Source organism: Diadema antillarum, unplaced genomic scaffold (assembly GCF_040938485.1).
Source record: "Diadema antillarum isolate AM-2024a unplaced genomic scaffold, OU_Dant_1.0 seq00002095_RagTag, whole genome shotgun sequence".
Taxonomy (NCBI): domain Eukaryota; kingdom Metazoa; phylum Echinodermata; class Echinoidea; order Diadematoida; family Diadematidae; genus Diadema; species Diadema antillarum.
In genome coordinates this window covers 1-144,179 of record NW_027272739.1, presented here as the reverse complement: position 1 = coordinate 144,179, position 144,179 = coordinate 1, and the positions used below count along the sequence as shown (strand labels likewise).

At 39.0% G+C, this 144,179-nt stretch overlaps 4 protein-coding genes across 4 annotated transcripts; 3 read left to right on the top strand and 1 right to left on the bottom strand.

The window, feature by feature from the left end:
* Positions 1–7,447: 7,447 nt before the first annotated feature.
* LOC139713912 (uncharacterized) lies at positions 7,448–36,136 on the top strand. The gene is made up of 6 exons (XM_071625633.1): positions 7,448–8,381; positions 15,741–15,908; positions 17,627–17,914; positions 18,822–19,953; positions 20,839–20,967; positions 32,766–36,136. The coding sequence occupies exons 1-6, from the start codon at positions 8,274–8,276 to the stop codon at positions 32,936–32,938; spliced, it is 1,998 nt and encodes a 665-aa protein (XP_071481734.1). The 5' UTR covers positions 7,448–8,273; the 3' UTR covers positions 32,939–36,136.
* A 15,072-nt stretch (positions 36,137–51,208) lies between these two features.
* LOC139713916 (forkhead box protein J1-B-like) lies at positions 51,209–63,303 on the top strand. The gene is made up of 3 exons (XM_071625635.1): positions 51,209–51,282; positions 52,247–52,929; positions 62,019–63,303. Exons 2-3 carry the CDS (start codon positions 52,345–52,347, stop codon positions 62,829–62,831), a joined length of 1,398 nt encoding a protein of 465 aa, XP_071481736.1. The 5' UTR covers positions 51,209–51,282; positions 52,247–52,344; the 3' UTR covers positions 62,832–63,303.
* A 26,585-nt stretch (positions 63,304–89,888) lies between these two features.
* Positions 89,889–102,106, top strand: LOC139713911 (FAD-linked sulfhydryl oxidase ALR-like). The gene is made up of 4 exons (XM_071625632.1): positions 89,889–89,900; positions 90,774–90,971; positions 99,474–99,697; positions 101,941–102,106. Exons 1-4 carry the CDS (start codon positions 89,889–89,891, stop codon positions 102,104–102,106), a joined length of 600 nt encoding a protein of 199 aa, XP_071481733.1.
* Positions 102,107–105,515: 3,409 nt separating this feature from the next.
* LOC139713908 (mismatch repair endonuclease PMS2-like) lies at positions 105,516–141,860 on the bottom strand. The gene is made up of 24 exons (XM_071625629.1): positions 141,813–141,860; positions 140,795–140,941; positions 139,294–139,380; positions 137,959–138,061; positions 137,405–137,507; positions 136,365–136,445; positions 134,691–134,779; positions 134,271–134,349; positions 119,821–119,918; positions 119,085–119,184; positions 118,049–118,133; positions 116,737–116,816; positions 115,889–116,112; positions 115,300–115,355; positions 114,359–115,014; positions 113,372–113,465; positions 112,143–112,245; positions 111,299–111,392; positions 110,202–110,275; positions 109,532–109,632; positions 108,620–108,726; positions 107,754–107,858; positions 105,980–106,015; positions 105,516–105,642 (listed from the first exon to the last, which is right to left on the bottom strand). The coding sequence occupies exons 2-24, from the start codon at positions 140,925–140,927 to the stop codon at positions 105,580–105,582; spliced, it is 2,751 nt and encodes a 916-aa protein (XP_071481730.1). The 5' UTR covers positions 140,928–140,941; positions 141,813–141,860; the 3' UTR covers positions 105,516–105,579.
* Positions 141,861–144,179: the final 2,319 nt, after the last annotated feature.

The following is a 144,179-nucleotide window of genomic DNA, read 5'->3' as shown; positions in this document are numbered from 1 at the left end:
CTCTCTGTCTATCTATCTATCTATCTGTCTATCTATCTATCTACATAACTTTGTGTATCTTTTCATCTATTTTCTATCTATCGTGTATCTATCTATATCTTCTGTCCATCTATCTATCTACCTATCTATCTATCTACATATCTATGTGTATCTTTTCATATATTTTCTATCTATCTATCATGTATCTATCTATATCTTCTGTCCATCTATCTATCTATCCATCCATCCATCTATCTAGGCCTACACAATGTCTGTACATTTATTTTCTTCATCTCTCTGCTTTATCTCTTTCTCTCCCCATTTGAGATTATAAGACGAAGGAAGTTGTTGTCTTTAATGATAACCGTTGAGTATGTGCAAGACCGCCTATCTAGTAAAGTAGATGATTGCATGTGCGTCGGGAAAATCCCACCTCCTGAAATATACAGTGATAAAATGAATGTACCGCCAGGGAGGTGAGCCACCTGACTCATTGCATAACGCATTGAATTATCTTTTCTTCTCAATCTGCCCCCCCGGCAAAAAAAAAAAAAAAAAAATTAAAAAAAAAAATATATATATATATATATTATATATATACATATATATATACAGATAAGTTGCAATGTTTTACAACCGAACAGATCTATCAGTACAAGTCGAGGTGTTTTATTCGAAAATAATTTTGAACAGCGTGCCAAACTTGATTTATGAGCGGTTGAATCTACATTCTTTTATGTATTGCTATGGGCGTGCCTACTATTCTATTTGGTTCAAATTCATTTCAAATTTGTCTTGTAAAGAATGGAATGACACTAATTTCTCGAATTGCGACAACACTACACTACACTAAGTTGACAACTTTAACGTGATTCTACAGAAAATGAGTTAAATGCGATCAAAACATGCGATCAGGTTTAAAGGGATCGTACTGGTGGAGATGAGGATTGGGTTTCTAACTTTTTGCGAGATACCAAGAAACTACTTATGAAATAATACAAAACATACCATTCTAAGAGGAATTCAAAGTTTATTTGATGAAAATCGGTTTTTGAATGGCTGAGACATCCTAAAAGAAAGTAAAACAAAGCGATCCTATTAAAAGATGGGTCCCACCTTTTTATTAGGATTGCTCTGTTTTGGATATCTCAGCCATTTCAAAACCAATTTTCATCAAATAAACGTTGAATCCCTTTTGGAATTACATGGTCATTTATATTTCATAAGAGGTTTCTCATTATCTCACCAAAATGTTCGAAACCTGAAGTTTGGTCTCAATCAAAACTATGTGATCCCTTTAACTAATAAACTGCTTTTTTTTTAAACACACGAGTTCCTTTTTAATCATTGCAGTTAGGATGTGAATATTAAAATCACAATTATACACGGATGGTTTCTATGACCAAGTGTCTCGTCACTCATGTTCTCTTTCGTTCAGATTGATGTAGATTATCAAACACATCCAGTCGAAGCGTAATCTCCAAAATTCTTATAAATCACAAACTGGAATGGAAACTTACGACGCAAATCATTAACGACGTATAAGTTTCCATTCCAGTTTTGTGATTTGTAAGAAATTTGGAGATTTTTCTTTCGATCCTGTGCGAAATTCACGGCAAATTATGTCCATAAATGGCAAAATGTAGGCTACTAAACAATTTTAAGCAGTTCAAACCTCCGTAAGTACATAGTTCGACCATGATTCGATATTATCTGATATCTTCAAATAAGGAACGTCGTTGGTCTAAAATGAATGCCTTTAAAGATACAGAGGAAAATGTCTCAACTCGCACCGAATCCCACGCATAACTTCCCATTAATACATAGATGATTATTATTATGCAGGAATGGAAAATGATCGACAAAAAGAATCCAGTTAACAGTCTAGTGATTAGATCAATATCATAGTCGATGGGCGTCACCAGGGGGGGGGGGGGGGGGGGGGGGGGTGGGGGGTGCGTTGGGTGCGAACGCATCCCCCTTCAGACCCTAAAAAAAAAAAAATTAAATAAAAATAAGTCTGCGAGGGACCTCAACGCCGGACCCTAAATAATTTTTATTTTCTATCTATTTATTTATCTTTTTTTTTTTTGCATCGGGGACAACAACAAAAATCGTGGGCAAAAACAACTCGCACCCCTGGTTCTGGCAGCACTGATCTTATACATATCTACTACAATGTAGTACAAGTGTATTCTATACAGTGTTTACTATCTAGATAGATTTTGGACATCCTTCCCATGCTTGGTCACTTCGACGCCACCTCGCTGGTCATACCTCCCCCAGTCATGAACATAAACCGACACCCTTGACTACCAGTGGCGGATCCAGGGGGAGGGGCGCACCGGGCGTCCCGCTCCCTCTTTTTAATTTCCAAAGCGAAAAAGTATAGCTACAAACGGCAGTTTTTGGACTGTAAAATGTCAAAATTGTCAAGCATGCTCGCTCCGCTCGCTGGCATTTAGTCGTAATGCCATTCTCCTGAAGTTGCTGCCAGTAATTGCCGGCAGTTCCACCCGGTGCGCCCCCTCCTTACTGCAAAAAAAAAAAAAAAATAGCTTCAAACGCCAGTTTTTTTTTACTGTAAAATGTCAAAATTTTCAAGCTCGCTCGCATTTTATCTTTATGCAATTCCCCTGATGTTACTGCCAGTAATTGTCTGCAGTTGCGCCCGGTGCGCCCCCCCCCCCCCCCCCCCTTACTGCAAAAAAAAAAAAAAAAAAAAAAATATATATATATATATATATATACATGTATATAGCTACAAACGGCAGTTTTTGGACTGTAAAATGTCAAAATTTTCAAGCTCGCTCGCTCCGCTCGCTCACATTTATATTCTCCTGATATTGCTGCCTGTAGTTGCCAGCAGTTGCGCCCGGTGCATGCGCCCCCCTTAATTTCGAAAGCAAAAAAGATATAGCTTCAAACGCCAGTCTTTTTACTGTAAAATGTCAAAATTTTCAAGCTCGCTCGCATTTTATCTTTATGCAATTCCCCTGATGTTACTGCCAGTAATTGACTGCAGTTGCGCCCGGTGCCCCCCCCCCCCCTTAATTTCCAAAGCGAAAAAATATAGCTACATACGGCAGTTTTTCTACTGTAAAACGTCAAAATTTGCAAGCTCGCTCTCTTCGCTCGCTCGCATTGAATCGTTATGCAATTCACCTAATGTTGCTACCAGTAATTGCCAGCAGTTGCGCCCGATGGCATGCGCTCCACCCCCTTAATTTCCAATGCGAAAAAATATGGCTAAGAACGGCAGTTTTTGGACTGCAACATTTTCAAGCTCGCTCGCATTTAATCGTCATGCAATTGTTTGTTGCCAGTAATTGACAGCAGTTCCGCCGGGTACGCCCCCCTCCCTAAATTTCCAAAGCGAAAAAAATATAGCTACAAACGGCAGCTTTTCCACTGTAAAATGTCAAAATATTCAAGCTCGCTCTCTTCGCTCGCTCGCATTGAATCGTTATGCAATTCACCTGATTATGCTGCCAGTAATTGCCAGCAGTTGCGCCCGGTGGCATGCGCTCCACCCCCTTAATTTCCAAAGCGAAAAAATACGGCTAAAAACGGCAGTTTTTGGACTGTAAAATGTAAAACTTTCAAGCTCGCTCTATCCGCTCCCTCTCATTTAATCCTTATGCAATTCACCTGATGTTGCTACCAGTAATTGCCAGCAGTTCTGCTCGGTGCACCCCCCCTCCCTTGATTTCCAAAGCGAAAAAAATGGCTAAGAACGGCAGCTTTTGGACTGTAAAATGTAAAATTTTCAAGCTCGCTCGCTCCGCTCGCTCGCATGTAACCGTTATGCTCTCCTGATATTGCTGCCAGTAATTGCCAGGAGTAGCGCCCGATCCACCCCCTTCAGATTCCAAAGCGAAAAAATATAGCAACAAATGGCAGTTTTTTTTACTGCAAAATGTCAAAATATTCAAGCTCGCTCGCATTTAATCCTTATGCAATTCACCTGATGTTGCTGACAGTAATTGCCAGCAGTTGCGCCCGGTGCTCCCTCCCCCCTTTGTTTCCACAAGTGAAAAAATATAGCTCCAAATGGTAGTTTTTTTTACTGTAAAATGTCAAAATTTTCAAGCTCGCTCGCATTTTATCTTTATGCAATTCCCCTGATGTTACTGCCAGTAATTGACTGCAGTTGCGCCCGGTGGCCCCCCCCCCCCCCTTAATTTCCAAAGCGAAAAAAATATAGCTACATACGGCAGTTTTTCTACTGTAAAACGTCAAAATTTGCAAGCTCGCTCTCTTCGCTCGCTCGCATTGAATCGTTATGCAATTCACCTAATGTTGCTGCCAGTAATTGCCAGCAGTTGCGCCCGATGGCATGCGCTCCACCCCCTTAATTTCCAAAGCGAAAAAATATGGCTAAGAACGGCAGTTTTTGGACTGCAACATTTTCAAGCTCGCTCGCATTTAATCGTCATGCAATTGTTTGTTGCCAGTAATTGACAGCAGTTCCGCCGGGTACGCCCCCCCTCCCTAAATTTCCAAAGCGAAAAAAATATAGCTACAAACGGCAGCTTTTCCACTGTAAAATGTCAAAATGTTCAAGCTCGCTCTCTTCGCTCGCTCGCATTGAATCGTTATGCAATTCACCTGATTATGCTGCCAGTAATTGCCAGCAGTTGCGCCCGGTGGCATGCGCTCCACCCTCTTAATTTCCAAAGCGAAAAAATACGGCTAAAAACGGCAGTTTTTGGACTGTAAAATGTAAAACTTTCAAGCTCGCTCTCTCCGCTCCCTCTCATTTAATCCTTATGCAATTCACCTGATGTTGCTACCAGTAATTGCCAGCAGTTCTGCCCGGTGCGCCCCCCCCCCTTGATTTCCAAAGCGAAAAAAATGGCTAAGAACGGCAGCTTTTGGACTGTAAAATGTAAAATTTTCAAGCTCGCTCGCTCCGCTCGCTCGCATGTAACCGTTATGCTCTCCTGATATTGCTGCCAGTAATTGCCAGGAGTAGCGCCCGATCCACCCCCTTTAGATTCCAAAGCGAAAAAATATAGCAACAAATGGCAGTTTTTTTTTACTGCAAAATGTCAAAATATTCAAGCTCGCTCGCATTTAATCCTTATGCAATTCACCTGATGTTGCTGACAGTAATTGCCAGCAGTTGCGCCCGGTGCTCCCTCCCCCCTTTGTTTCCACAAGTGAAAAAATATAGCTCCAAATGGTAGTTTTTTTTTACTGTAAAATGTCAAAATTTTCAAGCTCGCCCTCTTTGCTTACTCGCATTTAATCGTTATGCCATTCACCTGATGTTGCTGCCAGTAATTGCCAGTAGTTGCGCCCGGTGTGCCCCCTCCCCCTTAATTTCCAAAGCAAAAAAAATATGGCTACAAACGGCAGTTTTGGGACTGTAAAATTTCAAAATTTTAAAGCTCGCTCGCTCCGCTCGCTCGCATGTAATCGTTATGCCATTCTCCCGATATTGCTGCCAGTAATTTGTCGTTTCACACCGTCATTCCATAATCCATTTATAGGGGGACAAACCACTCCCACAACCTCCCCCCTTGCTCGTTCCGCTTGCTCGAGCTCGGTCGCGTTCATGACATCAGTGTAAGAATTATTACCAGAAGTTTATTTGAATTATACCATTTATAGGCAAATTGTTCAATAACAATTTCTTCAAAATGTACTGATGCCTTAAACAAATGGGACTGTTTCAAGTCGATAAAACACGCAAAATAACTGCCTAAAATTGCACCATTTACAACATCAAAATGCAAAAAGTGCTCACCGTGGGAGGTGGACACTCCCTCCCACATCCTCCCCCTCGCTCACTCCTCTCGCTCTAAGAGTTGCTTGGCCGCGTTCATGATATTGAGTGTAAATATTAGAACAGGAAGTTTATTTGGATGATACCATTTTATAGGCAAATATTCGATAATACTCTACATCAAAATATACTGCTTTACTTTAAACAAGTGGGACTGTTTCAAGTCCATAAAACAAGCAAAGCATGCATCAAATTGCACCATTTACAACATCAAAATGCAATTTCAGTTCTAACTTCCACACCCTCCCCCCTCGCTCGCTCCGCTTGCTCGGGCCCGGTCGCGTTCATGAAATCAGTGTAAGAATCAATACAAGAAGTTTATGGAAATGATATAGTTTATATAGGCACATTGTTCAACAACAAATTCCATCAAAATGTATACTGCTACCTCAAACAAGTGGGACTGTTTCAACTCGATAAAAAAACACGCAAAAAGCCTGCATCAAATTGCACCATTTACAACATCAAAATGGAAAAAGTTCTCACCGTGGGAGGGGGGGGGGGGGGGACAACAGGCACTTCCCCCCCCCTTCCCCCCCCCCCCTTGCTCGCTCCCTCGCATACTAACACACCCCCCCCCCCCCTCGATGAAATCCCCCCCGATGAAGCCGGTGCCCTTTCCCCGCTCGATTTTCCCTCAAAAACAGTAAAAGTCTAGGGGATGAGAGCTTCCTATATTCCAAATGTCTGTCAAAAAGATCTCGTTACATCAGGGTCAAAACGGACCCCCCTCGAAAAAAAGCTGGTGATGCCCCTGTAGTCCGACGTTGGTTTTCTTTTTGCAAATATCAAATGAAAAGAAAAGAAAATTAAATGTACAGAAATGTCAACAAGGCATGTGTTTGTACGGCGCCATCTGTTAATCAATAACTTGTGCTTGGCTGACTCGTAGCGTGTGTCGGTACACAAAATCACCTGTTCGAATACGTAATATGTAACTCACAGCGCCTGCTCAAATCTCCGAAACAAAAAGCTGCATGCGCACAGCCATATATCGTGTCCTGATTACACCAACTATGGTCATCAAATTACCATTAGCACCCGATCAGTTCCGCCTTGTTTTAGGTTCCCCCACAGTTTGGAACACCAGTCTCAAAGAGTATTCAATGATAAGGCCCTTGTAAAAGAGAACAAAAACAGAATGAAAACAAAAAGAAAAACTACATGCCCGGCTAAACGCTGAACCAGATTTATTTGCTGCAATCCCAACCTGTAATAATTCATGACTCAATCCATTTGTCTTTCCCTGCTAGGTTCTAAGCCAGCATTTGCCAATCATGAAAAAATGTCTAACACTGCTTCTATCTTAACCTGTATTTTACATATTATGAGTCGATCCCTCTCTCCCACATCAGTGATGAAACGATGTTAAAGGTCTGAATCAACAAAAGTAAAAGTTCTCAAAGTCGTATGTGATGGAGTTTCACTCAAAGGGGGATGAAAAAAAAATGAGTAGTAGGAAAAAGCGTAAAGAAAACACGATCCCAGCTGGACTACAGCCCACAACAATGCCATTCTTCCCGCCCATTCAGCGCTGAGAACAGACGGGCCAGAGTTCACCTGCTCCCCCATTGTGGGGGCATCTCAAGTATTTGTGTCAATGTGTACATTGCCCGCTCGAGGATAAATGCCGAATATCGTTCGCTTGTATACTACCTGCCATTACTGCTCGACTCGGCTTCTCAAGGCTCCTTAGCCGGCGTGCTAAACATGCCTTGGTGTACAATCGCAGACGACAGAAACCATAAATACGTCTCGTCAAGTTTTGGAATCTCCTGGTATCCTGACAAAGTTTGTATGATTTCCATGTTGATTATCACAACCACTTGAGCAACAGCATCATCATTCCCCTTGGTGGTGAGTTCTGCACCGGAGACAAGCAAGGGCGGCCCCCTGCACACAGGGACCGAGATCGGACCGCCGAGACCACGTCGCAGGGTCACATTTTTCTGTGGATTACATGCATCTTATTCCATCGCTTATGTGGCGAGCTTGTTGTCTGCTGCTCTGGGTAACATACGCTCAGTACACATAACATACAAGTAGTTTGTAACTTTGTGACAACCGTACAGACAGTAAGAGGTCAAGACATTTAGGAATGTGGACGAGCTGTTAATACTACCAAGGGAGTGTGTGATATCTCCTTAGATTCTTGCCACGCTACATTTGGATTTGGTCTCCTGTTTTATCCACAGCAGGAAAATACATTGTAACTTACTGAACTGTTTTCCTGAGTGCTATGAAGTTTTACCCTGAAGTGATGACTCATGTTATCACGATTTCTAGGGACTGCCTGGACAAGCGATAGTATAGACTATATCCTCGGGAAATGTGCATACCAAGTATTTAACCTACTGTATCCCTTCCGAAGTGTATATTGATATATAATTTTCTGTTGTGCATCTTCTTCCAGAGGACTGATTTCTGTGATATATTTTTTTCTCCTCTGTTTGCGCGAACCCTTGGCAAAGTTACTTCGCGAAAAAAAAATAATAATAAAATGGAGGAGACGTTGTGTGGTGAGATGGCGGCGGCCAGAAAGTCCCTGCTGGAGAACTGTGACAATCTCGAACAGGTTGCAAACTACTGCGAAGACAACTACCGGCAGGTGAGTGACAGAAATATAACAGACGAGTATATATACTCGATCTCTCACTCCCCCTCCCTCTCTTTATTTAGCTTCCCGATCTGTCATTCAGGAGAGCGATCACCGAGTCTGTCAATATAAAACAAGACGTTAGTGCAACCCACGTGTGTATATACACTTTGCAGCACTTATCACAAGAATTGTGTTTTGATGTATGGGTTTACTTGATTTAGTTTGGTTTGGTTTTCCTTTTGTTTTTGTTCTGTTTTGTTCTTTTTTATGGCCAGCAATTGGCTTCAAGTACTATATTGACGACGTGTCAGATAGGCAAAAAGAATGGCTCTAAGCTTGCGGTTTGGATTTTATAGTTTTGGTTACCTATGACATACTTTCGCATTAAACTTTAAAGAAATTCGTCGTTGCACGACGTTCTGTCATCGTATTGAAAAAAAACAACCTGCCAGATTATATTATTATTCTACATTGTATTCCCCATCTTCCTGAATGAATTCCAACTGACTGTGTTCAATTCCCTTCTCCTATATTCGCCTCCGCCCCCACAAAAAATTACAACATTTTCTTATGCTCTGATATAAGAGCTCTGATATACCGCTTTTATCGTCGTTATAGGTTACAAAGCCCTCTGAAAAAAAAAGTATATGGATTATGGAGAAGTTGCATATTGACAAATCTCAGAAATCTTTGCAGAAATTTCCACCTCCAAAGTCGAACTATGTGTTGATAACGAAAGATATCTCTTGAGTAGGGATATGTTATTACGTTCCTTTTTAAATGAGTGATTAAGCAATGCCCTATATGATAATCTGATATAGGAGATGAGCAAACTGAAGCGAAATGTTTCAGTGACATTTCTGAAGAGAAATTTGATGACGCACAGCACGGTGGGAATTCCAAGATCCCCGGAAATGTTCCAACATCCACAGGGCAGCGAAATTAAAAGAAAACCTCACTTTTCCCGCATATGATGTACGTGTCGGGGAAAAAAAAAACAAAGTGGCGTAGTCTTTTCCCTCTTTTTCGGGGTGGGGGAGGGGGAGGCGTTAAATATAGGTTTTTCATTTATTCTCATGTTTGGGGTAGTTTGTTGAACGAAAATTATTCTCCCATAATGGGGACCAGAATGCTTATAATGAAAAAAAAAATGAGACAAAATAGTGTTGGATCTTTTATCATTATCATTATCATTATTATCATTTTCATTATTATTATTTTCATTATTATCATTATCATCATCATCATCATCATCATCATTATCATTGAATTATAGTAGAAATTGGACATGATCAAAATTATGTATATACATAGGCCTATATCATATACGAAGTCTGATTAAGAATGCCATGACTAACCTGTTTGGTACTTTGTTTCTAAAACATGCGCTTCCCCGGCAGGATGCAGCGTTTTTGTGCCATTTTAGGTTTTTCATATTAATGACATAATACAACTTGAAGTATTATATACATTTCAAAGTTTTAAAGACGTTGAAAATGATCACCGTAAGGAAACAGAAAGTGTGTGTGAATCTCTTTCTTTGATTCGAACTACACATTTTTCCAATCTGATGCTGAGAGCATGTGATTTATGAGGTAATATGAACTTTGGCCCAGCAGTCATGGCCATATAATATTTTATGCAGGAACTCTGTTTGCCTTCATTTTGTTTTTCTGTGTCTGTCTGTCTGTCTGTCTGTAACTATGTGCATGTCTGTTTGTGTGTATGTGTGCATATGTGTGCGCACCCAGGAAGTAGATTTGTACCATTATATATCTTCTGATTACAATGGATATGTAAATGTTTCAGATTATTCAAATTTTTCTTTCCCCTGCGAGTTCACATAGAGAGCTGATGTCACACATGCGCCCATAAAAAGGAAGTTCTTGCTGTCCAAAGTTTTCATTGCCCATATCGTTTAGAGTTATCCCATCAATGATTTATTTGCTGATTCAATATGAGTTCACAAACATTAGCTTATATCACGTGGCTTGCATATCATATTGATTTAATATTCTGAACCTGTTCCTTCGCAGTGTGTTATCTAACCTTACAGGGGCCTGAAACCAATATATATAATATTATGAGTGTGTGGAGTGAGTGAATGTAGAAATATTGGTAGAAGATATCAGTGAAGTTTCGAGGAAAATTTGACAGTCTGTTAAACATTTATGAATTTTTAAAGTTCTAGGTGCCACCATCGCTGGATGAGAAGACTACAATAGTTCATGACGTCACTGCAGGACAACAATATAAGGAAAATCTAAAGAGAACGCAACAAAATTTTATTTTTGTATAGAAAGGTACACTTTCCTCGACCAAAATTTAATTTTTGTTTTTGTCATGAAAGGTTAACCTTCCCTTACCCGTTATCCTAACATTATTATATTAAGGGTAATATCACTCCTCCTGCTTTATGAAAAAGGTGTTTAGTGCTCTTTCGTTATGCTAGAAAATGAAATATATTGAATTGCCCTTTTTTTTTTTTTGCATTGTTGTCCATTTTAACTGTTATAACCTTCTCATCCCGCAGCAATAGCGGCACCGAAACTTTGGAAACTCGTGACTTTTGAACAGCATCGTCCGATTTTCCTCAAATTTTACTGATGTGTTTTAATGATATTTGCTGCACTCCCTCAATCCACATACATTAATCCTATAATATAAAAGATAATTTGGTTTCATTCTCCTTAAGCAAAATACTCAGTGGACGGAGAAACATTATCCTGGTAAAAGGCCTATCTTATTTCAGAAACACTTGTAACACTTCAGAAACACTTCAGAAACACTTGTAAATCGTGCTTTCGTTATCAATCACCACCACCAAGAAAGGAAAAGAAAATGTTCCTTTATTGTTTGTCTGGATACAGGTACATTGGATTGATAAGAGTATGTGATGTCGAATGATTCGGGAAATCATTGGGAGAAAATTTATGCATATTTTCGAGATGAACTCTTAGGAACTGTTACACTGATATAAGCAAACATATTATAGATCGCTGTTGATAATGTATAATATAGCTCTCGCCAAACAAAGTTAAATGTTATCCTTCAGATGCACGTAAGTTACTCATTGATAGACGGGGGAATTTGATGAAATAGCACCAACATTAGCCGTACTATTTGTTCAGTGTCTCTTTTTTAGGGGGACGACTATACGTTTATATAGCCCTCGGGAGTCAATGGAAATAGATTTAGCACCTTCAACATATAATTATTGGCTCGTGCGTGAAGTACACCTGAAGAGTTTTTGCTATTCCGGTTTTTCTTTTTTCCGAAGGTTCGTTGAACCACAAGTAAGATAAGCTTCTTCTTCTTCTTCTTCTTCTTCTTCTTCTTCTTCTTCTTCTTCTTCTTCTGGTTGAGTCTGCCTCCTTTAATAGGCTGAAGATTCTTGTAGACTGTGTTATTTACACTATAATACAGTTTATTTACAGAAGCTTTGTCTATTTAAGCTTTGTTATTCCGAAGGTTCGTTGAACCAAAAGTGAAATAAAGTTTGTTATTCTGATGGTTTGTTAATCCGGAAAAAAACAACCACAATTCGTTATTCCGAAGATTCTTTACTATGTGGGGTTTTTTCTTCCTCTTTCTTTTTCTTTTTTCTTTTTCATTTTCGAATTAACGAACCTAATATCTTTTCAGATGAACGAATCTTCGGAATAGCGAACCTTTCTGAATTTTCTGATTAACCAGAACCTTTATTTCATTTTCAGATCAACGAATCTTCGGAATTTATACCGAACATCACCACGCATCCATGTCATGAATTTTGACAAAACATGCATCATGGCACACATCATGGTACTCAAATTAAAGGGTGAAGTTGGTAGCCGGGTAGTCAGACGTTTAAGGTGTGCTGTTGTCTTGTCGATAGCCATGAGTATTGAAATAAACTTGACTTTGAAGGGATCACATTCAGACCTTAATTCGGGAGGGTTTTGTATCTGTGTTATATTCAAACGTACTAGCCTCTTTAGCAAACTATGGAAAAGTCTTCGGTAATCTTTCGGGTAATCTCGCTGAGAAGTAGACATCCCTGAGGTATTTTGTGATACCATCCAGCGTCAATTTGTTATGTAGTGAAACGTCGTGAATATGATCAGTGACTTCTTTTCGCTTCTTCCGGGTATAAATATGTCAACGGACAAGAGGAATCAAGGATTATCGATTGATTATTCTGTTCCAAAGTCGATACTTTTTCTTCCCTTTTTTTTTTAATTCAGTCATTCTCATTCTGGGGTTTTTGTATTGAGATCAAGAAGAGATTTTTATGGCTTTACTCACTTAATACATGTATGTATTGGTCTGCAAAGCGGCGAGCTGCGACACACCAAATCAGTTCAATGTTCAAGGGTCAACTCATTTAGATCGTTGTTAAACACACGCACGCACTCACACATGTGACCCGAATTTAATGCAATGTCTTGCATTGACTGAATCCTTTCCCCTCCCCGTCAGTGACATAATGAAAATGAATAAGAAAAGCTCTGAACAAATCGAAACAAGAGGGTGTTATAATCAAACCTAAAATATTATGCCTATACAGTTCGACCTCGATTATCCGACCTTGTCGGGACCGGCGCTCATCCGGATAAGCGAATTGGCCGGATATGGGAGACACAATGTTAATGTATATACTGTATAGCTGCCGTCCAAGCTGCCGTCCCGGTGCACTGGCAGCTGGGCAGGTAGCGTACCCCGCAACGGTGGTGTAATCTATGCTAGCCTGCGCAAAATTGTAGTCCCTTCTTCACAAAAATAAAGTATATCTTGTAGGTAAATCGTGTGAGTTTTGTAGAAATTTTAATTGATTTTAAAGTCACTGTTTTTTTTTCTCAATTTTTGGATGAAAAAAAAAAGTCCTTCACTGCGTGAACGCGTCCGGATAATAGAGATTTCCGGATGAAAGGAGGCCGGATAATCGAGGTCGAACCGTATATGTATATGATTATGATTGGTTTCGATAACACTGCGTGGACGTGATTTGTAGAAGCCAGACACGACGATGTGTTTAACATGATATTGATATTATCACGCTTGAGCTTGAACAGAACGAACATTTACCGAATATCTTTAGCCAGATTTGTATGCAGTTTTACACAGATGATGCACATGCACGCCTGACACTCACCAAAACAAAAAAGAAAAACAAATAAACAAACGCGAACTATTTTGATCGTCGTATGATCGCATTGTGGTTTTTACTGTATTTCTTTGTCCGCTGTGTGTTCTGTGTGTATAATAGGCGTGACTCATTGTAATATCAAACCAGACTTTTTATCAGCCTATCTCTACATTGCACGTAATTATTGATATGCATCACGGCTTGGTACTGTGAGCCAATCCAATATACAGTGTTGGTAGTGCGTCTTTGTTTACCCACTGTTAATGCAAAATTAATTGGTTTTCTTTTATATCATAGTTGGCAAAAACAGCTCTTTCAATCTCACTTTAATCTTGATTCTATCAAGTCGCCTATGCTTCTATAATCTGTCCGATATTGCGTTATTCATATGAATTAATCACTTCACACAATTTTAAGAGGATAAAGGGCCCCTCATGTTTTCCCATGCATTGTTGACAAACTAACGTTATTTCACAACTACTAGTAATGCCATCCAGACGAGAATATAGTTGTATAGCATAATAATATAATTATGCTTGTCACGAGTACACAGTGTGCATATTGCATGCTCTCGTAAAATTCACATTCTTGATCGTTGGGAACTATCCTTCATTATAAAAGTGATGATTATAAGTATAGATTATGATTAGATAATATTTTTTACATCAAATGTTTTAGAAATGATTGAAATTGAATTAATCTGAAGATATTTTGCCTTTAGTAGTCAGTCACTATCGCTATTTGAACACCTGAGGACATTCAAGCTCCTTCTGGAAAATGACAAAAATACGATCGGATCTATTCTTCTACCAATTTTATAATAAAGAAATCCTAATGCAAGGTTTCCCTTTCACATAAGTGCCCAGATATTGTTCATATGGTACTTTTTTTTTTTGGATAAAAGATAAATGATCTGACTGTTAATATATCTTGATTTGCTAATGAACAGTGAGCTGTGTGCATTGAAATCTCATAATCATGTCGATAAAGATAATGATAATAACCATGACAAGCGATGACATTAGTAATAGTTATATAGTAATAACATGAAGAAGAATGATAATGAAAATGGTAATTTTAATGATAATGTTATTTGGTAGTTGGGAACTTCATCGTTTATCTCCGCTAGAACGGAGAAATATGCTCTTGTATACTGATAACTAAACACCGCTGGGAAAGATAAAAGTAAAGATACAGAGAAAATGTTTGCAAAGTAGGTCGAGAGAACCATATGCGATTGATAGCAGGTAAACCTCATTTTGTTTCCTATTATATTATGAGGAACAGTATTGCTCTTATGTGACACGAAGAGTACATTTTCCCTGAGTTGTATTTGGGAATCAATAAAAGATACAGGTTTTATGTTCTGCTATAGAAACTCGATACCGCCATGTACCCGGGGTGAATTTTGATCTCCACGTAATCGTCACATTCTATGAAACACTCTGAGGCTGCCACCACTGTCAAGCACGTGCTTAAAGACGGCAGGCTTCTGCATTTCTTTCTCTCTCTTCCTCTTTACCTGGAAACAAGAGTATCGTCGATTCCTTTAATATCATTGTTTTAAAGATTGTGATAATCATTCTATGAATGATATATTGTTTTTTGCAGAAATACAGAAATAAAATCGAACTGAACTGAACTGAACTGAACTGAACAGTCAACATCATTACAACAGTGAAAACAAAATCACATGATAAATTATATTCATGGATTGTCCAATTGCTCTTTTGGGCTTATCTTTGCATGACGTATTTTATGAGTAAGAAGTGGGGTGAAAAAAGAAAATCCATAACATAATATACACGCATGGGATGGGAGAGTTTGCAGAGCATCCATGGAAACGTACACTATACGGTAAACAGCACTGACCTGTGCAAAGTTCATCATTCAATTATTATTTCCATTTACAATTTGTTCTTCCTTCTTCCGTCTAATACATGTATATGTATATGTATATGTATATGTCTATGTATATGTATATGTATATGTATATATGACTGTACCCATGTGTTAGTATCAGTGTAAGTATGTGTTTATATGTATTTATGCGTGAGATACATAATGTTGTATGTCGATGTATCAAAAAATTCAACGAGATGAATAATCTGTTAATATTTTTATCGATACATTTCGGGTCTAACTTATTGTCTTAGTCGCTGTGTACAGTGTCGCTGCTTTTTCTTATCTTTTTTTTTTATTTTCCTTGCGTTTCTTTTTTAATCAACGTCCTTTTTTAGTCACCTGACAAGCGAGGGGCCCTGGAGTCAACCAAGAACTTTACCACGCAGTCCCTGGCCAGCGTGGCGTACCAGGTGAACACTCTGGCCACTACCCTGCTCCAGATGCTGGACTGCACTGCCGCACGAGTTGGCGATATGGAGTCCGCCCTCAACGGTATTAATCTGGTAAGAAGCATAACATTTTGACATGGATTGCATCGTTGAGTATTATGCTTGCTGTCCTGACGTAATCTTTACCGAAACCTCCAGTTTTTAACTTTTTTCGAGATAATTTGAACCCACTCGTGAATTATTACAGAGCATGCAATTCTAAGAAGAATTCAAAGTTTATTTGATGAAGATCGGCTTTGAAATGGCTGAGATATCCAAAAACAAAGTACAACAAAGTGGTCCTAATAAAAGGTGGTTCCCACCTTTCTTTTTAAGGACCTCTTTGTTTTTGGATATCTAAACCATTTCAAAGCTGTTTTTTCATCAGTTCAATTTTGAATTCCTCTTAGAATTGTATGCTGTATTGTATTTCACAAGAGGTTTCTCATCTCACAAAAAAAAAGTTTGAAACCTGAAGTCCCATCTCAACCAAAGCTGTTATACCATCTCTTTGAGTTCAGGATTTCACCGTTTGCCAATAAAGCTGAAAATATAGTACACTGTATTAGTGGTAATGAAAGCAGAAGTATAGGACCCTAGTAACAATAATATAGATGTCGTTGAAGAAATGATAGGGGCAATTCCGCAGTTAGGTGGACATGACATGGATAAAAGAAATGTGCCTCTTTATCTTACTCTTTAATCTAGGTATCAACTAATGCCATGGATGTTCACCAATCATTAAGGTCTTTCAAATTCAGTAGATTTTATCTTTCATATTGATTGATTTCGCGAGATCTAAAACCATCATTTAAAATGTACATGTGGGACTGGGGATGCTGAAATTCACTTAAATGCAAATTACAGTGGGTTCCTTTGAAATTTTTTCCTCAAAGTTTTGCTAAAGGGTAAAAGATAAATACATTTAAATACTCCAGAAGTCATGTGACATTTTGTCAATTACAAAAGGGAGAAATGACCTGCGGAATTACTCCGGACAAATGTAACGTTACTAACCGTAACGTTACTAACCATGCTTTTGGGGGTCTAGCTAAGAAATTATTGGTCGAACTGCTAAAAAACATTGTGTGAACATTTGTCATGATGCAATAATTGAAATTAATGCAACACTTTGTTTCAAGTAACTTGAATTTTTGCACACTTTTTGTTACAAGACATTGATTTTTTTGTCATGTCCTTTTTTCGTAACGTTACTAACCAGTCCTTTAAGTTGCCATAGCAATGCTATTATTTCTTGGATTGTATTCATCCTTATCTGTATCATAAACCTGGGAATGATGAACATGTTTTTGACATAATTTTGGCTTGAAATGAATAAATGGTAATTTAGTAGTAAAAACAAATATCTAAATTTGTTCAAATGTAACGTTACTAACCGCGGAATTGCCCATAGATGTTTAAAAGAAACAGTGTGATGGGAGCATAAATTGTTGTACATCCGGGTTGTACAATAAGTGAGATTTTTTTTAGGGGGTATAGGGAAGAGGGAGATAGTCAAATGTCCTACCAGTTAAAGAATACTCGTAAGCTCATTTGAAGTAGTAGCAGTATGGTGATTGAAAAAGTTGAAGTAGTGATTCAGACAGCAAGATAAATGCTACTATGCCATTTATAATGTTAGAAAACACAGAACACGAGAGTGACTTCAAGTAAGTTTTTGGTACTCTGGTTGGGACAAAATAGCTTGAGTCATCAAGTGTAGCATACGTATGGTGTGACTCGGAAACATGAACTGGAACATCGTCTGCTAACCACAATCAATTCATCCGCAGACAATCGACATACGCAACGAGCGGATCGGTCGGCAGACGTTCCGGAGCTCGCTGCAGACGCCGAAAAACTGCACTCGCACGCAGAAGGTAGCCAAGCCCAAGTCGCCATCGTCGACTCACAAGAAGGCGGGCTACGTGTCGCTGCCCATCGACTACTCGAGCCTGGACGACGTCGGGCACGGCATCAAGATTGGGCTGGGAAACGCGTCACCCAGGAACTCTAGATCGGGATCGCTGCGGAGTATCTCCAGCACCGGAAGTCCGCACGGTAGCGTTAGGAAGCAGAGGGTACGTCCAGACGTGTTAGGGTATATAGGGATAGAGAACAACCGGCGATTCGATTCCGATTCACAATACTCGGGAATAACCAATATACAGCATGTAGACTGGAATGCATTCATGTTTTTGATAAGAATGGTTGTTTGTGACCACTGGAAAAAAACCTTTCCATAATATTTTCGACATAACAACAATCAGTGCAATGACGACTCCAAATACTGAAGTGTACCATCTCCTGAACCACGTCAAAAATTAGTGTGAACGTGTCGTATTCTACAGGATAGCAGACAGGAGCAAGTGTGATAAAAGAAAAGATAGACATACTGCTTTATATTCTTATTCCTTGTGAGTCTAAAAAAGGCCTTGAAGCAAGTACATGCAATATGTAAGGAATGTTATTTTAAAGGATGAAAGAAACAAGAGGGGCAATTCACTAATAGTGTATCAGTAATGTAGTACAGGAGTTTGACACTTATTTTAAATGATTTCAAGCAGGTAGCGGGAAAAAAAGCCATATTCCAGACCTCTGCAGTTTTCCTAACTATCACGATTACACAGCGTCGTCAAGAATGTATGGATAGTTATAATTATGACGTGTGATTTACAACTGAAACAAGCATGAAAAGATGAAAAAAAGTTGAAGAGATACCATCCACTGCGATGAAATTAATGTCAGTGATATGAATTGTCATCGATATGAACGAAGAATATAAGAAAATGGAGAAATAGCTAACTTGTGAAAACGGTTGACAGAGACGTTAGAGCGGTTTTTCTCCGTTCTGTAAACCTTGTATGTATGTATATAATGATTTATATATTATATATATACAAGGTTTGTGTGTGTGTGTGTGTGTGTGTGTGTATCTGTTTTTCTGTTTAAAACGGGTATTCTTATCTTTGGTTCTTATCCTTCCAGTCGTCTTCTCGTGCGTCGATAGTACCCGTGTCGTCGCCCACAAGCCCAAACGCTGGATCACCTCATCAACACAGGCCCTCAGCAAAAAGAAGCATGTACCTATCCGTGTATGACAGCACGCCGCCGGGTTCTCTCACACCTTCGCCGACATCGTCATCGGCAGCATCGCCTCTTGCGACAGCTCAGTCTCCTCCGCCTGCTCCACCGCCGCCGCCGCCAGCACCAACGACCCCAGCGCAGCAACCGCAGTCAAGTGGCGTCAAATCACCGGAGCAAGATCAGGAATCCGACCAAGCTAGAATGCCGGTGGGCGCTGATTCGGAGTTGTACGCCAATCTTCCTCCACCGCCACCACTTGTGGATGTGGAGGTTGATGCAGGATCAATCAAAGAAGATCGCTCGGCGCCTGATCGGCCGGCATCACTGCTGATAACACCTCCTTCTCCACTGGCTCCCAATTCATCATCCTCGTCCCCGGCGCCGCCTAATATTGACGGCAATGTAGTGCACGTACCCGGAAGTGCGCAAGAGGTGCCGTCACCATCTCCTCCCCCGCCGACAACAAAGACACCCTCGTCTGCTCCAAGCAAACCACATCGAAGAAATATAAGTCGTCGTACCAGCCGATCCCTGCGTCCAACTAGGAGGCCCCCACCTCCGCCTACATCGGCCCCTCCACCTCCACCCCAGTCAGCGTCACCAGCACCACCATCCAGTGGTGTCCCGGAGCCCCCACCACTTCCCAGTGGTGTCCCCGTGCCCCCACCGCCTCCAAGTGGTGCCCCCGGGGCCCCACCACCTCCCAGTGGTGCCCCCGGGCCCCCTCCGCCTCCAGCTGCGGCTCCTGGAGCCCCACCACCACCTCCACCACCTCCGCCTATAGGTGGGCAATCTTCCAAGGCTAAGACAACTGCGACAAGTAGTGCGCCTCGCCAAGGAACACCACAGGCAAAGCCAAAGGCCACAAACCCCGATATCGGATTCGCGGAACAACTGCGGCAACGCTTGGCTAGGATGCAAGAATCTGCGGAGAACACTGCAGGTGACCAGTCGGCAGGGGATGGAACAGACGTGCAGACCAATAATAATAACATACCACTCCCATCACCGTCATCAAAGAGTGATGTCCAAGGTCAGTTTTACTTTTCGATTACTCTAAAAGCAATTAATCAATGATTATCTGAGGAGGTTACGGATGGGCAAATGCAATTTCCCCATTTTTTCTTCCCGCATTGGAAAGCATCTTGCCGGTTGTTACACCAAATTCTTAATCAAATGCTGATCGTTATCTTACTTAATCTTAGCGTAATCTTAGCGTCAGCATCTTACTAACCTAGAGGGTTCTAGGTGCAGCCATTACTCCCATCATTGCGAGGTTCATACATCTACATATCGGTCCAAGAGTGACACAGTGGGTAGAAAGTTTAGTCCAAGAATGTGTATGTACCCTTGTGGGATTTGAACTCTTGGTTTTGTGTTTCAAAAGTCCGGAGCTTCATCCACTATAAGTACAAATGGATAAGGACAAATCCACTTTCACATCCATGAATCACTAAAGGGTCACAATATTCATGCCAGTAAACGATTTCACTGCAGTGAATAGAAAACCTGAACTTGAAAGAATGCAAAGATTCTCCTACGAGTGGGGGCGCTGTGGCATAGTGGATACCCGACTCCCGACTCCATATCGGAGGATCCAAGTTCGATTCTCGCCGAGAGCTTACACCCGTGAACAAGATGTTTTTACCAACCATGTCCCTCTCGACCCAGGTGCATAACTGGGTACCTGGCAACGGTAGGGTAATAATAATGGCAGGGCTCTCTGGTAGAGCAGTGGCAACACTGAAAAGGCTACCCTGGATAAACACCTTATTACAATCATTACGTCTACCTTAATCTTATGATGGGATTTCGTTCTTCTCTAATGAGTGAGACATTATTGCACAAAGTGAATTACACTAAAAAGTATGAGCATCCATCTACATTCATCCGTTTTATGTGTATCACCCTTGCGCAGACGGTGGTCCAGCTGTCCTCATAGCGGCGGCCGAGGAGGCAAAGAGAGAGGCAACCTCGGCTCCACGTGGCAGTATCATGAACGCACCGAAAGATCACGATTGGGCACCGAAGGAATACTTGTACACAGGTTCGTAGGAAGAAGGGGCATTTACGTACAGGCTATACTCATTTCGGCATTTCAACGTGGAATTGCAATCTTTTCTTGAAGAAATTGTTACTTGGAATGATTAGTGCAATATACATACCAAAATGGATTTGTTGCCTAGCCTGCAGTGCAGGTACCGTGACTTGATGTACTTGGATTTATATTTTTCCCCAAGATCATAACACTGTTACATCTCTTTTGCAGGCAAAAGATATTTGACGTTGATATTTTGTTGATAATTTTCTATCTCCAGTGGAAGTATTTGTATTGATAACAATAGGCCCAGTACTATATCTTCTGTCTTTCTGTGTGAATATTATATTCCTCCATCCTAGCAGGTCATTTAACGGGTGTATCTTTAAAAAAGTAAAGCTATGGATTATGGATTATTATGACAGCTGACTCGTAGTTTCTGGGTTGGAACAAACATTAATAAACATGTCTCGGCTAGCAGAAGTAAAGCAAGTGATGTCCATTGATAAAGGTGATAAGTAAAATATTATATTAAATGGGTAAGTCAAATACCGGTTAGTGATTGGCTAATCAGAGTCACGTGATGGAGGTACATTCGTTATGTTCGCCCATGGGCGAACATTCTTGGTAATGTTCTAGTCTAGCAGCCAGAAAGGGTCCCCGTGCACCCCCCTTAAAACAAAATTCTACGATATGTTCGGAGATCGTCAGAACCTGTATTTTCCGAATCCGGTTGTCGCCAGCGGAAAAAAAGGTTGCGCGCGCGTCTAATTTGCATATTTCTAAGATGGGCGCCGCCCGTTGCTAGGAGACGGATTATTTTTGAATAACTTTAGTTAGGAATAACAAATTACCATAAAAATGGTATCATTTTGAAGAGAATTAAATTTCCTACAAGCTGATACCCCATTTGATGGGATAGATAGATGTTGTCATGAAATATTAAGGAAGGAATTGTGTTTTTTAGCATTTTTCTAAAAAGATAGGGAATTTGGTTATAATGTTCTTTTCCATACATTTAATATGCATTTACAAATAACATTTGAATTTTCCTATAATTATCCCCAAAACATAGCTATTATCATGTGAAAACGGCTTTCCAATACATCAATTCCTTTAAAAGTTACACGACATTAAAGGGGATATGGTTCAATAGGTTTTACAGCAATATTGAAGGGTTACAATGTCTCCGCGCGCAATTGCGTAGGTTCTGTATGTGGGGTTTGTTGTAGATCACTGCTATCTATTGATCAAATCTCATCGAAATCGGCGAAGAAAGAAAGAAAAATTACACTTTCTATTCCTTATATGAAATAAAAATGTTTTTTTTTCTATTCTGTGTTACCAAACTCAATCCATTCAGCTTCCCATATGAACAGTTTCTTGTCTTTTTGGATTCCCTCCAAGAACGTGAAATTAATCACAACTTATCTGATATTAAAAAGTTAAAGAAAAAAAATTACGTGACAGTTTCCTCTTATTGTAAGATTAAAGTGAAAAAAAGAAGAATCTTATGCTAAAAGCGCTAAGAAATAAAGAACTTGTTAAATGACCTTTCAGAGTTTAAAATGAAACATGGCTATCTTATTTTTTTATAACAAAATGAAGGGAAGTATCTGTGTAGTTCATGTCGGCCCATACTGGGTTACATCATAAATTCTTCAGAAATGGTCCCCGTGCATCCCCCCCCCCAAAAAAAAAAAATCTACGATAGGTCAAAGGTCAAAGATCAAGTGAAATACATGCTCTCCTATTCATCCAATTAAACCTAGGTCAAGGAAGGTGACCATTCAACACATTTGTGACAAACATGCCATTATAATATTTTGCCAATTTTGTGAAAATGTAATCACACATTGTCCACATGTACTATAGACCTATTAGGAGAATCATGCATTATGGCGGAGGCATACCAGTCGTCATAGCGACATATCTAGTTTAATATTACAACGAAGATTACGACTACTATTAGCAGTTGGTAATTAAGTGGTGTACGAAGACTAACTCAAACAATACATCATTATTTGAGTGGCTATAATGTACAATTGATAAAAACCCAATAAATCTGTTTTTTTTTTCAGGTTATACAGTGCGTATCAAAAAAAGGTAATCCAACTTTGGCGGGCTACTACTTTACAATTGTCAGCTATGGAGAGCTCAATGTTTTAATTCTAATGATATCACAAACCATCGAAAGCTATGCTGCCGGCTGAAAGCAATAACAAATTTACTTATTGTATATTATAGAAAGAATGGCCACGCGAAAGTAACAAGATTAATGCTCTGTTACTGGGAATTTGAAAACAATAATGACATTGTTTCCATTCCTGTTGTGTCGTTGGTTGTTGGCGTGTTTCCTTTCAAAGAGTGAAAGTAGTAGTAGGTTAATAGATGTCGGCGTTAAAGCTTGTACAATATAACAATATTGGTCACAGTTTATTATTCCGAAGGTTCATTTTTTCCCCCAAAGGTTCATTATTCCGGAGATTCGTCATGATATAGATAACCGGGCCCAAATTAGTTATTGCTGAAAGCAATAACACATTTACTTCTTGTATATTATAGAAAGAAAGGCCACGCGAAAGCAACAAGATTAAATGCCCTGTTACTGGGAATTTGAAAACGATAATGCCATTGTTTCCATTCCTGTTGTGTCGTTGGTTGTTGGCGTGTTTCCTTTCAAAGAGTGAAAGTAGTAATATAGTAGGTTAATAGATGTCGGCGTTAAAGCTTGTACAATATAACAATAGTAGTTATAGTTTATTATTCCGAAGGTTCATTTTTTCCCCCAAAGGTTCGTTATTCCGGAGGTTCGTCATGATATAGATAAACGGGCCCCAATTTGTTATTGCTGAAAGCAATAACAAATTTACTTCTTGTATATCATAGAAAGAAAGGCCACGCGAAAGCAACAAGATTAAATGCCCTGTTACTGGGAATTTGAAAACGATAATGACATTGTTTCCATTCAAAATTCAAAATGGTCACCTTCCTTGACCTAGGTCTAATTGGATGAATAGGAGAGCATGTATTTGGGAATTTTAGGACTTTAACTTGACTTTGGCCCTTTCATAAGTTTATGCATTAAGTAATTTTCAAGGTATGGAGAAAAAGTGCAATTTTTGTATTGAGTAGAAAATTGTTACCATTTTCATCTGGCCTTTGACCCTAAAATTCATAAGAGAATCACTGTCAGGCAGAACATGCATAAATATGTACTAAGTTTCAAGATACCATGAGCCACTTCCGAGACATGGAGGAAGAAGCAAGTTCAGCACTTTCTCTTGATCCTTGATCTTTGACCTTTTTGGCAAAAAAAAAAAAGAAATTGCCAGAGAATCTCTATTTTGGGTTATACATGCATACACCAAGTTTAAGTCCTGCTGGCATTGCATAAATATGAGGGAAATAGTAAAATTTTGAAGTGTTGCCCTTGACCTTTGACCCCATGAACCCCAAATTCCCTAGATAATCACTTCCAGTCAGTACATGCATAATATATACTATGTTCCATGAAGATCTCTCTCTCTAGTCACGTAGCATACAAATATGCAGGTGTGGTTCGGATGAGAGAACGCCATTGTCTGCGGTCAGCGGCAGCTCTGGTAGCCTCTGTAATGCTTGCTCCAGTCACCTGTTTGATGTCATCAAGCCAGCTTGCTGCGGGTCTTCCTCTTTTACGTTTTCCCTCAACCATTCCCTGGATGATTGTTTTCTGCAGGCAGTGATGTCTGGTAGCATGGCCAAAATATGTCAATTTTCTGGCCACAATATCAGCCCGTAGTTTCTTTTCCACTCCAAGCTCCTCTAGCACCCATGTATTTGTTCTTCTTTCTTTCCATGGTATCCTCAGTATCCTACGATAGCACCACATCTCAAACGAATCCAGTCTCTTCTTGTCTGCTGACTTCATTGTCCAGGATTCTGAGCCATATGATGCCACGGCAAAGGCTGTAGATCTTAGTAGCCGGACCTTGAGGGAGGAAGGGAGTTTACTTTTCCAGAGCTTTGTCATACTTTGTACCATATTCCGGGCCATTGCTAGTCTTCGTTTAATCTCCTGTGAGCAGTCCCCTTTGGTGTTTATGATGGAACCCAGGAACTCGAAGCTTTCCACCTCTTCAATGGCATCACCATCTAGAGAAAAGACACCATCTGCGAAACTCCGTTCTCCATCTACAACCATGATCTTAGTCTTTCTAGTATGCAGCATTAGCCCCCTCTCTTCACTTGCTATTTTTACTGCTCTGAGTAGATCCATCAATTCTCTTCTGTTGTTACAAACCAGGGTGGTGTCATCCGCATACCTGAGATTTGTTACCCGTTGGCCACCTATTGTCACTCCACCAAGGAAATCTCCCAGGGCATCTCTCATAATCCGTTCAGCATAGATGTTGAAAAGCTGGGGCGATAGTATGCATCCCTGTCTGACACCTCTACCAATCTTGAACCATTCTGTGTCACCTCTGCTTGTTCGTACTGTAGACTCTTGATCTTTATATAGCTTGCTAATGAGCTTCACTATATGGCTAGGAAAACCCATTTCTCTCATAGTGTTCCATAATTTTGCATGACAGACACAATCAAAGGCTTTGCTGTAATCTATAAAGCACAGGTAGAGTGGTACAGAGTGTCCTCGGCAATTCTCAATGATGTTTCTGATGTTGATGATATGGTCTCTCGTGCCTCTTCCTGCTCTAAAACCAGCCTGCTCTTCAGATATCTCATTTTCCATCTGCCGTTTCATTCTGTTGTTGATGATCTTGAGTAGTATTTTGCTGGCATGGCTTATCAAACTAATGGTGCGATGGTTTGAGCACTCCTTTACATTTCCTTTTTTAGGTATCGGGATAAAGACCGCTCTTCCCCAGTCCTCGGGCCATTCTACATTCCTCCAGATTGTGTCACATAGTTTCCACGTGATGTTTATGCCTTCCTCACCAGAGGCTTTCCATAACTCGCCTGGGATATCATCCCAGCCTGGTGATTTCCCGTTCCTAATTTCTCTCATTGCTTGGCGCACTTCCTCCAATAACGGGGGTGGTTCTAACTCTTGTTCCCCTAGGTTGCTGTTGGCAGAGTCTGCCTGGGTCTTCTGCTCGTAGAGCTCCTTGCAGTACTAGGCCCATCTGTTCTTTATGTCTGTGCTCTCTGTTAAGGTGGTACCATTTCTGTCATTGATGACATCTGACCTTGCTGATGGTTTTTGAGTCATTTTCTTTGACCAGAGCATACACCCTCTTAGAATCACTCCCTGCTCTTTCTATCTCCTCACATTTTCTCTCAACGAAGGCACGTTGATCAGCTCTAACTGCTTTTGACACTTCTTTGTGTTGTCTTCGCCACTCAGCCATATCCCCTCTCTTCCTCGCATCCTGTCTCTTGTCAGCAAGTCAGTTCTAATGTTGTTCTGGATAACCATGGTTGCCTCTTCTTCTTCTTCTTTGGGATGACCTCCTTAACTGTGCTTAACACTGCTTCTTTCATTCCTTCCCACAGTTCATTGGGAGACAGCTCTTCATCATCAATCTGAAGAAGTGCCTGAAATCTATTGCTCACACTAACAGTGTACTGTTCCGGTATGTTGTCTACATCAAACCTTAATGGTGGTGTCTCTTTCTTCTTTACTTTGAGCTTTAGTTTCAGCTGTGCAACCAGAAGCTGGTGGTCACTCCCACAGTCTGTACCTGGTCTTGTCCGAACACTGAGCAGTGAAGAGCGCCATCTTCTTTTAACGAGAATATAGTCAATCCGGTTTCTTACATTGTCCCCGGGGCTCTTCCATGTCCATAGTCTTCGGGGGTGCTGCTGGAAGAAAGTGTTTCCAACAATCAGGTCATTAGCTTGGCAGAAATCTTCCAAACTATCTCCACGTTCATTTCTTTCTCCCAATCCATATTTTCCGACGATCTTAGACTTGGTCACTGATTTGCCAATTTTTGCATTCCAGTCTCCCATTATCACAAGAACATCTTTGTTCGGAATCTTGTCAAGAGTATCTTGGAGCTGATCATAAGTCTTCCATGGCTTCATCAGATGCAGTAGATGTTGGCGCATAGACCTGGATGACGGAGATGTTAAATGGGTGACCTTCCAGTCTGAGAGTAATAATTCTTTTGCTTATTGGGTTGAAACCCAAGAAAGACTTAGCCGAGTTTTTGTCCAGGATGAAGCCTACTCCGTGTTCCCTCTTTCCGCCGTCTTTGCCTGAATACACAACTGTGTAGCCATCTTCGGTAGTGAAACGACCTTGGTTGAGCCACCAAGTCTCTGAAATACCAAGCACACTGATATTTTGTTCTCCCATTCGGGTTATGATGATCTCCATCTTGTCAGCATTCATTCCTTGAACATTCCATGTCCCTATAATTCTAGGTTTTCTCAGGTTTGTGCTGCTCCTTTCATGCACAGGATTATCGGCAGTATATTCTGCGTCCTTACAGCTGTGCCTAGTCGGTGCAACACGCTCCTCTTCCCCAGTAGCCATTGACGCATCATCTGGCCTGCGGGTCCCACCATCAGATGCCGGTTTTCCACAATGTTTACGAACTCTCATAAGAACTATCGTGGCCAAGAAAATGCAGTGGGTGGCCGGGTCCTTCTGCATTGCTGGATGGCCATCGTTGACTCTCCAGAGTCGATGCCCTTAAGATAGATCTTGTTTTTAGTTCCACCAGGGTGTCCAGCCACCCTCCTCACCATTCTCCAGTTGGAGACTGGTGGGTTTGCCGGTTTAGTCGCCGACAATCCGACCCTGAAACAGGTTGTACTGGGCTACAGGGTACCAGTAGCAGATCATCCTGACCTGACATGAAGATACCTTGAACAATATCCAAGATACAGAGAAAAAAAGTAAAATTTTAACATTTTCACTTGACCTTTTCACATTTGACCTTAACCTTATGACCCCAAACTTTTACCAGTGAATTTTAATTGGGTAATACCTGTATACACTAAGTTTCAAGAAAATATCTTTAGGCATTGCAGAGATATGAGGGAAATAGTGAAATTTTAAGCATTTGACCTCGACCTTTTGAATTTTGACCTTGAGCATGTGCACCCAAAAGTTGATAGGCAGAATTTCACCCCCAATACACATACATGCCAAATTTCAGGGTTTTTTTTTTTTTTTTTTTTTTTTTGTTACGCTGTCCACAAAATTCATTACGGACGGAGAGAAGGACGGACGGAAGGACGGACAACCCGAAAACATAATGCCTCCGGCACCACTTCTTGGCGGAGGCATACAAAAGAATCTAGATTACATAGGTGAAGTAATCTTGGAAGATATGTAAATATTGATATGTACGGTATTGAAACTGTCGTGTTGATTATCCTTATGGTACGTTACCACTCTCGTGGCATTCACTAAGCTGGGTCCACTTTCTCGATTCGCCCGAAATCGTTGTCTTACTCGCGGACTAATCGTGCTGATCATCAGATAATCAAATCTTGATGTCAGTCAAAGACATTGTGTTGATCGTAGTAATTTTTCAAACAGTCCAATAATTCTTCTACGATCAACACGATTACCACCATAGACCTCAAGATGTGATAAGCCATGATAAGATCACCACGGTCACTCGTAGACTAAGAATCGATTTGTGGTAGATAGTATACATGTATTAGCATATCGAGACTCGCGACAATGGCAACCTAGTGAAAGTGTTTAACGTGCAATGTCAATAATCTTTTGGGTATCGATCATGCACATTTATAGTTACTCTATCTAAAAAGGACCGGCGGACGAGTAGGGCATGGATATCTGAAAACATTGGATGGTGTATTTAACTCATGCATGAGTTGTTATTCCAGCGGAACTTACATGCGCTCTATAAAGTGGATTGCACGTCAGATGCGCCTATAGCAGATACACTTCAAATCATTTTAGCAAATTTATCTAATTATAATAGATGTCTAATTTCTGTGGAAAACATGAAAATATTGTATTCGTTGTGGTTAAACATTTACACTCTGAATATGTCTAATGTTTAACACATTAGTCATACACAAACATCCTTGAACACAAACACACACAACACAAAAGTATACAAACCTGCATAAATATAAACGTGGTATATATATATATATATATATATATATTTGTATATATATATATATATATATATATATTTATATATTTATATATAGATATAGATATATTATATATACATAGTTATAGTATATACATGCACACAAATATACATACACGCATGCATGGTTAATGTTCCCTCAGACATTTCCCTCATGTTTTATAGATCCATGGTCTACTTAACCATAACATTTTTTCTCTCTCTCTCTCATTTTTGTATAATATTGATTATTAGTCACTCCTAACGGATTCAACAACCAAGTTTACGTTGTATTGCATTTAAATCAACCCATGTAATAAAGTTAAGTGCATGAAATCATTTTTTATAAAAAAAAACAGAATTTGAAAGCGACTGGATTTGACTTGCAACTATTCGTTTTTATCAATGCCATTCCTTGGTATTTGTAATCTATCTATTAGTTTCTTGGCAATAATAAACGTGTGAGCAATATGTTTAAAAACCATCAGGCGAACCACCAAAGAATGAGAACACGTATGTGCGATCTTATCTTAAAAAAATTAATTGATTTCCTGCTAGAGCATGGTGAGAAATATTTCGCTTGTGCGGTATACATGTAACTCTTATTTCGACATCTAAATAAAGCATTCGAGTTTGATGTTCCATGAATGCTTTAATGGCGTATTGAATAAATTCACGAAATTCACGACTGAGCTCATTTCCCGTGCATGAATGCCTGTGTGTGATATTGGAGGTGTGAGTATGTGTGTGAAGATGATCAGAAGAATGAGAGTTGATGAAGAGAAGTTTGATTAATATCGATATGTTGGAAACCCCTATCCAGGTAAGCCCGTTTCGGCCGTCATGAAATTACACCTCTCGTAAGGCCTTTATTCTATTTGATGAAAAAAGACGTAAACTAAAAGTGAAGCTGAGTAGATCAAAGGTGATAGCGAATAAAAGATTTAATTTGCTTTCATATTCCACAAGATGTAATGATATTTAATCAATAATTTGGATGTAAGAAGTGATAGGGTCTCATACTTGCAATGATTATTATAGTATTACACGCGTTACGCAAGTGCGGCCGTCGACATTACCCTTAAATTTCTGTATAACCGTATTGAACCTTTTCCCTTTAATGTCGTGTAACTTTTAAAGGAATTGGTGTATTGAATAGCCGCTTTCACATAATAATACTTATTTATGGGGTTTAACTTAAGGAAAATTCCGATGTTATTTGTAAACAGAAATTAAATGTATGGAAAAAACATTACTGAAATCTGTATTTCTTGGGAAAAATGTAAAAAAAAAATCCTTCCTTAGTATTTCATAACAACAACTATTTATTACATAAAACGGGGTATCAACTTGTAGGAAATCTAATTCTCTTTAATATGATACCATTTTTATGGTAATTTGATATTCTTAACTAAAGTTATTCAAAAATAATCCGTATCCTAGCAACGGGCGGCGGCCATCTTAGAAGTATGCAAATTAGACGCACGCGCAACCCTTTTTCCGCTGGCGACAAGCAGATTCGCAAAATACAGGTTCTGACGATCTTCGAACACATTGTAGATTTTTTTTTTGGGGGGGGGGTGCACGGGGATCATTTCTGAAGAATAGTAACCCAGTATGGGCCGACATGAACTACACAGATACTTCCCTTCATTTTGTTATGAAAAAGTAAGATAGCCATGTTTCATTTTAAACTCTGAAAGGCCATTTAACAAGTTCTTTATTTCTTAGGGCTTTTAGCATAAGATTCTTCTTTTTTTTTCACTTTAATCTTCCAATAAGAGGAAACTGTCACGTCAAATTTTTTTCTTTAACTTTTTAATATCAGATAAGTTGTGATTTTGGAGGGAATCCAAAAAGACAAGAAACTGTTCATATGGGAAGCTGAATGGATTGAGTTTGGTAACACAGAATAGAAAAAAAAAACATTTTTATTTCATATAAGGAATAGAAAGTGTAATTTTTCTTTCTTTCTTCGCCGATTTCGATGAGATTTGATCAATAGATAGCAGTGATCTACAACAAACCCCAGATACAGAACCTACGCAATTGCGCGCGGAGACATTATAACCCTTAAAATAATATTGCTGTAAAACCTATTGAACCTTATCCCCTTTAATGTCGTGTAACTTTTAAAGGAATTGGTGTATTGGAAAGCCGTTTTCACATGATAATAGCTATGACTGGGGGATAATTTTAGGAAATTTCAAATGTTATTTGTAAATGCATATTAGATGTATGGAAAAGAACATTATAACCAAATTCCCTATCTTTTTAGAAAAATGCTAAAAAACATAATTCCTTCCTTAATATTTCATGACAACAACTATTTATCCCATCAAATGGGGTATCAGCTTGTAGGAAATTTAATTCTCTTCAAAATGATACCATTTTTATGGTAATTTGTTATTCCTAACTAAAGTTATTCAAAAATAATCCGTCTCCTAGCAACGGGCGGCGGCCATCTTAGAAATATGCAAATAAGACGCGCGCGCAACCTTTTTTTCCGCTGGCGACAACCGGATTCGGAAAATACAGGTTCTGACGATCTTCGAACATATCGTAGAATTTTGTTTTAGGGGGGGTGCACGGGGACCCTTTCTGGCTGCTAGACTATTCTCCCATGGGAAAACATTTTCGCGTAACAAAATGACAGACGGCCTAGGACCGCGCGCGCATAGTGAATTTTGCTCTGCGCGAGCGAGCGATCGATCGAGTGCGTTGTGCTGCATGCATGCTGCGCTGGTGGCCGTGGTTGCAAAGATCGCACACTGAATCTCTACGATCTTTGGTGGTTGACGTTGACGTATTTGACTAACCCATACAATATAACAGATAATGACTTTTGTTGTCGGGAACTTGTACCAAACGTTCCACCCTAAGGGTTTGAAATGCTATTTCGGGAGGCTATAAGTTCCGAGACTTCGTCTCGGGACTTATAACCTCCCTCAATAGCATTTCAAACCCTTCGGATGGAACATTCGGTATGTGCCCTCCCCCGCCAGTCATCATCTATATAATGTTGACCTTTCATTCAATAATGCTTGACAGGGAAGAAAATTATTATTTTCGTGGAGGCTGCTGGCTGCCCATCTTAAATCTTATCTTACATGCACAAAAGTTGCGTTAGAAGCTGCACATAACTCGTGATACAAAAAAAAATATATGAAAGAACAATTAAAACACACTGACATCTACAGATTTGTATGTTCTCCATATCAATTCTACCGTCACAATTCCAAATTAGAATTGTTTATTTTAGGCGTTAAAACTGGTGTCTTTGATTAGGTAAACAGTCTGCATGATTGCAGACAAACACTCCAATGAATATATTTAATGTTTGGGTATAGTGCATTCCCGTCGTATCAAGGCAAATACCCCCCCCCCCCCCCCCCCCCCCCCCAGTTAAATTCTGGTTAATGGTGAGGTTAGAGTAAAGATTAGGGTTAGGATTAGGTTAAGGGTTAGGATTAGGACTAGGGCCAGGGGAAGGGTCCGGGGTAATTGCCCAGGGGGTAATTGCCCTAGACCTTCTATTCCCGTTATAACAAACACGGTTAAAACAAAATATCGGTACAACGAAGTAAAATTCACAACCCAGAATTATCATCTAGATATCTTTACACAATTTATTTGTTCAGATATAACAAAAGAAAACTGCCTGTCCCGAGGACTTGAATTCGTTATAACGGGAGCCACCTGTAATGAATTGTTCCTCCTCATTTCTCCACACAGTGACTGCGATCTACGAATACACAGCTCAACATTCAGACGAGATGACGTTCTGCGAAGATGACGTCATCTACGTGACGGAAGTCTTTGGAGACGGTTGGCTGCTGGGTGTACGCAATGGTGTCACCGCAATGATACCGGGGAATTACGTCAAACAGAAGACCGTGTACATCTAAATAGCGCCCTCAAATTTGACAAAATCTACGAAATTCGACAAAAAACTAGGCCTATAGGGCTCACACCCGTAAATACAATGGACTGTCCCAGACCCCTTCACAAATTCGTACCAAAGATACCAAAATAAATGAAGAAAAAAATTAATTAAAAATCAATGATGTAGTTTGGCAAAAAACTGAATAGCTGTAGATATTGAGTATGAATTCCTCTACAAATTGCATTTTGGTTGGAAGATGAAAGCTTTTCTGGTGGAATTTGAGGGGACTATATTTCATTGGGTACGTGTACGGAAAATGGGTGATTTCTTGAGTGACAAGAACTCGTAGTCTGGCTTTGCGGACCCCTGGACAGAATTTTAACTGAATTATCCACCCTGAGAATTTGATGGATGAAAGGGTATATCTAACTTATCCAGGTTAGTGAAGCTGAAACATCTCATTTCTCCCAGCTATTTTACAGAATTTTTTGAAATTTGATTTTTAACACACATCCCTATGGGGAAATATTTATGGGTGTGAGCCCTATACTGTACATTCGAAGATTTTTGAATTTAGTGATCTTGCCCGCAGTCACATGCGTGTATTAGGCAAATTACTTGGAGTGAACATCGTATGGCCTTACAAGTCTCCCATAGACTTGCACAAAAGATTTCCCCTGAAATTCATTCGTTAAAATGAATTGAAAAAAAATAGCATGTTCCTTCTGTGATATTTTTCTAGAGTTTGTTTGGTAGATACTTTATTTTCTGCAAATCAATATATACATAAATTGAATAATCATGAACATGGGAAACATACAAAGTATATTTGAAACAGAGTCGTTTGACTTGCATAAACAACGATATAAAAGGAAATTAATGATATTACAGTATGCATGTCTATGCATAATGATGTAAAGGTCATAATGATGTAAAGGTGATGGAAAGTTTTATATCCCCTATGTTTTCCTATCTATTCAATCCTTTTTATAATGAATCGTTCACTCTTACGTTTGACTTTAGCATGTTTTAGTCGGGTTATCTTGAATATGACCTGGAGACTCTTTTTTTATAAGACCGTTAATGCGCCAGCAAACGTGCAAATTACAAAGCCCTTTAAAGTTGTCTTAGTTATTCATGCATTTTTTTTTTTCAAAATGCCATAAATGTTTCCAGATTGAAGTGATGAGATGGGGAAAATGACCCGTAATTCTTTCTAAAGGCAGTTTGGCTCTCACGATATCAGCTACTTAATGAAATTTAAACTTTGTATAAAAAATATAAAAAAAACGTGAAAAGAGTGGTATAGGTGAAAATAAGTTCAGATAGTCTAATTTTAAGGTCGTGCATTCAGAACTTTTCTTTCTACCCAATAAATAGTATATTTTCAATAGACAGAAGTGTCAATGAAGTTTGGGCATGGACAAGTTTCTATGGACACCTTATATCTCATGACTTCTGAGGTTGGAGGAAAAGTATGGTAAATATCGTTATTGCACTTGCCAACTTAAATTTTAGTATAGCAAAGCGGAGAAGACTCTACATTGATTCTGTCGTCATTTCGACCTTTTAGGCTTCTTTGGATAGCATATGTGTAGCAAAATTTACCTTGTAGAAAGTGTTGAGGTGCATATCGTTTGGCATGCCCAGAGCCTTTAGCTAAACACGGTATATGTTGGTCAAATTTGCAGCTACGATAAATCTTCTCGCATCTTCCTGCCACCGATAATTGGAAGATTCCTCTAAGTGCCTAGAAATATACCTCAGATAATCCATCCAGATTGATTTGAGAAGTCATTACCCAAGATTTGCCTGAGAGTTTTGCACCTTCGTATTAGCTGTCTTCTGCTTATTGTATCATGTCGTATTTTACTCAGTATTGCAGTGCGTGCAATATTTGACGTTTTATGTATAGACGATGGACATGAAAAAGTTAAATATTTAACTTCAAATTATGAATGTGTCAGGAACGTTTTGGTGGAGGTGCAGCGACGTAAAACTTAACGACTGTAGTTGCAAACTAAGGCAACTTTTGTGACACTGTACAAACTTGTGCTATCAAATTATCATAGTGTGCGATTCCGATCGGTTGATAGGATCAGCGGTTGGTCGTTTTCACGTCGACGATTTATAGCTGACTTTCAAGCTTCAGAGCTCTGGAATGTCTGAAAACGTCACATTTAAAAGCCGCGATCACACTGGCAAAAGATCGAGAGCTTAAAGATCGCGATCTTTAACTTCAATGCGATATTTTGCCAGTGTGACTGCTGGTATAGTTGCATACAGTGTATGTAATGCATTATACTATATTGTGGAACTATTTTTCCCCATTATTCTTCGTCCGTAAAAAAGGCTGCTCTACTAAATCCAACTTTATACACTGATGATAAATTGGAATGTACAAAGCTACGATAGATTTATACAAGATTACCGTGTAATGGAAAATGTACCACTTTAGTGCCCCCTAGCGGATTTTTAAAATCGTTGTGCTTCAAAATATACGTGTTATCCGTCTGTGTGCATTTTGTGGAAGCTCTTTACAACTCATACGCGGAACAGCTCATGTTTTTTCATAAAGCCTATTTATTGGATGTATAGCTGATATTATTTTTCGCACTGCAACATTTTGTATAATTTTCGGAAATGATTTTGCAATCGTATAAACTCTTTATTGGCTTGTAAATGCTGTATGATCAATAGTATTGTTTTTTTCAATGCGCATGGACATTTTACTTGGTGCATACGTGAATTTTATTGTCATGATGACTTGCTAATACAGTAGATAGCTGACCCATACGATGAAAACTTAAGGAACGTAGGATACATTATGTTTGTTTGTTTTTTGCATTGTAGTTGTTATAGTCTTCTCTTTTTCCATGACAAACATTATGGTTGTGCTGCTGTACCTTCGAGTACCAAGGTACTAAGTGAATATGGACAATATTACTGGTAATATGAACCACTGTTGTGGTAAATTAGGACAAGGAAACGTTTCAATTCTCCTGTTTGAAATGGCACTGGTTGAAACTGTGTTTAGTAGTTTTTGAAGAACTTTCCGTTATGAACAAGTTTGGATACAAATATACAATGTTGCTATAATATCTTAACTGCCTTTATCCTCCTTCTCTATATATTTTCTCTCATTTCTTTAATTGATGCTTGAATTGGGGCTATGTCATCCCATCCACGTTCTGAATTGTTTTAGTAACCAGAATCATGTACAGTACAGGATCATTGTTTTATATGCCGAAAATCAAAGAAATTGAATGTTCTTTTTTGACAATAAACGCCTTACACCGAATCATATGGACATCGTGTGAATATGGTTAATTTCTGATTATTACACATGTATTTCTGTTATTATTTAAGTGTATGATTATGGTGACGGTACCCATGCGCAGTGCTTCAATGAATACGCTATTTAAACAACCGAATTAAAAACAGAAATATTGGATAAATACAGTCATAACTATAAAAAAAAAATGCGCCTTTCTGGGTTGCCTTTGGATCAAAGTTGCTATTCTGTTGAGTTTATTGCAACAGTATATAAAGCAGTGACATCGTCATTTTAAAGAAAAAATAAAATCATTAAACGCAAACATCTCTCCATTCTAAGAATTGTTACTACGGGGATGTGTTTGAATGAAGACTTTAAGCGTATTTATACAGGTCTAGACGTCTCGAAAAGAAAGCGCAGATGATCGTTTAAATCGCCCCCGCTACAATAAAATTGAAATTACAGTCATATTCAGAGGTTGGATACAGGAAATGGTTTCTTATAAGGTATCATTATCTACCCATCCCTTTCCCCTAATACCCTGTGGCATTTGATAGCGGGGGATGTCCGTGTACACAGTGTTGTACTTTGTTGGATGTGGTTGGCTTAGATTGTTTGTTTGGCATTTGCTTGTATCTTTTTTTTTATTTCATCGTCTTCTTCGGGGGATATTTTTTAGGTAACTTGCCATGTTCACTGGTTTTCCATTCTGGGATACGTTATGTTCACAATATAAATTTCCTAAAGCCTCTTCCCTCAGTCGTCGCGTATATACACCATTCTCCACCCCACCCACTTCGAATGGTGGGGATGGTGATAATGATGATGATGATGATGATGATGATGATGATGATGATGATGATGATGATGATGATGAGAAAAAACACATACACAAAACAAAAACAAAAAACAAAAAGTAATGAGAGACGGTCAAGGATACGAACAGGTGACGGGACGGCACTACTTTTGCTAGAACGGAAACCAATCTGATATACATCCTATATTCCCACTTTATCAATGCAATTATATTTTCTTGTTTGTCCAGTGATCTTATGAAAATGAGATCCAGCAAAATTTATCCAGATTACCAGGAAAGCAATTATCCTGATAGAGCAGTCTGTGCGCCCGGAGAATATGCACTAGCCGGAACTGAAATCACTTGCATCAATAATGAACCTAGGCCTATAATACATGTACAAGATCTGGCCGCTTTGGATATACCTTGCTCACATTTGTCGTGAAATATTATGCACTTTGGACGTTAATGGCAACCGAGCGACTCTCGATATTGGATTGTGTCCGCCGACGCTTCTTGATTTTCTTTAATTCCATCTCAACGATGGAGGTCCAGTTTACCTTTGGGAGCAGTGATTTAAAAAATTTCAAGATATCACATTTGATGCATATGTGTAGGTCTGTTGTATAACAAAACATCCTATACCATATAAAATTTTCGCAATAAAGCCGAAAATATAAGGAGATATCAGTATTTTTCTTTATAAACCGTAACTGTAGACGGTTTAGTCTGGGAACATTTTTGTTATAACTATTGTTCACATTTTGTGTATCTAACAATACTTAACATCGATGATGCGGATTCAAATTTTTACAGTGGTTGTTTCTATCCCTAACTCACATTTTAGAACTATTTTCAAGCACTAATGCTGACGCGTTTGTTTTATCTGCAAATGGTAAATTATGCCTTTGATACAGACTGTGCCTCCTTGTGTATCATTAACACTTAAAAGAGAGAAAACCTTTTTGTTTACCAAGAATTGACAATAAATATGTCATCATTTCCCAATATCCTCAGGCGAGGTTATAGAATAAAAATGATGCTCGATAAGAAAAGTCGGTGACATGACTGATACTGACAGGACTGGCGAATGCAGTAGATTCTTGCGGAGAAGGATCCAAATGAGGCGAGTGAAGGGATACGTCGGAATTTTTTTTTTGTTTTGTTTTGTTTTTTTTTTGTTTTTGTTTTTTAAGATAATGAGGTGATTAGTACGTGCCTTGCTGTCGTTGTTTCTATGTAGTTGTAACAAGGAGGTGCTAGGCGAGTACGGTGATCCGTGGTCTTCCACCTCCCTGCTGGTCTAACTGTCATCATTTCCAGACTTACCCTAGATTGACACAAGAGGGCGTTATATCCTTCCTTCGTTCCAGTTTGCTGCGTAGGTCAAAAACCATCTATAGGCTCCAAGTAGGCCGTGATTACGTCTACGCCAGGCTCTCACCTGCTCCCTTTGGGAATGGAAGCAGTATTTCACCTCAGGAATCTTTATTCATGAGTCATTCATCAATTCATCCTAAAATGATTCGATCGTTCATCAGTTTATCAATATGTATTCACGCATTCACATTAGTAGATTTTGGAGTATTATGATATATACAGAGCGTTACGTCTTTACTCTGAGGGACAGCACGCACACCTGAAGATCCAACAAGAATTCTCGGCCCAAAGTGCTCCAGGAAATCACACGAGGAGAGAATCTATAGCCAGTCCGATCCAGACGTGCTATGCTGCGTTTACAAACTCAAATATCTTCATCATGATTCAGGTCAAATGTTAGTCATGTCTATTGCCCAACCATTGGCAACGAATGAGCCTAACTCCGTCCACTTGAACTTCCCGTAAACGAGACGTCCCCCACACGTCCTCATAAGATAACAGAGAAGCTTTTTGGGGATGGGCGTGGCATAAGCCAGGGGGTACACAGCAACGGCGTAAATCCGTACTGAGGAATGGGGGGGGGGGGGGGGTGGTCACCATCACCACGATTACAAGCCCATAACCGGACCGGCGCAGCCTTTGGGGGAGGGGGGGGGGGGGGGGAGGGGGAAGAAGCTTGGTGCCCCCCCCCCCCCCCCACACACACACACTTTACAGGGATCTGATGTCCCACTCTTTTGCATGAAATATAAAGTGGGAGGAAAGTGGCAGCAACAATATGAAGACTTTTTGTTCTTGTTGCTTTTTTTTTTTTTGCTCGTCAGATGACTCTCGACGGAAAATCAGACCTTAAAAGTATGATTTTTTTTTTTTGAAATATCTGTGAGAGGGAGCGGAACGACCGAACGGGGGAAGGGTGTGTATGGGGGGGGGGGGTATCCCTCTCCCACACGAGGAAGATTTTGCATTTTCAGACCTGAAATTCAGCGATCTGGTGCACACTTTTGGTGAAAATTTTGTTTTCCGGGCCTTTCTTTAAAAAAAAAACAAGAAAATGAAATATTCACAATATATTATTGAATGACTAAATCGTGGTATTTCAGCTCTTGCTCCGCCTGTGCAACATCGCTGTGAAGGCCTACTAAATAATGGGGCCTATCATCGGCGTAGACAGGATTTGATCTTTGTATAGAAGGAGCGGTTATGTGAGGGAGCGAAGCAAGCGAGGGGGGGGGGAGGGTATGGTAGGGGGGTTTCCCCCTCCCACGGTGAAATCTTTTTGCATTGAAAATTTTGACATTTTATAGTCCAAAAACTGCCGTTTTTAGCTATATTCTTCGCTTTTGAAATTCGGGGGGGGGGGGGGCACACCGGGCGCAACTGCCGTCAATCACTGACAGCAACATCAGGAGAATGGCATAGCGGTTAAATGCGAGCGAGCTTGAAAATTTTGACATTTTCACAGTCCAAAAACTGCCGTTTGTAGCTGTATTTTTCGCCTTGGAAATTAAGGGGGCGCACCGGGCGAAAACTGGCAGCAACATCAGGAGAATGGAATAATGATTAAATGCGAACGAGCGAAGCGAGCGAGCTTCAAAATGTTGACATTTGACAGTCCCAAAACTGCCGTTTGTAGCTATATTTTTCGCTTTGGAAATTAAGGGGGCGCACCGGGCGCACCTGCTGTCAGTCACTGGCAGCAACATCAGGAGAATGGCATGGCGGTTAAATGCGAGCGAGCGGAGCGAGCGAGCTTTAGAATTTTAAAATTTTACACTCCAAAAACTGCCGTTTGTAGCTATATTTTTCGCTTTTGTTTGTCCCACATTTATGGGGGAACCATCCCCCCCCCCCCCATCGACGCCTCTACATATTAGGTTGCTTTTGTTAAGTGAAAGATCTGCTGCACACTCTTGATTAGGGGAATAAACGTCAATGTCAAAAGTGTACAAACTTTATCGAAAGGGATCCTGTATAGCGGACCTTTTGCATGTTTATGATTGCAATACAACGATCTGGTGCATAGTTGTGGCGATATTTGGACAATTTTCCATTAAGAAAGTTCGAGTTTTGTCCTCATCTCGGGAATTGCTTGTGGGATAAATGATTTGTCGGTCTAAACACTTCCGTTGGGGCGGGGCAAATGCCCCTTTGCCCCCCCCCCCCCACACCCCCCCACCCCCCCCCCCCCACCCCCACCCACCCCCAATAGATTCGACGTCCCTGATCTTCCCTTGGTAAGTTATGCCCATAGATGTATCCTGACTGAGTCATCAGTCACTGTCGTTTCTCAGGAATGATTCAGGAAATGGAGGGGGTTCAATTATGGCGATATAGTTTTTGTTATTGTTTGTTTGTATGTTTTCGAACATATTTTGCAGATGGTCCCCAGTTACTCGCGTCATAGCATGTTTACATGTAGGCCTATACTATTTCACGTTGCAACGTCTGAGCCATACCTTACAGTGAATGTCGATGTTACTTTCTTCGCGAGCGAGAGAAGCGAGCGAGCGCTTGAGAAAATTATGTATACATTTTCCTACAAGATAAAATACTGTTCAGCTCTGTTACCTGTCTGAAGGCCGGCGTACAAACGTCATGCAATATGCCAAAATTGATACAATCACATTTCTGCTTCCTCCATTTTTTCCCCTCAAAATTCAGGGGGGGGGGGAGGATGATTGTACAGGCCATCCCCCCTCCTCCATTTCGGGGGGGGGGGGGGGTATATCCCCCATCCCCCCGGGATTTACGCCCATGGTACACAGTCATGCAGCCCCAAAACTCCATAGAACAATGGAACAACTTTCGCTATCTGCACATACATTAATATTACAGTCGTCATATCCTGTGAATACATTTCAATATCTTCAAAAGTTCTATGGGGAAAAAATATCCTTCTTCAGGTGCAAGATGAGGTCACTATCCGATACAAGTTATTTATTATTATTATTATCATTATTATTATTATTATTATTATTATTATTATTATTATTATTATTATTATTATTATTATTGTTGTTGTTGTTGTTGTTGTTGCTATCATTAGCATCAGTCAGTTATTATCAGGCTTATACTGAACAAAAAGAAGAACCTCTAAGCCTATATACCCGTAAAAAGGGCGGAAGTCCTATACGAGTCGTAGTGAGAAATGTTACGTTTTGTTACGTTAACTATTTTGATTAGTGGAGCCCTTTCTCAAAAGACAATCAGCCCCGCAAGCTGGAGAGAGAGAGAGAGAGACGTAGGTCCTTATTTTGATACGCATTGATTCTTGTAATGTACCTGAATGATTGATTTCCTCTTACGCTTGGTGCAACGACCCCGTCAACTCGCCTCGGTATAGTCACTTTACATACAGAATAAACGCTTAAACCTTTAGTGTAAAAGTAGAAATGATTGATTGTCGGTTGTTATATATTATGACTGCCTATTAATTTTCGCTCGCAAACACGTGTGTATACGTTCGCATCCTCACGTTACACTTCTTCAGCCCTATTGTCGGACAACTGACTTGCAAATCTAGCAAGAGAGCCCCTCACACACGCAGCAGAGAGAGAAAAAATGAACAATGTGTTAGCATATAATGTTATAAAACAAAGAATGCACATAACGATTGATACTATATTGGAATCGCCCATCAACTTCCTGGTAGTCCATGACAACGCCAATAGAAATGTTTCAGATTGTACCAAAGTTGTCTTGCGGGAATAATTACATTTTTCTAGTAACACATTAAGCGATTTGCGTCATTCGTAATAATTTGTTTTTGCGTTCTGATCGTCACGCACATCTTGCATCAAATCACCCATGATCAGAGTCCGTGGGGTCTCTTGGGTTTGAATCAGAATTGCGTCACGTCATAAAGACCGTCTTGTTCAGTGTACTGTATAGTTCGGATGCAGAATGGATATCGTCGAGGCGTGCCCAAAACAAGAGATAAAACGCGCCTGGACCATTTTTCGAGTTGCCACAAGAATGTTAAACCCTCTACTTCAAAGAAACTCGTTTGCAAAACAGCTGCAGGTACAGTATCGCCCTGCTTTAGTTATTGTGATAAAAGAGAAGGAAAGAGGGGGAGAGGGAGAAAAGAAAGAAAGAAAGAAAGAAAGGTGATTGGTATTGTTAAGCGGATCGTTAATCCTCATTATGTCGTCATGCTGGTTGACCCCGGTAGACAATAACAAGAGGGAGGTCAATATCGCCTGGTTTTCGGAGACATCAGAAGAATTGCAGCTCGTGATCAATGGCTAGAGTCGATTCTAGTCGAACTTCCTCCAATCTACTGATTGCCAACAACAACCCATTCATCCCAGCACAAAAATGCGAAGTCCTTCAGTCGTCATTATTCAGGCCTCTCCGATTATGACGACAACAGATACAGTCATGCAGAGCACGTGCAATCGACTGCATGCATGGGATGCTTCCGTCTTCACAAAAAAGTCATAATAATCATACTCTATACCATTATAAGGAAATTATGACTCTTGGTAAGTTTTTACGAGGTTCATCTTTCTTGATCAGTGAATGATGAGTGATCTTCTAACACTATCTACACAAAATGAATATTATTCTAAACGTTGTTGGGTTTTTCTCTAGTTATATCACATACCGTCAATCTGAGGCATTCCTCTTCTATCTAAAGTTATGCCTAAAAAGGACATACACTGCAACTGATTGACAAATTGCCCTACATCGACGTAAATAATCACTGAATTGATCATTGTTTTAGTAGTAGCCGTGATAAAAGAAATCATGGGCGTACATACTCGGGCAGGATATGACTCGAGTCATATCCTGAGTTTGAAGACATATAAACCGTCTAAAGTTCCGTTGATCTTTTACCTTGACGATTTATCTATCGTTTAGATAATAGTTTCTATATCTTGTATACGCCAGATGATTTTACCATCCATTGGTATACAACAAAGACAGTTACCGATGACGCGCGGAAAGAAATGTCTTGCCCCACTTACACTGATGTTATATACCGATGTATGATTATGTGCATGTCTAATTGCCATAATACATAGCTCCTTCCTCATCCTATCTACCCGGATTCGGGGATAAAATAAAAATTTTAGGGGATATTCCCGCTTGTTGCCCCACAATCACATGCTGTGATAGACCATTATCATCAAGATTAGTGCACAGCTGCGTTCAAAGTTACACACACAATTGATTCGCTCCTTGGAACATTAACTTGGCATTACCAAGCAACATTACACGTGCGGTGCTTGTAATGAATGAAAAAAAAATCACATATTAGGCTGCTGTAGCAACGAGTCACCAATATCATGGCGTCAAGGTATCCAAGGAGGGGATCTCCCTGATATATCTTATTTGTTAATGAAGGATGCCCTCTCCCTTCCAAACCACGCCCTTCCGCCCACCCAGTCTCCACAAAGGATAGAATTAGAAGAAAAAACAGGAAGAAAATAATACATACCAAAATTATTCGAATGATAAATAATAAATAACAAAATATCACACAACATGAATTCTTGTTAGGTTGCTTTGTATTCAAATAGCTTCTGTGTTCATTTTGTTTAAGTTTTGTTGTTTTATTTAGCGCGAGGACACATCATCTATTATGTACTATATGCTTGTTGATTTAAAAAAATTTAGACAAAAATAATTGTTGATTTTATCATAACAGCTAACAAATTATGTTGGGACTACGGCAAAGACTCATTGTAAGGAGTTCATTGGATGTCACATGAAGCAATTTGTTAATAGGCCTATTCAAACGGTCATAGCATACCACAGTATACATGTATTTATTATCTGAATTCCCTGCGTCAGACAATATAATACAACAACTCATACTGGAAGTATATCACCATTGTGCTCATTTAATTGCATGCTTTAAAATGAGAAGAACTAAATATGACAACGAAGCATTCTGCAAAAGTTATATCTTTATTACTGTTTTTGCGATGCTTTCTTCGCTCGGTCCATATACAAGTGTTGACGGCCAGCTGTGCCTTCTGAACACTCATTTTAACATTAAAGGACAAGTCCACCTTCATATACATAAGGATTGAGAGAATGCAGCAATATTAGTAGAACATATCAGTGAAAGTTTGAGGAAAATTGGACAATCCGTTCAAAAGTTATGAATATTTTAGGTATCTGCACAGTCACTGCTGGAAGAGAAGACTACTACAGTGTATGATGTCACATGCATACAACCATGGTACAACTATATAAGGAAGATAAAAAGAGAATTTCACAACACTGTATATACTTTTTGAATAAAGTGCACATTTCTTCGACTTGCTACTGACTTATATTAAGGGTAATATTATTCCCCCTGCCTTCTGAAGAGAGAAGTCGAGTGTTCATTTGTTATGCGAGAAAAATGGAGATATGTTGAATTTTCTTTATTCTTTCTTTATATCGTTGTACTCATGTGACATCACAAGCTATAGTAGTCTTTTCGTCCAGCCGTGAGTGAGCAGAAACTTTAAAAATTCGTAATTTTTGAACGGATTGTCCGATTTTGCTCAAACTCTCACTGATGTGTTCTACTAATATTGCTGCATTCACTCACAACACCCACATGTCTATGAAGGTGAACTTGTCCTTTAAGAGAGAGAGAGAGAGGGAAAAAAGTGAAAAGAGGTCAACGACACCATGATAGAAGACACGATCTTGTCCAGCACGTGTTTGTAATTATTATGGAAACTACTTCGATTAGTCACACCTGCACCGTGTATTGCGTTACGGCGCTCATTCTTCAAAATAATGTAGTATAATATCACATGTTTTGTTTTTCTCCTCTTTTTTTTTTTTTTTTTGGGGGGGGGGGGCATTATCTAGTATACCCCGTGGGCGGATACAGGAATTCCGTAAAGAGGGGGCGCCGATACAACATTAAAGGGGGCGCACGCACCCCTCCCCCATTCATTTTTTTCCTTTTTATTTCTTTTACTTTAACAAACACTAAAGGTGGTGCGCCCGGTGCGATTCCCCTGGATCCCCCCTGGATCCGCCACTGTACTCAGTTCATAGTCTCCTCACAAGTATTCCAATACAAGCTCATATCGGAGAGATCAACTTGGGTTCATACGCCAGGCCTAATTGGAGTCTTTATTTCTGCAAAAACGTTAATTCACCAATATATCGGGGCAATAGTATATAAAACAATAAATACTGACAAGAAATATCCAGGCACCAATCCCATCTGCACATCTCGAACTCCAATTTTAGACACTTTCTGTTAAAACATTAAAAAGAGGGAGGGGGAGCCAAGAGTAAAAGAACATGCACGCATGAGTGCGCTACAGGTGGTAAAGTATTGTGACGCAGGCTGTCATTCAAAGACGCAATGATAGACAGTTTAGAAAATGGTGACATCCACCAATGTAATAGTACAACGAAAATCTCAGCACTCAGGTAGATTGACAGGGATCAGCAATCAGTATTCTTCTCTTTGTCGTTGTAATCTCCAAACTTTTATAATCACCCAGTGTTCTTAACTTGTTGTTAACTTATCCCCTTGTTCTTTTGGAAGACTGACGTATAGTATAGAAATACACAGAGCCCCCTTAAGGGAAGAGATCAATGGTTCGGATATACAATCTGTGACCACACATTACATCATGTATACGAGATTTAATTTTACTGATGACAACATATTGCTATAGATATCATGCGTGTAGTTAGCATTGTGCTAACCAGTTTGTCATTTGCTCTTTTTGCTTTTTCATATTCTATTCCGTCCTAATTATTCGGCTTTGTTAAATTCAGAGTCACTAAAATAGAGAATTATGTGACCCAACACAAATCTGGTATATACACGAGAGTAGGTCCAAGCTGGTTTTTAACAAACTGAATCATGACACCGAGAGAACGTCAAGTTCCGTCACTCGAACAAAAAACGAAGAAAATATGACAAGCTCAACATGCTTTATAGATAAACATTGATATTGATCGCAGTCATATTTATGCCATTATGCAATAAAGGCATTTTGATGACTCACAACTCTTACTTGTTTTGTACATGTTATGAATATGTTCTATAAAAAGTACTTTTATCAGTAGTACAGTTAACCTCGACCCCGGTATAGAATTTTCGGAGAAATTACAAGTCGTTGAACTTCAGGAACATTTTGATCGAGAATATGATAAATTTCTTTTCTCTTAAATGACGTACGTCACATGAAAAGAACTGAGTAATAATATGGAAATTTATAAACAAGGGAACAAGAAACGTATCACCATCCTGTCTATAACTCTAAGACCGATATCGCACTTCACATAAAAGTGAACCATTATAATAATAGAATCAAAAGAAAAGCTGATTAGTAATCATGAAATTATTTGTCACGAAACGTTAACTATATACCTGATGTGCCGCGGTCCAATATACTTATTTTCCTCTTTTCATCTTGATCAACACAAACCCGGGATGGGGTTTCACTTCAACCACCTTCCTTATCAATCTCTCCAACTTTTCTCGGTTAACCCATAACTGATGCAAGTATAATATACTGTGTATACGCTGAGTAGTATATTCACAATTCCACTAGACATGTTGCACTGAAGAACTTCGTTCCGGCGTCCTCGTCTCAACCAATTTAAAATTATTGGATGGTATTAAAAAGGGTCGATGACCTATAGTTACAATGAAAGGGCTTGACTTGCCATGAAAGTCTGTGGAGGCAGCTTAAATAGTGGCCCGCCGCAAATCCGATTTTGCAGCCTGAAAGGAATCGAGCGACCTTGACAATGGACTTGGACCAACTAGACGCATAAAATATCGATCGATTTAACCGCTCCCGAGTACTACAGTATATATACTCAGTCGACATCTCGTTCCCTCCATCACTCATCGACATTTCGAAAGCAACCATTCACGTATCAGTATACGGATGTGACCTGACGACATAGATTAACTGATGGCTGAAAAAATGGGGTACAGAAGATGAGTGATGTAACTGCCGTGGTGATTAATTTTATTTCTATTCCACAGGGCCAAGTCATAGGGCCAAAGGCCAAAAGACATGCAAAGTCAAGTCAAAATTGTGACGCCAGTGTAATACGAATGTATATCGTGCTTATTTGGTAACTATATTTCACGTATATACGCGAGTAATTTCCATCTGATCTCCGGTAAGAATAGAAATAAAAAACAAACAAACAAACGAATGAAATCAAGATGAGAGTGGACATAGATTAATAAAAAAATCCTCACGACTCCGTTGCTTTACATATGCAATTAACTTTGGTCATGAAATATTCTCGAATCAAATTGCGATGATAATGTAATTAGTAAAAGAGAAGCTCTCACCCCACCCATCTCTGCCCCCGATGCAATTAGCCATTAATACCACCTTTATTACGGGGATATCATTTAAACGAGTGAACTTGGCCCAGTTCTTGGACCATTAACCCGACGGACACTTTCAACGTGTTTATTGAACCGAGTTATCCGCCGATAGAATTCTACAATGAATTCATCGATCGTCGCATACTAAAGAGCACGTTGTTGGCTCACGTTTTTATCACGGTCAGCCCAAAGCCTCTATAAACACAATAGAAACAGACACTCTTCAAGAATGTTGATAATCCCATAAAAACACCTGTGGCAAAAATAAGGATTAACAACCTTTTGTGGACCCTACATTAACAGTTAGTCTCTTTTCCAGCCTTGACTATTATACTATAGAGCCTGATTTATACCATGGAGCTATATACAGAGTCTCTTTAGTAGTTCTGTGTTGATACAATGATATAGGAATCATGTTAACCTATATAGATGTTTAAAAAATAACATGACCCTCTTTGTCCATGCAAATTCTATGTCCTTCATCACTGCCATTATTGTTATAAGACACGATAATACATTGAGGATTGTCCATAATATTTCACTGCATGCATGATCTATATAAACAGTTCAGAGAAAGCAGTTTTACCTCTTCAGTGCTGAAACATTCTTCCATTGCATCACGAATTATTATGTGTCGAACGTCCTCTATGTATACAGAACGCAGTCGTTCCTTCTGAGCTCTCTTTTCTTTTTATTCCATTGGCAAGTTTAGTGAGAAATGCTCCTTCTTCCACGTCAAAAGTGTACCAGTTTAGCAGGCATTTTAGAATTGTCCCGTTAAAATAAATATCCATAAGCAATTGATAAGTCCCTCCTGATCCGTAACCGCACGCAACTGAATTAGTCTCTTTGGGGAATATGTTGACACTGCATGATGAAAATTACAAATTGCATGCTAAGTATAGTGACACGTAAGTGTCTCATGCATCCTATATACGTATCATCTGAGTTATTACTCGTAAATCCCATTGTGGTTGTAAGGTATTTATCCAATAAACTGCCAAAATTAAATTCTTAACTCCTTTCCCGATTAGAGAAGGTTGTTTGTGATCTCATACAATAAAGTTTTTTATGTATAGTTTCATATGCAGACGCACTTGAAGGAAGTATGTATGGAGGAAGATGTAAATAGGCCTATAATGAATGACGTGTAATTCTGCGCAATAGTTTTTTTTTATGATAATAGCACTGGACAATCGTTTTATGAAACATCGGTCACGCTCACAACATGTAACATGCAATTTCGAAGATTTCCGTTTAACGCCACATGATGAAACCTATACTTTTTATATTTTAAAGCAATATGAGGATGGAAAGAAAAAGGTGAGAAGAAAGGGGAAAAGAAAAAGAGACTGAAGATGAGGAGGTAATCAAAAGAGAGTGCGAGTGTGCGGCAGGGAGGCGAGAGGAACTCACCTCCCTGTGTGCGGGAAGGGGGCATGGCTTTTCGACATTATTGTCTCAGCATTGGTATTCCAACATGATAAATGCGGCAAGTAATACTGCATTCTTTTCCCTATAAGCACACCATGTAAGACTTGTAACAATCTATTTCCGCATTTTTGTATACGAATGTGGTTATACATCCTGAATTGATGTAATCAGACTAAGGACGTTGAAATGCCCGTAAATCTCAAATGTAAATCAACAAACAAGAGTGGGTCTGGACTCTGAACTCGGTTTATACTTATTCAACTTGTCGGTTGTCCGGTTATCTGTCTTTTCCATAATATAATAGAGTCGATAGCAATCCTATCTCATCTGCACGGAGGCCTAACATAATCATTGCTGCTCATTGCATAAGTGCAAAGTCGATACCAAGTCAATGGAACTATACACATAGATCTATCTCTGCATGATGTTAATGAGTCATATTAAGGGGGTTAGGGAGGGGTCATTCCCTGTAAAGATATTGGTTCATTGATGTTTAAAAAAAAATAAAAACTTATTTCACATATTCCGTTTTATTCCATTTGCGCATTGGGTAATTCCCGGAAAACATAAATATTCTATTTTGATATTTGCTGTTCTTTCATTATTACTATAGTACATGTATAGTATGCATGAGAAGACTGTCGATAGGCGCCTACAACATGATCATCACTCTCTAAAAAAAAATCGAGTGAAAAATTTCACTCTAAAAAGAGTGAATACAAAAAAGAGTGAATTTCGAGTGAAATTGGAGTGAATTTTGAGTGAAAATGCTCATTTTCACTCATTTTGGAGTGACGTCAGGGATCACTCCAAAATCTTCGAGTGATCCCTGACGTCACTCCAAAATGAGTGAAAATGAGCATTTTCACTCAAAATTCACTCCAATTTCACTCGAAATTCACTCTTTTTTGTATTCACTCTTTTTAGAGTGAAAATTTTCACTCGATTTTTTTTAGAGAGTACATGAGACCAGACAATAAAAACAAGAATGTCTTTTTTTAATGATACTAGTTGTTCTCGAATAACCAAATTCAATTAAGTGTCGGTTCACTAATTTCATACACTATTATTAGACGTCCATTTAAACATGTAGGGCCTATACGTCACTCATTATTCACACAGATTTTAAGTGCATGTAAATGGGGTTCTTGTCGATTGCAATGCTGGCTCTTATTGCCTTTCTGCCAAGGATTTGCCGAGAACCCAATCTATTCATCCAGAATCAACAAATAATAAATAATTCATCAGGCACGCTCCAGCATTTCGCCGAAAATGGTATGGAAGAGAGATCCCCTCCCCCCCCCCCCCCCCCCCCCCCCCCCCATCCACGATTAGCCATTAGATGTCGTACCGTAGTCTGCACCGCCATTACCTATGGTGTTCATTGTATGATTTACTTGTATCATTATCACGTTCCCTCTTTTGCGTTACAATACATCATTTGACTCATATCAATACCGTGAACAAGTGACTGCAAACAACATTCTGCAATTGGTTTCGAGAGATTCATGCAGTAGCCCTACTGGTATGACCCTTTTTTGGCTCGCTCTTTACTCTTGCGATAATCCCACGTGAATGGCATGTGTACATGTACTTATTTGCGCGGTGAATCGACTACCGTACTACGGCTGAGTGATCAGACTATGCCCCGCGGGCGAAAAAGCTTGCCGTCGACGGAGCGACCAATAGCGAGCGAGCATGGCGAAGGAGCTTGTTGATCGCTCTGTTTACTCTGTTGCTATGTGACCGGGCTTCATTCACATGTTGATATCTATTTTGATTCCTCCCTCGGCAAGTGGGAGCGACGAGCAGTCGAACAGCTGACCGCCGTACGATCTGCACGGAAGTCCGCCCGCTCTTTCGCTCTTCTCTCGGCGTATGCAGAAGTGTGTAACAGGTTGTTACAACCCGTCGCAGCAACAATCAAAACACGAGTTGTTTTGATCAATTTGCAGATATCATTTTCTACACATATTTGCCAACTGACAAGGGATCTACTACTGGATCTTTCGTTTTAACCTCTTGATACGAGGTAAAACGCGGAAAAAACTTTACGTGGCAATATTTTCTTATTTCCTATACCCTGGACCTGGTTGCCTTCCCCCGGCACCTGTACAGGAATTTGTGATCAGCGGATTGCATGTGAGTTTGTTTACGTTTGTTTACACCGTGTCTTCCACCACCAAATGTGTCCCATGTCATAGGCCTACCTGCTCAGAGTATGCTTTGAAGAACTGTCACGATTTAGATATTCATTTCTCACAATTTTCTGAGATGTTATGATTTTACCAAAGCAATTTCGAGCTTTTTACCTGTCTTTTGTACTACCTTTACCTGTTTCAAATAAATTGTCTCCTTTTCAACTAATGGCGTAGCAAAAAGGTGTAGTGAGCAAAAACATCCTATTTATGCGCGGAATGTTGTCAGGCGCGTGTACGCGCTTCATAAAAACTTCCGAGTGACGCGTAGGAAGAGACTCTAAGCGCGTGGTTTATGCGCTGCTGGCTGGCGGCTGGCCCACACACACAAATGCAAAATCTTGTCGGCCTGAAAGTGGTGCGTAGGATCAAAGGAGGGGCTTACCAATAAAAATCGTGATACAGTAGTGGGTAAGATTGCTCATCCTGATAATTAATTTGATACAACTAGCTATAGATATTTTTGTGCAGACATTACCAAATACATGATTGTACTTGTAAATTGTATAACTTCTAACACCTACAGGTACTTAATCAATAATGACTAACGTTAGGCCTAGGCCTATATACCTGGTAAATCATGTTTATTGTTAGAAAGACTGCAGTCATGAAACATTTTGCTATTTTGATATTTATGAGTCTAAAGTAACTGGCTTCTACTCAATCTTGATCTATAATTGGATCCAGATCTAGACATGTCTAGATCTATACAAAGTTCAAATATTGTATCATTTTACTTTAGTAGGTAGACTTTGTCTTGTTTTGATATCACCATGACTGTTATCAGCAATGACTGTGAGTGTAAGTGTGATTAGTGAAGTAGATCCACTAAAGTGGCACTATTGTTAAATGTGTCACATCAAGTAGGATTTAATATCTTCTGTTTGCATTGTTGACACCCCTGACAGCTCTCTGTGGAAGTCGGATTGAAAGTTTCCCTTGGAATACTTCATCACAAAACACTGGTCACTGCCCCGTTCCCTTCCACTGACCATCCTCGCCCAAGATGGCTGCAGCAAAGGTCGCCACGATAACCCTTCCCCTCCTCACTTCGACTACGAGGGACACTGGGGTGAAGTTCAAACAGAATTGGATTACCAAACTTCAAACAATTCAGGAGCCCCCGAAGCAGGAGCCGAAAGAGGACAACCTGGACGACAGTTTGACCAGCCTCAACTGGCTCCAGAACTTGAGGATCATGCGCATCCAGAACCCGACCCCGCCCAGCAGTCCCACCCCTCTCTCCATCCAGAACAGTCAAAAGAGTGCCCTGCAAATCCACAACGGCGGCAACGGTGTTGTCAAGTTCTCATCATCATCATCACATAGGACTTCTGGTTCAGACATTAAGGTGACCAAATTCTCAACACAAAGCCTCCACCACCATCATCACAATCACCAAGCACCGGTCCCGCTCGATCAGAAGATCGACTACAAGACAAACTCTAGTGTCAAACCGCCGTACTCCTACTCCACCCTAATCTGGATGGCAATGAAGGAGTCGAAGAAGAACAAGATCACACTTTCATCCATCTATAAGTGGATCACAGAGAACTTCAAGTACTACCAGGTTGCAGATCCCAGCTGGCAGGTAAATAATTTTTAATTTTATTTTCTTTTTTTTTAATAAATGAATGAGCATCTTTCACATCAAATTCATTTTTTTTATCTTAAGGCAATTTTTTTTTTTTTTTTTTTTTGGTCAGGCTTGTCAGGATAACATTTCATGTGTTCGTCAAAATGTTCCTTTGTATACCAACCCCAGTAATGTTACGCAGTTTGGTTATATAGTGAAGACGAGACTGTGATAGATAAGAAATCCTTGCGTTTGAAAAGGAATAGAGTTCATCAAGAAAGCTGTGAAAAGATTGTGAGTTGAGACAAACCCTGTCCATACATTGACCTTGATGGTGAAATGTGTCCCCACCTACCACCCTCCCCATCCCACCCCCCCCCCCTAAAAAAAAAAAAAAAAAAAAAAAAAACACATCCCCAAAACACAAAACAAAGCAAAACTCAGCAGGTAGCCAGGTTGTGTGAGCCAGATCCATACTACTTATCAGGGCTGCCTGTTTGTAGACAGTGACCTGGTAAGGTCAAGGAAAATACCCTACCAGGAAAGCCAGACTTTACCAGTGGGATCCCCTCTCATCCCCCTAAGGTGAAACTTGATACCACACAGCTGATAAAGTCTGGTCAGTGGCAAAGGTCAAATTGGGGTCAGTGCGGGTCAACCCCTGCTGAGAAGTCAGTCAATGGATTTTCTGGTTTTTGGTGGGATTCCACACTCACTCCCATTTTCTGTGCACGTGCTATTCTGGTGCCAGTGGCTGGATATATTGTAGGGACTTTCTGTACTGGCATAAATTTGCACAATTCAAGTGCACTCATTGCAGAAATATGGAAACCCTGTATTTAGATGGGTGTCTGATGTGGTTATGACAAAATCTTGAGTGAAATGTACCGGCAGGTAGTGACATTTCACTTCAACCAAAGGCACTAATAGATGTACTGGTTAATCATTTACTTTTCAATTTTCAATAAAGTCCACAGTGTTTTAGAAGCAACAATCCAATTGACCATTTAAGTTTAAAATGTGATATGAGTATTACACTGTTAAACCACAGCTATTCAATGCCTAAGTATGAACTAGTAGGTAAATAAGCTAAATGGCATCAGAGGAGTATTATAAAGGCTGTTATACGTGTACATTGTAACTTCAACAAAAATTCTGTACACTTAGACTAGCCCATCAGTTTCCAGCATGATAAAATCAGGTCAGGGTGGGGTTCATGCTGCAAGTAGAAGTAAAGTAGGTCAGTGTCACCCTTCAATTTCTCTCCTAAAAGGGCATTAAAAAAAAAGAGAAAAAAAGAGGGAGATTTCTACTCGGATGCTTGGAAGCCAAGTCTTGGGGTAAAGAGGATGGGTGGGGATTTTGGTCCTAAACCTTCTAAGACTATTACTAACTACATGTATGATGTTATCCTGTGAGGGCTTTGGAACCAAAGAATGAGAATGCTCATGCATGCTTAGAAACGGCATGGCTACCATGAAGAAATGTAGAACACTTAGAAAATGTACCCTAATGTTACTACACAGCTGTAGGTCCCCTCAATACAATATGTACACCAATATGTCTTGCTAGTTTCCTTTCCCTGATTAGATACAGAATATCATAGTTTGCCATCTCCTTGTGACCTTCAGTTTCCATTTATATCCACCAGGGGCCCTAATGTACAGTACTTGGTTGCCACATTACTAATTCATGTGTGTAGACTTGAGTGTCAGATATTGCTTGGAACGTGATCAAGTGCATCCATGCGAGGGTCGTCCATTGATTGATGATATCCACCATAGGGGAAATATAAGATGGAGTCCAAGATACCGGTAGCTGGTTAGGAGATGATATTGAGAAAGAGACAGAGAGAGAAGGGGGGGGGGTGGTAGCAAGATATACCAGTAATTAAATGAATGAGGAGAGGGTGCATTCTCAAAATCGAATGTCAAAGTTTTGCATCGTGCATGACTGGATTTCACTAAAAGCTACATAAGGATATATCGGGCTGTCAACCAGGTAGACAGGTTTGTCACGTGTGCATTATTCCCCCCATTGTTGGTAATCAATGATCTTTGTTTGGAGCGCTCGCTGCGCTCTGTGTGCAAAATTGTAGAAAGGAGAGAAAAAAAAAATGCAAGGCATTTCTAATGTGATACTATTGTGATAGAAAATGCTCATGACATGTTCTGTCAATGTACAAAAGGTTGATCAATTAAACTGGTTGGTGAATGGATTTCATTTTGGGAAAGTCCTCATTTTGCCATATTCCCAAGGCTCAATCATGATTTTATGCATTAGATTTTATGGAACTCTGTATAATCTCGGCAGCGGATATTACTTTGGCAAGGTTGGCGAAGCTCAAGGAGACATTTGTTGGTGCAGATAATGTAATCAGTTCAGATCTAGATAGAAATAGAAATGGTTTTAATAAATGAAGGTATGCTTTTGACATGAGTGGCCAATTTATTGACCTTGTTTCTGCGCGCAATATTTGGTGACACTCCCTGTCTCGAACTTTGTCCATCAAGCAAGAGGTTTTTCTCTTAGATTTTCATTCTCTTAGATTTTCAGTTGTTGTTTTTTTTTTCCTAAACCATTCAACATGGGTAAATCTTTTGTACGGTCAAAACCATAAAAAAACTGAGTAGATTTCTCTATCCAGTATCTGTTAGATTTAAAGCTGATCTTCTTTTAAAAGAGATTATTTCAAAAGACAAATTACCATCTTAAATGCCCTGCTGAAATGTACTGCCCTGTTCATGTAGCATTCATTGCTGGGTTGTTTGTTTTCTTTTAAGACAGAAACAGGTAGAAATTTAAAGGTGTATGCCTACCATCTCCCACTTTAGGAAATTATGGTCAAAATGTACTACATAGGATACATGTGAAGAGAGTCTTACAGCTTCAGAAGAATGCAAGTCATGCTCACTCAAATGTGGAGGGGGAACAAAAAACCAGAAAGAAATTACTTTCTGAGCTCATTCATAGTACTCCATGAGGGCAGGGAGATGAAGCTTGCAAAATATTGTGTAACAGTCGCGCTAATCTTGATGTGACTATCATGCCAGCGTCATGTTGGTCTATCTTTTGCACTCTATGGCCTCTTCTTCTCCTATGTAAATAGAGCGAGTGTAGAAAGGCGTGTTCCCACATGTCATCAGAGACAATTGTGTCAATAGTTAATACAAATAGGGCTCATCGTTTTTTCGAAAGACGCCACGCCACGCAGGAAAGGAGCTGGAACCATAACAAGCGAAGCCCGGCTCTTCTGAAAGACCAGGCTAGAAGGAACAAATGAAGTGGAGGGGGGCAGAAGAATAGGGGGATAAGGGATAGGGGGAGAAAACAGATGCACTGGGGGTGAATGGGATCACTTCTGCCCCCCACAAGAGAGCTTTAGCCGCAGATTCTCTTCTTTTTTCTTTTTCTTCTTTGCCTCCCCCTTTTTTCTTTCTTGTATGTTGTATTTGATTGTCCTGGCTGCGTGCTTTCATATGAGCCAGAGAGTCGAATCAAAGGTATTGATTGGTTGATACGCCGTGGAGGGCAAGGAGCCTATTGTCTGCAAAAGTGTGACTTGCTTTGGGACTCCTCGTGGCGTATCGATCGGCATTTTTCTTTTCATCCATCGACTTGTATGGCCGTCTTTCCCTCTCTGCCAAAATCATGCTCCTTGCTTGTCAGAAAAGAGATTACATCTGCATACCTTTACATGCAGTATTTCGATATGCATTGATGCGTAACAATCTTGCTGGCATTTAAACATTCAAAATACACAGTGTAGTGTGAGCGCTGAGTGTGAGCATACAATACATTTGTAGTTACAGAGAGCGAGTAGGTGAGAAAGAAAGATGGGGAAAAGATTACAATGTCTACTTAGATACACATAAAATGTGTAGTCTTAAAGGCACATGGTCCTGGTGGTTTAGTCGAATGCGTACGCCAGGACTATGCGCTTTTAACTATTCTCAGGTCTGTTTTTTAAGTGTTAATCATACATTGTATGACAAGTTCATCTTGTGTCAAAGGTGCATTCTAAGGTTCTTCACTCAGATCAAAGGACATTTCATCCTATTGTTCCTATTTTGGGTAGATGAATTTGTAATCTTCTGTAGCAATTCATTTTATGTTTGTAATTAGACAGAAAGATCCATCTGTCCGGAGGAGTCTTTTATTTTTATTGACATTATCGTTCTCCTCCGTACAGGAGGGGATCCGTGAAGCCAGACGTAGTCTCCCGGAATGTATCCCCAACAACCAGATACAGACCGATCGTTCGGTCAAGTTTGTAATATGGTGAATGATAGGGAGTGTCAATCAGCACTCGGTGAAAAATACTGAAGTTATACAATATCGGTACATGTAGGCCTAACTGATGAATTGCAATGGTTTAGTTTTTGTCACCACTTTAAAGTTTTGCACAATGTAAACACTAAAGTGAACCTGATATGGTGACATTTCATGGAAAGTATATCACACCTATATCATGCTAAAATTGATAGTGTAGGTAATAGTAATAATTAAATCAATAATTTAACAAAGTGTTGTGTTATTAAGAAGAAAAGATGTATTTAGCTATTTAGCTTCCCCTGGAATGTGAGCAACCATGTCCAGTAACTTGAAGCTATCACAGGGATTGCACCCATGATGGTGATGGCAGTCAAAATCAGAAATGAGCTTACATGTTATTTTTACACAGGGTTCTTAACTTTGAGACTCATGATGCAAGAGGCAAATTAAGAATTCATAAAAGATGCAGTGATGGTTTTCAGATCAGTGCAATGAATGTTTTCTGTTTTGTTTCTGTTTTTTTGCCAGAAGTGCTCAAAAAAACAATATACAGTAGAAATTGTTTTTCATACCTTTAACCATCAGCCTTTATAGAGTAAAGGCTTTATCCTTTTCATCATTTGTATTGAAATGAAGCCAAGAAAAAAAAAGAATATTGTGGAGGACTAGTGTCATGTCAAACGTTGATGGTTTTGTCGCTGGTTTTGTGTACTTGAAGTAAATACGCAAGTCAGTCCCCGATTTCATTTCCATCATTGCCAATATTAGCTCACCTGGGGTAAGTTAGCATGATGAGTATGGGTTGTGCAGAGAGTGACACACTGCCATACATCGTGTGGCGTGATGCTCAAACGTGTGTGCTCCCTTCCATTTGGATACTGCACACAAGTCGCCTCGCCTTTCTGACAAGGCCTCCTCCACTGCTGGCATCAATATTGTATCAGTGCGTGACTAGCAGGTGATGAAATTTTGCTCGGCATTGGGTCGCAAACAAATGGACGCCCAAGTTCGCTGGGTTGCGAATTCACTGTTTCAAGGTCAGGAGGAGGTCAGTGCCGTTGAAGTATGGGGTTAATTGATCAATTTGTTAATGAATTGGCAGGTTGACTTTTTTCTCTTCTTTTTTTTTTGTAATTCATATTTTTTCTGCAACAATTGGTATATTGATTGTACCACACCATGCAAGATTCTTTAAATTGAAGACTGGAATCATAGTGTGTGACCAATCATGAGGTTCAGCATTTGAAGGAAATATAAAAGATTACACTGATGCTGAGGGATGAAAGACTACAAGAAAGAAAATAAGTTCCTTAATTTCTCTCGTCCAATAAAAAATCCAAAGTTGGTTGTATCCAAGCCACTTCTGCTACAGGAAGATGAAAGCAGTAAGTTATTTCTTTTCATCGTGTTATCCCTCCATAGATTGTGATAGATGTTAGCTAGTATTTGCATTGATATTAATAGAACCATACTATCAGCATTGGCAAGTAGTAAGACAATTACTGCCCTAGATGGAAAACTGTTCATGCTCATAGAATTGAAAAAAAAAATCCCAGAAGGGTAGAATATTAAAAGCGTAGCCAGTAGCGATAATTATTATGCACCCCCTGGATCATCAAACCTGATTATATTATGCAAGAGGCGTTACAGAAGTGGGTTTTCCAATCAGATCATATTGAATCAGGTGTCAGAAAACAAATAACTCCCCCCCCCCCCCCCCCCCCCCCCCCCCCCCCCCCCCCCGAAATCATAGAGGAGCTATTATTATACAATGAACACACTGTTCAAACATCAACAGATTATACAAGGTGATGGGTGCAGGCAACTGGAATTGAAGTTCAGAGATGAATCCATGTCAGATAATACGGATGGATGCATATTCATCCCTTTGTGTGTTATCAACCTATACTACCTACGTGCAATTACGCGACCCTGTGGACTTGGTATTAAGTACAAATTGGTTGTGAGAATTTGGCTAGGGTGGATCGGAAATGACCAAAAGAGTAACATTTACAGATATCATCCTTGGAGAGAGAGAGTAAATTTGCAAATGCAATAGAGATAAATAAAAGATGGGACTGTGTAAGATTTAGAGTGGAAAGAAGTGATATAAATGAAAGTGAGTTATGAAGAGAGAAAAAGCAAAAAATGAAATGAAATAGATAGTAGGAAGTGAGAGAGAGTGAGAAAGAAAAAACATTAACTGACAGCAGTTCTCAGAATTGATCTAAAAGTAAATTTTGGTGGAGATGTATAATAATGTTGTAAAAACTGTGTACCTGCAGCGGAGGGGTGTAATACACACACACACACACACACACACACACACACATATGTACACTTAAAAAAAAAAACCCACATACACATGCACGCAAGATGATATACTATGTGAAGATTTGACATAAAGACGAAGAAGCCATATATATCATCTCCCCTCTCTCTCTCTCTTTCTCCAACTGACATATAAGGGCCAGCACATGACTAATAAACAACATGTATGGTTGCCATGGTAACCATACACAGATGCTTGGGCTGGTTACAGTGATGCTCTGCTTACTGTTCTGGTCTTATCATTCTATCATTCTATCATTTTTCAGTGTAAACAGTAACGATATACAACAAAGCTCTTCCTTTTTGTAGATTGTCTTGATATGGTTACCATCATAGTCCTCAGTAAAATTGAGTTAGGTAGCAGATCTTACTTATTTTAAGCAACCATTATCATTGGAGTAAGTCTTATTAGCAGGTTTTTTTTTTATCTTCATTTTTTATTTTTTATTTTTTGTTATGGTCAGTCGCTGTTCAAGCTATTTAGAAACACATAAATAGTGTATATATGCATGTATTTCTGTCATCAGAAATATTTGACCACTCACATACCGGGTACATATTACATTGAGCAGGTACTTGTACTTGTCTTTCTAATCATGAATTGTGAGCACTATATTGGAGAAAATTGTCAGCTGTCCACCTTGACCGGGTACAATCAAAACCTTTGGTCAGGTACAAGTTGTACATTAACAAAGCCACTATAACTGCACTTGATATGAGAATTTACATTGCTGTAAAACAAGGAGCCGCAGGCTGACTGCTGCCTGAACTCTGAGTGCTCAGTCTGCTGAAGGGAGTGGTGCCCGTTTTCTCCCACCACTGCAATGCCACATTCTTGGCAACCATATTTTACGTCTTTCCTTAACGGGGCTGCACCGCTGGGCATTGTTTGAGTCTGTGCTATAGGCTTTCATATGTCGTACACAGTTGCACGTTTCTGAATTTATTCAGTGAACTGCTGTTATTTTGCTTTTAATTCATGACATCATGCAATGTCTATCCAGAGCCATTGTCTAATGGTTGGAAGGACAAAGCACACTTTGTAAATAGAGCAGAAATATTATGTGATCAGATTGTTGGATCGTGAGAATGGAATTGGGACTGATCATGACATCAAAAAGCTGACATATTGTCATTTTGATTGTGGTCTTCGACATTCATTTACAGTGAACAGACTCACTATGCGGTACATTCTGTGTACTCATGTTCACATGGAAAGTTGGTGCCTCAGTCAATCCTCAAAACATTCAGTTTGCATAGTCTAGACATCTGTAAACGCACAAAGATAGTCAAATATACATTTGTAAACCCTGCCAGTGTAATCATATTTTGCCGTGTCATATTTCAGATAATCCTGGCAATATGTTTGTACTGCAAGTCTTGATAATGATGTAAAGTAGTTATTTGTTTCTGTGGACTGGCGACCTGCTCTTATGGTTGTTGTTTTTTTCCCTCTTTTGTCAGTGTGAAGCCTTTGATTGACTGATTGGCATAAATGGGCGAGGTCATGGTGTGTAAACATCAGATAGACCCCCAGCTGCCTTTATCTCTTTCTTTTACTATTCATACTGACAAACAAAATATTTTCAAAGACCGCCAGATTGTAGATGGTAATCATCATCTATAGCATAAGATTTTGAATATAAAAACCCTTTGGCACGGATGTCTTTGTGCTTGTGTGCCCTGTGAATGAGACCACGAAAAGTGGTAGATTTTGAAATGAAAAGGACAAGCCTAGCTCTATATCCCCATGCAGAGCAGGTTGGTTTGTACAATGTATATGACTCGCCTGAGAAGAGAGAGAGAGGAAAAAAAAAGAAGAAGAAGAAAGAAACACATAATTGGGAACACAAAGAGCTGATGAGAGAAAATTTGACCTGTATTTGCAGCCGAGGGGTCACGTAGCGAAGTTGGAAGCGTGCCATGTTTGTTCCCACGAGACGGCATACCAAGGCACTCGCTTGCCCGGAGCAGATTTGAAAGTCTGGGTTTAAAGCTAGTGGCAGTTGCCATGGTTGCGGTTGTAAACAGCAGGGCATGTAGAGATGCTGTCTGCTGGTTATGTTTGATTTGTGTCTTTGGCTCAATGGCTCACCCATGACCACAGGTGTTTATTGTAGCATTGTTAATGATTATCCTTGTTTCCATGCTCACGTCCATTGGGTATTCCATGATTTTGCAGAAATTTTTGTGCAAGCAGTGTTGAGGATTGTGACCTGAAATTGATCTACGTGTAGTTAAAAACTTGATTAACACTCTACACTGCGCAAGTTTGATAGCAAAGCTTAACATCCATGGATAATATTTGTACAATGAATTTAGAGTGCTGATATTGATGGTACATATTGTGAAGAGGTTGGGCCACGTTTTGCACTGGCTGATGGACCATGTAAATTCTGTCTTATTGAAAACATTGCATGACAAGTGTTTCATAACACTATGTGTTGCTCATGATCTGCAATTAAGTGGTTTTGCATTCTTCTGCTTTGTCCACACAGAACTCAATTCGCCACAACCTGTCTCTCAACAAGTGCTTCCAGAAGGTACCTCGCAAGAAGGACGAGCCTGGAAAGGGCGGCTTCTGGCGCATCGATCCTGCCCACGCTGATGAGCTTGAAAATGGTGTCTTCAAGAAGCGTCGCCACAACTCCTTCCGCGAGCTGCCCATCAAGATCAAGACCGAACCACAGAGCGACGAAGAGGCATCCTCTGCCGCCTGCGAGGCCCAGCACCACAGCCGCAAGCAGAGTGCACCAAAGAAGCGGCAGGCATCCGACCACGGCAGCTCCTCCTCACATTCCGCGAAGCGGGCGCGGTCGCAGAGCTACCGACCCTCCACCATGCTGGATGACAGCATCCCCAGCAGCGTCCTCAAGGAGGACTTCAGCTGGAACTCCATCTTTGAGTCCGAGATTGAGGTGGACGGCATGCGCATCAAGACTGAGGACATCCTCAACGGCAACGAGTCAGACAACTCCGACTCTCTGGAGATGGACACGCCGCCACCATCAGAACATGACAGTGAGACAGTCCTGGATTTGTCCATCCGTGGCACGCATATACCCCGCCCCACTTGGTTTGAAGAGCAGTTTAGGGACATTGACCTGCATCCGTCCAACGATCAGCTGGAGGACATTTTTGCTGCCTTTGACCTTCCACCTTCCCCGGCTGGCTCCACTGGACCAACCTCACATCCCTGGGCAGAGGTTAGGACCCTGGACAACAATGCCACTTTCAATGATCTCTTTGACTTTGGCCAGTTGGCCGAGGGCATTATGCCCTGGCAAGAACATCCGATGCCCTCGCCATAAAAAGGAGCACAGAACTCTTTTGAGAACACTTACTCACTCTGAGAGAAAACAGTAATTCCTGGAGAAACTATTGTTTAAATCTAGATATATACATACAAAAATACATCACGCTGGCCAGTGACAATGCTTTTTTTTGAAGACATGATACATGTTGAATGTGTATAGATAAAGATATTTTATGAAGAATCATGGAACACGATTCCCTCGAGCACTCTTAATTTCTTGCGGTGTTGGTGTATGGCTGGATCGAATACCACACTCAGCAGATTTTCCAAATTTTGTTGTCTCTGTAGGATTGAGTATCATGTCAGATAATTCCATTCTTGCACAGTGTCTGCTTGCAGTGTTGTCGTGCATTGCAAACATCTGTCTCCTGTTTTCATCAAAGTGAAATATTCTAGTCAACAGCACTCTTACTGATCAAGAGTTTTGGTGTGCACATCAAGGGGTGTTGCATTTAGCTGAATATCACTTGCCTGTGGAGTGTCATTAACAATATACATATCATGCATGCATGAGAACATTTTGCATGAAAAATCTTGCATTTTTCACAAAGTTTGCATGGCATTTTATGATACACTGAGTTTCTTTTCTTGCTTTATTGTGCTATTGCTTTTGTACATTATTTGGGTACATGCTGGACCAACTACATGTGTGTTGTGTTTGTTTGGCTATTTTTTTTTCTCTCAAAGACCCAAGAGTCATCTCATTACAAAATATTCCATTGAAGAAGGGTCTCAGTTTTGTTTTGGGCTTTTTTTTCCCCCACACTTCTTTTGTTGCTAGGTGTTTTTTCTTTCCGTCCATCCTGAAACCTGCGGCAAGTCACAGACAGTCCCTGTAATGCGGCATTTTCTCAATTCCATCCACTCTTCTCAGATGCAATTGCCTGTCCGAAAGGACGAGATTTTGATACTACCAACTTTCATTTGCAATTCTATGCAGATATCATTGCCTGTCACTTCACAAATCTGTTTTCACTCATATGATAATCAATATTTTGAAGTGCGTAGCTGTGTGAAATTACCTGTCGATGCTGACTGGACTATTTATACTTGGAGTCGCGATATTGATGTTTTTGATTGAGCATATTTTGATTTGCAATTCTGACAGCGTACATATTACGTCTTGAAACTTTGGTTATGATGTGTCTGTATGTGAGATACACCTCTTTTATTTATGCATAAACACTGACGTGCATTTGTGGTGCGCAGTATTTAGCAATGACATCATAACTAGTCGAGCAGGCACAGCAGCTGCTGTGGAAGTGCCCAAAATTTTGAATCAATCAAATGTCAGAAGTCAGCCAATATTACCCAGATCTGAAAAGGATGTGTATGTGTGTCAGACTATACATCCCTTTTATTTTCCTTTGCCATTGTACAACACTCCTCAGTGAAGAGATAACCTGGTGCAGTTCAATTGAGAAAAAAAAAAGTCCATATGGTTGTCGGCTCAGTTACTTTAAAAAAAGAAAGAAAAGGATGATAAAATCATGTACTGCTTGCTGTGAAAGATAGAATTTATGAAATAACAAATGTAATAAAAACTATCAAAAATCATGACGATATTTAAAAACATCTTAATGTCTCCATTCTTTCTACATATGTTTGTTTACCAGGTGTGTGTGTGTGTGTGTGTGTGTTTGTGTGTAAATGAGTGTGTCTTGCGCATGCGTGATAACCTCGATATCGTGTCTGTACGTGTAATCATGTCATGCATGGAAACGAGTGTATGCGGTGTGTCATTGCAGACAATAAGATATCATTGAATACTACAACTGTATAAAATAGCCCCTGATATCAACGAATAAGCAGGAGCGGAAAGAATAGGAGTGTGCGTGAAAGTTGACGGACACGAGGTGATGTTTGCTGTGCTGATCGGAGGAGTAAATTAGCGAGAAGATGGCAACGTCAATATGGAGGGGAAATAAGTCACCATCTTTTGCTTTGATGACGATTAGATGGTAGGGAGGGCAAATTTCGGGCAAAGGGTAAAATGGGGCCTGAAGGCGACCATCGTTTGGTGTATCGATTGGTTGGATGACAGATCGTTAGGTTTCCAGTGTAAACACTGCTGAGAGTTTCGTTTTTCCTCTCTCTCTCTCTCTCTCTCTCTCTCTGCCATGTGGGATGAGTTTACACTCGGCTGAGTGCCATTTCCGATAATGACTTCTGGAGAGCACAATTTCTTTGGTTAGTGTATTGATGTTTGATTTACTTTTTTCGCTTCTCACACATATACATGTAGTTTATTTCTACTGCTTTTGTCTTTCACAATATCTCATAGGATAAATGTATTGATGGCAGCTATAAACTTTCAACGTAAAGTTCCCAACAATAACACATGATAACATTCCACAAATCACTAATGAAAATTACATAAACGTAAATACGCCATGATTTCGACGGCAAAGTTCAAAGTTGTGAATTGTGGAGTATAATCCCACTATTGCTTGTCATAATGATAATAAAATAAGTACAAAATTGGTACGTGTGTGTGTGTGTGTGTGTGTGTATGCGCGCGTGCGCTTATTATTAATTACGAAATTGCACGAAAGATGGTAGGACTAAAATCGCTATTTTTACAGGATTTTTCTTTTCTTTTGATACTTCTCGACTCTAGACTTAGAGAGCCCTCCAAAATTTTCATTGAAATGCTACATTGTTGAATATGATGCTAACATACGAGCACCCGCAATTGATAACAGCAATTTTCACATACTGCAAAGAACAAACATTGCGATATACATTAATTCACTGTACACTGCATTAAAAAGGCAAATTTGTTTATAATCCTATAAAATTCTTGACTCAAAATATATCGTTAAGTCACACGTTAACATAATGCATTGTTCAGAGCTCAAATTAGACTTAGTTCAATTCTGTCCTAGCTGTACTCCACAATATCATTAATCGAATTTGTTCAGCAATTACGTTTCAAATGGACGCAGGAAAGTCAAACTGAATGTCTCTAATTTTGTAATTCACACACAAGTACACACACAGGGACACAAACACACGTACACACGTACACACACACATACACATTCTCTCCTTCTCTATCTCTCTCACTCACATACACACTACAGAATCACCTATTATTAAGCATCTATTGAGAGCTTCAGAACAATTTTCTTGAAAGCAATAAGTTTAAAGACAATTCTATAGAATAGGGTGTGTCTTACCAGTCATTTTTGTTATTTCTAATGTCTAACTATAGTTGACATTCTGCATCGATTTTTGTAACCATGCGTAACTTTATACCACGTTTGTCAATTCATACAACAAACAATATTTATGATGATACATAAATTCAAAACAGAGGTAAACGAGGCTATTTCTTTTGATTTGAGTTTTCAGTTCGCCAGAACACAAGATACTCTGACAGAATGTATTGATAGGTTGAGTCATTGGCTGTAAAGGATTATTGTCAGTGGTTATAGCAAAGGGCTCCCACTGAAGAGTGTACACCCGCTGGTGCAAAGAACATTATTAACAATATTACCATTCATTCATTCTTCTTCTTCCCTTTCTTTCTTTCTTCTTCTTCTTCTTCTTCTTCTTCTTCTTCTTCTCCTTATTGTTATTATTAATATTATTATCATTATTATTAATATTATTATTACTATCATTATTATTAACAGTATTGTTAATACTATACTAGTATACTACTATATCACTATACTTCTGCCACTACTACGATTAATATTGATAATAATAGTAATAGTAATAATAATAATAATATTAATAATAATAATAATAATAATAATAATAATAATAATAATAATAATAATAATAATAATAATAACACTAAATAACACTCACATAGCGCTTAATACTGACATTCCTATTGATTCTAATTGATACGGAAACAAAAAAGTTTAATTGAAATACAGCGTGCAGCTACCCAATATTGTGATGTATAGGCCCATGAAAATATAATCAATTAAATAAATAAGTTTTAGGCGATGATTAAAACTTATCTACACTTTCAGCATTTCGAACATATAAAGAGAGTTTGTTCCAAAGAGATGGAGCAATGACAGAAAATGCGATATCACCATAACGGGTACGAGTGTGAGGATCATTTATGATAATTGCAGAGTATAGAGGAAGAAGGGAGAGATCTGGTTGAAGTGGAAGAGTGGAGAAAAAACAAGTCTACTATTATCATTACAAATCGTATCATATAGAATATTGGAGTATAGAAGTTTATAGTGGTAGTGCAATGATAGTTTTAGTGCTATAGTTTTATCGCTATAAATGTCCTGAATCTTGTTGTTGTTGTTGTTGTTGTTGTTGTTGTTGTTGTTGTTGTTAGTTTTGCTATTAGAGACCAAAAAAAAAAAAAAACCATTAAGTGGACGTATCGCCATCGTACATAAACCCGTCGATTGCGGTGCATTGAAACCCGTGATCAAATTGCTGATGCAACCTCGAACTCGCCAAGAGATGGTCCTCTTTGCGTGGCGAACTTGAGGCGTGAAGGACACACGTAAGTAAAGGACGATCAATGCATTATGATCTCCGATTGTCTTTTGCTTTTCCGTCTTCCGTTCTGATCCATTATTTTCCTCGACTCTGCCATTGACCGCCGGGGGGGGGGGGGGGGGGAGGTGGGGAGAAGAAGCGCCTCGAGCTGGTCTGCTACGCATGCGCACCTTTCAGTACTACAACGATATTCCGTTCCATTTCAGCAAAGAAAATGGCTCGTGATTAGATGTGGTGCTGTCACGTTCATATAAAGTTACAGCAAGGCATTTTCTGCCCACCCCTTCGCTCTTCCATCCCTCCCCACCCCTCCCTACTCTCTCCCTCTTCCTATGAGAAAGACAAATGGAATGGATGACCAGTATAGCGATGAAATTGGGTAACATTTTCTATTGCCTCTCATGATCCCAAATTAAACCTTTACGTGACTTGATGATGGAAAATGCTTGAATGCTGCCCTCGCAGTCACGAAACGTCATTAAAAATTGAAAAGCCCTCTGTCTCTGCAATATCGCTGTTTCATCATCGATGTAATTATTGGAGCACACTGTAACAAATTAGGTTGATTAGATTAGTTTTTTAAGTGAAAAGTCAGCACCAAGGATATATCGAGAACTGGTAAAGATGTCACATACGTTTGTGGCATCGATCTTAAATACATATATTTCTAGTTCCTGCGATTTTTTTCCGATTGTCTATTCTTTACACCTTTTTTTCGGGGGGGGGGGGGGCTTTTACGAACACAAAGAACATAAATTATTTTTACTTGGAAGAGTATATCAAGGGTATACACATTTTATGCCCATCTTTGAACGGAGACAACATTACTAAAGCTAATAGATATGAACCCATGGCTGTCATAATCTGTGCAACATTTTTATCTGTATCATAATTATCATCTATATAGCACTGCTGGAAAGAAGGCTAGATTCCGCAAAACTGTATTTGATTTTTCTCTGTATTTTTCTTTCTTTCTTTCTTTCTTTCTTTCTTTCTTTCTTTCTCCCTTAACCCCCCTTTTTTCCGCACCCCCTCTCTCCCCTCTCTGTTTATTTATCTATCTATCTATCTATCTATCTATCTATAATCTATCTATCTATCTATCTATCTATCTATCTATCTACCTACCTACCTACCTATCTATCTATCTATCTATCTATTCTATTCTATCTATCTATCTATCCTCTTTCTCTTATCTCTTACAAGGATGGGTGTGCTTTTGATAGATTTAGGTAAATGAAAGGAGCGTTGAGTTTATTCCCTCTTTGGGTATCGCCAAACAGCTCCCCACCTCCCTGTCCATACTAAACACGGACAGGTGAATTTGCTGTCATGACCGTGGGCGGGTAACATGGCTAGTATACAGCCAATCTGGAAGCGGCAGTGCTATAGTCATACCGTCTGCCAAAGTAGATTTATTTATAGCTGGACGCCTATATAGATAAGAACTACAACCGCTTTCAAAATTAGAAATACGAGTAACAAAACAAAGGTGATTTTTGAAAGAAAACCTTATGAGAAATCAATTTTCCCTATTTGTTGTAGATACACCACGACGGCTCTTCTCCAGCGCTGTTAACAAGTTTGACCTTTCGTATGCAACGTCTCTTCCCATACGGAAAAAAAAAAGAATTTCCATTCAGCGCAGCAACCGTCTTTTAGTATTCACAATATTGCATGTTGGCTGATCACCTCCTTTTGACTTGTTAATGTATATCATCAGCCATTGTAATTCAACATATTGGCGCCTATTTCTGCTTTGTTTTGTATTTGTTTGGTTTTTCGCCTTTTTTTCTTCTTTGTATGAGCATCTTCGCTAATTATAGTCGGCTAGCTGTTGGGTCCGCTTTGCTAATTAAGCCCAAGAGATAATGACCAGGAAGGTGATAGACAGCCATCTCGGCTGCTGTAAGAGAACAGGGAGGTCCCGAGGAGAGAATAGAATAATTCCCCCGATAGCCATCATTAATATTTTGGGCTCCACCCACACCACAAAGGATAAGGAAAGGAAAAGAACACGTCGCACTTTTACTGACCTCCATAGTATAAAAACTGCTCATTGCCTTACAACAGCGAAGAGAATGAATAACACAATGAAATCTACTGCATGTGTTAATATATATGTATATATATATATATATATATATATATATATATATATATAATATATACTGAAAGACAGACTGAGGCGGACGTTGCTCTCGATCTTGAGTCTCCCTTTTATTCAGTCATGTACACACACATATATATTATATATATATATATATATATATATATATATATATATATATATATATATAATAACATTTATATATGTGTATATACATATATATATATATATATATATATATATATATATATATATATATATATTATGTTCATATGTCTATTTGCATTGCGTATATATGTATACATCAACACACATCCACATACATACACACACATATATTCACACACACACACAAACACAAACAAACACAAACACACACACACGCACACACACACGCACACACACACACACACACACACACACACACAACTCCGGTTGATATAATACTATCTAAATCAACATATCATATACATATATTTTTTATAATACCAAAATATAATAACCTTAACCACTGCCAGAATATCATCAACTCTTGAATCAGATATATAAACAACAATGACATTCTATGAATTACCTGCATGAGACGTGTATCATTTGACGTGATGTCCTGCATCACAGCACCGTGTGATCATCTTCTGTCCAAAAAATACAGTAATTAACATTCAATCATAATACCTCTTACTTTATACAATCAAACAAATCATATCAAAACATCACAAAATCATATTCTCAAATCCATTATACACTATTGTACATAATCAGATCATTCATATCCAATCAAATCAACTCCTGACGCTCAACAGTAATCATGTATAGGCATAAATGTAATCATGTAATATATATATGTATATGATTTTGTTTGCAATTATTATGTTTAGAATTATGAGAAAATATGGTTATTATATTTCAGCAGTTTGATATAAGAATTCATTCATATATATTTTTTGGATATATGATGTTATTTTGATGAGATAAGGTTAGATTGGATTTTTATATTGAATTGATTGATTGATTTGTGTATATAAAGGTAATAATTCAGAATATTCAGTATATGCTACCCACAATGAGGCACCGCGCACGTTTGGGAAGGGAACTATCTCTCACACACTATATATATGTATAAATGTATATATATATATATATATATATATATATATATATATATATATATATATATATATACATATATATATATATATATGTGTGTGTATATATGTATATATATATATATATATATGTGTGTGTGTGTGTGTGTGTGTGTGTGCGTGTGTGTGTGTGTGTGTGTGTTTCTATAAAACTACAGTCTTTGAACCTAAAAAAAGGATGAAATTAATCTCCTTTTCTCACCAAGCCATCTTCTGGTCTTGTTCAACCCATTGTTCACGAAGTGAGTCGATCCCCACCATATACCACTATAGCGTGAAGAGGTGAACAGAGGTTCCAGGTAAATCAAGGTAGTTATTATGTAATCGTTCGATAAAGTTCGAGACAATAATATTTACGCCTACTTCAGTCGCTCCGCTTTTGATTGAAAATTGATGTCAAATGTAATTCACTTTACTTCGTGCAGTGTTTGAACATGCAACTATGCATTGAGTTATACGTACTTATGTAATGGTATTAAATTCTAGTGTTTACATGTGTTATGTATGTATTTACGTATGCATATACGTAACTATCTATTTATGTATGTATATAACCCTATATATTTTGTCTATCTATGTTTATGTGTGAATATGACTTATGTGCAAATACAGTATTATCATAGTAGAGTCAATGAAACAAAAATGTAGGCAGACGGATATTGTTTTATTTGTTTGCACTTGGTCTCTTACATATTCCGTTTTCTAGGAAATCTTGGGGAAACGAGCTTTCGCTCATCACGCTGGACCAACACTGTGGAATATTCACTTCCTCGTGAGCTGAAAGACTCAAGCTCCAAAACATCTTTTAGGAGTAATTCAAAATCCTATTTGTTTAGTAGTGCATTTTGAAGACAGACTTTCATGTCTTCTTTTTTGTCTTCTTCTATTACGGTGTATGTAGGCCTACTTGTATTTTCAGTCTTTTCGCTTTGATGTAAAGCGCCTTGAGCATTTAATCAGAGTGGAGAATGACGCTATAGAAATTGTATGTATGTATGTATGTACGTATGTTGTATTATTATTATTGTTATTATCATTGTTATTATTATCATTATCATTACTATTATTATTGTTATTATTATTATTATTATTATTATTATTATTATTATTATTATTATTATTATTATTATTATTATCATTATTATTATTATTATTCACGTGCAAGTGTAAATCATTATTGAATACTGTATTACACACTTGTAAACATACACACACCTCTAGACATACTTAAAATGTATGTGCATGTCAAGTGTGTGTCTGTGTGTTAAGTTCAAGAGTGTAGGTCCACTTCCATACGTTCTTGTAGTCCCAGGTTAAAGGGATGGTACAGTATTGGTGGAGACGAGAATAAGTTTGCGAGATGTCATATGCAAGAAACCACTTAATATGAAATAGTAAAGAACATACCATTCTAAGAGGAATTCGTTTGATGAAAATTGGTTTAGAATGGCTGAGACATCCAAAAATAGAGTAAAACAAAGCATTTGTAATAAAAGGTGGGTCCCACCTTTTTAAGATTGCTTTGTTTTGGATATCTCACCCATTACAAAATCAAATTTCATCAAATAAACATTGAATTCCTATTGGAATTACATGCTCTTTTATATTTCATAAGAGCTTTCTCATTATCTCACCAAAAGGATTTTAGGAACCTGAAGTTAGGTCTCAACCAAAATTACACAAACCCTTTAAAATACCATGACCGAGCACCTAACAAAGGTGCATTGTCCTTTGCATATACAATCACTATTGAGCACAGAAGCTGTAATTAAACGAACCTCCTCGCTATTAATGGCGCTCTGTAAATTGGAAAAATAAACAACACCAATTAGGAGAATACTTGTATCATGATGCATCACACGGGCTTTAAATTACCTGGAATCAAACAATTTATCGAGCTTATTAGATGGGGATAGTATCCACCTCCCCCCCCCCCCCCACCCCGGTCCTCCGGTTCTATTCAGCACAATATTAGCTGTCACGTTTGTACATTGCGTAATCATATCATATCTTTCCAATAATAACACCTTCCAAGCTCGCGCATGCAATCGAAAAGGAGAACGGAGATTGCTGTTTTGCTATAACGAGGTAGCAATACTATTGATTATGGCACTATTGTTGCTCTGTTTTGGTTCATGCCGCCTGAAAAGTGTTGTGAATACGTCCTTGCTTGTATGCTGGTCTACTACAAACTGTTGTTGTTGTTGTTGTTGTTGTTGTTGTTGTTGTTGTTGTTGTTGTTGTTAGTAGTATAGTAGTAGTAGTAGTACTATTAGCATTAGTATTATTATTGTTATTATCATTGTTATCATTATTATCATTATCATTATTATCATCATCATTATTATTATCATTATCATTATTGTTGTTGTTGTTGTTGTTATTGTTGCTGCTGCTGCTGTTGTTTTTAAATCTCATTATTTTGCAAAAGTGAAATAATAATCATGTAATCGTAATGGCTGATTACGAGAGAAGATGAAATCAGATATATAGGGATCCGCTTCTTCGAGCAGGTTCCCTCTGTAGTCCAGCAAAATAATAATATATCTGCATATAGATAGCACGTATAGTGTGACAAAATTTGGACAAAATTTGGACAAAATTTGGAATTATTTAGATGTTCCGTTCATGCTACAAGTCAGTGGTGACAAAATAAGTATACACTCTTTGCATTTCCTGTCAATTTTTCTAAGGAATACGTCCCAAAATGGAATATTACTGCTTGGTTTATGTTCGAATCTTACAAAATGTCATGTATTGGCCCAGCATTAAATAATTATGCTAGTGATTCGTTTGATCAAAGAATGCGGATAGGCCAATGTATGTATGATCCCCCAAACGTGTAGTTGTTACAATACAGATTGTAAAGTCAAACTTGCCGCTATATAACATTAATCTACAGACTGTGTGTGCTGAGCAAGCTAACGCATGTTACGTATATATCTCATATTATATTAATACACTATTTGCTTTACTAGTCCCTTCATAATAATCTTAATCAATATCTTCTCTTTCTTTCTTTCTGTCTGTCTGCCTGTCTGTCTCGTTGTCCCTCGCCTGCCTCTCTCAACTTTCTTTCAAACTCCCTCCCTATATTTTTTCGCGTGCATACCTCGAAATGCCACTTTCCTTAATTTTTCATATCTGCTGTCTACTTATTTTGCAGTTTTACTCGGAGCTTTTTAATAATATTACTGTAATTCCACTCTTTGTGATTCTGTATCGGCTTACTCATCTCGGACCCCCCCCCCCCCCCGTGTGCACCAACATTTCGTGTCTCCTCCCCCTGCCCCTTGCCCCCTGCCCCTTACACAAACTTCATTACATGAAGTCAACAACACGGACGTATCGCTCTGCTGCCCCTGTCCGTACACAAACCCGAACAAAACTCAGACAAGTGAAGACGATGAACAGGTTGAGTAGAAAGCTACACAGCTACAATAAGCCATACCAGGGTACTGTAACAATGCCTTCTGTCATGCAAATTCGTTATTGATTACCTCGTACAACCCTCCTTAAACACTAAGCCACACAAGATACCAGTACATAATAATCGTCCGTATAATTGAAGAGATGATGAGAGTATGCTGGAGAAATTGACATTGTACAGCTGATTAAAGCACGCTCCTATGCAATTATAAATGCCGATGCCTTTCTTAATTGGTTGAATACACGGACATGGTCATCGACGTTCGAAAACCTCTAGGCTCTACAAGTGTCATGGACACTGCACGCACTGATTAATATGGTGACATTTCGGACCAGAAAGACATGCGTGGCGCCGTTGTGCTTGGGGTGTTACTTCTGATGCACTATGGGATGAGAAAATGTTGATTAAGATGGATGCCTTTGATAGCCCATGTGCGCATCACAGACGACTGTAGTCTAAAATGTAGTGTAAAGGTCTTTCTCTTGCTGATGCATCTCAGTGCTCATTATCTTCAATGCCCCCCAAAACAACAACAACAACAACAACAGCAACACATCTGCAGCAGCAACAACAACAAAAACAACCAAAATACGATTACAAGCAAACAAACATAACAGAGCCAACAAATCGGATATTGCTTCCAAATGAGTTGAAAGTTTGCAAGTTCCCAAACCCAAGATATTATTACCGGTTTAATGCGAGTTACCAATGCCCAAAATCGAGCCCATGGAGCCCATGGCATGCAGGGTCCCGAGCAAGAGAATTGTCTCTTCAGGGCTTGAGTGTGCAAGCAGCGTGATACAGGGGACGTTAGTAGGACGTCTTGGATTTGAATTTACGACAGGTTTAATAGTCTTTATTTACCAAGTCATTTTACTAATTTAAGCTATACACACTCTTTTTTATTATCTATTCTTTTATTTCATTTTACTTTTTTACTGATACACGTGTATGTCAAAATGTGTATTACCTCATGACACTTTGGCAAAATATAGTGACAAGGCTCATAGGGATAGGGAGAGTAGTGTTACAACAAAAGAGACTACCTGGGCTGGATGATACCATATCATTTTCATAATGCATTAAACGTGATGTATGGATGTTCTATATCCCAATGACGCCAGCCTATTGCACCTGTTACAGACCGATAACGTGTTCGTATATGGATCCTTCGCACCGTGTATAATTATGTCAGTTTCACTGCGAGCATACACGTATAGGTTAGGCTCCTGCGGTGTACTGAATTCCAGTTGCACACAATCCCATTGAAGGGTATTCATGTATCTTTCGTTCAGGGTGATACTATACATGGACACAATGTGCCCAATATATACCAAATTTTACAACCTTTTTTGGAATCGAAATGAAACTGGGAGAAGGCAATCATGATCTCAATGTACTTTTGTTTAAATGAAAATCTCACTTTTCATCCAGACCTGTATAGAGCAAGAAGATTAGTTCTGAAAGTTTCCCAGTTGTCTAATTCCTATGACAGACCTCAAGTGGAATGATACTCGAATGAATATGAATGTGATCATTTCACTTATCAAACAATGTCGAATTGTCTTTTCCTCTGACTATAGATTTGTGAAACGATGAGACCAGTGATTTATTTCCCTATTTCTTTTTGGGTTTTTTTTTATTGTTGTTGTATATTAGTGGTGGTGTTTTTTAGAGAGGTATTTTTATTTCACATGATTTTGTTTATTTATTTATTCATTTATTTGTTTATTTATTCATTTATTTATTTATTCATTTATTTATTCATTCATTTATCTATTCATCTTTCTATCTATCTATCTATCTATTAGTCTATCTATTCATTCATTTATTTATTTTTGCTAATTGAAGTGAAACACAATTTGATAAAATCTGCAAGGCGAAACATTTTGCATTCGAGTTTGTGATTGATGAATTATGTATAGCAACCATAATGCTGTCCACTAAAGTGGCGTCGTGCGTGGATGGATACTGCAGAATCAGAATATTTGTCATGATAATTATTTATATGCGAGATTGCGAATGATAATGTATGTTGTATGACTTGCTTTGAATTGTGATTTATCATGATGTGGATTTCTTTCGTTTGATGACCATCTATTTTATCATTTATGTTTATCAAGTCACAATGCGTTTTGGTTGTAGTTCTTTTTTGTGACTTATGGGTAATTAGCAATGTGCACACTACTCGTTTGTGTGTCAACGACATTCACGTTACAACGCAACTTCATGTGATTTATGACCAGTCTTTCAAATTCAGACGATCGTCTTTATAAATGCAACAGCTTTGTTTGATAAATCAAAAGAGTCTATCCTTCACATACTGGAATTGGATGTATTGAATATCAAATCTATATGAAATTTCAAGTTCTCGAAGGCCGTGGGTTAATGGAGGCGCAGTATTATGGGAGAGAAGTGTGCAGGTGCTGCACGTATTCTCGCAGTTGTGACGTGCATCGCTGTGTAAAGCTCCAGTGTTCGTTGACCCGGACACGGATTATAACATTGGCACGTCATCTCGCCAATCACACGGAACTTTAAACAAGACTGTGGTTCTTTCTGGTGTGTTTGCAACAACTGGAACGAGGCCGTTCAGAGAACTGTGAGATAAAACTTCATCGTCACTTGGGAGTACATCAGAATTTATGTTTAAAAAAAAAGAGAAAGAAAAAAGAAAGAAAGAAACCTTTCCTTTTTTGTAAAGGGTATGTACTCTTTGGCAAAACACCATAAAATTGGCCAATTAGAGTAGAAAGAGGTCAGTGAGCTGTCTCATGGAGTGCGATCATTATATGCCAAAAGGAAATGAGTGGAAAAGGACAACAGAGTTTTATGCTCTGCTTACCTCATAGGGGAGATCCACTTTGTCACAATTTCTGCTTCAATGTACGTGTAAGGTCAAGCTGACAGAATATTGAAAGGCCACTAAAATCGAATAGAAATGAGAAAGTTAATGGAATTTTAAAAGCATTTGAAAAATCGGAGCCACCAAACATTTACAAGTCAGACATAACTGTCATTAAAATCTGTTTTCATCGGTAATTCAAGAACTATTGAAATCTGTAAAAGTTATGTTGTTCTGTTTACACACTTATTGTAGAACAAATTAGTGGGAATATCTTCCATATACGGCTTTATTTGGAAAAAAAAGTAATATGTGAAAAAAAGTTAAGGAGCAAAGGGAAGGAAGACATTGTCCTTTTCTTTTCTTTTTCATTCAGTTCAACGTTTGTTTTCTTTAGTTTATCCTAATACTTATCAAATCCAGCTTGAACATAATTATGGCGGAGTATCTCTCTATGAGACGAATGATTAGGCATGAATAATGGGATGAAGAACTTGAAAGAGAACAAGATCGTCAACTTCAGTGATCAGATGCAGGTCCTCCCAACTATTATTGAACGACATCAGTTCTTCATCCGGCAGGACATGAGTGCAAAAAGAGGCCGTCGTCGTAACAAGATGTAGAATTTGTGGTGCTGTGGGTATGGAAAAAGAAGAGCGATCTGGTGTCCGAAGAAGACTGAATCACTGTTCCGTGTGATTGGTCAAGCGAGTTCAGTGGTTTAGACCAGGGAGGTGGTATTCTACCTTCCCTGGTTATACGCGGAGACCCCAGGGGATGAAGTTCCTTAGCAGAGCAATCATGGGAGACTGGGATGCTCTTACAAGGGAGGTGGAAAGACCCTATTCCTACTTTACATTCTGATGTCTTTGTCGTCCGCTGTGTTCAGTGCGCCACGATAGTTTGAGATCAAGTGAATAATAAAACAATATGATAATATGGAGATATATAAATAGATACAAAAGTATATAGATATAGATATAGATAGATAGATAGATAGATAGATAGATAGATGGATGGATGGATAGATAGATAGATAGATAGATGGATAGATAGATAGATAGATAGATAGATAGATGGATAGATGGATAGATAGATAGATGGATAGATAGATAGATAGATAGATAGATAGATAGATAGATAGAGACAAACATATATTTATAGGCCTATATAGACAAACAGAGAGAGGGAAGAGGAGGGAAGAAGAGGATTGTATTCATTCTGGGGCCCGTTGCATAAAAGTTACAATTATGGTAAAGTTGCCATCCAATGGTAACTACCATGGCAACAATACTCAACAGCCAATCAAAATCAAGAATTCCATGGAAGTTACCATTGGATGGCAAAGTTACCATAATAGTAACTAGAAGTGTCCATGTGTGCGCGCATGTTTGTGTGCAGGGAGGTGAGAGGTCACCTCCCTGGTGTATGTGAAGGAAGGAGATAGAGTGAAGAGGGAGGGTAAAGAAGGAGTGGTATGGGACGTACTATGTTCTCTACAAACCCGTGAACAGTGGCAAAGACAAATAACCAGATGATATCAAGGACAATTGATCGAAGCCTATAGTACCTCTTACGCAAACGAATTGCCCTCCAAAGTAGGTTGTGCGTTAATTTTCCAGGGTATACGTGGTGGGGTGTTGTTGTTGTTTGCTCCATCCGCAAGGTGTGTAAATCTACTCGTTATTATTGGCTGAGAATGAGAGTAATAACAAGCGAAAAGACAGAGGTGGAAAGAATGTATAGAACAGCAGATATGTTATGACGATAGATGTAAAGAAAGATAAAATGGATATAGAGAGGCAGATTGATATATATATATATATATATATATATATATATATATATATATATATATATATATATATAGATACTTCTAGGTATAGGACAGAGAGATAGAGATGAATAGATAGGTAAATAGATAGAAAGATAGATAGATAGATAGATAGATAGATAGATAGATAGATAGAGATGAATAGATAGATAGATAGATAGATAGATAGATAGATAGATAGATAGATTTATTAATTGATTGATATTGATTCATACATAGGTCTACATAATATTATACATACATACGTAGACTGCTTGAGATTTATTTGTAATTCTGTGATATCATATCAGCACTTCGACATCATGATGTATGAAGAACGATATAATATCATATAATATTAAGAACTGCTTTTCATATTTTCATAGTTAACTAAAAAATACATAAACAAACTGCCTCGCACCCTCTTTCTCCATCTTTACCAGGGTGGTGATTTGGTTTCATGTTTTGTGGAAGATCGTAAACTCACCATTGTTCTCGCTCGAAACATGGAGGTATCTCTTTTCTACCTCCATGCTCGAAATGATACTTGCTACAATGACTGCATGGTGCACGTGAGGCGCAATATGTAAGTACGTGCACAAAATTAATACAGACAGACAGACAGACAGACAGACAGACAGCCAGACACACACACACACACACACACACACACTCACACAAATGTACAGTAATATTCATAATATGCACAACACGAGAATCCGCGGTGCTCAGACATGCAAGAATTCATGCACGTAGCCTACTCCATCAAGAGTCCCTATAATAAGCGTTGTTTCCGACTATCCAGCAGCGATATTCAAACAAAAGCTTCGACGTTTGACATTTCGAAGCTCATGATATCATTGTCGATCGCATCTCATCGGAAAGTAATAATTTGCGGATGCCATCACAGAATACGGGTCAAAGTTCTTCGCCAATGAGGCCGGAAACTTGAAGTATTCTAGCATTGGTCACCCCAGCCGATACAAAACCATATCGATCGATCATTATTGTCTCGTTCGACTCTAATTGATCGGCCCTGTAGCCTTTGCTCTCAGTCGTTCCATCACTTAAATTTTACTTTGTTTTAATTTTTGTGGTATGGAGGGACATTGTAGGCCTTCGTCCGTCACTCGCATAATAATATTGTGTTGGAAATGAGGACAAGTATTAGCCAGTGATGTTAATGCTTGAAGATTTGAGATGGAGTCAATGCTATAATGCACGCATCCCACAGCTATCTCTTGGTCCTACGTGCACAACATATACCCACGCACACGAACACACCATTTATTGATCATGATTCTTATGATTATGTAGGTCGACTGGTCGAGGATGAGAATTGTTTCGTCTACGTAACCAATAAAAAAGTTCCTAGAATGTTGCCCGATCGATGCATTTCCCCAATGTAGTTTCACTCATAATGTTGATGTCGCCCTTTGTGAGGGGAAAACGAAGAAGTTAAATGAGAGCAAAACTCATTTGTAAAATTGCGGAAATAAAGCAATATTAGAAAACCACATCAGTGAAAGTTGAAAAAAATTAGAAAATCTGTTAAAAGGTTATTAATCTTTCAAGTTTGGTGCAGTCATCTCGGGTAGAGAAGACCGCAATACTTAAATGGCTCATCATGGACAACGACATAGGAAAAATATATAGAACCTTCAACATATTTTCACTATTTTCATTATCTTTTTAGCATAATGAACGAATATTGTATTTGACTAGTCTGTTTCAGTAAGCAGAGGGAATAATTACCCTTAACATTATGTCAGTAACAATTAAGTCGAGGGAATCTGTACTTTTCTTTTTTTATGTGGAAAACTCGGTATGTTTTCTTTGTATAGTTGTACATAGAATGTATATACATTTTTATATTGGGGCTTTATTCCCAACAGACATGACAGAAACGTTTTGAGCCTTAATTTTCTTTTTTTTCCCTCTTTATTATTCACGTGCTTTAATGTCTTAAGTCCAATCTGCAATTCTTGATTTACAGCTTCCTGAATACATGCATATATCACGTCTGCACACGCAACGATGCATACAGGCTTGTCCACATCAGTTAGCGGCATCGTAGCATATCCTCGTCATCTTGACCGAAGGATTTATGAATTTTACTTGCACCTGCTGGACATCACAAATGACCATTTTGATTGATAATTTTGCCACCATAGTGTTTGGATGCACCTGCCTGACTTTGTTCTATACGTTTTCTGTTTGTGTTTTATTTGTTCTTTGTTGCTTTTTTTTTTTTGCTTGCCCAACTCACGTACATCACTTCACATCCTGCAACAATCGTCGAACCTACACTATATGTCATCCTCTATATACCTCTACAGATACACGACACATTTTGATTCGCAAGTAAATGAGTACTCTTTATCATCCTAAAGACAATTACTTCTTATCTCTCTTCAATGATTATTCTAAAGCAAGCATGAGAATAAAACACTGTAAAAAGCTATAGAGGCATGCACATCTATTCATCTTATTTTATACAAAGGTATGAGAATTTAAAAAGATGAACTTGAACTCCCTGTAGTCCTGGACAATATTATGAATTGATCTCTTTCACTCTCCCACATCAATATTCTACCAGTTAATGTGTTTAGTGCTGAGGAAATTTCTTCGGTCATCTGTAAACCAGGTCAGATTAAGAATCAATTCTCTCCGAAAGGCCCTGCAACCTGGTTGACGCTGCCCTCAATAAATCTAGCCTTTGCGCCTTGCAAAGAGACTATGAAATCAATACACATTGTATATGGGAGACTTACATACACATTGCGTAAGTATACAGCTGATTCTGGACCTCCTATGTTGACACAGTCTAGTATAAATTAGGTCCTATTTCAATTTCACAGATATAAAAAATCTGTGCAATTCCTTGCCATAATTTTCATTGCCGATTGCCAATGCTGCAGGTTCATTACATTTTGGCCCATGCCGACCAAAACAAAATAAAAACAAAAATGCCAATCAACTATACAACGAAAGTCGTTACCAAAACTCGCGAAAGGGCACACTGCGCAAAACTGTATTCAGGGAGGGAGTACTTGTGTATAGGCGAGCTCGCCTACTACCTCCTCGGTAATAATACCTTGATGTATCTTCGTTAGAAATGTAACATCAATCTCTTTACTGTCTTTGTATCTAAGACTCGACTCGAAGATTCCCGAAGCAATTATGGAAGATGCATGAAAATATGGGAAATGGCAAAATATAATAGTTTTCTTGAACGCGATATCTTGTTTATTACTTTGAGATTAAATTCAATTCATGCTCTTATCTCAAAAATAGAATGATTATGGTTGAATATTATACATACTTTAGTTTAACAAGTATAATGAACTGTGTTGGCCACTCTTAGCGAGTTTCAGGTTAACGATGATGTTGATAATTGTGAGAGAAAAGCCTTGACCTCACATCTTTATTTTCTATGTTAGTATGACTTTGTAATGCAACGACTTGTCGATTTGCCTTCTAAAGGCAATTCAATTCACCGCACTCTCTTTGAACGGCACTCGGTTTTGGAAGAACTCGTGCCATCGAGTTTTCACCAAAATACGCTATAAATTTTGTACCATTTTTTTTTTCTTCAATCTTAACTAGTGAACATCGTAATTGCTAATTGATATCACGCCACAGCTCGCAGTACCGCAATAAATGAATAAAATAAAGCAAATTTTAAACTTAGGTTGCTGATGGAACCACAATTCATAATTGATGAAGAAATAGAAAGGCCTATTCGTCCAGGACCTTTATGCTTCCACTTATCTAATTGCAATTCGATGAAATCTAAATGTCTGTCACCTATCTACCAACGACGTGTGTATCCCTCCATTTACGCACACTAACAAACAGACAGAGAGAGGCACACATACACACCACACACTCACACACACACACACACACACACGCACACACACATGTGTATATGTGGCTGTGATAGAAATAGAGAAAGAGAGAGGGGGTGGGAGATGAAGAGATGGTGGGATAGATGGATATTGATAGACAGAAAACAGAAAGAGACAGAATAAGTTCGAAATGGAATAAGGGGGTTGAGCTCCGCGAGCTTGCAAACAATGGCAACAATAGGAACCAGATGATCTCAAGGACAATAGATCGGAGCCTGAGGGTCGCTGTGGTGAGAGTACTGGCTCTTTACAGGGGGAGTATAAAAGTGAGTGAAAGTGGTGTATAGGGTGAAGGTGAGTACCATACGTCATAGACAAGTAGTGTGTATTCGTCTCTCTGGATGTGAGAGTACAAGTGTGTGTGTGGGGGGGGGGGGGGATAGGTGGGGATGGTAAGTGTTAGGTAGATGTAGTTAGGTAATAGTAGAGTAATGGTTAAGGCTTAAATTGTTTTGATGATAAACTCAATGGTTATTTTGTTTTGTAGGGCGGGGGTAGGTTGATAGGTTAGATAAAGATGATGAGTTTTGTTCGGTTAATTTAAGAATGTTTTTTTTTTATGATACGTTTCAGGAAATGCTGTATTCTCAAGAGAGTGTAAGAGAATTTATGTAATGAAGTGGATATTGAGCAATCTGATCAAGTTGATCAAGAATTTTTTCCCTTTTAAGAGTTATACTTTATCTGATATATTTATGCATATAGCGTGTGTCCTGCCCCCCCCCCCCCAAAAAAAAAGAAAAAGAAGGAAGTTACGTTAAAAAAGCGATTTAGTAGCACAAATTTCTTATTGGGTGTGTGAGTGATAAGGCACATTCGGATTGGCTTGATTAGGCTGATCAAAATAGCTTTTTCTGAGAATTATGCAGAATTTCATGTCATTTTTCTGATAAAAACAGGGTATGATTTGGTAAAAAGACCAAAATATAATGTACTGCATGCTTGAAAAATGATTCAGCAGCACAAGAAAGAAGAATACAGCTGCTTTTTTTTTTTGGTGGTGGTAATATTAATTTTATTGTTCATATGGATTTGATATTGAATGAAACTCAAATAAAGAATATTATAAAACCAAAAAAGTGTGTGTGCGTGTGTTTGTGTGTGTGTATGTGTATGTGTGTGTTCTTGTGTGTGTGTGTGTGTGTGTGTGATAGCGGAGGGGAGAGAAAGAAATAATTACAATGAGAGAAAGCTTTGAGAGTTACGAGAAGGATCACAACAGAACGAAGTAACGGAAAACACCATCAGTGGCTTACGTACTGCTCTAGATTTGATGGATGGGGGGGGGGGGGGGGGGGTTGGATGGATCAGAATGCAAATGCATATCTACTGCCCTCCAATCAAGAATCTTTCACTTTTACCGTTCCATTTTGCAATATTCAGACTTTCATTTCCGAATCACTTTCTCCCTTATATAGGCCTACACTTTTACATTTTGTAAACACTTTTTCAAAGAATTGATTATGAATATTTTTATATACATTATAATGAATATCTCATCAGCTCCGTAAACATTATACAGTAATAATAATGATATAATCTAAAACAGAAAATAACAAACTTGAGTGAGTGTACAATTTACAGTAACAAAACCCACCAAAAATTACCATCGTCATTCATACATGAATACGTCTAATCCTTCTGTCGATATAAACATTATACACTCCAGATCAGATGTACTACAGAAAATACATTGTGCTTTCCACTACCATAAAAGACACGCTAAAAATAAAACATATACATTATACAAGCACATTACACTCAAGATCGACTGCCATTAGTTTTCAACCATTATATTTCCACTGTACTGTCCAAAAACGAGAACGGACGCTTCGCCATCAAAAATGTCTTATCGTGCCTTCAAAATTGGTTGCTTTGTACTCAGTAATCATGATCGATTTGCTAAATGAGTATCATCCAAATCCAATTCTCTTCTCTTCTTGTCTGACGCATTGCAACTATAGATGGGGGAGAGGTTATAATCGTGATGTTATGTTTCTTTACTGGAGTAATAGATATTAAAGGGATATAAATGAGTAAATGTGCATGAGCATTATGCTACCATATTAAGTTCAATGATGATAGAGTATTCTCCCCAAGGTCACTTATCTAATTATGTGAATATTTCATGTCACTCTCGCATGTCAATGTGATATAGGACAATCAATAATAGATGTCCATATGGAAGAGCGTTCGCTCACTATTTGTCACCTGCTTACCAGCTCACGCCTCAAGAGGGCAGTCTCCTATTATCATTTCAGTATAATATGGCGTTCTCCTGATTCACATGCATTTCTTCATAATCTCAGACAGCACTTACACAGTCATCACCTCAATAGCTCTTGCATTGATTTGTACATTGAAAGGCTTCATGTTATTATTGATAAAAGTCTTCAATTTATACGTCTGTAAGTATTCTTGGTCAGAGAGGAACCGAAGATTTATCGTCTCAATTCCGGAGAATGATTGATGCAAAATATACCATAATATACACTGTAATAGCAAAAGGTATCTTTTTGTTTCACTGTAATGCGAAATACGGACGTACAGTCAACTTACTGTCCGAAACGTTGAGTCCTTTCCTACACTCTTCTATTTTCCTTGGTTCACAGTCCTTTTCAGGACTACACTCAATCCAGAAAGAATACTCTTACTCAATTTCTCACCTCTCATCCGACCTTTTCTTTCTATCTTTCTCCTGTCATTCCAACAGTCCTTCTAAGGACTATACATGGTGAACCGCAAACCGAGTGTATCTTACAAAATCTTTGTTTGTAATCCATCAGGGGGGTATAGTACGGCAATAGTATTATTTTGGTACCTGATTTCCACATTATGCTATTGTAATTCAATTTCAATTTCAGTTTATTTCATTTCAAATGATATCATCGTTGCGAGAAAACAAGTGAAATTCTGCGGCGGTCTTATTTCTTGTCCTATCTTAAGAATCTGCGCAGGAGGTCTCCTTTGGACGTTACTTCATACATTCAACTCCATTTGATTCTGCCAATATCTTTGGCAAGTTGTTTACGTGTAATGTCAATTGCATTTTGATTTCGTGGGCTGTAAGTGGGTTAAATACAATAATATGTATATATGTTATACACCGTAACTGGATTTTTTATAACTTACACATTTGATATTGATGATTTGATACACATTTTGACATCGTTTGATATAACTAAATTACAAAGCAGTCTATTTTTCCATCTCGACTTATTTGCAATAGTTTTCGTCATCTAATGAAAAAATGTAAAAGGAAAATAAAACAGTTACATAATTTCCCTGCTAAATGAATATGATCATAATACACATTAATTCTTCTCAAAGCAGGAAAATATGAAATGATAGAAAACGTTTTTCACCTTATCATGTAACAATTCACTTGCTTGTAACGATATTTGAAATACTCTGTAGTCAGACAAGTACGTAGGGCTTTTGATTTGGTATATTTGTGAAAATGGGAAATGAATGAAATGAAACAAAATGTATGCAGAGCTTGATGATGACTAACCGAAACAGACGAAAGCGCTTATTATGAATAACGATAAATGATAATGATAATAATAATAACAAAATACATTTATATCGCGCAGCTACTATAACAATACTCTACTGCGCATTACAAAATAACATACATAATAAACATAACAATTTCTTCAGAAGATACATTTTTAACCTGATTTTAACCTCATTGATTGTAGCTGCTTGCCTTATAAACAAAGGGAGATTATTTCATAATTTTGGTGCAGCATACAAGAATGGCCTATCACCAAGAGAAACTTTTGATTTATATATTCTTGAGTATTACTGCATGGTAAAGAGGAGTATATGAGATAGAGATATGATGCAGGCGAAAATATTAATGAAAATAATTATAAAATGATGTGGAAATTGCTTCAAAAGGTGGAAGGACATGAGGTACACAGGAGTCCACTTGAAAACTACAAACGGGTATTTCATATTTGTTCACCTAACATACAACTGGAACTCGGTCACAGAAATCAGAGCTAAACGTTTTAACGGTGCCCGAACAGTGTTGGTAGGTTTAGTTTTGTTATTTACCTCGCGGGGTAATCCTTCCCTCAAACATAGACAGGGCTACTCCATCCGATCTTTTTATAGTGCACTCATTCACGTCAAGAAGGGGTCGACCTCCAGAGAGCAAATAATATTCTCAAATAGGATCAGGATAAGACCGTTTTCCAAATTAAACTGAAGACTGTTATCTGCATGTACCTTCTTTCTTTTCTATTCTTTTCTTTTCCTTTTCCAACTTGCCTCACCTATTACCGAAGAGATGGAAAAGTCTTGAATGACGGGATTTTTTAATGGGTGTGTGCATACAAGAATTGCTCTTAACATAGTGAGAGGAACAAGATTAAATTGTAGATACAGAAGAAGCAGCTGCATTGAAGTTATCAAATAAAAAAAGAAAGAAAGGAGAGAGACGAGAGAGAAAGAAGGGTGCATAGAGAAGAAGAAAAAAAAAAGGAGAAGGAAGAATCTTTCCACAAGTGGTGGTGTGTTCCAAAGACACTGTCAAGAATGGACCCGAGGGCTGTTTTGTGAAACCTTAGTAAAGTTCTATTTGTTTTGGGGTGTAAGGTCTATATAACGGGTCAACGTTACATGCAAATTGATGCACGCTGTTTGTCCCAGGAGATGGAGAAACCTTTTAAAGACACGCCTACTGGTATGAAGTTTGTTATCTCCGTGAGACTGGTAAGGATTGTTGGGTCAAAAGGAAACGTAAACAAGGTGAACTCAGTTTGCTGCCACATTCGCTGTTGCTGATCTCTCTTTTTTTTATCATTATTATCGATTTGTTTGTCAAAGTGATAGGTTTGATTTTTGTTGCTGTTTATGCGTGTTGTCACCGTCATCGTGTTCATTGTATTTTTATAATCATTGTTTTTGTTTTTGTTTCAAGAGTTCATTGCTTCCGTTTTTGCCTTTGCTTTGTTTGTTATTATATATATTATGATTGCTACAATTTCATCTATTTTCTTTTTTCTGTTGCCAAGCGAAAAAACCAAACCATACACGCCCTGCTGCTCCTTTTCATGACGCATAAATATGTTCAGGCAATAGCTTTCAGTTAATAACCATCACAAATTTAGAACGGTTACAGTAAAATATGAATTGAGCAATACAATGTACTCCAATAGTTAAAAGCAAAGGGCTTTGTATATAGAGTTCTTACTTTTGTCGTCGATGTCCGATGTGCTGTTAATTGTCACTTTATGGGCATACATATTATTACGTTTCTCTGCCCGTACAATGTACCTCATTAATAATGGTTTTGAGGGGAATTAGTGCATGTTAAAAGCTCTGCTTTCTACTAGCCTCTCCATTTTCAACAATTCCAACATTAGTGAGTAAATAACATGCATCTACAGGCTTCACAATTAACTTCATGTTTGTATTACATTTCGACATAATGTATAATGCATATTGCTAATTTTTATGCATATTTTGTACACTTTATATTCTTTGCTGTTGAAAGTGACCATGTATAAATGGAAGCATAAAGTATGAACGCGCTGCCTAATGTTTAAACGATGCGCCTTTGGTAGTTTCTATGAATGGTATTTTTCGCTTGAAAAAGAAAATGAAGACATAAACTGAATAATGAATAAAGTGATCATTTTTTACTTACTCTGGACGAGACAATATCAAATTTTAAATCATCAAAGATTGTATAAAATTCAAATTTCATATTCCCCTTTTACTTTCTTTCAACATTATTTCGCCAAATCATTGGTTTTGATTTGCTTAGAAGATCTTGTCACTGACTTTGGACTTTATATGATAATTTGTCAGAGACTGACAACTTTTCAGGGCTGACAACTTCCATGAAACGGTGCCTAGCTATCAGACCGCCTTGTAAAGATATGGTAAAAAATACATGTACGAGGATATTTGGCGTCTTTAGGAACGACTTGCTGACAGACTCATACATAGGCAGATATGTGAAAGTCACTTTGAGTCAGTACTGGTTTGTAGGTTGTTGGAGGATATTGGGCCTAACCATAGAAATGCAAATCAAATCATCATCTCCAACGTCCACCATGATAACGATGTGAACGTCCATTTCAGGAACTAACACGTCGAGTCATTATATACGCAATATATATTATTAAGTGATATATCTCAGTAATCAAGGGCTGGTTTGGTTTTTGTGTGTATGTGTGCGTATACCTGGATACTATCAGCTGTCACTGGATTGCTCACTCTCGACGAGTATATGATTTCTCAGAAGCAAAACAAATTTGCAGGCTCTATATACAAGTAAAAGCCTAATAGGCCCTATAGATTCCTTTAAGTCGGAGAGAATAAACGAAATCATTACCCCTATACAAGACTCATAAACAGTCAGAATTCATTTATAATACATTTTCATTTGGATAAAATTTCTCTTCACTGTGTTATTTACCTTGTAAAGTGGCGTATTTTGAAAGTCGCTTAAAGGTATATTACTGTTTACCATTGGGAGCAGTGATTTAAAAATGTTCGAGATATCACATTTGATGCATGTGTGCAGGTCAGTTGAATTAATTAAAAAAAAAATCCTATACCATATAAACATTTCGCAATAAAACCTAAAATACAAGGAGATATCACTGTTTTTCTCATTAAACCATAACTCTTATAACACGATTAAGTCTATAGAAACATTTTGTTCACATTTTTATATCTTTTTTTAAACAATACTTAACATTGATTATACTGATTCAAACTTTTACATTAGTTGTTTCTAGCCCTAACTCACATATTTTTAGAACTAATTTGAAGCACTAAAGCGGGGTTTTTGTTTCATTTGCAAATGGTAAATAATGCTTTTAAAATAAAGTGTGCGCTTAATTAATGTAATGTACTTTTGGTCAACACTGTGTTCATGAATCAGTGATTTTTCATTCCTGCTAATTTGTACCTGCCGTATTGGATGCCAAAGAGATTATTGTGTCCCATTGTACGAGGAATGTATTGGTATTTTGCTTTGTGATTTTTTTTTTTTCTCATTCGCGATTACAGTAGAGTTTTGTAATGTAAGCTGGCGCCTTTCAGAAGCCCTTGTTCTGGCAAACCACAGCTAGAGAGCAATGTAGACGTACATAGGCCTAGTAATGCAATGCAGACTATAGTGTACCACTACCCAGCAACCAAACCCACGCGCACCCGCACACAGTGCTAGTCCTTTTCTCACGTTTACGAGAAAGAAAAAGAAAAGAAGAAAATAACGAAACGTGGCAGTTAGATTGATAGTAAATACTGTGTACGAGAAGCTCGCTTCATATGCTAAAATGATGAATGAGGTAGGTCTAATAATAGGTAAAATATGATTTTACTATACTCTGCATGGCTGGGCGCCAAATCGCATTACTTCTAATTCCAAACTGAAAAAGCTCGATGGGGGATCTGCCCCCCCCCCCCCCCTTCGCTGTCGCAGTTTCTCACCCAGCCAGCTGAGAAATTTTGGCATCCGTGGTAACGTCTTAGTATTGTAACCTTTGAGCATAATCACATATCGTACATCTGTATAATGTTGTAGAGTGTGTCCCATGAGGAGGGAAACTCGTGCATTGATTTATCTTGCCAAGGAACTGTAGTACTTTACTGGGGAGGATTTACATTGTTCAAATGTTATTTCTGATACATAATGACGGAATAGGAAAATAACTGGTGGTCTTAATGATAGAGGGTATGATTTTTCTTCAGTCTTGAGAGGCAATGGAGATGTCTCATCTATAAATCAAGCTTCCTTTCTATTGGGGTCGCACAGCACATTAAACGGTTTAACCTTGCCATTTTTAGCTTTGTATATTACCATGTTGTTGTACAAGTATGTTCTTCTCGATCTCGCTGTGATCTGCTTATTCTTGGGACTCTGCGCCGTGATTGATTTTTTTTTTCTTTTTAATAATTAGAGGTCTACATGTTTACGTGTTGTAGGTCTCTTTGCTGATCAGCTGGGATCGAGAAGTCCATCAATAGGCCTAATGGGCCCTACTCACAAGCTCTGCTTCTTGAGGACTCATATCTCATTTGCTTCATGTTCATTCTTACTGTCTGGTTTTCAATATGCAATTTATTGAATTAAACTGAATAACAATTTTGCGTGTGCTAGTTGTAATGGAACCACTTATCTCAGTCAACAAATAGTAGGTGCAAACCATGCCAATCTCAAGTGCCCCATCGTAGCTGGCGCAACAGCAGGTCAGTCTTGCATCAGCTATACCAAAATGGCAGCGCCCATGGATCACACGAGCAATGAAAACGCGAAGAAGAATCCGGCTCCGAAGAAGCCATGTAGAGCATGCACTGATTTTCGGAGCTTTGCTAAACAAAAAGGAGTTGTGCTTCCACCCGGATTTCCTGTTCCTAATGTGAGTTACCGTTTAATTTTTCTTATATTAGTGTAATTCTGTGTCATTCACGATCACTGGCATCGTAGCTGAACACATGCATAAGAAACAAGTCGCAGGCAGGGCCAGCAGGGCATCGGCAGGGCAGGGCAGGCCTAGCCGGCCAGGCCGGGTGCAGTGCGTATCGGAGAAAAAGCGGCGGAGGCGGCTGCCGCGGCCGCTACAGCGACAGTCACTAGACTATAGCTCCGCACGCACGGCGTCTGGTCGGGCTACATTTGCAGTAGTCTGGTTGTATAAAATGACCTTTATTATGTATTAAAGAGATCGGATGTTCACACAAATCCTCAAGAATTGCTTATACTTTTAGAAATAGCTCTAGAGTACTACATATATGATATCCTTTCAGCTAATTTCTCATGATTCAAAGAACAGGGGAATTCCTCGCACCATGCACAATGAAAGTCATTCCCTTGAAACACTGACACTGCTTGCCGCGCCGTGAGTTGGGTAGATATAGAATTACTGGCACCTTATGAAATCGTACATCTTCATAGAGACTGGCGAAGAATTTTGAGAAGCTTATAACAGATAGGAATCCTATCAAGTAGATAGTTGTCATTTGCGGTAAGAGATATGATAATTAATACATGTAACGTTAGGGCCTACAGTGCACTCCTGTTATAACGAACACGGCTATAACAATTTCAGGTTCTTGCAATGGAGTAAAAATTCAGGCAGCAACATAATTGGCTCTGTGTTTTCTTTTAATTGTTTATTTGTGTGGTTATAACAAAATTTTGATATAACAAAAAACAAAACAAAACTGCCCGTCCAGAGGACTTCATTATAACGGGAGCCCACTGTATAATGTTTGGACAGTTAATCTACTCCCAACAAAAGAAGTAACTAGCCCCCTTGATCAAAACAGCATAACTTTTAAAACAAAGGGTTTTGAGCAGAATAATTTGGCAGAAATATTTCTCCACTTATTGACTAACTTCTGTGTGCAAACAAATGAGAATGATCTGCTGAGTAATGGATTAATAAGCACACATTAAAGACAAAGTGATCACTTTTCAAGTCATTTTTTTTGGGGGGGGGGTGTCTGTGGAATATTCTGCTTCTTGTTAATATTCAAGTGCCGTTGTTTTATCGTCCATTGTTTGACCCCCTCATGCAATATTAAGAGCACATTTGAGCATTTCTTGCTCCATCTATGTGCTTACTCAACCATGACACATCAACTCCCTCTTTTGTTCATACCTGAAGTGTTACATGTTCGTAGCAATTTCTGATAAAGGCACAGATTTTACATTGCGCCAGTTAAGGTGTTGTTGAATTGATATGCAATAGCGCCATCTATGATAATAAGCAGTATAACTGTGACTTGTACCACTACCATGGTTCGTTGAATAAATGCTCCTCCAAGTATCAACAAACTAACGTTGTGTTTCTCCTTAATTGCGTGGTGGCAGCGCTGGAATACTACCCACAGCCTAAGTTAAATCTTGCCCATCACAGGAAGAAATTCTGCTGAAATAAAACAGCCAAGTCCACCGTAAACGTAAGTTTTTACTTAGGACTTCAATAGCAACTAGTTTGTTTGTACGGTACAGTCCCACACACCCACAATGGCGTGTGCTACGGCCAAAGTGCCAAAGCAATGGTGCTTGGGTAAAATAGAAACCATCACCTCGTTTGAGAGTTGGAGACAGAATCTCCTGTACACCCTAAATCTCGACCAGCACTTTGCACCCTTCCTAGGCGAGTCAGTGACATGGTCCAAAAAGACCAAGACAAATCCTAATCGGGGCTTTGTTGATGACACTAGCTCTGTCCCCACAGATTCTCGCAAAACAGCTCAGCAAAAGGCTGTCATGCTTGATTTAATGCTAGGACAGATTGCCAATTTCTGTCCTGTGATTGCGAGGAACTGTATAGTCCGCAGTTCCACTTCCCTCAATGACATTTGGTCGAAAATTCGTCTCCATTACGGTTTTCAGTCTACCGGTGCCCATTTTCTTGATTTTTCTAACATCAAGTTGGAAAGTGATGAACGGCCAGAGGACTTGTACCAAAGGATACTTGCCTTTGTAGAGGACAACCTGCTGACCTCAGGTGGAGGTATTACTCACCATGGCGATACCATTACAGAAGACGAAGAGCTCACTCCAACTATCGAAAATTTCATAGTGTTGCATTGGCTCCAATTGCTTCATCCTGATCTCCCCCAGCTAGTCAAACAGCGGTACGGCACAGAGCTCCGCTCACGTACCCTTGCTTCTCTTAAGCCTGAAATATCTCAGGCCCTCACTAGTCTCCTTGAGTCAGTTGAGTGTTCTAGGGCCATGCGTGCCGCTGCCCTTCCTCCGCGCAATCGCAATCAATCTAACCCTAGGCGCGCTCAACCACAATCTCGTGTTCGACCTCGCGCTAAGCCTGCTAGGTCATGCCCCCTCTGTCTCCAGGCTGGCCGCCCCAGCAATCACTTTCTTAGTGTATGCCCCTACCTCCCAGAATCTGATAGGCAGTACATGGCTAAAGCCCGCCAGGTTGCTAAGATTTTTGATAGTGATGAGATGCTTGCGGATGACATTGAACCCCAGGACACTCAGGTTGACCCAGATGCGGTGTCTGGGCCAGACTCCAGAGACTCCCCTGCTACACTCCGTGTTCAGGTGTGTCAGTCTCCTTACTTTGACGCTTTTTACAATCATCATGTTGTTCGTGTCACTGTTGACAGCGGTGCAACTGTGAACATGATGCGGGCCTCTACAGCACATGCACTAGGATGTATTGTGGCTCCCACATCCCAGTCTGCCCACCAAGCCGATGGATCATCCCCCTTGGAGGTCGTTGGTGAAACCCGTCTCACGTTGTCTCGTGATAGTCATGTTTTCCATTTTGAGGGCTTGGTTGTGGAGAATTTGGATGTTGAGGTCCTTGCTGGGACCCCATTTATGGAGCGCAATGATGTGGCTATTCGACCAGCTAAGCGGCAGATATCATTGGATGATGGCACTGTGTACTCCTATGGTTCCACTGGGAAGTCAAAAGTTGGCCATGCTGTTAGGCGTGCCCACGTTCTCCGAGCTCCTTCTAAAACCATGACTCTCTGGCCAGGAGAATTCCTTGAGCTTGCCTTGCCTCCCCAGTTTGCAGATGAGGAGACCTTTGTGTTAGAGCCTCGCACAGACTCTCCTCCTACTCCCTCCCTCCCAGAATTTTTCCCGGTTCCCCAGGTGGTCCCGAGTATCGCTGGTAAGATCCGCATTCCCAATCTGTCTGAGGTGCCCTGTATTATTCGGCGCAATTCGCATAAGTGTCAGGTCAGCCCCATGTGTATGGAGGATACAGGTCTGTCTACCCCACCCATCACAGGTCGGCTTGCAGCGCCCCCCACCCCGCCCCGTGGGGAAGGCTCCTCTGCCCAGTCTGCTGAATCAGTGATTCTCGATCCAGATGGGATTCTCCCAGCACAGACTAGGCATGCTTTCCAGGCACTTCATGCCAAGTGTGACAGTGTGTTTAGCTCCTCTTACAAGGGTTATAACGGTGCTTCTGGACCATTCCAGGCTGTTGTGAACATGGGCCCAGTCCAACCACCTCAACGCAAAGGGCGGCTCCCCTTGTATTCCCATGACAAGCTTGTCGAGTTGCAGGATAAATTTGATGACCTGGAGAAACTTGGTGTTTTTGCTCGTCCAGAGGATATTGGTGTCACTGTTGAATATGTCAACCCATCCTTCTTGGTCAAGAAACCCAATGGCGGTCACCGGCTAGTCACAGCCTTTGCTGATGTAGGTCGTTATTCCAAGCCTCAGCCCTCGGTGCTCCCTGATGTTGATTCTACATTGCGTAAAGTTGGTCAGTGGAAGTACATTGTTGCATCAGACCTTGCCAGTGCATTCTATCAGATACCCCTTTCAAAGGAGTCCATGAAATACTGTGGTGTTGCTACACCCTTCCGAGGTATCCGGGTATACACCCGTTGTGCCATGGGTATGCCAGGCTCTGAGACTGCCTTGGAGGAAATGATGTGTCGCGTGCTTGGAGACTTGTTGGTTGAAGGCGTTGTTGTCAAGTTGGCAGATGATCTGTACTGTGGTGCCGACACACCACAATCCTTGCTGCAGAACTGGTCGCGGGTACTGCAGGCCCTATCTGCCAATGGCCTTCACCTGTCCCCGACCAAGACTACTGTCTGTCCCAGGACTACAACTATCCTAGGGTGGATCTGGTCTGAAGGAACCCTCCGTGCAAGTCCACACAGGATGACAACATTGTCAACCTGCTCCCCTCCTACTACGGTGAAGGGCATGAGATCGTTTATTGGCGCGTACAAGATGCTTGCTCGTGTGCTCCCCAGCTGTGCTTCGTACGTGAGCCCCCTTGACGATTCTATTGCTGGCCTAAAGTCTCAAGACCGCATCCACTGGACAGATGAGTTGCATGGTGCATTTACCAAGGCTCAGTCCGCCATTCAGTCTTCACGGACTATCACTCTGCCACGCCCCTCTGACCAGTTGTGGATTGTCACAGATGGGTCAGTCAAGAAACATGGCCTCGGTGCCACCATGTATGTGACAAGAGATAAGAAACCCCTTGTGGCTGGTTTTTTTAGTGCTAAGCTGCATGGCCGCCAAGTCACCTGGCTCCCCTGTGAGGTGGAGGCATTGTCCATCGCCACTGCCACCAAGCATTTCAGCCCGTTCATTATTCAGTCACATCACCCTGTCTGTATCCTTACTGACAGCAAACCATGTGTTCAGGCCTATGAAAAGCTGTGCCGTGGAGAATTTTCTGCTAGTCCCAGAGTCTCTACATTCCTAACAACTGTGAGTAGGTACCAGGTATCCATTCGCCATCTAGCTGGCTCTGCGAATGTACCAGCTGATTTTGCCAGTAGGAATGCTCCTCCATGTCAAGAGCCCAAGTGTCAGATTTGCTCTTTCATTGCTCAGTTGGAGGGCGCCACTGTTCACCGCAATACCATAGACGAAGTTCTGTCTGGACGTACACGCATGCCATTCACATCCCGCAATGCGTGGGCACGGATTCAATCTGAATGCGCAGACCTCCGTCGTACACATGCAAATCTCAAGCAGGGTACCCGCCCTTCAAAGAAATTGACGGATATTCGCGATGTGAAGCGTTACCTACAGGTCGCTACCATTGCTAGTGACGGCCTCCTTGTTGTCCAGCAAGAATGCGCGTTCCAGCCACGGCAAGAGCGTATTGTAGTTCCCCGCAGGGTGCTTCCTGGCATCCTCACTGCCCTTCATCTCCAACTGAGTCACCCTACCCCACACCAGCTCAAACAAGTGGTGTCTCGGTATTTCTACGCCTTGGACCTTGATGCTGCCATTCAGCAGGTAAGCCTAGGTTGCCACTGCTGTCTCTCACTTCGGAATGTGCCTCATGCTGCCACACCCCAATCCACAAGTGATCCGCCATGTGTGCTTGGTGTATCATTTGCAGCAGATGTCATCAAGCGTGCACGACAGCTCATATTCGTCATCAGAGAGACAGTGACATCGTATACCTCATGCATGCTGATCCCGGATGAACGTGCTGGCTCCCTCCGCAATGCTCTACTCCATTTGTGCCCACCTTTACGACCGCTAGAGGGCCCTCTTGCTGTAGTGCGCACAGATCCAGCCCCGGGCTTTGCAGCCCTCCGGAATGATGAGTTGCTTCGTAGACAGGGGATTACCCTCGAACTTGGTCAACCCACAAACGTCAACAAGAACCCTGTCGCTGAAAAAGCAGTACGGGAACTGGAAGACGAACTACTCCGTGATGATCCACATGGTGGCCCAGTTACCCCCCTTGCCCTTGCTTTTGCTACAAATCGCCTCAACAGTCGGCTCCGTGGTAATGGCCTATCTGCTCGGGAGCTTTGGACTCAACGTGATCAGTTCACAAGTGAACAGATCCCTATCAAAGACCAAGATATCATCATGACTCAACACAACCGACGTCGTGCTAATCATGCTCCAAGTGTCAAGTCAAAGGCACCCACACGACCGCCCCCTTCACCAGACATCACCATTCACGTTGGTGATCTTGTCTATCTCCGCACGGCTCGCTCCAAGATGCATTCCCGACCCCGCTACCTCGTTTGTAGTGTTGAGGATGAGTGGTGCAACGTTCGCAGGTTCGTCGGTAACCAACTTCGGTCCACATCTTACCGTGTGCGCCGTTCTGACTGTCTGAAGGTTCCGTCCGATGTCCCCACTTTACCTTCTCGGTCCCCTGAATCTGATGGTGATGATGTGAGCGACCTACCCAGTGTTGATGCAACAGATCAAGCGAGGCCCCCGCCACATCCTCCTGAGGTTTCTACAATAGCGGATGATCACATGCCCCCTCTGCATCCCAGTGCTATCACTTCGGTGCAACCTGACCTCCGGCCACCGGAGCCCCCCGATATCCCACATGAATTGTCTACCCCACACGATGAACCTATACCCCCACCAGCTCCTCCAGACAATTGTCAGACACCTGGTGTGCCCTCACCTAGCCGACGATATCCCCATCGCAGCCGACATGCCCCGCCTTACCTCTCCGATTATGTTCTCGAATAGATCAGTGCCTCGAGGCCCCCCCCCCCCCCCCCCCCCCGGTTTTGTTCGTCAATGACATACAATGTAGTCTGAACTTTGTTGTTTTACACTATCATGTGACAACCCATGTACAGTTTGCGTAGTAACTAGTGCCTGGTGCTCATTCGATCCCCCAGCTAGTAATTTTTTTCAAGGACTGTAATTTTTGATAAAACATTTGATGTTATGTTTCACATGTACTATATACAATGTACATTCATTCTTTTGTTGTTTAATAGGTCATCCTGATGATATGTGCTAGCTACAGGCATATTTTTGTTCTATGGGGAAACTCTTTATATCAAGGTCCTCCAAGGAAGGAGACTTCTTTTTATTTGTTTTATTAGGTTGTCTGACATCATGCAGATTATGTGTGTTAGCTACTGGCATGTTTTTGTTATACAGGGGAAATCTTTATGATAAGGTCCTTGGGACCAAGCTGTTTTGTTTGTTATCAGATATTGTACAATGCTAGTCAAGGCGAATTGTGCTATTGTTCCCAAGTGCTGTATAGTACGATTTTAACAGTCAGTTTATATTGTATCTTATACAGAGTATAATGTTTCACACATGTCTTTTATAATTGTTCATGCATCCCCCTTTTTCTAATCACATGCCTTCTTTATTAGATACACGTATGTCGGTATATTTTTAGTCTGTCACCTCAGTTTCTCCCATTCCTATGGTGCCAGCTTTATTTCTCTTTCAATTATGATTAATCCACTTTATATTCATGTTTGCCCGATGCGATCAGATGTCTTATCAATATTGTCAAGGTTTGGAATTTTTTTTGGTTGCACTAGTAGGTGATGTCACAGATAACAAAAACAAAAACAATGATTTGTTTTGTTTTGAGATTTTGTTTATAATAATTGTTTGAGCAGCAGTAGTAAGGTATATTTGTATATGAAAGTTGATACAATGTAGTTTTTATGATACCGAGAAATGGCTATTTGTGCAGTGTGATGCTTGCAAAACATATTGTTCCCATGTTGAAGATTGTAAGCAGTTATTTCTTAAGATACAAGGTGTGATATTGGTTTTTTGTTACCCTACATGTAAGTCATTTATGAACATAGGTACATGTATATGTATGTTGATTTATGATGTTAATTGGAGAAAGTATAGTGTAAAAGTTTTGTTTATTTGTTAGGTGACTTAAACATATATTTTATAGGATTTTCATATTGTGTTTGCTCTCATGTCACTATAAGTTTGTACTGTGAAGTTAGGTAAGTGTTGCGGTATGTAAAACTGTTAATTTTTGTATAATTGCTGCAAGGAGGAAAGAAGTGATTACGCCAGTTAAGGTGTTGTTGAATTGATATGCAATAGCGCCATCTATGATAATAAGCAGTATAACTGTGACTTGTACCACTACCATGGTTCGTTGAATAAATGCTCCTCCAAGTATCAACAAACTAACGTTGTGTTTCTCCTTAATTGCGTTGTATATGGGGGGGGGTAACCATAAACCATTTCCCTTAAATTGTGCTCACCCAACAGTTTCAAAACAAGAAAAAGACAAAATATGTGTTAAGTGTATGGATAGTTGTGAGAAGGTCAAATGATGGATGAAAAAGCACCAAGAGCATTTAAACATTCTATCGGAAACAGACAGTTTAACAGGTTCTCCCATTCTTGTGATTTTTGAAATGATAAATTACATTATACATATGCATGCTCACTCATGCTTGACTTGACTGATCATTCTCAGTTTTAAACAGAAGTTAGTAATGTGTAGAAATACCTGCTGATTTATTGGTTCAAAACATTTTCGTTAAAAAGCTATAGGCCTACTGTTTTGATAAAAGGAGGGGGTTACTTTTTTGTTGAGTGTGGTTTACTGATATTATCCAATACACCTGCTATCCAATTAATGCACTCTCTCACAACGTACATACAATGACAGGGATCTGGTGCCCAGGCAGCTCCAGCCAAGCCTACCAAGCCAGACCCAGAGTGCCCCCTAGACCGGGAGGAGCTGGGACGCAACACTTGGTCCTTCTTGCACACAATGGCAGCCTACTACCCAGACCAACCCTCCCAGTCACAGCAATCTGAGATGACGCAGTTCATCAACCTCTTCGCCAAGTTCTACCCGTGCGAGGACTGTGCGGAGGACCTCAGAGATAAGTAGGTTGATGACATCATCCAGTGGCGTATCTAGGGAAAACGGCGCCCGGGGCAAGCGCGAAAATTGCGCCCCTAATTTCTGAGAAAGTGTTCAACCCCAACCCCATCCCGGTAGGGACTTTAAAGAAAGTCCGCATGATATGCGTTTTCAAGCACTTAAAAGGGGTCTTTTGAGGGTGATTTAAATGTAATGAATTTTGATAAATTTTGGCGAGCGAGCGCAGCGAGCGAGCCGAAAATTTTGGTATTTCAGCTTACAAAACATGGAATTCTTGTCATTTTTTGCTAATCAAATCTAACAATTCCAATCAAGATATAGTGACGGCCTTATAACGATTCATACCAAAAAACTGCATGAGGAATTTAAAAAGTACTCTAAATTAGTACGCGCAAGTTAGCCAAAATTTGTATATTTCCACGTGATCGTCACGTTTTGTTCTTATCTCTTTTTTCTTTTTTTTTTGATAAATTTTGGCGAGCGAGCGCAGCGAGCGAGCCGAAAATTTTTGTATTTCAGCTTACAACACATGGAATTCTTGTCATTTTTTGCTTATCAAATCTTACAATTCTAATCAAGATAAATTATAGTGACGACCTTATAGATAACGATTTGTATACCAACAAACTGAGGACTTACAATACTAGTACTCTAAATTAGTACGAGCGAGTGAGCCGAAATTTGTATATTTCCGCGTCATCATTACGTTTTGTTCTTATCTTTTCTGATTTTTTTTGCGCCCCCCTCCCATAATTATGTTCGAGACCGTTGGCGTCCTCTCTTGATCCAATCGGCGATCGCTTCAGAACGAATGAAATTGCAGCCGCTGCTCCGTGTAACATTTATCCTGCTAAATATAAAATGACATGTGTAAACACAATAGACATTGTCATTTTGTGCGCGTCATCGTCACGCTTTGTTCTTATCTTCTTCTCTTTTTTTTTTTTGATAAATTTTGGCGAGCGAGCGCAGCGAGCGAGCCGATTTTTTTTTTTTTTTGTATTTCAGCTTACAAAACATTGAATTCTTGCTTATTTAATCTTACAATCCTAATCAAGATATAGTGACGGCCTTATAGATAACGATTTATACCAACAAACTGTGGACTTGAAAAAAATACTGTACGAGCGAGTGAGCCGAAATTTGCATATTTCCGCGTCATCATTACGTTTTGTTCTTATCTTGCTTGATTTTTTTTTTGCGCCCCCCCCCCCCCCCCCCCCCCCGTATGTTTTAAACCGTTGGCGCCTTCTTTTGATCCAATTGGCGATCGCTTCAGAGCGAAAGAAATTGCAGCCGCTGCTGCGTGAAACATTTTGCCTGCTGAATATAAAATGACATGTGTGAACACAATAGGCATTGCCATTTTGTCCGCGTCATCATCACGTTTTGTTCTAACCTTCTTTATTTATATGAATTTTGGCGAGCGAACGCAGCGAGCGAGCCGAAAATTTTTGTATTTCAGCTGACAGAACATGGAATTCTTGTGTGAACACAATAAACATTGTCATTTTGTCCGCGTCATCATCATGTTTTGTTCTTATCTTGTTTGATTTGGTTTTCTGCCCCCCTTGCCCCCCCCCCCCTAGATACGCCACTGACATCATCTTTGATAGGGATATTAGACAGAGTCTTAGTGACTTGGTGGTACAGTGCACTCCCGTTATAACAAACACGGTTATAACAAAGTAAAATTTCAGGCCGCAACATTATCCACATATTTTTACCGTTTATTTGTTCGGTTATAACGAAATTTTGATAGTAACAAAAGAAAACTGCTGGTCCCAAGGACTTTGTTATAACGGGAGTCCACTGTAGTATGAAGGTGTGGTCACTAAATATGGGAGGGGGGCATGAAGTTTATATTTCTGGTGCCACTTCCAAGTTTCATCGCCTAATAAGCAAAAAAAAAAAAAAGAGCCTTCAGCGCAACTTTCTGGTGCCAGTTACGGGTTTCATCAGCTAACACTTCATCAACTCTACTGACTAATCTACTGACTGATTCGTTTGTTGCATACATTTTACAGTCCTCATGACCATTTAAATGGGTTTGCTCATTATTTCAAGAATTTTTTTTTTTTTTTCTGGCAAAAAGCCCTCTAAATTTGTCAAGATAAAGGATAGATTACAGACTGCAATCATCGTAATGATCTGGAGGAAAATGAGTACTTGATTCACCAAGTAACTAAACTAACAACATGTATCTAACGAGCTAATAACTTGTGCCCCATAATTTTTTGACCAGGTTAAAGTCAAACCGACCAGACACCAGCAGCAGACATCGTTTGTCCCAATGGTTCTGCAATCTCCACAATGACGTCAGTCGGAGGTTAGGGAAGCCAGAGTTTGACTGCTCCAGGGTGGACGAGAGATGGCTCGATGGCTGGAAGGACGGGTCATGTGATTGGTGACGAAGGGCCCGAGGGTGGAGAGGGTGATGAACTTTGAACCAACTCTTTTTTATACAGTGCACTCCCGTTATAACGAAAGGTTATAACGAAATTCCGGTTACAACGAAATAAAAATTCAGGCTGCACTGTTATCCACACTATGTATTTTTATTGTTTGTTTGGTTATAACGAAATTTTGATACAAATTGTATAACAAAATAACACTGCCGGTCCCGAGGACTTCGTTATAATGGGAGTCTACTGTAATAGAAAGGATGTAAATCATGTGTTTTGCAATATGATGGTTCTCCTGGGCATTGGGGAGATAGTATTACAGGTACATGTACTCCAATTATCAGCTCATGCATGTATTTATTTGCTTCATAACTTCTTGCAACTAACTTATGGATGTTCTCAACTGCTTTCCATGTACCATCGATGATAATGACCAAACAGGAATACCACTCATTGTTCTGCATGCACATTCTTGGTGTTTGATTGAAATGTATAAAAAAGGACTACTGGTAGCTAAACGGGACAGTGCAAAAAGACATCCAAATACTGTCAACCTTTTTTAAGTGGAATCCAAATGGACGGGAGAAAATGGGTCAGCTTACATAAACCTTGACTTACATAGTACATGTAGAATTAACATGTTTATATCCATCAGGAGTATAATTTTTCTTTGACTAAGTCAAAATTTGGACTTGTGCGAGGTCAACTTATGGGAGGTTGATTGTATGTTTTCCTGCCTTAAAGTCTGAATATGGCGTAATCATGTGAGCTCTTCAAAAATGTACTTCATATAGAACCTTCAAATGAGTGAAGTTTCTTCACAGGTTACATGCAGCAACCCCAGTTTTCCAAAGTTTTGCATGAATAGTTGAACTGTGGTTCACATTTGAACTCATTAGCACCATACCATATAACTAATGAATTATAAATGAGTCACTTTATCAGACAAGGTGAATGAGATCTGAATACTGCAATTCACTTTATTAATTTCACAACTTCCATGACATTATCAAATTTTAACTACTAAAGTACCTTAGGTATTTTGAAGTGTGTTATATTTAGGGTACACATTACAGCTAAACTTCAGCAAAGGTTTAGTTGGCGCATGTATGCAGTGAGAAATATAAGAGAAATACTACTGCGACAGTAATGTACAATGTGTCAAAACCTTCTAGTTTGGGATCATGTTAAATTGTTTTATATTTTTTATATTTCTACACTTAACATTTATCATAATGTATTTTCATATTTAAACTTTGCTAACTCTTTTCCTTTACAACCAGATGACTTAATGCAACGTTTAGGTATTTAATACTTCTTTTTGTCCATACACTTTTGGTGTATAGTGTTCCATTTATTCTCCAGTCATCCTCATCATTTGAAGAAAAAAATTGACTCACAGTATTTACATGACACTTAATGCAATATTATACACCACATTAAATTTATGGTTACACTGCATTGTCACTCTTGTGAAGGAGATGCTCCATATTGTTCTTATCTCCGCCAAGGGAGGAGGTTATGTTTTCGTTACTGTTGGTTTGTTAATTTGTTAGTTAGTTTGTCTGTGTGCAAAATAACTCAAAAAGTAGTTAACAGATTTGGATGAAACTTGCAGAAAAGGTTTTGAATGATACATTGTACAAGTAACAGATGATTAAACTTTGGTAGTGATCCAACAATTTTAGGGGAATTTATGAAGGATTTTTGATATTTTGGCAGGTAGGGCCAATGAACTTGGGAGTTCAGACTGTTCAGGCTGCACGTATTTGAGGTTTGCATGCACGCACTAAAGTGCGTACTCTAGTTTCTGCTAGGGCAAGGCGCACCATGCAGCTGAGGGTTTATGACGTAACAAAGGTTTCTATATTGGGAAATTGGGCGACTTTCAGCACACACTGCTATAAGTACGTATGGGTGGAAATCACTGATATTTCTATGGAAGAACAAGATCAGTGGTGTAAATGAGCTGCATGCTTGGCGGAGGTCTGCGCTCTCAGAGTGCTTCTCTAGTTACAAATGTTTTTATCATCATAATTTTTTTTTCCCTGACTGTATTCATACTGGCAATGCAGATGAAGGAGGATGAAACTTAGTATCTAAGCAATTCATCTGTACACACATTTGTTATTCTTTCCATGGTGCCCAGTGATAAGACGAGATCTTTTTGAAAATAAAGTTGTACATGTATATGTTGATTCACAATCACTGATTTTGGGCAGTGTAGTACAATCTGTATTATGCAATATATTTTATAGAAATTGAATTGTAAATAAAATGACAGATTATAGAGAACTTGATATTGACATCGTGTTTACTCAGATTGTTGCAGCATTCAGGTATGATGTGATGCTTGAGATTGACAGGTGGGTGCTTTATGTGTTGTCCTACTTCATCATGGGTCATTGACAATTTATATTACTCTCTCAACCCTTGGTACATTACATAGTGCATAATATATAGTATTAGCTTTCATTTAAAGTATTGTGGTAAGATCAATGACACAAAATCTTGTTGCATTAAGTACTAAAAATTACTTTCACCCATTTTTTATACAGCACCAAAATAAGTACACATACATTAAAAAATATGACACTCATATAACACTCATATGACACTGTTCTTTCTCAACTTCATGATTATTAATTCCATGAAAAGAACTGCTACTACAATGTCTTTGAGTACTGAATGATGACTACTTTGGCACTGCTAGTTTAAAATACAACATGATGATGTTTCTTCAAGGTGCAATAAATTTCAAGCATTTACATCATTTTTCTTCTGTCACTCTGCTATCACGTGGATACATTGCAGCACAGGCTCAGTTTACAATGTATATGTATTAGCATGAATCTCACAAAATGATTTGGAAGGTTTAAACTTGCGACACTTGACCATGAGTTTGACATGATTAAGATTCAGTGGATGCCTGCTATTGTACGAGCTGAAATTTTTGCGTACAGATGTTTTCGCGAATTGCTACATGGAGGACATTTTCGCATGTTCTTAATTTCATGGTTCTAACTGAACGTAGTTAATCACGTGTTGTTATTTTCGCGGTTCAAAGGTGATTCGCAAAATTCACGAAAATAAAACCACCGCGAAAATTTCAGCTCGTACAGTATTCCACTGCTATGAATAAGGACGGCTTATGTATACATCTGTGTTTGTCGCATAAAGAAAAAAAAGGAAAATGTCCATTTCTTTCATCAGCTGCAAAACGAGCACCATATAAAATTTGAAAATGCAACTTTATCCATTTGAAATTTATTAATTTACACAAACAATTAGTTGGATGCAAAATGTAGGCAGCTTTGCCTCCCAAAAATGTCTGCGTGATGCTCTTCAGTAAGTTCTGATCACTGGCTAATCATTTATCTCCAGCTCTCTTCTGGTAGATGAGTTTTTCCTATGCCATTACAGTCCGGCTGGTTCCCTCCTCTCTGCCAGTTGGGACTTTTGATCTGTAAACAGCGCCCTCAGTCGGGCATCATGTTGAGGTTGAAGAGGTGGCGCATTGTTGGTCGTCCATGGGGACAGTTCTGCAGAGATGAACCATGGGAGTGGGAAAGAGACTCTGATTTGTTTGTTTTTATCCCGCAGGGAGCAGCGGGGAATCTGCATAATCTTGCCACTACAAGTAAAACTAATTAGGAGTATGGGACATTTTCCACACAATCATACTGTTATCTGATGTTGTTAGATGTCTATATGACACATCCAATACTAAAACATACAGACAAATCAGCGGTGTATAAAATATGATGATCTGGGTAAGTGACAGACATTACTATTGATGCCACACCAGATAGTCTCCGCATGTTAGCAGAGTTGGTACACAAATTATGAATTTGGGACAAACATGTTGGCAATACTCACCCAAGGTTGCTCCAACTCCCCCATGTGACAAACCAGCTGCAAAGAGTACAAGAAGATGGGAGGGGGTGGGGATTACTCATGAAATAACTCGTGATCATGACAACACCATCAGACTCATCTATCTACAAGAAGAAACAAACTGCTTATGGTAACTACAAAAATGAGACTCCCTGACAAATTACTGTATATGCCATATATTCTGCTGGGTTATCATTTTTGCAAATTTTGCAAGTTGGGTGCTTTTGCAAATTTAACAACACACAAATAAATCCACTCTGATCCCAACATGAATCTGACATGCATGCATTCAATGTACATTCCTCTGTTCAATACTGTACTCCATGAAAGCAAATTAACCACTCACAAAATTGTTGGGTAGTCCCAATTAATGAAAGACTCATTTAAGTATACAGTACAGCTTTAGATAATCTGCATGTCCTGACATACGATTATAGCTTTGAGAGAGACAATGCACTTATTTTTTATTATGCACATAGTGCCCTAAGGAATTTCCGTCATCCTGATGTCTGGATGTAGGCAGTCATATATCAAAGGAAGGTTGACACTAGATCCAAGAAAGTTGTATTTCATCGTTGTACATGTATTCCATTAACTCTTAATGTGCCACGTTCACACGTCTGACTCAGTCGACGGCTTGCCAACTTCGCATATTCTGCTCAAACCCACAACCCCGCCCAAACCGATCGATAAATCGCCAACTGCAGCAGTACAATGAAAGCTTTTGTTGTGCTTCCATTAGTCTCACATATAGCTTGCATTTTATGTGGCGATTGACTATCAAGCAGTGTTCCCTAATAGATTTGCCTATACATTTATAAGTTTCTATCACTGTTTTGTGTGCAAAAGTCATGCCTTTATAGTGAATGTAGCTACTGGTCATTTCAAAGAAAAACAATCAGCGATTTGTATTACAAATTTTCATCTAAGCAAAGCTTGGCATTTTCTCTACAACTTTGCTCACTACATGTTCAGCTTAACAGAAATCTATAGAAGTTACATAGATTTGAAAAACAGAATGTTTTCTCAAAGCATGACTTCGCTAGTGTCTCAGAATAATGTGGCACACAGCGGGTTTCCACCATGGCACATAAAGAGTTAACCTTTATTTGAAAATAAACTTGGAGCAAAACTGAGAATATAATGTGTCATGTCATTTGTGCTCAGTTCCCTTTACTAGTTCAGTCTTTTTATTATGCCACGCAAAATACACTATCTTTAGACTGGTAATAAATTTGTGATAACTTTCTTTGATTCCATAAGAGTTGAAAAAAAAATTCTCATGCACACCTCCCTATATCTCCAATCTGGATATTCAAGAAAAAAAACCCCACCAAAACTATAAATTCTAAAGCTCTCTTGACCCTGCAAAGGTCTATCGTGCCACATTTATCCACGTTCAATAGTAACATGAAGATTCTTCTACAATAAAATACCAGTCCACTGACAGCTAAGCATTAATTTGCTTGGTACCCAAACACAGCTGCACAATCTATAGCAATGTCAAAGCTGGATCTTGACCAAGGGACAAAGCATGCAGGGAGCTGGATTTTGTATTTTGGAAACCTTAGATCGTCCACTTCCTAAACACTCGAAACCTAGACTTCAACAAGAGAAATTAATCATATAAAACTCGGCCTTTAAATAATCACCCCCATGTGATATAAAAAGTTACATCAGGGAGGGCTTGAATCCACGACCCACTTATCAGCATAGTGACAAAACCACTAGACCGTGCCACCTGGCAACACATTACCTTCTTCATCTCTGCCTGGTTGAGCGCCGTGCCGATCATGATGGACTTGCGACACGCCCTGGAGGCAAACATCTGCCTCACCCTGGTTGGTCTGCAGGACACGCCCTGTCGAGCCGGGGGTCACAAACAAAACATGTCATGAAGTGACCATCACAGAGGAACTGACATTTCATTGCTGTTTTTGTGCTATGGTTACAGTCTGTGCTGTGCCTATACACCTATCCGGTTTTAAAACATAACATTTGTTGGCCATGACTGGGGGGCTTCCAAAATAGGGGGGGGGGGGGGATCATTCAGTTGGTTATGCAATGAGTCTGGGGTATTGCTATGTCAGTTCATAGATCAACTATTGTTAGGCATGCTGAAGCCTCTAGATCATGGCTGATATAGAATAGACATTGATATAAGAACAGTACCTAAATCAAACAGGTCTATAATTCGTATAAAGTTGATCTTACAAGACACTACAAAGATTAACATTCCTGCAAATAATTTGTCACAAACTGCAAAGAAATATGGATTATGCAACCATCAGAGTGCTGTCATCTCTCTACTTTCATCTCTAGAAAAGATAGCAAGATGAATCTTTTTTTTAAATGAATAAAAAAAAGTTTCTACTAGCACAAGGAAAAAATCGGGCATTTGATGAAGCGTTTTGTCTTATATTTTGTCTGAAATATTTGCTCTAAGCCAATCAGATGCAAGGATTTCCATAGCTTATAACAGTTTGTCAGGAAAATAAAGTATCTGACCAAATTCTTCATGAAATGCCCTCAGGAGAAGGTAGTTAAAAAGGGGGGGGGGGGACAAGGGAGGATGGGGGTAAGAGACCAGAAAGAAGACACAAGAGACAAAAGATGACTCACAGGAGCATCACTGAGCATGAAGATGAGCTCATCAATGTCATCTTTACCAAACGTCCAGTTTCTGCTGGTCGGCTGGGAGACCAGTTTGATCCTCTGGGTAGGGGTCCCTGGTGAAGAGAAAACATTGGGAAAAGTTTACAGCACAAATACTGCATTGCAACTGATACAAAGTGCCCTACATTGACATAAATAATTAACACCAATTTGATCAGTGTTTTAGTAGTAGCAATGACAAAAGAAATCATGGGCATACATACTCTGGCAGATAAAAACTCAACGGAAGCATATCATGAATTTGAATAATTATGCAGTACCTGCTGCAAACTACAAGGATTAGAACCAGCACTGGCTGTCGGGCAGAAGCTCCGTGGTCTAGTGGATAAGATGCCTGTCTGGAGATCAGGAGGTCGTAGGTTCGTATCCTGCCCGGGTATGTATGCCCATTATTTCTTTTGTCATGGCGACTACAATAGCACTGATCAATTCAGTGCCTATTCATGTTGATGTAGGGCGTGGTGTTATGGGAAAAATAATAAATAGTAATATAAAAACACCTAGTTGCATTATGCAGAAACTAGAAGCACTAAATCCTCAAAGAGAGGAGCAATGGAAATTGATTGTATTGTACTGAAAATGGAATTTTTGCCTTCCAACGGATGCAACGGTCACACAGATTTAGTGTAAAATCCAAATAGTGAACAGTAATGAGTGCAATGGCACTTTTTAGTGAATGTCACGCATTGAGCAGTCAACCAATAGAACAGCAAAAATCTTTGTTGGTGTTATGCAAAAGGGTTGAAGTTGCTAAGAGACAGGTCACACGCTTATAAGAGCTACATAAAAAACCAAAACAAAAAATGAGTGGAATAAAGAACCCATGTGATAAGCAAATCAAGCGCACATCAATCTCACCATCTTCGTCGATGATGAAATCGAATCCATTCTTCTTGAAAATGTCTAGGTTGTCCATTAGGATGGATTCATTCACAGCGGTCAGCTCCAGCTGCAAGGGTCTAAGGAATGATGGTAAACAAGAGAACGCTGAAGGAAGGAAGCTGTACACCTTTGGAGAGCCCACTGCACCACCCACACACACAGACATACACATAATGGCACCCTGCAATGAATGACCAAACCGAGCATGCTGCAAAGACGAGGCTCCTGGTACATATTGTATGTAATGCACCAGAGTATTAAAGTATAGAATGAAAAACTGCCCACAATCTGACAGGTTGAGGCTTTGTTTTCAGGTATACCCAGTAGTGAGATCACATGGTATCAATCATTCCTGAAGGGTATGGGATACTTGGGTATCAGATTCTTCAAATTCTATACGACAATTTGAGCACTTGTGTTGGAGGATGACTATTGTGTAGATAATTTTCTCACCATCCCTCCGAACACAAGCAGCTCTACTGTTATTATCCCCAAACTTGAGTGTAATATCATGTGATATTGAACGGAATTGAGATGGACTGAATACAGTATGCTATATTCAACTTTTCTTACATGTCATGAACAAACATATTTGGCAAAAAACAAACAAACCAGTATCAACAGTATTGTTTGTCTGTCTACTCACTGGATGAGTTTCTGTCCTTGAAGAACAGTGTGTTTCTGCAATGTCTCAAAGTTGAACTTTTCATCAGTGGCATGCTAGTTGTTAGGAGAGGGGACAAATTGAAAAGAAATGAAAACATGAAATACTCATTTTACTAATGCATATCACTTGGAAACTTTCTTTTCAATATTTTCATTAAATCACCTGGTCTACACAATTACTAGCATCCTTTTATCCTGAAATCATACCACAGGATTTCACTTTGTGATCATATTCTGCAGAAATAAACATTATTTTCTGGTACTGCTAAAGACCACTGTCCATTCAAATGGTCATATACGATATGTTCAGCCTGCTTTTAAAAAGAAATAGGGCTGCAATCAATTTGTCACACTGCGAGAATGTTGCAAGGATTAAATGCTACCTTGTATACCAGGAATACAGCAATTGGCAACGGCATCTAATTTCATCAAAACTGGCTGGTAATCAGACAAAAAGAGAGGAAATGGTTCACAACAAATCAAACTGTGCCTAACTTGATTTAGCATGGAAGATTCATTTTTCACAAAGTCTGTTGCCCCTATTAATTCACATCCACATATTTGTTGAGTCAATTTATACTTCAGTATTAAATTCAGTTAGGAGAGAAAAGAATGGTTCAGTGGATTGAAAAAGATATAAATGGATGGATGAGAATTGGATTGATAGATGGAATGACAGAATGAATGAATAAATGGATGGATGAATGAATGAATGAATGAATGAATGAGTGAATGCTTGAATGAATGAGTGAATGAATGAATGATTGATTGATTGATTGATTGATTGATTGATTGATTGATTGATTGATTGATTGATTGATTGATTGATTGATTGATTGATTGATTGATTGATTGATTGATTGATTGATTGATTGATTGATTGATTGATTGATTGATTGATTGATTGATTGATTGATTGATTGATTGATTGATTGATTGATTGATTGATTGATTGATTGATTGATTGATTGATTGATTGAATGGGTGAGTGAATGAATAAATGAATGTGTGAGTGAATGAATAAATAAATAAATGATTGCATGAACGAATGAGTGAATGAACAGCAATAATCTTCACCTGATCAATGATGAAGAGATCTTGTCCCAGTTTGGCGATGATAAAACCAAGATTGAACTGACCCAGAATCTCCATCTTGGCAAACATGTCTTTGCTGTAGACAGACATATTGACAAAGACATGAAAAAAACAAAATATCTACCAAGGAAAAAATATCATTAGCATGTGAAAAGCAGGACAAAAAAGCCACAAATCTTGTGTGATTAAAATGAATTACATTTTGTTGGCACTCAAATGAAACTAACTTGTAATCAAGTTTGGTAAAAGTGAGGAGGCAACAGAGTTACAGAGCAGTTGTGACATTACTACACATCAAACATGCTACTCACATCATTTGCTGATCAGCAGTGAGGTCTCATGCTGCAAGCTAAGACTTAATTATCACCACAAAGATCATACACACCTAGGTGTGGAAACGCTAACAGAGGTGGGTGAATTGACACCTGTTCTAAATTTCACATAGATTTATCTATTCATGTAATTTGGTGTTAAAAATTGCATGGACATAGTAGGTGGTAGCAGAGTATGTAACCCTAGCATATTGCAATGGGAATTCATAAATCTTTGCGATATGATACAGTGATACCGCTCCTGACAGGGATGCAGAAGCAGCAAAATTATCATTATCACATTGCCCTTTGTAAGATGATATAAAAGGAAGACAACTTTCAACAATTACTTTTCCTTGACAAGTGATACTGTAATACTTAACTGCACTTGATGCATAAAATAGCAACAAGTTGGCTGGTATTTGGTGTGTGGTTTAAAAACCACACAGCCATCAGCAAAATAATTGCTATATTCCCCCCCTCCCCCCCCCAAAAAAAAAAAAAAACTATCTCACCTGATCTCTCGTGTCAATTCTTCCTCTGCAGACGCGTTGTCCGACGGAGCGATCTTGGCCCGAAAGGCTCGGCCAAACTTAGCCTGGCTCGTTTCTCCAGATTCTTGGAGAGAGGAGACATGTATTCAGTCTTACACAAGAAACCACACATTCCATCACAGTGACTATGATCTACTGCTACAAGGTAAGCCGCATAGTATACCGTATGTCCCCCCCCCCCCCAAAAAAAAAAAAAAAAAAAAAAAAATTACAACGGTACCCTCCGCAACGATAACTTTAAAACTAGTGAATCAATCCAAATACAATTTCAGGGTATGAAACTATAACTCATTGCCCACATCTTACAGAAAACCCCATTCGATTTGCTTCAGTGGTCAAAGAGAAATGAGGAATTTTGTAGAGCATGTCAGGAATCTTCCCTCCACGTTCTGTCTATTGTGTTCACACATTAATATGCAGTTCCAAGAGCATCCAAGTGCTGAACTTGGAAGAATCAGACTCATGACATGCTTTAAAACAATCCATATTTCTCTGTGACAGCTTAACCAAATTGAATGGGTTTTTTTGCAAAATAGAGCTAAGATGTTATATTTTAAGACCCTGAAGTAGCATTTAGACAGTTTAATCATATTAAGTGTTATCAATGCGAAAATCCGATTGTAATTTTTTTGGGGGACATACTGTACACTTACAATCACATAAAGAGGAAAGTGAGGATTGGCCAACAGTGCTCTTCTTCTTTGGTAAACTGCATATTAGTCTTTTCTTCAATGTATAGTTTGGAGAAATCATTGAGTAATTAACCTTTAAATTGTTTCTTTCTGCTGTTATCATTTTATGAAAAAGGAGATATTTTGGAAGATGCACATGCAAGGATTCATGTAAGCATATCACTACAGGAAGCACAGTCTTGATAATAAGATATTCATTGTATCACAAGCACAGGAAAATAGTTGTAACAGTTCCTCGTTTCCTATTTCCATAGATGAACATTTTATTCTACTTTATTCAAAGTCACTCTTTGTTTTCTAGTTACAGTTTACTTATCCACTTGGACAAAAGATTACATGAAAATTGACACAATTAATCAGGAAGAGTAACCATGCGTAACCATTCTTTTTTTTCTGTAAAACAGATTTTTGTTACAAAATCTTTGCTACAGATTCTAGATTAAAGGAGGAGGGGGGGGGGGGTGAGCAATGCTGAGCAAACTGCTCTGATTTGTTTACCTTCTTTCTCAATGGTTTTCCTCAAGGCAGCAATGGACATGGGAAGGGCGACCTCTTTCCTCTCAAATGACAATAACGATGGAGCGCCCTCATCCTGGAATGAAACAGCAATATTCCACAATTGAATATAAATATTTTTTTTTATACTTGTACTTCTACATTTCAGCAGCTACTCCAAATCCATATAACATCTACTACAAGTGGAATTCTACTCCATACAATCATTGACATATAACCACTATCTAAAGAATTTGATTTGAATGAAATTCTATTCAAGAGCAAGAAAAATAAAAGACTTTCCCCTAACATGAAACCTTTTCTTTCATTGATTCAATTCCCCTCTCCTTATGCTGTCAAAGGCATGAGGGGTGTGAAAAAAAAACACCTTGTAACAAGGCAATACACAGAATACTCCAAAACATGAGTCCATCATTATTATAAATTTGACAGAGTGAAAGAATATGACAACCAAGCATTGGATGAAGTTCAAACAAGGTGATCATTCAAGTCATCTTTACATTTCACACTGGTTTTATCAGAGTTGTTCCCAAAAAAAAAAAAGGAGAAGACAAAACTCTCTTTGTTGAAAGCAAGGTTCCCTTGCATCACTGTTCTCTATATCTCCAAAAGTCTGAAAAGTATCAGACCAAATAGGAGGAAACTACTCAGGTTGGACTTCAACCAATGGTCTCCTGATTACTAGACAGATGTTGCAACAACTTCAAGGCTACCGAGCTTCTGCCCCCAACAGCCAGTGCTGATTGTGATCCCTTATAGCAGCAGGTACTGCATGTCTATTCAATGAATGAATTTTACGATGAGTTTTTTTTTTTTTATGGTTATTACAAAAACACTGAATAATTGGTGCCATTTCATGTTGATGTAGGGCAAATCATCAAATAGTAAAAAAAAAAAAAAATAAATAAAAAAACTTGATGTAGATTTTCTTAAGTTGAAAGGGGAAATCAGTATGAAAAACTTGCTCACTGATCTGTGGATGACCACTCCCCTCGTCTCTCTGTCCATCCTTTCATCTTCCCCTTCACACCATCCTCCACCTGTCGCTCCTTCACTCAGCTCTTGGCTGCCATTGTTAGAGGCTTGTCGGCTGGACCCGGAGGATCCCGTCCTGCCACTGACACCCGTCGTCCGTGACGACACTGACTCACAGAATCCGCTTTCGCTGTCCTCGGCAGTTTGCTCCATCCCTGACACATGCTTGCCTTCACATTCCAACGAATCAAGCCTGCTTGCAACATTCCCGTGTACACTCTCCTCACATTTGTCTGTATTGCTCCAGTCTCTAATACTGTCATCTGGCTGAAATTCTGTGGGTGTCCTATTCTCAGAGGGATCAGTAATATGTAACACTCCTGATTCCTGGGTGGGGCCAGGACTTCTCTCACTAGACTCAGGCTCAAAAGTGCCCCGATGGCTCTCAAAAACGATTCTGCAATTCGGTTGCTGGTGATCATGACTTTGGCTTGATGCTGCTTCAATTTCATCGTCTTTTTGTAGGTACTGGGAAGCTCTGCTCTCTGGAATATCACTAGTGTCTACACTCCGAGATGGTTCTTCACCATGAGAAACGTCAGAAGATTTGGAGCAAGGGGTGCCAGAGAAGAAGGCATCCAATTTTGGCTCTGAAAAGGTGGATATATTTGGCAAAAATGTAGCATTATCAACAAACTATCTTAAAAAAAAGACACCTTTTTTTTTTGGGGGGGGGGATTATAAAAAAAATATGGCCAAGCAGATTTGCATTGATATTTCTCTACTTTATGTAACTGCATTTATTCACAGTTCACTGAAAGAATCTGAATCTGAGAGACAACATTACAAACATCACAAAGTTACTGATGAAAATCAACTTTTATTTGAACATTTTCTTCACTGGAGAAGCTGTTCAGGGATTTTCTTTCACTTACGTTTGGATTTTCTGTCTGATTGCTCTTGATCGCGATGATTTGCAAGAGCAAAAGACCTGAGAGAACAGAACAAATAATCAGAACACTGTGTCACAATAGTACACTCAAATACATTAAAATAATCTTTACTGTCAATACTGAATCAAGTTTTTTTTTCTTAACAGCTGAAGTCCTTAATTTTATTTACACCACAAAGGGAACCAAACCGATATTGACTGACTGTCGCCGAAAAAGATGACTTACGAGAGACACATTTCACAACATTTCACTGATAATCAAAATACGTAAGTGCGTTTGAAAGTTTTATATTTTCCCACAGGCTGGGTGGGATGGGGACAACCAGCCCAGGAGAATGTTAACAAATAAAGGCAAAGTCATAGGCTGCCAGCATTTGCCACTGCTAAATTTTAATGCAAGCTTATCTAAGTAAAGTGCGAATCTTCATGGGAAATTTGGTGAACATATCCTTTTTTCAAGGGGGTGGAGGGTATACCTGTACATAAAGATGCTTGTCATAGGCCTAGCCAGCTCAATACCTGCTTCATACTTCTTAGCTACTAAGATATGATACTGCAAAAGCAAGAGTTACCTTTTCAAAGAACTCAGATTAAGTTTGAATGCTGCCTTGCCATTTTGTCCAGTCTGCTGTTGACCGAGTGGACTCTGGCCTCGCTGGCTGGGGCCACTGCCGGATTGGCTGCCGCAGCCAAAAATACTGGACAGGGAGAGGCTGGACGGAGTGACCGATGCCATGGGCTTCTGGTTGACCTCATACGAAGATGACCGAGGCTCGAACATCGTCTGAAGTGATGCCTTGAAGATAATGACAGCACAACACTATAATTGCAGTGACTTACAACTGTGAAGTGATTAAAACTGTACCAAGGTTGCTCTATACCAAATAAAGATGAATCCAAATAGGAGAAGCATTCTAATTCCTGAATGCGCATTCCTCCTCACAAGCTTTCTCGGAGATGGCAATGGACAGTGGAAGAGGGAAAACTGATGCTTCTCATTGTGACATCATAACTTGTGATTTAATATTGAACATGAAAAAGGGAATTCTCATCTTCAGTCTGTATTTTGTTCTCCAACGTTGAATAAAATTCCTTTTGATCAGTGCCCTAACTAGATTGCTGAAAGTTCAATGAGTGGCTGTTGGAGCATTTGTCTCTCATGCCATATTTCATATTTCATGAAATCCCTGAAAACTTTCAAACATCCAAACACTTTACACAGCCAATTTGTGGGAGAAAGTTTCACAGTTTGCAGTGATAGCTTGTAGCAACTGGTCAACAAATTCTTGAGGCCATGATAAATCACTACATACATGAGGCATGACAAATTCTGCTCCTGGCACAAGATATCCAAAGTCCGCATTGGATTGTTAATTGTACAACAAAAAGAGAAGAGTGAAAAAAAAAAAATTCAACACACCTTCAGGACGGCAAGGAGTGTCTTTTCCTCTTGCACCAAGATTTTTCTCTTGTCTGGAGTCACGTTAACATCCACTGCATCTGCAATAATGAAGAGAAAATCACAGGGCATACAAATGACATGTATTACAATGCATTACCACACTCCATTTATTCGCCTTTTCCTGACAAGAAATATAGCAGACATATTTTTTTTGCTTTAGCTCTCCCCCCTTCCCCCAATTTTTAGCTGCCTCTCTCGGATGCAACTGATCGTTAGAATTTAACATACATAACTTGGACGGCATATGACATCTATAAGGAGACGCCATTTGAGGGAAAGAATAATGCTTGTTAATAATGGTTGCCAACTATACCGCCCAGGTGAAGTTTTGGTAAGCAGAAATTATTTAGATTCCAATAGCGGAAATCTGTTTTGATTGAAAAATAATGCAATTATTATATCAATGTATAATATGAAAGCTGATGGTACAAAAGCTGGAGGAAAAAATAACAGTACAAAACTCTGCTCCAGACACAGGTATGCACGAATAAATGTGAAAGAGGTATAACTTTAAAGGAATGGTACAGTAATGGTGGAGATGAGAATTGGGCTTTTAACTTTTTGCGAGATACCAAGAAAAAACTTATGATATAGTACAGAGCATACCATTTTAAGAGGAATTCAAAGTTTATTTGATGAAAATCGGGTTTGGAATGACTGAAACATCCAAAAACAAAGTAAAACAAAGCGATCGTAATACAGTGTGGGTCCCACACTTTATTAGAATCGCTCTTTTTTTGATATCTTAGCCATTTCAAAACCAATTCTCATCAAATAAACGTTGAATTCCTTATAGAATTACATGCTCTTTTATATTTCATAAGAGGTTTACATTATCTCACCAAAAATGTTACAAACCTGAAATCAGGTCTCAGCCAAAACTATACGATCCCTTTAAATGTACGCAACTTCTGAAATGTTATATTATCAGAGGCAATTTTTCCCAGAGATGTAAATTTCGCTAATATCAGTCAAGATGCGAAATAAAAACACTTCGAAATATATCATTTATATAATTGTTGCAATGCACAATGAAGCAACAGTGCATCTTGAAAGTGAACAAGGACTGTGGTTTCCATCCAATCACCATACATCACGCCTGGCTCATATATACTCCATTCTTGACCTCCTTGTTTGTTTTAGAGGGGGTCATTTTTACAGGGAATATAGCAAACCTTTTGCCAGGCAGATGTTCTTGACCTCTTTGTTTGTTTGTTTGTTTGTTTGTTTTGGAGGGGGTCATTTTTACAGGGAATACAGTATAGCAAACCTTTTGCCAGGGAGATGTCCAGCACAACAAAGGGATACTGATGCCTGTTGTACATGTGGTACACTTCATTGATCTGCTTGCTCACCTGTTTCAAGGAAGAGAGATAATATGTACAAGGAAACCAGGGGACCGTTGCATGAAAGTTGTCAGCCCTGACAAGTTATCAGTCTCTGACAGTTACCGTGGTAAGTCGGTGACCAGAGCTTCTCAGCCAATCAAGGCCAAGGATTTTACTCAAATTGTCAGAGACTGACAACTTGTCAGGGCTGACAACTTTCATGAAACAGTGCCCTAAAGTGTGGATGCAGAAATATATTTTTTCCCAGCATTCACTGTCTGAAAGTTGTTGATGTCACACTTATGTCAAGAGCAGGTAAACAAATATCTACACCTTTGAGATGTTGTAATTTGATGAAGCTGGAAAATTAACCTTGCTATTCATGTAAGATTACCTTGGTAACTGATAATTTCATTCGAAGGAATGTTTTCTTAAGGTGTCTACGTCATGAAAGTGAGGAAAAGGTCATGCAATGTCTTTGACAGATTCACACTCAGCATATTTTCACTGATCTCGAATAGACGAGAAAGTAGAAACATCATAATCTAGAACTATAAAATAAAACTACAAGCAAATTGTTGTAATATAATACGAGCACTAAAACTCAAATCGAACAGGTGTCAAGATTTCGGTCTATCACTTTCAACTGTTACTGATTGAAGCTGAAAGACAGAAAATTGGTGATAAATACATCATTTATAAATATTATTATTTTCCAAATAAAATAATCATATAACTTTATTCAATTTGTCAAACACTTTTTCTTGCTAGGCCTTCTAAGCAGTATTTGTCCACTTTGTAATATAAAATGATGATCCTTATAAAATTAAACATATGTAAATGAAGAGGCATAATATATTTGATTTCAAAGCCCTTTTACTGTTGGTGCAATTAATGGACACACAACAATATAATGACACATATCTTCTTTCGCTACTGTAATTTTAGCGTCAGAACCAGGTTCTTGGTGGTCGTTACCTTTGGGAAGTCGCAGGGTCGTCTGTTGATGAAGTAATATTGTCTGTCTGCGGCACTCCTCCCCTGTCCGTGGTCAGACTTTGAGATGAAGCCTGTCATACTGTGGTGAGGCAGTATTTCATGAGTCCAGGGGGTGTTTCACAACCTTTAGACTAATTTCAACTTTAGTTGGAATTGGTTTATAGCTTCCCATTCATGCCCCTTGTGCATGCCAATTAGTACCCTTTGTACTTCAGGGGGAATTCCATTTTCACATGGGGGAAGTGATGGCCATCCATAGCTTGAGTGTGATTTAAGTCAAACTTAGATTTAAGTGCATCTCTGTGAAACACCCCCTGGGATGCAACCATTGTCAGAAACAAACACAAAGTTTTGAGAACACATTTGACACAGTATCTCAGATGGGAAAGGAACTTTACTACTAACATTCAACAAAGAGCATTGACTGAGAACACATCACACAGATACACAAACATGCACACACTCAGAATGGGGACACCACTGCTTTCAAATGATGGGCTTGTGTACACGACGGCAAGTGTTACTGCAATCATCCAAGAATGCTTGGATATGGATAGATACATGAGTCTTTTTGAGAAAAAAAAAAGTATATCTAAACACACAGATACATGCAGGTCTCAGATGACTGGAATTAGCACTAATCAATTCCTCCTGAACTACTGAGGAACAGGGCAATGAGTAGCAAAAAATGGGAGTAATTCTTGACGCACTGTACCTGAATGGGATTTTGTCGAGTTTCTCGGGTTTGATGCCAAACTCCTCACACATCTCAGCCGTGGGCTCACACTGGTTGAACTCAAGGAGACTCTGCATCTGATAAGTTCAGAAAGCATGAATTAATTCTTTTATTCTACCAGGGCTTAGAACAGTCGCGCATCAAAATCAAGATCAAGGGTTATAGCATTCTTCAAAATTAAAGGGTTATTACAAGGGTACTGCAATTTGAAAGAGATGGTAATGAAAGGGTTAAAGAAACTGTCCTGAAAAATGTAAGGGTGTATTAAGATACTGAGAATGAAAGTGTTATCAAAAGGGTACTGCAATTTGAAAGGGCTGGGAACGAAAGGTTTATAGAAACTGTACTGCAAAATGAAAGGGTTTATAGACTTTGAAAATGAAAGGGTTATGAAAAGAGTACTGCAATTTGAAAGGGCTGGGAATGAAAGGGGTACAGAAACTGTTCTGCAAAATGAAACGGTGTATAGACTCTGAAAATGAAAGGGATATCAAAAGGGAACTGTAATTTGAAAGGGCTGGGAATGAAAGGGGTACAGAAACTGTTCTGCAAAATGAAACGGTGTATAGACTCTGAAAATGAAAGGGATATCAAAAGGGAACTGTAATTTGAAAGAGCTGGCAATGAAAGGGTTATAGAAACTGTTCTGCAAATGAAAAGGTGTATAGACTCTGAGAATGAAAGGGTTATCAAAAGGGTACTGCAATTTGAAAGAGCTGGCAATGAAAGGGTTATAGAAACTGCTCTGCAAATGAAAGGGTGTATAGACTCTGAGAATTGAAGGGTTATTGAAAGGGTACTGTTATTTGAAATGCTGGCAATGAAAGGGTTATAGAAACTGTTCTGCAAAATGAAGGGTGTATAGACTCTGAGAATGAAAGGGTTATTTAAAGGGTACTGTTATTTGACATGCTGGCAATAATAGGGTTATAGAAACTGTTCTGCAAATGAAAGGGTGTATAGACTTTGAGAATTAAAGGGTTATCAAAAGAGTGCTGCAATTTGAAAGGGCTGGCAATGAAAGGGTTATAGAAAATTGTACTGCAAAATGAAAGGGTGTATAGACTCCAAGAATAAAAGGGTTATTGAAAGGGTACTGCAGTTTGAAAGAGATGGCAATGAAAGGGTTACAGAAACTGCACTGCCAAATGAAAGGGTTTATAGACTCTGAGAATGAAAGGGCTATGAAAAGGGTACTGCAATTTGAAAGGGCTGACAATGAAAGGGGTATAGAAACTGCTCTGCAAAATGAAAAGGTGTATTATAGACTCTGAGAATGAAAGGATTATCAAAAGGGTACTGCAATTTGAAAGGCCTGACAATGAACGGGTTATAGAAACTGTACTCCAAGATGAAAGGGTGTATAGACTTTCAGAATGAAAGGGTTACCAAAAGAGTGTTGCAATTTGAAAGAGATGGCGATGAAAGGGTTATAAAAACTGTACTGCAAAATGAAAGGGTGTATAGATTCTGAGAATGAAAGGGCTTTTTAAAGGGTACTGCAATTTGAAAGGGCTGGCAATGAAAGGGTTATAGAAAATGTACTGCAAAATGAAAGTGTGTATAGACTCTGAGAATGAAAGGGTTATCAAAAGAGTGCTGCAATTTAAAAGGGCTGGCAATGAAAGGGTTATAGAAACTGTACTGCAAATGAAAGGGTGTATAGATTCTGAGAATAAAAGGGTTATCAAAAGGGTACTGCAATTTAAATATGCTGGCAATGAAGGGGTTATAGAAACTGTACTGCAAAATGAAAGGGTGTATAGACTTTGAGAATGAAAGGGTTATTTAAAGGGTATTTCAAAATGAAAGGGTGTATAGACTGAAAATAAAAGGGTCATTGAAAGGGTACTGCAATTTGAAAGAGCTGGCAATGAAAGTGTTATAGAAACTGCTCCGCAAATGCAAGGGTGTATAGACTCTGAGAATTGAAGGGTTATCAAAATGGTACTGTTATTTGAAATGCTGGCAATGATAGGGTTATAGAAACTGTTCTGCAAATGAAAGGGTGTATAGACTCTGAGAATGAAAGGGTTATCAAAAGAGTGCTGCAATTTGAAAGGGCTGGCAATGAAAGGGTTATAGAAATTGTACTGCAAAATGAAAGGGTGTATAGACTCTGAGAAAAAAAGGGTTGTTGAAAGGGTACTGCAGTTTGAAAGGGCTGGGAATGAAAGGGGTACTGAAACTGCTCTGCAAAATGAAAGGGTGTATAGACTCTGAGAATGAAAGGGTTATTTAAAGGGTACTGTAATTTGAAAGAGCTGGCAATGAAAGGGTTATAGAAACTGTTCTGCAAATGAAAGGGTGTATATACTCGGAGAATGAAAGGGTTATCAAAAGAGTACTGCAATTTGAAAGGGCTGGCAATGAAAGGGTTATAGAAACTGTTCTGCAAAATGAAACGGTGTATAGACTCTGAAAATGAAAGGGATATCATATTTGAAATAGCTGGCAATGAAAGGGTTGTAGAAACTGTTCTGCAAATAAAAGGGTGTATAGACTCTGAGAATGAAAGGGTTGTTGAAAGGGTACTGCAATTTGAAAGGGCTGGCAATGAAAGGGTTATAACAACTGTTCTGCAAATGAAAGGGTGTATAGACTCTGAGAATGAAAGGGTTATCAAAAGAGTACTGCAATTTGAATGGGCTGGCAATGAAAGGGTTATAGAAACTGCTCTGCAAAATGAAAAGGTGTATAGACTAAGAAGGAAAGGGTTATCAAAAGGGTACTGCAATTTGAAAGGGCTGACAATGAAAGGGTTATAGAAACTACACTGCAAAATGAAAGGGTGTATAGACTTTGAGAATGAAAGGGTTATTTAAAGGGTGTATAGATTCTGAGAATAAAAGGGTTATCAAAAGGGTACTGCTATTTGAAAGGGCTGGCAATGAAAGGGTTATAGAAATTGTTCTGCAAAATGAAAGGGTGTATAGACTTCGAGAATGAAAGGGTTATCAAAAGAGTGCTGCAATTTGAAAGGGCTGGCAATGAAAGGGTTATAGAAATTGTACTGCAAAATGAAAGGGTGTATAGACTCCAAGAATAAAAGGGTTATTGAAAGGGTACTGCAGTTTGAAAGAGATGGCAATGAAAGGGTTACAGAAACTGTACTGCAAAATGAAAGGGTTTATAGACTCTCGAGAATGAAAGGGTTATTTAAAGGGTACTGCAATTTGAAAGCGCTGGCAATGAAAGGGTTATAGAAATTGTACTGCAAAATGAAAGGGTGTATAGACTCCAAGAATAAACGGGTTATTGAAAGGGTACTGCAGTTTGAAAGAGATGGCAATGAAAGTGTTACAGAAACTGTACTGCAAAATGAAAGGGTTTATAGACTCTCGAGAATGAAAGGGTAATTTAAAGGGTACTGCAATTTGAAAGCGCTGGCAATGAAAGGGTTATAGAAACTGTACTGCAAAATGAAAGGGTGTATAGACTTTGAGACTGAAAGGGTTATGAAAAGAGTACTCCAATTTGAAAGGGCTGGGAATGAAAGGGTTATAGAAACTGTCCTGCAAAATGAAAGGGTGTATAGACTTTGAGAATAAAAGGGTTATTGAAAGGGTACGGCAATTTGAAAGAGATGGTGATGAAAGGGTTATAAAAACTATACTGCAAAATAAAAGGGTGTATAGACCTTGAGAATGAAAGGGATATCAAAAGAGTACTGCAATTTGAAAGGGCTGGGAACGAAAGGGTTATAGAAACTGTACTGCAAAATGAAAGGATTTATAGACTTTGAGACTGAAAGGGTTATGAAAAGAGTACTGCAATTTGAAAGGGCTGGGAATGAAAGGGTTATAGAAACTGTACTGCAAAATGAAAGGGTGTATAGACTTTGAGAATGAAAGGGTTACCAAAAGAGTGTTGCAATTTGAAAGGGCTGGAAATGAAAGGGTTATAGAAACTGTACTGCAAAATGAAAGGGTGTATAGACTTTAAGAATAAAAGGGTTATTGAAAGGGTACTGCATTTTGAAAGAGATGGTGATGAAAGGGTTATAAAAACTGTACTGCAAAATGAAAGGGTGTATAGATTCTGAGAATGAAAGGGTTATTGAAAGGGTACTGCAATTTGAAAGAGCTGGCAATGAAAGGATTATAGAAACTGTACTGCAAAATGAAAGGGTGAATAGACTCTGAGAATGAAAGGGTTATCAAAAGAGTGCTGCAATTTAAAAGGGCTGGCAATGAAAGGGTCATAGAAACTGTACTGCAAAATGAAAGGGTGTATAGACTTTGAGAATGAAAGGGTTATCAAAAGAGTGTTGCAATTTGAAAGGGCTGGGAACGAAAGGGTTATATAAACTGTACTGCAAAATGAAAGGGTGCATAGACTCTGAGAATAAAAGGGTTATCAAAAGGGTACTGTTATTTGAAATGCTGGCAATGAAAGGGTTATAGAAACTGTTCTGCAAAATGAAGGGTGTATAGACTCTGAGAATGAAAGAGTTATCAAAAGAGTGCTGCAATTTGAAAGGGCTGGCAATGAAAGGGTTTAAAAGAAATTGTACTGCAAAATGAAAGGGTGTATAGACTGCAAAATGAAAGGGTGTATAGACTCCAAGAATAAAAGGGTTATTGAAAGGGTACTGCAGTTTGAAAGGGCTGGGAATGAAAGGGATACTGAAACTGCTCTGCAAAATGAAACGGTGTATAGACTCTGAAAATGAAAGGGATATCAAAAGGGTACTGCAATATGAAAGGGTGGGCAATGAAAGGGTTATAGAAACTGTACTGCAAAATGAAAGGGTGTATAGACTCTGAGAATGAAAGGGTTATTTAAAGGGTACTGTAATTTGAAAGGGCTGGCAATGAAAGGGTTATAGAAACTGTACTGTAAAAACGAAAGGGTGTATGGACTCTGAGAATGAAAGGGTTAATTCAAGGGTACTGTAATTTGAATGAACTGGCAATGAAAGGGTTATAGAAACTGTTCTGTAAATGAAAGGGTGTATAGACTCTGAGAATGAAAGGGTTGTTGAAAGGGTTCTGCAATTTGAAAGGGCTGGCAATGAAAGGATTATAGAAACTGCTCTGTAAAATGAAAAGGTGTGTAGACTAAGAAGGAAAGGGTTATCAAAAGGGTACTGCAATTTGAAAGGGCTGACAATGAAAGGGTTATAGAAAGTACACTGCAAAATGAAAGGGTGTATAGACTTTGAGAATGAAAGGGTTAGTTAAAAGGTGTATAGACTCTGAGAATGAAAGGGATAATTAAAGGGTACTGTAATTTGAAAGAGCTGGCAATGAAAGGGTTATAGAAAGTACACTGCAAAATGAAAGGGTGTATAGACTTTGAGAATGAAAGGGTTAGTTAAAAGGTGTATAGACTCTGAGAATTAAAGGGATAATTAAAGGGTACTGTAATTTGAAAGAGTTGGCAATGAAAGGGTTATAGAAATTGTTCTGCAAATGAAAGGGTGTATAGACTCGGAGAATGAAAGGGTTATCAAAAGAGTACTGTAATTTGAAAGAGCTGGCAATGAAAGGGTTGTACAAACTGTTCTGCAAATAAAAGGGTGTATAGACTCTGAGAATGAAAGGGTTGTTGAAAGGGTACTGCAATTTGAAAGGGCTGGCAATGAAAGGGTTATAGAAACTGTTCTGCAAAATGAAAGGGTGTATAGACTAAGAAGGAAAGGGTTATCAAAAGGGTACTGCAATTTGAAAGGGCTGACAATGAAAGGGTTATAGAAACTACACTGCAAAATGAAAGGGTGTATAGACTCTGACAAATGAAAGGGTTATTTAAAGGGTGTATAGATTCTGAGAATAAAAAGGTTATCAAAAGGGTACTGCAATTTGAAAGGGCTGACAATGAACGGGTTATAGAAACTACACTGCAAAATGAAACGGTGTATAGACTCTGAGAATGAAAGGGTTATTTAAAGGGTACTGCTATTTAAAATGCTAGCAATGATAGGGTTATAGAAACTGTTCTGCAAAATGAAAGGGTGTATAGACTTCGAGAATGAAAGGGTTATCAAAAGAGTGCTGCAATTTGAAAGGGCTGGCAATGAAAGGGTTATAGAAATTGTACTGCAAAATGAAAGGGTGTATAGACTCCAAGAATAAAAGGGTTATTGAAAGGGTACTGCAGTTTGAAAGAGATGGCAATGAAAGGGTTAAAGAAACTGTACTGCAAAATGAAAGGGTTTATAGACTCTGAGAATGAAAGGGTTATTTAAAGGGTACTGCTATTTGAAATGCTGGCAATGAAAGGGTTATAGAAACTGTACTGCAAAATGAAAGGGTGTATAGACTTTGAGAATAAAAGGGCTATTGAAAGGGTACTGCAATTTGAAAGAGATGGTGATGAAAGGGTTATAGAAACTGTACTGCAAAATGAAAGGGTGTATAGACTCTGAGAATGAAAGGGTTATCAAAAGAGTGCTGCAATTTAAAAGGGCTGGCAATGAAAGGGTTATAGAAACTGTACTGCAAAATGAAAGGGTGTATAGACTTTGAGAATGAAAGGGCTATCAAAAGAGTGTTGCAATTTGAAAGTGCCGGCAATGAAAGGGTTATAGAAACTGTACTGCAAAATAAAAGGGTGTATAGACTCTGAGAATAAAAGGATTATCAAAAGGGTACTGCAATTTAAATATGCTGGCAATGAAAGGGTTATAGAAAATGTACTGCAAAATGAAAGGGTGTATAGACTTTGAGAATGAAAGGGTTATTTAAAGGGTACTTCAAAATGAAAGGGTGTATAGACTGAGAATAAAAGGGTCATTGAAAGGGTACTGCAATTTGAAAGAGCTGGCAATGAACGGGTTATAGAAACTACTCCGCAAATGAAAGGGTGTATAGACTCTGAGAATTGAAGGGTTATCAAAAGGGTACTGTTATTTGAAATGCTGGCAATGAAAGGGTTATAGAAACTGTTCTGCAAAATGAAGGGTGTATAGACTCTGAGAATGAAAGGGTTATTTAAAGGGTACTGTTATTTGAAATGCTGGCAATGATAGGGTTATAGAAACTGTTCTGCAAATGAAAGGGTGTATAGACTTTGAGAATGAAACGGTTATCAAAAGAGTGCTGCAATTTGAAAGGGCTGGCAATGAAAGGGTTATAGAAACTGTACTGCAAAATGAAAGGGTGTATAGACTTTGAGAATAAAAGGGTTATTGAAAGGGTACTGCAATTTGAAAGAGATGGTGATGAAAGGGTTATAAAAACTGTACTGCAAAATGAAAGGGTGTATAGATTCTGAGAATGGAAGGGTTATTCAAAGGGTACTGCAATTTGAAAGGGCTGGCAATGAAAGGGTTATAGAAACTGTACTGCAAAATGAAAGGGTGTATAGACTTTGAGAATGAAAGGATTATCAAAAGAGTGTTGCAATTTGAAAGGGCTGGCAATGAAAGGGTTATATAAACTGTACTGAAAAATGAAAGGGTGTATAGACTCTGAAAATAAAAGGGTTATCAAAAGGGTACTGCAATTTAAATATGCTGGCAATGAAAGGGTTATAGAAAATGTACTGCAAAATGAAAGGGTGTATAGACTTTGAGAATGAAAGGGTTATTTAAAGGGTACTTCAAAATGAAAGGGTGTATAGACTGAGAATAAAAGGGTCATTGAAAGGGTACTGCAATTTGAAAGAGCTGGCAATGAACGGGTTATAGAAACTGCTCCGCAAATGAAAGGGTGTATAGACTCTGAGAATTGAAGGGTTATCAAAAGGGTACTGTTATTTGAAATGCTGGCAATGAAAGGGTTATAGAAACTGTTCTGCAAAATGAAGGGTGTATAGACTTTGAGAATGAAAGGGTTACCAAAAGAGTGTTGCAATTTGAAAGGGCTGGTAATGAAAGGATTATAGAAACTGTACTGCAAAATGAAAGGGTGTATAGACTTTGAGAATGAAAGGGTTATCAAAAGAGTGTTGCAATTTGAAAGGGCTGGCAATGAAAGGGTTATATAAACTGTACTGCAAAATGAAAGGGTGTATAGACTCTGAGAATAAAAGGGTTATCAAAAGGGTACTGCAATTTTAATATGCTGGCAATGAAAGGGTTATAGAAAATGTACTGCAAAATGAAAGAGTGTATAGACTTTGAAAATGAAAGGGTTATTTAAAGGGTACTTCAAAATGAAAGGGTGTATAGACTGAGAATAAAAGGGTCATTGAAAGGGTACTGCAATTTGAAAGAGCTGGCAATGAAAGGGTTATAGAAACTGCTCCGCAAATGAAAGCGTGTATAGACTCTGAGAATTGAAGGGTTATCGAAAGGGTACTGTTATTTGAAATGCTGGCAATGAAAGGGTTATAGAAACTGTTCTCCAAAATGAAGGGTGTATAGACTCTGAGAATGAAAGGGTTATTTAAAGGGTACTGTTATTTGAAATGCTGGCAATGATAGGGTTACAGAAACTGTTCTGCAAATGAAAGCGTGTATAGACTTTGAGAATGAAAGGGTTATCAAAAGAGTGCTGCAATTTGAAAGGGCTGGCAATGAAAGGGTTATAGAAACTACACTGCAAAATGAAAGGGTGTATAGATTTTGAGAATGAAAGGGATATCATAAGAGTACTGCAATTTGAAAGGGCTGGGAACGAAAGGGGTACAGAAACTGCTCTGCAAAATGAAAAGGTGTATAGACTCTGAGAATAAAAGGGTTATCAAAAGAGTACTGCAATTTGAAAGGGCTGGCAATGAAAGGGTTATAGAAACTACACTGCAAAATGAAAGGGTGTATAGATTTTGAGAATGAAAGGGATATCATAAGAGTACTGCAATTTGAAAGGGCTGGCAATGAAAGGGTTATAGAAACTACACTGCAAAATGAAAGGGTGTATAGATTTTGAGAATGAAAGGGATATCATAAGAGTACTGCAATTTGAAAGGGCTGGGAACGAAAGGGGTACAGAAACTGCTCTGCAAAATGAAAAGGTGTATAGACTCTGAGAATGAAAGGGATAATGAAAGGGTACTGCAATTTGAAAGGGCTGTGAATGAAAGGGTTATAGAAATTGTACTGCAAAATGAAAGGGTGTATAGACTCTGAGAATGAAAGGGTTATTGAAAGGGTACTGCAGTTTGAAAGAGATGGCAATGAAAGGGTTACAGAAACTGTACTGCAATTTGAAAGGGCTGGCAATGAAAGGGTTATAGAAACTGTACTGCAAAATGAAAGGGTGTATAGACTCTGAGAATGAAAGGGTTATCAAAAGCGTGCTGCAATTTAAAAGGGCTGGCAATGAAAGGGTTATCAAAAGAGTGTTGCAATTTGAAAGGGCTGCCAATGAAAGGGTTATAGAAAATGTACTGCAAAATGAAAGGGTGTATAGACTTTGAGAATGAAAGGGTTATTTAAAGGGTACTTCAAAATGACAGGGTGTATAGACTGAGAATAAAAGGGTCATTGAAAGGGTACTGCAATTTGAAAGAGCTGGCAATGAAAGGGTTATAGAAACTACACTGCAAAATGAAAGGGTGTATGGACTTTGAGAATGAAAGGGATATCAAAAGAGTACTGCAATTTGAAAGGGCTGGGAACGAAAGGGTTATAGAAACTGTACTGCAAAATGAAAGGATTTATAGACTTTAAAACTGAAAGGGTTATGAAAAGAGTACTGCAATATGAAAGGGCTGGGAATGAAAGGGGTACAGAAACTGCTCTGCAAAATGAAAAGGTGTATAGACTCTGAGAATGAAAGGGATATTGAAAGGGTACTGCAATTTGAAAGGGCTGGGAATGAAAGGGTTATAGAAATTGTACTGCAAAATGAAAGGGTGTATAGACTCTGAGAATGAAAGGGTTATTGAAAGGGTACTGCAGTTTGAAAGAGATTGCAAAGAAAGGGTTATATAAACTGTACTGCAAAATGAAAGGGTTATTTAAAGGGTACTTCAAAATGAAAGGGTGTATAGACTGAGAATAAAAGGGTCATTGAAAGGGTACTGCAATTTGAAAGAGCTGGCAATGAACGGGTTATAGAAACTGCTCCGCAAATGAAAGGGTGTATAGACTCTGAGAATTGAAGGGTTATCAAAAGGGTACTGTTATTTGAAATGCTGGCAATGAAAGGGTTATAGAAACTGTTCTCCAAAATGAAGGGTGTATAGACTCTGAGAATGAAAGGGTTATTTAAAGGGTACTGTTATTTGAAATGCTGGCAATGATAGGGTTACAGAAACTGTTCTGCAAATGAAAGCGTGTATAGACTTTGAGAATGAAAGGGTTATCAAAAGAGTGCTGCAATTTGAAAGGGCTGGCAATGAAAGGGTTATAGAAACTACACTGCAAAATGAAAGGGTGTATAGATTTTGAGAATGAAAGGGATATCATAAGAGTACTGCAATTTGAAAGGGCTGGGAACGAAAGGGGTACAGAAACTGCTCTGCAAAATGAAAAGGTGTATAGACTCTGAGAATAAAAGGGTTATCAAAAGAGTACTGCAATTTGAAAGGGCTGGCAATGAAAGGGTTATAGAAACTACACTGCAAAATGAAAGGGTGTATAGATTTTGAGAATGAAAGGGATATCATAAGAGTACTGCAATTTGAAAGGGCTGGGAACGAAAGGGGTACAGAAACTGCTCTGCAAAATGAAAAGGTGTATAGACTCTGAGAATAAAAGGGTTATCAAAAGAGTACTGCAATTTGAAAGGGCTGGCAATGAAAGGGTTATAGAAACTACACTGCAAAATGAAAGGGTGTATAGATTTTGAGAATGAAAGGGATATCATAAGAGTACTGCAATTTGAAAGGGCTGGCAATGAAAGGGTTATAGAAACTACACTGCAAAATGAAAGGGTGTATAGATTTTGAGAATGAAAGGGATATCATAAGAGTACTGCAATTTGAAAGGGCTGGGAACGAAAGGGGTACAGAAACTGCTCTGCAAAATGAAAAGGTGTATAGACTCTGAGAATGAAAGGGATAATGAAAGGGTACTGCAATTTGAAAGGGCTGTGAATGAAAGGGTTATAGAAATTGTACTGCAAAATGAAAGGGTGTATAGACTCTGAGAATGAAAGGGTTATTGAAAGGGTACTGCAGTTTGAAAGAGATGGCAATGAAAGGGTTACAGAAACTGTACTGCAATTTGAAAGGGCTGGCAATGAAAGGGTTATAGAAACTGTACTGCAAAATGAAAGGGTGTATAGACTCTGAGAATGAAAGGGTTATCAAAAGCGTGCTGCAATTTAAAAGGGCTGGCAATGAAAGGGTTATCAAAAGAGTGTTGCAATTTGAAAGGGCTGCCAATGAAAGGGTTATAGAAAATGTACTGCAAAATGAAAGGGTGTATAGACTTTGAGAATGAAAGGGTTATTTAAAGGGTACTTCAAAATGACAGGGTGTATAGACTGAGAATAAAAGGGTCATTGAAAGGGTACTGCAATTTGAAAGAGCTGGCAATGAAAGGGTTATAGAAACTACACTGCAAAATGAAAGGGTGTATGGACTTTGAGAATGAAAGGGATATCAAAAGAGTACTGCAATTTGAAAGGGCTGGGAACGAAAGGGTTATAGAAACTGTACTGCAAAATGAAAGGATTTATAGACTTTAAAACTGAAAGGGTTATGAAAAGAGTACTGCAATATGAAAGGGCTGGGAATGAAAGGGGTACAGAAACTGCTCTGCAAAATGAAAAGGTGTATAGACTCTGAGAATGAAAGGGATATTGAAAGGGTACTGCAATTTGAAAGGGCTGGGAATGAAAGGGTTATAGAAATTGTACTGCAAAATGAAAGGGTGTATAGACTCTGAGAATGAAAGGGTTATTGAAAGGGTACTGCAGTTTGAAAGAGATTGCAAAGAAAGGGTTATATAAACTGTACTGCAAAATGAAAGGGTGTATAGACCCTGAAAATAAAAGGGTTATCAAAAGGGTACTGCAATTTAAATATGCTGGTAATGAAAGGGTTATAGAAAATGTACTACAAAATGAAAGGGTGTATAGACTTTGAGAATGAAAGGGTTATCTAAAGGGTACTTCAAAATGAAAGGGTGTATAGACTGAGAATAAAAGGGTCATTGAAAGGGTACTGCAATTTGAAAGAGCTGGCAATGAACGGGTTATAGAAACTGCTCCGCAAATGAAAGGGTGTATAGACTCTGAGAATTGAAGGGTTATCAAAAGGGTACTGTTATTTGAAATGCTGGCAATGAAAGGGTTATAGAAACTGTTCTGCAAAATGAAGGGTGTATAGACTCTGAGAATAAAAGGCTTATTGAAAGGGTACTGCAATTTGAAAGGGCTGGCAATGAAAGGGTTATAGAAACTGTACTGCAAAATGAAAGGGTGTATAGACTCTGAGAATGAAAGGGTTATCAAAAGAGTGCTGCAATTTGAAAGGGCTGGCAATGAAAGGGTTATAGAAATTGTACTGCAAAATGAAAGGGTGTATAGACTCCAAGAATAAAAGGGTTATTGAAAGGGTACTGCAGTTTGAAAGAGATGGCAATGAAAGGGTTACAGAAACTGTACTGCAAAATGAAAGGGTTTAAAGACTCTGAGAATGAAAGGGTTATGAAAAGGGTACTGCAATTTGAAAGGGCTGGCAATGAAAGGGTTATAGAAACTGTACTGCAAAGTGAAAGGGTGTATAGACTTCGAGAATGAAAGGGTTATCAAAAGAGTGCTGCAATTTGAAAGGGCTGGCAATGAAAGGGTTATAGAAACTGTACTGCAAAATGAAAGGGTGTATAGACTTTGAGAATGAAAGGGTTATCAAAAAAGTGTTGCAATTTGAAAGGGCTGGCAATGAAAGGGTTATATAAACTGTACTGCAAAATGAAAGGGTGTATAGACTCTGAGAATAAAAGGGTTATCAAAAGGGTACTGCAATTTGAAAATGCTGGCAATGAAAGGGTTATAGAAACTGTTCTGCAAAATGAAAGGGTGTATAGACTTTGAGAATGAAAGGGTTATTTAAAGGGTACTGCAAAATGAAAGGGTGTATAGACGGAGAATAAAAGGGTCATTGAAAGGGTACTGCAATTTGAAAGAGCTGGCAATGAAAGGGTCATAGAAACTGTTCTGCCAAATAAAAGGGTATAAAGAGGTACTGAGAATTGAAGGGTTATCAAAAGGGTACTGTTATTTGAAATGCTGGCAATGATAGGGTTATAGAAACTATTCTGCAAAATGAAGGGTGTATAGACTCTGAGAATGAAAGGGTTATTTAAAGGGAACTGTTATTTGAAATGCTGGCAATGATAGGGTTACAGAAACTGTTCTGCAAAATGAAGGGTGTATAGACTCTGAGAATGAAAGGTTTATCAAAAGGGTACGGCAATTTGAAAGAGCTGGCAATGAAAGGGTTATAGAAACTGTTCTGCAAAATGAAACGGTGTATAGACTCTGAGAATGAAAGGGTTATTTAAAGGGTACTGCTATTTGAAATGCTGGCAATGATAGGGTTATAGAAACTGTTCTGCAAAATGAAACGGTGTATAGACTTTGAGAATGAAAGGGTTATCAAAAGAGTGCTGAAATTTGAAAGGGATGGCAATGAAAGGGTTATAGAAATTGTACTCCAAAATGAAAGGGTGTATAGACTCCAAGAATAAAAGGGTTATTGAAAGGGTACTGCAGTTTGAAAGAGATGGCAATGAAAGGGTTACAGAAACTGTACTGCAAAATGAAAGGGTTTATAGACTCTGAGAATGAAAGGGTTATGAAAAGGGTATGGCAATTTGAAAGAGCTGGCAATGAAAGGGGTATAGAAACTGTACTGCAAAGTGAAAGGGTGTATAGACTTTGAAAATGAAAGGATTATCAAAAGGGTACTGCAATTTGAAAGGGCTGACAATGAATGGAGTTATAGAAACTGTACCGCAAAATGAAAGGGTGTATAGACTTTGAGAATGAAAGGGTTATTGAAAGGGTACTGCAATTTAAAAGAGATGGCGATGAAAGGGTTTTAAAAACTGTACTGCAAAATGAAAGGGTGTATAGACTCTGAGAATGAAAGGGTTATCAAAAGGGTACTGCAATTTGAAAGGGCTGGCAATGAAAGGGTTATAGAAACTGTACTGCAAAATGAAAGGGTGTATGGACTTTGAGAATGAAAGGTTTATCAAAAGGGTACGGCAATTTGAAAGAGCTGGCAATGAAAGGGTTATAGTGGTCTGCAAAATAAAAGGGTGTATAGTCTCTGAGAACTAAAGGGTTATCAAAAGGGTACTGCAATTTGAAATAGGTGGTAATGAAAGGGTTATAAAAAAATTTGTACAAATGTGTATTCTAACACTCCAGCAAATCTGAGTATGCATTTTGCAAGAAGATGAAAATGTACGATTTGTGCCCCACTTTGGACTCTGAATCTGAAATGAATATAATGTATACAAACAAAAACTTAAAAAAAAAATATGGGCATCATAGATTGTAGAGACAAGGACACTCAAACAATTTCCAAACAAAGAAAAGAAGCAAAGAGGTAAGATGGAAGGCATTGATACTCACCTGCTTAGAGCCAAACACATTGGTGATACTGTCCTTCATCGTTGCTGTCCCATTAGTTGATACCACAATAGATTTCTTCCTGATTGCGAGAATCAGAGACAATGGCACATTTGTTATATTAAGAGCTGTCACACGGTTACTTTATATTTTGCTTTTGGTTTTTGTTTCTTGCCAAAATATCCTGGGCATCCTCTGTGGAATACATAGTTAAATTCTGAAACCGCCCTGCAACAATAGTGATGAAAAAGCATGCAAACAAGCCGGTGACAGCATAAACATAACCTTCCTGGTGGAGTACTAAAGAAGACATTAAAAGGAAGAGCAGTAATTGGTAGCAATTTATAGGTGGACCGAGCGCTTTATAAGACTCCACTATCAATATTAATTATTATTCATTATCAAAATGTGCATTATTGTCACCCGTTTCCAGTCTGGTTGGTGCACGTCAGCTTCACTCCTGATGCAATAATGCAGTATGCTTGAAGGACTTGGACCATCTTGGTGAATTCCTGAAACAAAACATAAAAATACAAATTATATCACTGCCGTACAGATGGCTTGGATAATGTAGATAAGTGCTCTGTGCTGGCATGTCTTCAATCACTGTATATGATTTTGTCATAAAGTAACAATAAAAAGATATATTTAACTCTTTATGTGCCATGGTGGAAACCCCCTGTGTGCCACATAATTCTGAGACACCAAAACAGTTATGCTTTGAGAAAGCATTCTGCTTTCCAAATCTATGTAACTTTTATACATTTCCGTTAAAACCTTGACATTTAGTTAGCAAAGTTGTAGAGAAAGTGCCAAGCCCTGCTTTGACGTAAATTGTATGGCAAATACATGATTGTTTTGCTTTCAAATGACCGATAGCTACATGACTGTAAATGCATGACTTTTGCACACAAAGCAGCAACAGAAACTCATAATTTACACGCTAATCCAGTAGGGAACACTTCTTGCTGGTCAATCATTACATAAAGTGCAAGCTATATGTGAGAGGAACTCAATCGAGACAAACACTTTCATTGTATTGTGGTATTTGACGATTTATCAATCTGTTTGGGTGGATTTGTGCGTTTGAGCAGAATATGTAAAGTTGGCACGCCGTCGACTGAGTCAGGCGTGCGAACGTGGCACATAAAGAGTTAAGGGACTTTCAGTGTGCCAAAAATGTATCTTCCAATGATTTGTGATGTTAATAATTACTTGAAAGAATTCATAAATGCTGCTAGCAGATTGAAGAAATTGATTTTGCAACTTTTACTGAACAGTGTACTGAGAAAATTGTATCAATCACATTAGGACTGGTGAGAGATGATTTAAAGGACAAGTTCACCTTCATAAACATAAGGATTGAGAGAATGTAGCAATATTAGTAGAACACATAATTGAAAGTTTGAGGAAAATCAGACAATCCGTTCAAAAGTTATGAATTTTTGAAGTTTTTTTGCAGTACCCGCTGGATCAGAAGACTACTGCAGTGTATGAATAACTTAGATGTCACATGCGTACAACAATATAAGGAAAATATAAAGAGAATTTCACAAAATTCCATCTTTTGAAAAAAGTACACATTCCCCTGACTCGTTACCGACAAATGTTATGGGTAATATCATTCCCCCTGCCTTTAGAAAGAGGCAAGTCAAGTGCTCTTTTATTATGCAAAAAAAGCGAAAATATGTTGAATTTTCTTTTACATTTTCTTTATACTGTTGTATGCATATGACTCACAAGCTGTAGTAGTCTCCTCATCCAGCGGTTCCAACACAAAAATAAAAAAAAATCATAACTTTTGCATCGATTGTCCAATTTTCCTCAAACTTTCACTGATGTGTTCTACTAATATTGTTGCATTTTCTCAATCCTTATGTTTATGAAGGTGAACTTGTCCTTTACAAAAAACAAAACAACATAGATCATCATGCATTTCATGTCATTTTCCATGATAAAAAGAACCCTTTTCAGTACCTGCTTGAAATACAAGAGAAAGCTTTGAGCCACCCTTCCTCAGACGAGAGACATTATTTTTGCTATATTGTAGCTTTATTTGTCATCATTTAAAGAAAATGTGTTCACACTTATTTGTACCTTCTTTAAGTTCCTAAGGAATTCTTTGTGTCTGACGGGTAGAGTCGAGAACAGGTTCTGGAGCATGACAGTGGTACCTTGCTGCAAAATACAAAATGAATTGGACAACACAAGCTAAGACTCACACTGAAAGAAGTTATGGCTGGGTCAGTGTGCAACCAAAATTCACTGAAAATTCTAGCTTTATACAATCATTACTTGAGAACTAACAAGTAACATTCATATTTTCTCAGAAAGGCCTGCATTCTAACTAGTTAGTAAGCTATCATCATTAGTTACTAAATTACTCTTGACATGACATGATATCATTGTTAGTTTTGTTCTGGATTACTACAATCCTGAATGATTAAACCAACCAATGGATAAAGGTGGATTGGAAATTACAAACATCATGCAGACTGTCATGTGATTTTGTAACAACACATGAGATAAACTCATGCATTTCATTGCACAAGTGAAAAAAAAAAACTCTCTCTATGTCCACAATTGTCTCTATAGAACAGGGCTCCATTTCATAAAAAGTAGCTAGGACAGCAACTCTTGCTGGAATGGCAATTGTCATAGTAACAAGAATCAAGCTTCCTGATTGGTTGTTGCTGCGTGAAGTTGCTCTTCTAGCAAGAGTTGTTATCCTAACATCTTTTCTGAAACAGGGACCAGGTCTTCTCAAACAAAATACAGGCGCAAGTGACTCAGCCATTAGGGATCTTTAGATTTTGACGCGCAGACGTTTGAGACGGGTGCGCTGGACGTTCTCCTCTCCCTGCGTCGTGTGGAAAAGTAGCTTTAGATTACGCTGGGACGCAACGTATAAAAAATAAAATCGTGCCCCCATATGATCGGTGCATGAAGAAGCTCTCTACGTCGCAAACTGTGCGGACGTGAAAATAGCCCAGTACGCGTAGTGAAAAACTCAGGCGACGCAAGCTAAAAATAGATTGACTTTACGCGCGCTTCTGCGCACGCTCAGAACATGTTTTTTTCCTTTGAACGTCCGCGCGTCTAAAATCTAAAGCTCCCTATTGTAATACAGTCTGTACCTGTCTTGGGCAGGGAGCTTGGTGGAGGATCCGTCCATCGTGGTCATAGGTCAACTTGGTTCCAACAGCAGCAGACTGGTGACATGTCACAATTATGAGATCACTGTAGCAGAATGTGAGGGCAGAATTGGTGGGTATTTCCATAGTAAAAGGGTACATTTCAGGGATGCCGGGTTAATTTCTGTTTCCAATGTGCGTTATTCCCCCCCCCCCCCCCCCCCCCATACAGAGCACAATTTCTGTAATTAGAGAAAACTTTGCCCCAAAATTGCTTCGAACAAGCAGTCTATTAGAATTTTTGTCAAAATGACGTGTCAAAATGACAATTTGGGGGCAAATGTATGTAACGCCAGACTGATATCAATGTTTTAACATATGAAGGTAAAATAATAAATGTTTATTGAAAATTTGTTGTTTTTTAACTGAATGGCCTGCTAATGATAAAAAAGATCATGATAGTCCTAAAATTCTACTGAACATTGTGTTTTATGCAATTTCTAGACTTGGTGGTGAACGTATGTTACTTGGACTGACCAAAATGCGAAAGATCATACCTGAGGGCACACAATGAACTAAGAGCTTCTCCCCGGAACCCAAACGTGGCCACTGTGCTCAGGTCTGAGAAGTCGCTCAGCTTGGACGTGTGGTGCTTGAGAGCTACAAACATAAACAAACAGGTGAATCCATAATCTACAATATTCATACCAACACCATAACAACCAAAGACACAAGCATGTAAATAAACAAAAACCATTGTCCTTGATTCTATCACTTGCATATATTATCTATCTATTCATTTTTTTGCTTTTTGTTTTTGTTTTTTTACTCCAGGGTAGCCTGGGAAAGTGAAGATAACTTGTTGAAAATATGTCAAACATCACATGCCAATTCATGCATGTATGGGTGATTTACTTTGTTACAGGCTTGCTTTTCACTGAGGTTTAATCTGCCTGATGACAATCTATGATTAATCATATTCATGTTTGAAACTGCTGTCAGAGTAGGCAATCATCAACTGGTATAAAAACTGGATTGGCTCACTATCACACCTTCACCTGCTGCTTCTGAAATGTTTATGATTCCTCACAGATGTGGAAATGTGGGATATTCATTTCTCGTAGGCTCTGCTTAAAAGTATGTCCATTTAAGACAGAGTAGTCTACAATCAGATGCCGGTTCAATAGGACCGCTATAGCCTTCTCAACGTTCTCGTCCATGGTCTTGAGAGAAAGTGCTTTCCTTAAAACAATTATTCTGCTATCAAACTGAATTAAAATGCAGAGCAATCCGGGAGATGCCATCCTGCTAGCTTGTTTTCCCTCGACGACAACGATAATTCTGTCGACTTGGCCAGGCGAACCACCAGGCGGTCAGGAGGCAATGCTAAGCTACACGGCAACCAGTGGGAGCCACGCCAACGTAGATCCAGGGCTTTAAGACAGTGTGAAAGGCGTCCAGCACCCAGTGGCCAACGCCCTTCTGTCCGGCACAGCTGCGGAACTGCAAACCAACCAGGGATAGCATCGCCCACTGATTCGTTGACAACCCCATTCATTGACGCGTTCTCCATGTGATAGCGTCTAGCATCGCCTCCCCGCCACGTGGCAGACGAGTTTGGCCCCGACGTTGGTTCTCTTAGGGTAAAACCCTGGCCAGGTTTTACATTATCTGTACATTTAAGTTACCTTTCATTGAAACGATCCCATGGAACCTTGAATTGTTATGCTTAATTTCATTGAGATGCTCTAAGCAAGAATGATTATTACGGTTGGAAACTGATTGTAAAGCAAAACTCCTAATAAAGCTTTGGAAGATTTATCTATTTCAATTCACTTAGACCGCCTTGCATTCATTTGTGTGAACTTGACCGTAACAATATCATTTCTTACTGAGCCCCTGGAAGTTACTCTCCTCCACTCCTGATCCATTGTCAGAGACTTCAAGAGATTCGCTGCCATACTCCTTCAGCTTGATTTCTGGCGAGTGAGCAGTGTAGAGAAATGAATTTAACAATAATAAATGAAAAAAATGCTTAATTTCTCAAAACATACCATAATGACATATGACAAACAAAAATATTGCATCTCTCTGCTGACCAGGCAAGTGAAAGTGATTTAATTCTTATCATTATTATTCCCTGTGCTCTGGTGTGCATACTTGTGCTTACATGATAGAACAGTAAATGGCGACAGCAGTGCTGGTCAACTTTCTCTGTGTATCATAATTACTGAAAAATGATAAAATCTAGCTTAGAAACAATTAGTCTCATTTGTCTCTGTGCAGAAATCAAAACTCTACTGTCCTCTGTTTATGTACATATCTGTGATGTCACAAATCAGCATAAGACTATTTTTCAATTTCAGAACAAGTAAAGAATATTGAATGATAAAATAACAATGGCTAAATCCATTAGTCAGAGTTAACAACAAATATCATAGAGTAAAATATCCCTTTTGCGGCAGTTTAAGCATTGTTAAGGGTTTTTCCAACTTGTAAACAAATCAGGCAAATTATTTTCAACCATTTCATATATCATACACAAGATTATTCATTAACGCAATTGTTTTCATAAAAGAAATTTACCATTGACCAACGCAGTTTTCATGATTTACCAGGGCAAAACCCGGCACAATTTTCGCCGATAAGGGCGATATGCGACATAGTATTTCTGCTTGCGGCACGATGTACAATCCCTATGCAATACGCCCGTGCTCCGCGATCTTTAGCTGAACGCCTTCACATGTCTCGCGAACATTGCGTAAGCGCCAATTCCCATTGCGAAAGCATGTGAAAATAGCGGGCGCACATGCATTGGCCGCAAACAAGATCGCAATTCTGGCGGTGTTGTTGATGTCTTTCTCGTGTTTTTCTCATTTCTTTTCGATGGTAACATCCACTTTCCAAAAAAAATGGCGGTCCACATCGGCTCGCGAAAGTTCTATTTTACGTGAGGATATGTTTTTAAAATCCATGAACATCGAGAAAACGACAAAAAATCAAGTTTCTTGGACCATTGTTTCTTAACTGTTATGTTAAGAAGTACCGAAAATTTCATTTTGGATGCGATATGTTGTCATTTAGGTGAGAAAATTTCACTTTCGTCAGAGATCGTGCCCATTTTATCAGTTGTTTTTTGTTGATTGCTAGTGTGTTAGTATATGTGTAGTGTGCATGTAACAGTGCAATGCAGTGTTTAGCGGTATATTACCGTGTATGTTGTACCTGCCGCGAACGGCTGCACGGCCGCTTACTGACGCAGTTACTCTATGCATTTCCATCACTTATAAAAAAAATTGCACTAATTATGCTAGAGTGATTGATGTTGATAGGGTAGATTTGGACCACAAATGAACTTAAATCGTCTGCTTGTTTTATCTTCAGTGGACTCACCAATGTTGGTTGCTCCTGCATCCAAACTATTTTCTACCAGCTCCTTGATGGCCGTGGCCAGATTGAGGACAACCTGGCCAGAACAGATCTGATGGACTGACCGCCTGTCAATGGCCTTTACCGTGCCAGCCATGACTGGGGACAGATCTGGTACAGCAGTGGTAAGAAGGAACAAATAGAGCCCTAGAGGAATGGAATTTTGTGCAGATACAGGAAAATCCTACACAGAGACTCTGCTGCAGTAGATCTATGAACCATTGCATTCATTATGTACCCTTGCTTGACCATAATATTATTTACTAATAAAGCTATTGTAAATTCATCACTATTGACCACTGCATCAGGTATATTTACAGTACACTTCTTCAGGGAAGTGTTGATGCAGTTTTGTACTTCACAGCCATTCTAACACTTTTTGCCACAACAAACCCTAACCTAACCATCATGAAGAAGAAGAAGAAGAAGACTAATCATAGGACTGAGGAGTAGGTCTATGTATGTGCATGATGAAGTAAAAAAAAAAGTGCATTCAAAGTAAATCTATTAATGTATTTACTATTAGCGCCATTCTTTCTGGACTGACTGGAGCAGAAATCCAGTTGTCCACTGGCACTGCCACTACCACTACCAGTTCTCAAGGACTCTAAACAGATACGATCAAATTCAATGAATTATGTGAATTTCCTTAAATTTATAATGTGTTGTCTGTTCAGTTAATATATACGTGTGCATCGAGGACATATGATTAGCTCACAGGTCTGAGTTATCTACTTGCTATTGCACTCAATTTCTGCAATGTTGCAGTCATCTCATTAGTTTCCGGATAAACGAGACATTTTAAGCAGTAGGTGGGACTACAGGACGAGGCAACTGAAACTGGGCCAGCAATAACGCATTAAAAATAGCGAATACTCAAACAAAATTTATACTTTGTACAGTCTTTATACTGAAAAACAGACTTTTAAAAAATATCAAGATTCTTCAATCATTTTTCATTATTCAATTGCTTCATAATCACCTTTCTGACTCACAGGTCTTCACGATTGTATTTCCCGCTTGACACGCTTCACTTCACGATTTCAGCTGTGCCGCTGCGCGATGATATGATGCGCGCTAGGCCCACAGAACTCTTAAGAGTTCTGTGGCTAGGCCTAGGCTGCTGGCCCGGCGGCGCGGCATGACGGCCGGCGCGGCGGAGCCCCGGATCGATGGTGGTGGTTAGTTGGTGGTTAGAACGCGGTGGTTGGCGGGAGTAGTGCCGATATGTTTGTATGCACTCTTCAACTTCAACTTTTTAATGCCGACAATCATAAACCCAATCTACATTACCATCATAAACCCAATCTACATTACCATCTTTTGATGCGACGTATTTGAACTTGTACTGTATTGTACTTGTACTGTAAAGTGGCATTGCTAAAATAAATGTGAGCTTAAACTTATATAGACTGACTTCTTTTTTTTTTTGGGGGGGGGGGGGGGTGATTGGAATAATATTGAATAATTTCATCAGTTTACTGATCACAGTATCATGGTATGTGAGACTACACTTAGAATTTTGTAAATAAATTGAACGTTTGGGAGGACTCATAATACATGTACTATAGTTGAGCTGGGAAATAATGAATAGGCCCTATAGCATGGGCGTCACCAGGGGGGGTGCGTTGGGTGCGAACGCACCCCCCTTCAGATCCTTGAAAAAAAAAAAAAAAAAAAAAAAAACTTCAGTCTGCGAGCGACTTCAACGCCGGACGCTAAATAATTATTCTTTTCATTCTTTTTTTTTATTTTGCACCAGGGACAAAAAAAAAAAAAAAAAAAAAAAAATCGTGGGCAGAAACAATTTGTACCCCTGGTTCTGGCAGCACTGATTTTATACATGTCTACTAGTATTCTATACAGTGTTTACTATTCATCGACCGTACTGTACATCCGTACGGTACGGAGCACGCACACGTTTGCATGTACGTGTGCTACTTACAAGTATGTAAGGTCTATGTACGTTACTTCGGACCAATCCATATTGCCAGCCCAAGTGCGAGCCTTAGCCTCATTAAAAAAAAAATTAAAAAAAATGGAGGGGCAAGCACACCATTTTGCACACCCCCCCCCCCTCCATAATTCCAGAGACGAGAAGATTATCTTGTTTTTGAAAGAAAACAAAAATGACTCCATAAAAATATTGGAAGGCAAGCGCACCATTTGCCCCACCCCACATAATCATTATTCCCGCGATGAAAAGATTTTCTTGCTTTTTTGATAGAAATCTGTCCAACTATTTCACCCAAAAGCAGTGGCGTAACTACGGAGGGGGGGGGGGTGCAGGGGGGGTGCCCCACCCCCCCCCCATCCGCTGGTAAAAGAAAAGAAGACTTACCAAAATAGTAATTCAAGGGTTAGTAAACTGCTTTTGAATGAAAGGGCAACGGCGTAGCCAGGATTTCATCTTGGGGGGGGGGGGGGCGGTTAGTCTGCGAGGGAGCGAAGCGACCGAGCCCGAGCGAGCGGAGCGAGCGAGGGGGGGGGGGGGGGGGGAGGGTGTGGGAGGGGGGTGTCCCCCCTCCCACGGTAAGAACTTTTTGCATTTTGATGTTGTAAATGGTGCAATTTGATGCATGTTTTTGCGCGTTTTATCGACGTGAAACAGTCCCGCTTGTTTAAGGTATAGCAGTCTATTTTGATGTAGATTATTATTGAACAATTTGCCTATAAAATGGTATAAGTTAAATACACTTCTTGTATCAATTCTTTTCACTGAATATCATGAACGCGACTGAACCCGAGCGAGCGGAGCGTGCGGGGGGGGGGGGGGGGAGGGGAGGGTGTGGGAGTGGGGTGTCCCCCTCCTACGGTAGGACACCCCACTCCCACGGTATTAGAACTTTTTGCATTTTGATGTTGTAAATGGTGCAATTTGATGCATGTTTTTGCGCGTTTTATCGACGTGAAACAGTCCCATTTGTTTAAGGTATAGCAGTATATTTTAGTGTAGATTATTATTGAACAATTTGCCTATAATCGTATAAGTTAAATACACTTCTTGTATCAATTCTTTTCACTGAATACCATGAACGCGACTGAACCCGAGCGAGCGGAGCGAGCGAAGGGGGAGGGGAGGGTGTGGGAGGGGGACACCCCCCTCCCACTGTGAGAACTTTTTTTTTTGCATTTTGATGTTGCAAATGGTGCAATTTCATGCATGTTTTTTCGTGTTTTAACGAGTTGAAACAGTCCCACTTGTTTAAGGTTGCAGTATATTTTAGTGTAGATTATCATTGAACAATTTGCCTATAAAATGGTATCATTTAAATAATCTTCTTGTATTAATTCTTACACTGAATATCATGAACTCTGTCTATTCAGCAATCAAACAGAAAAAGCATGC

Coding starts and splice junctions, on each gene's coding strand:
- LOC139713908 (XM_071625629.1), bottom strand. CDS start 140,927: ATGGCTGGCACGGTAAAGGCCATTGACAGGCGGTCAGTCCATCAGATC. Junction 118,134..119,084: donor GACCCTGCGACTTCCCAAAG/GTAACGACCACC, acceptor TCCTTGAAACAG/GTGAGCAAGCAGATCAATGA. Junction 112,246..113,371: donor GAAAACCATTGAGAAAGAAG/GTAAACAAATCA, acceptor CCTCTCTCCAAG/AATCTGGAGAAACGAGCCAG.
- LOC139713916 (XM_071625635.1), top strand. CDS start 52,345: ATGGCTGCAGCAAAGGTCGCCACGATAACCCTTCCCCTCCTCACTTCG. Junction 52,930..62,018: donor TTGCAGATCCCAGCTGGCAG/GTAAATAATTTT, acceptor TTGTCCACACAG/AACTCAATTCGCCACAACCT.
- LOC139713911 (XM_071625632.1), top strand. Junction 90,972..99,473: donor CCGGATTTCCTGTTCCTAAT/GTGAGTTACCGT, acceptor ATACAATGACAG/GGATCTGGTGCCCAGGCAGC. Junction 99,698..101,940: donor GCGGAGGACCTCAGAGATAA/GTAGGTTGATGA, acceptor TTTTTTGACCAG/GTTAAAGTCAAACCGACCAG.
- LOC139713912 (XM_071625633.1), top strand. CDS start 8,274: ATGGAGGAGACGTTGTGTGGTGAGATGGCGGCGGCCAGAAAGTCCCTG. Junction 17,915..18,821: donor GTAGCGTTAGGAAGCAGAGG/GTACGTCCAGAC, acceptor TTATCCTTCCAG/TCGTCTTCTCGTGCGTCGAT. Junction 20,968..32,765: donor GAAGGAATACTTGTACACAG/GTTCGTAGGAAG, acceptor TTCTCCACACAG/TGACTGCGATCTACGAATAC.